Source organism: Amblyomma mixtum, chromosome 6 (genome assembly GCF_055824585.1).
Source record: "Amblyomma mixtum isolate Tamu chromosome 6, ASM5582458v1, whole genome shotgun sequence".
NCBI lineage: Eukaryota > Metazoa > Arthropoda > Arachnida > Ixodida > Ixodidae > Amblyomma > Amblyomma mixtum.
The window spans coordinates 36,167,810-36,311,988 of record NC_143017.1 but is presented as its reverse complement, the minus strand read 5'-3'; positions in this window follow the sequence as shown (position 1 = coordinate 36,311,988).

Here is a 144,179-nt window from a genome sequence, read left to right as displayed (position 1 = left end):
TTGTAGTCATATCAGAGGTAATCATTGTGCTGTATGCTAGCTTCTATGGCTCACTACAGTAAATGAGGTGGAAGTGACATAAAGTAAAGTGCAGCGATAAAAAAATGATGGTCAAGTTGCTTTGTTAAGCCAGATGCAAATTAGGTGCACTAGCAATTCGGTTTTCACTTTGGTTTTGGCTTTAAGATCTTATGTTCAAGGAAGGCAGTTCGCATAGCGGTAATCAGTTTATGTTCATTATTGTCATTCTCTCCTTTACAGTCACAGATTCCTAAGAGTGCTCATACCACTCCTGGCACAGTGGTGCATAGATCAAGAGATTCGCCACTGCCCTTCTATGACAGATGCTAAAAACGCTAGGACTTGGGCTACTTGGGTTGGGTTGTGACCCAGGTTGCTCCTCCCGAACAGTGTCGTGATTAATTGAGCTGTCAGCTGACACCGTGGCCAAGTTGCTGTATATATGTATATATATATATATATATATGCCCACCGGAGGGTAGGCATGTGAGCAGCTGCCACAAAGCCGGCTTCAGGCATAACAACAGGAAACAGACGAATAAAAATACACAACGGCTAAATGTGGGGAATGCCTAGTATAAGTTCTAGCTCACTAATAACGCATGCACGCGTGCTCAGTGCTGCAGTGCCATAAAAAATATAAAACAACCAGCTGCATTTTTCATACACTATGCAGTTACTCCTGCCCGGATAAATGGTGATTAAATATAACTCCTAGATGCTTGAGGAAATCAGAATTTCAGTAACATTACTCTAAATTGTTATGACTATCACCAAAAAGAGATGATTGGAGCATCCCCGCCGTTGCTCAGCTCAGACGCAGCACCCTAAATTCGGATATCGTGTTGTCGGATCTGATTGGTGGAAAGTGACTCCTTTTTCTTCTACTTCCTGATCAATTACCTTTCAGACATAAACTAACTGCACTATGTTTTCCTATTGGTGAATGCCACAAAGTAAAAACAAAGGACCGAAATATCCTGCATGACTTCCTTAGTTTAGGTGACTGTTGACTCCCTTGATATGTAACTCATAAATGAGACCCGCATTTTCCTGTCCTGCTCTGCTCAATAGCTTAAGAAGGGCCACGACTTGGCTGTGATGATCACGTGACGCAACGGAAATGTGGTGAATGTATGAAATGTCAGTGCTCAGTTCTCCATAGACTGATATATTTTGCCGATGCTAGAAGCGTGTCCCACCAGGCATCGGATCCAGGATCACCGCCGCATTGCCGAAGGAGGAAGGAAACGTGGGCCGGAGACGGGGAGTAGGGGAAGTGAAGGAAAAACTGTATTTACATGGTTACATGAATATTTGCATTATTTACAAGAGCGGGACTGAGAATGGCTCTCAGTGGAAGGGGAACGTCTTCGTCAACCGTAGTCGACTGGAGCTAGCAGGCTTCTCTCGGCCACACTCACGGCCGAGTTAAATATCGTCCGGTTTCCCCAGATCCCTGGCTGGGGAAAAATGGTCGACGAGCACTGTCCAATCGGATGGACCGAAGGGGACCTCCTTGTTACCGCCCACGGCTGGGCAGGTGCGAGCTTGTCCACTCTGTCGCAGCTGGGTCGAAGAGAGGGGAAGATTGCTGACTCATCCAGCCCCGCGGGGAAAGGAATCTCCTGAAGTCTTTCAGCAGGGGAATGAACTTGCCTCCCCGCCGATTACCCAGAACGCGAGTCGGGGACACAGAATTCTTCAATTATCCGCCAGCGTGACGGCGCCGCCAGGTCGCCTCCGCATTCACGGTGGTTGCTCGGACAATAGCTCCTGGGCCTCGCCTGCCTTCGTCGCCGCTGCACTCCGTTCAAGGAATTTCGCTGGGGTTTTGGCTGACAATGGCCTTTGACATCCCTGCCACACTAATCCGCTGAGGCTCGGAGGGGCATTCCAAGCTTCTCACTTCCCATGGTCGTCGCGAGGTTGTCGACCTTGGCGATTGTTCACGGTAGCGGCTTGATCGGGCCCACGTGGTCCGAAGTGGACACAGGTGTGACGGGAACACACAAAGAGAACCGTCATTTTTCATTTCTTGACTTGGTCAGTGACCCAATTTTCCTTTGTGAATAAATAACACAAAGGGAGTTAAAGGGGGGGGGGGGGTAGAAACACAACAGCACGTCCGCCGCCCGAAGAGGTCTCGTAGTGGTTGCAGCCAACGCTGCTGCGCGCAGAGACCTGGAGTTGTGTCCGTTCGGCCTTTGGTCACAGCTGGGCCCAAAGGTTCTTCTTGCTTCGTTGACAGCTGTAACGAGCTCAACCAGCAAAGTCCAAAGCCCAACAAGCAGAAAGCGCCAAACCGACTTCAAGAACTGCCAAGCTGTTTCGGTCAACAAAACCTCTTTAGAGAAAATGAGCTGTAGCGTGAAATTTACGTCCTCCTCCGAAAGTTGACATGTTTGACCAAACCAGAATACACAGAGCTTGTTTAGCCAAAAGGGAGGAAAATTTTCTAAAATTTTGGGGGGGTGCCGTAGCACGGTTTATGTCACAGAAAGCCACCGCCCGTGAGAGCACAAAGGGAAGGTGGAGCTGCTGAACACACATACAAAACAGAGAAAAAAAATGATTCCCGCTAAAGCAAAAAACAAAATACAAATTTGCATAGCGGATTAACGTCCGGGGAGTCAGGAAAGGGCATTACACGGGAAAGCCTCGGCTGAGGCCATCAGCGTTGCCATTATCTCTTACGTTTCTGCAACGCATGTGAACAGAGTCCCGCAATGCCAAGCTCCAAAGTTTCGCTCTCATCCTTGTACAGGAGAGATATATGAGCAAAAGACAAAAAACAAGCATTAAACTCAATATGAGATTATGCGTCATATCTGCCCCTTGCGCGGCCGCGGTCCGACAGCTGCTTTAGCAGATGAGACATTGCATAATGCTAGGAATTTCAGCTTGCATTTCTGTACAGGCGAGTTAAATGAACAAAAAGAAACAAGCAATAGACTGAATAGGGTTATTCCTCGAAACCGTCCAGAAACAGCGTTTCGATTAGAGGAATTTACTGGTTCCTATTCTTCAGCCGCCCTCTGCGCGGCCGCGGTCCGATAGCTACTCTAGCAGGTGCAAAATTACACAAGGCTAGGAACTTCCGCTTGGGACCCTGCACTGTTCCTCGTCCAAGTCTCGCGGTTCTGAAGTTTAGCTGACGCTCAGAAAGCAGAATGCGAGAAGGGAACGAACGAGTGCGAATGCCGTGCCAGCGTATCCGTCTCTCTCGGATTGGGTTCGTGCGTGGCGTTCTCTTGGCTTGTGTTCCCACGGGGCGGGTGCGAACTCTTGAGCACCGAGGTGCCAAATTGGGGCGGCTACGCGGTTCGGATTTCAGTCGAGCAGTTAACAAGGGCCGCACTTTCCCCTTCATTAACATTCCCCGTTTGGCCACCTCTATACGCTGCCGCTCTGTGGAAACCCTCGCTGTTGGTTTGCGGGGCGCGTCACTAGCCATCGCGGAACCGTCACAGGTTAAGTCGTCGGCGTTCGCCTCATTTCCAATTTGTGATCCAGCCTGCTCTGGCTCACTACCGTGAGAGTTTATAAGGCTTACAGGGCCACGTTTGCCCTCTTCACCCGCGTGCTCTGCTGGCGCTGCGAATTCTCGAGCCTTCGAACCGGTGAGGACCTGCGCAGCGTTTTCTCCAAGACTAAGGCCCTTTTCTTTGGGCAGCATATCCAAGCGATTTGGGAAAATCGAGGGATGCTGCATAGACAGGTCTTGGGAGACGGCTGCCTCGGTCAGACGCAGCTCGAGCGGGCTCTCGATCGCGACGCGGGCGGTAAGTTGGTCGTTTTGGATACCCTTCCTATCCTTATACTGGCGGTACAGCAGGCCAGAACGGAGCTGGAAAGGTATTTTCTTCCGTGACACACCCATGTCAGTTTGGTGACTCAAGCTTCGTAGAGTTTGGTCTTTCTCTTGCTCAGCGGTGAACGTTTCTCTGTCCACACGAAGGAGTTCGAGAAAGCCATCCGGGTGGGGTAACACAAGATTGGAATTCAATTCCTCACCTAGCCCCAGCTCATCACTTGCGCCTGATTCGGAAGACTCACTATAGCCTGTACTACTGTCGGTACTCTTTACCCCTGTGCCATAAGTGAGTAAGTCCTGGGCTGGCTCGTCATTAGGTAACTCGGAGCCGTCACGGGTAAAGTCGCCGGCGTTCGCCTCATCGACAGTTTCCAATAAAGCCTGCTCTAGCTCATCACCGTGAGAATTTACAGGCTTCGGGCTTACAGGCTGAGGTTTGCCCTGTCCAACCACGTGCTCTGCTGGCGCCGCGACCTCACGAGCCTTCGAAATGGTAAGGACCTGCGCAGCATTGTCTCCAAAACAAAGGCCTTTTTCTTTCGGCAGCACATCCAAGCGATTTGAGCAAATCGAGGGATGCTGCTTAGGCAGGTTTTGGGAGATGGCTGCCTCGGTCAGACGCACCTCGAGCGGGCTCTCAATCGCGACGAGGGCAATGGGCAAAGATACGCAGTTTTCATTGCCGACTTTAATCTCTTTTCGCGCCGAAACCTCCTGATTTAATGTCGAATTCCTCTCGGCGCGCTTCGCCAGTAAAATTTGCAACTCCAAACGCATTAAAGCAAGTTGCTTTTCATCGGCTTCCTTAAGACGAAGACGTTCTTTTTCTATCCTGTCAGCCTCCTCCTTAGCGGCTTCCTTGCGGTAAAGGCGTTCTTTTTCAATCCTGTCAGCCTCCTCCTTAGCGGCTTCCCTGCGGTAAAGGCGTTCTTTTTCAACCCTGACGGCCTTCTCCTTGCGTTCATTTTCAACCCTGTCGGCCTCCTCCTTAGCGTTCCTGATTCCCTCCTGAATGACTTCCCAGGTCTCCCAAATTTTGTCACCCTGCTCCTTAGCACCACATTCCCTAATAGCCTCAATCAGCTGCGGCTTTCTGTGACTTTTCCTGGCCTCAATACCCAGCTTTTCACACAGCAACATCAACTCTGGCTTCTTTAGCTTGCTCAAATCCATGGCAATTCCCGAACGAGGACTTTCAAAAATAAGCTGCTACGTGAAATGCTTAAGCGAGCACGTGCAGAAAAACAATCTACAGGTAGTGATAAATTTCCAGAGTTATCAAGCCTGGCAGATTCTCAAAGAAAGTCAAGCGCTCACCACTGCTGAAGCCAGGACCAAGCGTGGAAGATCCCGCCGCTGCCAACCAGTTGATATATTTGTCGAAGCTAGAAGCGTGTCCCACCAGGCATCGAGTCCAGGAGCACCGCCGCAGTGCCGAAGGAGGAAGGAAACGTGGGCCGGAGACGGAGAGTAGGGGAAGTCAAGGAAAAACTGTATTCACATATTTACATTATTTACATAGAGCGGGACTGAGAATGGCTCTCAGTGGAAGGGCAACGTCTTCGTCAACCGTAGTCGACTGGAGCTAGCAGGCTTCTCTCGGCCACACTCACGGCCGAGTTAAATATCGTCCGGTTTCCCCAGATCCCTGGCTGGGGAAAAATGGTCGACGAGCACTGTCCAATCGGATGGACCGAAGGGGACCTCCTTGTTACCGCCCACGGCTGGGCAGGTGCGAGCTTGTCCACTCTGTCGCAGCTGGGTCGAAGAGAGGGGAAGATTGCTGACTCATCCAGCCCCGCGGGGAAAGGAATCTCCTGAAGTCTTTCAGCAGGGGAATGAACTTGCCTCCCCGCCGATTACCCAGAACGCGAGTCGGGGACACAGAATTCTTCAATTATCCGCCAGCGTGACGGCGCCGCCAGGTCGCCTCCGCATTCACGGTGGTTGCTCGGACAATAGCTCCTGGGCCTCGCCTGCCTTCGTCGCCGCTGCACTCCGTTCAAGGAATTTCGCTGGGGTTTTGGCTGACAATGGCCTTTGACATCCCTGCCACACTAATCCGCTGAGGCTCGGAGGGGCATTCCAAGCTTCTCACTTCCCATGGTCGTCGCGAGGTTGTCGACCTTGGCGATTGTTCACGGTAGCGGCTTGATCGGGCCCACGTGGTCCGAAGTGGACACAGGTGTGACGGGAACACACAAAGAGAACCGTCATTTTTCATTTCTTGACTTGGTCAGTGACCCAATTTTCCTTTGTGAATAAATAACACAAAGGGAGTTAAAGGGGGGGGGGGGGGTAGAAACACAACAAGACTCACAATGTGGAGGCCTCGCCACACTCTGTAAGGGTAGCTGAGCAAGACTAAAATCAAGAAAGCCCCATAATTTGCCCAAACCTTCACATAGCTGAAATTCTCGTGTTCACCTCTCGTGACGTCTTCCATGTACTTTTTATTACGTCGTTCACTTGCTGTCTCAATAACAGTAAAATGTTCGGAAGGTTACAGCTGTTGCTCAGTGGGCACGGCACAACCCTCAACAAGTTCTTTGCCACTTATAGCAAAATCACTCAATCTTGTCGCGCCCCTCCTACTCAAGGATGCTTCACGAAGTGTAATACACGCAAAAGTTAATGCAACGTCCTGGCGCAGGCAGTCAGCTGACCTCGTCTACTCCGTAATTCTTGGCCCCAGTAGCGTCCACCGTCATACATGGGAATTCGCTTTCTAACACGCACCCTGTCTGCTTCTTCCTTCTTATAGCCGGTTGCACACACACACGCAAGTTATCGCTGAAGGTATATCTTAGTGAATGTCTTTGTTTGACATAAGCCATCTTGTTGTATATATTGCTTTTCTTGCTGGGTGCAGAAGGAGACCAGACAGGAAATAGGTACACAAAACTGAGGCTTCCATTTGTGGTGATCACTAGCATACATTATAATTACTCCTGGGTCCTATAAAACGATGTTTTTTACTGACAAACGTCGAGAAACGAGCCTTGCTGTAGTATACCCCACTGAAGCCAACCGATTTTAAACAAAATGAAACAGCAGCCACGAATAAAGGACAAGTGTTTCAAGAAAGAGATATTCCAGTCGTTTTGATAAGAAGCAATTTGACTAATCGTGGAAGAAAGAGAAACATTAATCTAGTGGCAACCGTCTCCACCGCCTTTGCATGTCGCGTTCGGTGCTCTACCGACTGAGCTATACCGCGAGCTATCGACCCTTCGGCTTTCAAATGAGAATTGAGACCGCGTTGTGGACACTACCGGTAAAAAGTTACCCATTGTCATCAAAATCACTTTAGCTAAAATGTAACTTATTTTAGTAGGCAATTACAAAGCCTAAAGCACTGAATTAGATTCTCAATATTTTAGCATTAGGCAAAATATACACGACCTAGAATGAGCCGGTACGGGTTCCTTGATCTGTTTTCTGTTGTAATATCTGTGGTGTCATTCTAATCACCAGATGTTTTACGATGTTCATCGGTATTTTTTCCGTGTTTCCGAAGGAAAACATGCAAAGCGACACTGAAGAAATTTTCGATGTAGGCGCTGGCGGGAAAGACAAGGTTGTAAAGTACAAATACCTTCCGCACTAGCTCATACTTGCACAGAGTGCCACTCTATTGTCTCACGCTCCGAGAGAAAAAAATATCATGCTCACGAAACATGACATTCTTTTGTACCGTCACGAAGAAATGTGAACCGCGGTAAACGGACTAGTAAAAACCAGACCGCTTGTGCTTGCATGTTTGGGAGGTCTCTGCGCGGGCAGTTTTTCCGCAGGCCGCACGTGGTCGCTCTATCAGGAAAAAAATTCCGCGCTTGCACTTACGTTTGCTACGAAGTTTAGGATCTTGAATTTAAGCCTATGGTTAAAAATCCTTCTAGTTATAGAAACTAACTGCCTACCGGTGATAGATAAGTAGAAAAAAAATGGATTAGCGGTAACGTTACCCTTTAGCAAAAGTGACAACCAATGCTGCAGTGGTGGCTAGTTGGTTTTTCTCTTTAAGGTTTTGGAGTGCTGGGAAGAGTTGATACGAGGATTTCGGTTTCATGAATTGCATTTCTGTCATGATCGAATTTTCATTACATTTGTTTATTTCTTCTTTGCTGTGGGCATATATAAGGAGAGCAGCACAACTAATAAGCGCTAACCATCGACTAGGTTTATCGGGGAATGCAACACATGTATGTACAGTAAAAGCAATAATCACAATCAGAAAGTTACCTACAGTTATCATGCTGTCTTTTTTGCTCTGTTAGAAAAATGAACACGTACCAATTGGCAAAAATTTATACTTTGCTCACTGTCTCGTGTTCCTGTTCTTTGTTGTAAGCCCTTGTGTTTAAGTACAGCGCGTCAACACCTTAAAGATAAAAACGTAAAAATTCATTACAAATAACACAGTAAATATAATTTATTACGTGAATAACTTTTAAAACTTTAAGTACAACTTCGATTTAGACACTGCATAATTTTCCCACCGAAAAAGTGCATTAGCTTAACAGCAAAGAAAATGACTCTTTTGAAGTTCAACCGTACTTCAAACTGACACTATGGGAGTGGGTTCTGCCCTTCAGGAAACGTGCGCGTCCCAAAGAGAGCCTCCCACATTCATTCAGAAAAATATATGCGTTATTTCGAGCGCTGCAAAGAATAACTGCGCCCCTTCTCAAAATTAATGGAAGTTTTAAGGAAGGGATGTCCAGGCACGGGACCTTAAATGTTGGGCTCTCATGAAGGAATATGTTAGCAGAACAAACCAAATAGTCTTTAGGGCTTTTAAACCACATCACTTAATAGAAATCAAGAAGTCAAATCACAGCACACAGCGAAAGGAATTGGCTCTTTCTTCAGGTCGCGTTTATTACCCGTTATTTTTATTACCCGCTAGGGGGTGGAGAAAGTACGCCTACTTGCATACGTCTCCATTATGCTAAAGCTCTCTATTATAAATATGATTCGATATTGCCGTAGATAGTTAGAAAGAAGAGGCCTTCTATTTCTCTATCATTTTTATTGCAGCCTGCACACGCAGTGACCACTGGCTATAATCTTATCGGAAACACATCACTCCATTTCATTTTTTTCCTTTTATTTAACTAAATCTGTATCTCATAATGGAAATCATGCAAATTGTAGCAACGGGATATAGCGAGTACTGTTTACCCAGACAGAATGTCTTCTGTACTGAAGAAAAAAACGTATTCATGCGATCGCTTCGAAAATCGCGATGAAAATGTTTGAATTCTTTGTGGCTCTGTGATGTTTAGACAGGGCTTAAATGCGAAAGAAAGGTATAATGAGGTGTTAAAAGCTTTGTTTTCAGATGAAGACTCCGCTAAATGTTTGATTCAAAAGAAGACAGCATTCGTTTGCGAAACGTTTGCCATTTCTTTGAAGAGAAATCGACACGTATTTGGTTATAGAGTGTGTATCAGTACCCGAAAAGAGGACGGGCGGCCTTTTTGTATTTTTTAAGCCCCAACTAAATTTTGCATGGATGCTGGACAAAGTTAAGAACACCACTGATTAGACCATAGTTGTGTATTATTTTTCGGATGAAAAGAAAGGAAGAGAGGAAGTACTACTATGACATGTTTGTTCACAATGAACGAAATTGTAAGCAAACTTGGTAATCTGGTTATCCGGGTTACCCGCGGTAGGGTAAATGAGAGTACCCGCAGTAAAGCACAAATCCACACTAATGTTTCTCGGCAGCTGGACATCCTGAAATTCATCAAGAATAACTCCGTGCGGAAATTTTTTCTAGTCCGCAAAAAAAAAAAGTTCACGAAGGTGAAGGCCACATCTTGCTTTCTTAGAGAAGAAAGGAAGGTGCCCAGTGCAGAAAAAATGAAATGTACAACAGACCAGAAAGTTTACACTACTCTAGCAAATTTGATTTATTCGAAACTGGGACCCTTCCGTTCTCTCTGCAAGCAAGGTTTAATATTACGCTTTAACTCAGATACTTGTCTCGCCAAACAACGAAACAGGCATTACTACAACGAAGCAGTTGTGAGGCACAAGTTCACTTTAAACAAGGTCTGTCGTTCGTTCGTTGACAGTTTGGGTGGCAGTTCGAAAGGGCTTACCACAAAAAACATCACTTTGCTGACCCTTTGCATGTCATCCATGACTGGGTTTATCCTAGCACTGTAGTCGTGCATGACGGGAAAGTATAAAACCATAACAACAGAGGGCGACAGTAGTGTCTCTTAGTCGTTTAGTGTGTGATTATGTTTTGTTTTTATTTTTACTACATCAAGGAACTAATAAAATTAGAATACTGCTCGGAAAAGGAATCAGAGGAAAAACTGCGTTACCAATCGCACTGTATACCATTTTCCACCGAGTATTGACAACGTCGCGTCGAAACATACTCCTGCAGCAGTACTTGAAGGCTGAACGAATTCAATTCGTTGACTTAGAGTGTACAAATGCTCCTACTTTCTTTGACGCTCGCTAATGGCAGTGGCTGGAGAAGCACTACACCTCACGGGTCTTCCCCAGGGCCGCTGTCATTGCTTCCTCACAGAATTAGGGAAGGAGCGGGACAGTAGCCTTAAGATGTGGGGAAAAGTTTTTGCAAGTGGTTCGAAACGGACCCGCCCGCCAACCAGTTTACGTTGGGGATCAAGCCTACTCGGCTGCTGAAAGACACAGCCGAAACAACTACTCTCTCTCTTTTTTGTTCCATCACATACACACTACACGCACGCAAGAGCGCACACGAGGCACTATAGCGAGCACTTAAATTTAAATTTCACGTAATCGTATATAGACGGGATGGGAAGAGAATTTCTCGGGAGAATGAGCCATTCGACTGCTCTCGCACAACTTATGGCTCCCTTAGTCGATCCTTAAACTCATTCTTTTCGCGATGAAACAATGCAACTATTTTTCGGCCCTTACCTGTTGCTGCTTTCAGAGTTTAATTAAACACTTCATTACACTTGATTCAGTAACACAACGCTCCACAATTTAGACACTAAAACACAGCTTCATCCTCTACGGTGCGGGCTCGAAACTCTATTGAACGAGAAAGGGAGACTTTGGAAACAGAGGAAGAGAAAGGCAAGTGGGATTTGCAATAACTACAGTGCACATTTCTAACGGAAAGCACCGTCTCACCTAGCACATCATATACACGGCCGGTCGGTGCTTCTGGTTTCTTTTATTCTGTCTTTATTCATGAGCGTCATGGCTGTCAGGAATGTCTCTGGGCCACCAATTGTTCATCCAGCAATAATTTAAGAGGCAGTGGAGGAGGATGGCAGGAGGGTGGTTAGAAAGAGGATGTTGGCGGTACGGTCGTCGTTGAGTCTCATTGGTTTTATAAGTCGGAAAAACCTAGTACAGGCTCTGCCCGCGTTCGCCGTAGGAGCACCTGGGGAATCGCCGTCGCCTCACCGGCAACGCGCGCTTCAGAATTCCATTAGGTTGTTTCCTAATCACTGTAATCAGTCACGAGAGACATCGGCTGTTTCAGCCGACTCCGATACGCCCTGCCCCTAACCTCTTTACTATGTCTTTACGCATTACGCGGTGGATTGACCTCTTTCATGGTGACTGCCGCACTGGAAGAAAGGGTCGATTCAGTGTCTACGACCATTGCCTGGGGCGCCAACAGGCGCACGGCGCGAGCACATGGTTCATGATGGACCACTATATGTAGACGCAGGGGCGGTTTCTCGCTCGACTACTGTGCAAAAAGCAGAGCCGCAGCGGCGCGCCATGATTACGGCTAAGAAGCGTTTCATCCCACATTAGGCCGGCGTTGATTGTGTCGACCGACGTACCCTCTTCGCGCAGCTGTGAATGAAAGCGCGTGTGGCAAACTCCTGTAGGGACAGCGTTGCTGTAGCGTTGGTTGCCCACGATTGCTGAACGCTATGGCACTGTGCATCGTGTAATCTGTTTGCGTTCATTAAATGAGGTGGAGACCAACTGCTGCTTTATGGCGGCTGTTTATGTTGCCCTTGACGGCTTTCCGACCTATAGTGCAAGATTCTGTCGGTCTCTGAAGAATGGGTCAAACTATGCTTGTCACCATCCTTCCTGACGAAATAACGTCAAGTTATAAAGCGAAAAACAACTGGCTGGAGGGCACGTATTAGCGTCATTCTCGCGCCATCAGTACTCATTTGTACAGGGGCTTCGTAATGTACCTCGAAATTACGCCGGACACTACTGTCATTACCGGTGGTTTACTTTCCAAGCTTTCGACCTTTGACCCGTTGCTAGGCGAATGAAAAGCCTTCCGAACTTCCCGCTCTTTTTCAGAGCATGAAACGAGGGAGTGCTCTCTCCTGCCCTCGCAGACCAGTTCCACTTACATGATATGTCGACTGAAGGCGCATTCCCGAAAACGCCGATCTCCTGGAAAACTAACACGGCGATTATGATACTTTAAAATAAGTTCTTGCAGTGCAATTGTTATGCGTAAAATGCAATAATCATGCCTTTTGATCACTGCATTTCAAGGCGCCCTAATATTTACGTTCTTAACGCTGAATTTGACGTTCGAGTTCTTTTTTTTTCGCTTAAATACGGACGCTGACAGTAACAACAAAAAGCATGGCCGAGTAACTATGAACACTGTCATGTATATCCTTGGATATGCCAATACGGTTTGTGAGAAGGAATAGCAGCGTCTTAGGGTTCGCCTATTGTTGGCGTCACGTACCTAAGCGCCAGTCAGCGCTGTAAAAGAGGTCAGGTGAGGCATAGTAGCAGAATTTTTAATAAGAAGCAATGCTCGAGTCACGTGTTTGATCCCTGGTTAAGTGATCTGTGAGTGGTCGATTAAGGTATTACGCCAGTGTTCTTCGGAGACGCCGCTTTTAAAATTTTCAATACGCACTGACAAGTACTTTGTAGGGTACTCGCACTGTCAGCGCGTCCATTCTAGTCATGCATTTGAAAATGTGCCACGAAGCCGATAACACTTTTCCTGAAGAAAATGTCCTGTTCTGCCTTAGAAATAAGTTTAATAAGTTTCGGAAAACTGAAGCGTAAACTTCAGGAGAGTCTGGGTTGGGGACATCGACTGTAGCAGCACAGAATCGAGCTTGCGTACGGGACATAACGCTGTACCTTATTACAGTCTTCACTATACTTTTCATTCCGTGCGGTTATTATATTCTTCAGTTTCCTGATTACCTCTGGTGTTCGTACGCACCTTTCACTTGTGTTTGGCCGCCACTCTGTGCTAAGACATGAAGCCTGTTATCACAAACAAAGGACATGGATTCTACTGTGTTTTAGAGCCATCATATATAATATGGTATGGCAGGAAAGCATGTGCATAGAGCCGGCGTCCGCAAGCCGTCGCTCTAAATACCGGCCCTAGTTGATTTCTCAAGCTAGCCAGCTGGCTCATAACCGACAATGGCTTCTGTATATGTTTAGTGTTTTGCCTTTCACAACCTCAGTAAATTTCAACCGTTCCGTTTCAAGCGGCCTTCAGCCTTTATGGCTTCATAGTGAGTAACACTGTAAAAAAAATACAACAGGGCTGTCAATATTCTCTTCTGATTGCCGCTAAAAATGCTGTTTGTTATGCCACATAGCGAGAATCCCCTTTGCCGCTGCAGTCGACCAGGTTATACTTGTCCAGCAACGACAAAAATATTTTTTTGGGAGGAAAGAGATCGGTATCAAGGTCTTGTGTGCCTAATATTGCGCGCTAACTTTAACTTTAGGAACCGATACTTATCAATGTGGCTTATTTTCTGTTTTTTTTTTGTCACGCGGACTTTCGAAATATCCCCCATAAAATAAGACATCTAGCTCTTGCCACGCTGACAAACGCGTAACACTGCCTACCCATCCTAACTTGCTTTCTTTTCCAGTGATCCTCTCGAACGCATAGCCCTCTCTTGAGGCTCCTTACAAAGGCGGCCGATGTGCCCTCTAGTCCACTTGGCTTGACAAACTGCCTCTAATCCTAGGGAGTGCAGAGTGCGCTCGTAAACCGGAACTGCGGTGTAGCGGAAGCGAGTTTCAACATCCTTCCGTCAGCCGGTGCGGCGTGTGGTCAGTGTCCTCGCCCGATAAGTTCCAGGAAGTTTTAAGGCCTGCGAGCCCCGACACTTTCAAAGTTCCTCCTCCACACGATAGGCGCCAGGCTTTGTCGCCGCCATGTGGGGCTGATTACCTCATCCGGTCTTCTTTACTGGTACGCTTTATGGGACTGTATTTTTTGGGACGCTCCGTGTTCATCAGGTTTTGGAAAACGAATATCTGTCAAGACCGGTGGTGGCTGAGAGCTCTACTAAACGGCGACTGCAGTCGGAGCTGCAAACACGCCGAAATGGCGCTTACGTCGTTGTAGCTCTATGTATAATTTTTTCAGTAACAGAAGTGAACAAATAATGATGGTTAAATGGCATTCATTTGGTGTGTTAGAAACGGTTTTGTTCGTGGAGTTCAGTTGTGAGGGTAGATCTGGTCTTAGCCCCGCGAACAAGAACACAAGAGCGTTCGCTGTCTGTGCTGCATAAGTAGTGCTTGATTAAGACAATATCTGTATTTTAAATGATAGTAATTTCACATCAATCGTGATTATGAGCTGCACGAACAAATTGTGGACACGAAAATAATTCCTAACGATAGGTAAAAAGACTGCACTTAATGCAATTATTATGTAGGTTGGAAAAATTGTCAGTATGCAGGATCGGTAACATAACTCTTAACTGTCGCAGACCATTGGGCAACTGCTTGCATTTGAATGAACAATCCCCACTTTGATGCAGTGCACGTGTTAGCTAGCTTGCACTGCATTTGGCATTCATCCTTTGCTTTTTTGCAGTTGGCATCGAATAGAACAGCGAACTCAAAGAGGAAAACAACCACATCTGAGCCTGTAAGGCCTGCACCCCTATGGCTTTCTATGGCACTTGCTTGTCTGCTCCGGTTCCTCTCCTCTGAGGCTAGTCCGGAAGTCAAAAATCGAGAAGCTGCGCGTTTGAACGCGCGCATGTTCACGTGTTATGATGCTCTTTGTACATGGATGCATTACGAGTACTGAGGGACACGCTTTGGTGAAAAGGTATATGGATAAAGCGGCATTAGTTTTCTTCGCCTTTTGTCGCTGTCTCAGGTTTTTTCTCCTCATCAAATAGTATTTAATGAAAACCGGATAGGCAGACAACCTTTTCATAATATATAGGGATATACACTTGTCTCTTTCTTTTGCCTTGCTTGGAAGAAAGTTGTGTTTTTTGAGGAAGCTTCCACTTTAGCTTCTGTATTTCGGATAATGCATGTGCCCCTCCAGTTAGCAGACAGTGACTTACTTAGGGCGGGCGTAGAAGTGTGAGGCTTATGCTTATTAGCATCAAAAGTCGCCACATTTACAGACACCAGTGGCTTTTTTGCACAATGTGTGTCACTGTGGCGGTAAGCAGAGAGGTTGATTTTTTTATTCCTGCTCAGTCCAGAAACAAACAAAAACTGTAAACTTGACCCATCGAGTTCATCGACCTGTTCTCATTCCCCACACTATCCCTAAGGCGCTTTACTCGCGAATACGCACCAAGACTAGAGCTCGGGTTTCCGAATGATAAAAGAGTAGAAAACAGCTAATTGGTTCATACTTCTTGGTCGGAACAGCCGAAATAACAAAACGCGGACACAGAAAGGAACGCACAGAACGGTCTCCAGTACGCTATCCTTGAGTCGCTCAAAGACTGTGAGATCCTCTGTTCTGCACAGAACCAAGAAATCATCCACATAACGAAAAATCCGTGTGATGCGATTTTCTTTCACAGATTCCTGTATTCTCTTGTCGCATGAAGCCAGGTACAGGTAACTGAGTAGTGGTGCTATTTAAGAGCCGATGCTGACCCCCCTTTTTTGGACGAACAGGGAATCCTCATGAGCGACGATTCTAGAGCCAAGATAGGCGCGCAGCAGCTCTAGGAACTCTTCCACCGACACTCCGACTTCCATCGACAGAGGATTTAACAGACTTTGAGCGACTCAAGGATAGCGTACTGGAGACCTTTCGCCATACCTGCCCAGAGTTGAAATTCACCTACGAGTTTCCAGCCAAAGATTCGCTGCAATTCCTGGACTTACGCCTTGGATTCCAACCCGGACACCCATGTTGGAGGTACGAGCCTAGGGCGAAGAAACAGTTTCTCCCTTTTTTGACAAGCCATTCAAAGACCGTGAAAAGGGCAATTTCGAGTGCTGCTCTCTTGTCAGCTCTGGAGAAATCGTGTGAGGATCAGATGGAGACAAGTTATCGGCGGCAGATTGATAGGCTAAAAAATGCGAACTACACCGTTTCGATGCTCAGCAGCGTAGCTGAAGGCTTGCTGCGGAAAGTAAAAGGAGTGCAAGGAAGAAAAGGTGGACCTGATGAAGGCAATAAAAGGGAGAAAGTAGCAGTGGTTCCGTACGTAAGCTCATGCATTGACCCACAACCTCATGAAGATTGGCAAGAGGCACGGGGTCCGGGTTGTTTGCTCTGCACCGAACAAGGCTAGTAGCATGTGTGCTCGAGTCAACAGGGAAAAGAAGCAGCAATGCTAGATCGCACACCGAACAAGATTCAGCGAGTGTGTTAAAGGTGCGGTTTATAATACCCCTCTGGCCTGTGGCAAACAATATGTAGGGCAGACGGGAAGGTGCCTCAATGATAGGATAAGAGAACATGCATCATCGCTATCAGGTGCCCCAAGCAGCAATCTAGCCCTGCATTGCAGAGATTGTAAAGGAAACAAAAAGGCAAAAAAGCGCGCAAGTGTGAGCTCAAGTTGCAAGAAGTTCAAGTCATGGAAAGGTATGCAGACCAAGTAACACGTGACATCCTTGAAGCATTGGCGATACGGGAAAGAGGACAGCAGTGCGTTAGTACATCATCAATCTCTCTATCAAGAAAGATTTCCATCTTGAATGAACCCCACGGGAGATAAAAGCAAGATCATTTTGACAAGGAAACAAAAAGCGCGTGTTTTCCAATAAAATTTTAGTTGACAGTCAGCTTCCTCTACGTTCTGTGTGCTCCTTTCTGTCTGCGCGTTTTTTTATTTCGGCTGTTCCCACCAAGAAGGATTTCCGAATGATTTCTCGAATTCGGAAAACTGCCCAGGCCATAGTGCTTGTTACGACTCGAGATCTACCAAGCTATTCGCACCTAATACTTCAGAATTTTGTAGAATCTAATTGTTTAGAATTTCCTTTATCTGCCCTCGAGAATAACAACGTGTCCTGACTCTCCAGATTTTCAATATTTGGGATTTAGTTTGAGTACATCCAGCAGCGTTGAAGCTAACATAAAGATAATAATAGAAGCAGACAACCGGAAAAAACACTAAAAAATCAATGGCATGGTGATTGCAAAACTTAGCATTCGAAAGTTCAATACATGTTATACAAGCCTTAGAAAGGACAAAGCGCAAGAATATGTCCATTAACTAGAAATATTTGATCAGTTGAACTCAGTGGATTGCCCTAGCTGCGACTACATTCGTTAAAACGCTCCATTCAGATAGTGTTTTTGTTCAGAAAATTGCAAAGGGATTGTTTTTCTCTGAAGTGTACGTCTTTTCTTCCGCGCACGAGACTACTTTGAGCGTTTACTTCGAAATGGACGCTGGAACTGATTCCTCATCTACTTCTTTACTCAACTCAGTTTTGCTTCCTGGCGGCAATCGCATGTGTCAGCTATTTGGAGGATAATAACTGTGGTGGTTCAGCGTTACTTGCGTGCTACAGATGTCGGTCGCGTATTGTGAAGTACGAATGCCCGATTCTCGTAACGGCTGACTCAAATTAAAATGTGAAATCCGCGTTCCATGGTCTCAAATCTTTTTTCTTTTTGCCTACTCCAAGGTACTTGCGTTGCTCAAAGTTGGCACCCTGCGGCAGGGGAGATAACAGGAATCCAGAAACAGGATAACAGGAAAATAACAGGAATCCAGAAACGTTAAGAATCCCTCAAGGCTTTAAGTTACCTTTTGTCCTCAAGAATGAAAAAACCCTGAGTGTTCATCTCGCGATATACAGCTTTTCGCAATTTAAAACGTTTCAAGCGGTAGCGATGATTCTCGCCGCGTACTTTTCGTGTGGGGCGTGACACTAGATAGCCCAATATGTTTGAAACTTTTGGATCAAAATGCGGGCTAGCCCTGAAGCTCTTCTTGAAAAAGTAATTACATTATATGGAAGGTACAAACATTCTTGCTTGCTTGCATATGATATCTTCGCTAAAGAACAAATTGGTTATTTTGTTCGGCGCACAGTTTCTACGGTAAGGTTGGTGTCTTTAAAAGTGTTCACTCGTACTGCCACTCAAAGGAATCAGTTATTTAAGACAAGAAATCCTGAGGCAGAAAAAACATCTCTCAGCATAGTGCATTTACAGCTAGGAGAGCTAGGGGGTACTGGTCAAGCTAATTGTGCACAGTTCACTGCTGAAAAGCTACAGACCTTTCGTTCTGCTTATAGCATCTTCGAAGCCTCATTTTGGCTTCATTAGGTCGTTTGGGTCCCATTGCGGCGTTTGGGTCTCATTGCGCCCTAGCTCCGGAAGCTTTCTACGCAGTTCTTCACCCAATTACGCAGGAGAGCTAGTGTTGACAAATACGTGAAACATTCATCCAAGGAGATATTGAGTGTGAGAAGCGAGAGTCATTATTGACTTCTGGCTTTTGATATCCGGATTCTGGAAGGTAAAAATAGAGGCCGGGACCTGTTACCTTCAACTGTCTGCAGCGTTTGCTATCCGTTTTCTCAACGTGATGTTAACGTACAATGGGTACAAGCTTTCCCTTGGCCTGGTGCTCGACTTAATCAGAGTGAAATGCTTGGCAAATGAGTCTTTCACCTCACCTTGAGCAAATGAAAATACCTTGTGCCATGATGCTTTTTCGCGGCAGATGCCCTTGCGCCATAAAAAAAATTACTATCATCATCATCAGTACCATTATGTTAACTCTCATTGCAATCCTCTTTATGCGAGCGGCTCAGCCCCTATTAATTCGCTTTTAGTGGAATATATATTCGCGAGAAGAGAGAAAGGGTGGAGGGGAGCAAATAGCTGTGGTGTTTTTGTTGAAATATGTTGAATGAAGTGGTAGTTAACGTTACACCAATCATCATTATTCTTTCAGCAATTCGCTTCGTTGCCCTTGACAGAAGCTTATCCGTTCTATACAGCTTCCACATTTGTGCCCCATAGGTTAATACCGGTAAGATAGAGCGGTTATATACTTTTCCCATGAGGGATATTGGTAAACTGGCATTCGTGTTCTGAGAGAGCTTCTTCGAGTTATTTCCCTCTCATGATCTGGATTAACAGTTTCTACCTGCCCTAAGTACACGTATTCCCTTACCACTTCCAGCACCTTGCTACCAAGTTAGAACCTCTGTTTTCTTGCGAGACTATTGAATATTAGTTTGGTATTAATGATGCTAATTATAAGACGTGCCCGTTCTGCTTTGCTTGCCTCACTCATTGATCATGTTTTGCATGCTCTGCAGCTCATTTCCTGTGTGACTTAGCCACGCAATGATGACACTAGCGAAGACCAAATCATTTAGGTATTTTCCATTCACTTTTATTTCCAATTGCTCTCAATCCAGGCTTCGGAACACCTCCTGTAAGCAGGCGATCAATAGCATTGGCGACATCGCGTCTCCCTGCCTGACACCCTTCGTTAACAGAATTTTATTGCTGATTTTATGAAGTAATATGGCGCCTGTGCAATCGTTATAGATATCTTCCAGTATATTCAAATAAGACTCTTCAACATCATGATTGCGCAATGCCTGCATAACAGCTGAGGTTTCAACTGAGTCGAATGCTTTCTCATAACCCCTGAACGCTATATATACTGGTTGGTTATACTCTGCGCATCTCTCTATGACCTGATTGATACTGTATATATTGTCTTACTGTATACTGTACATATTGTCTTGTATACTGTATATATTGTCTTACTGTATTACCTTAGCAAATACCTTGTAGGCAGCAGACAGTTAAGAGACCGCAAACGGGAAGAGTCGGTGAGGGAGCAAATGCGGCTTAATGACATACGAATGTAAAAATAAGGGGAAGAAATGGGCCTGGGCAGGGCATGTAATGCGAAGGTAAGATAACCTCTGGTCATTAACGGTATGGGAGTGTATCCTAAGAGAAGGCAAGCCTAGCAGGAGGCGGCAGAAAGTTAGGGGGGCGGATGAGATTAAGAAGTTTGCGGGGATACGGTGGCCGAAACTGGCGAAGGACAGGGTTAATTGGAGAGACATGGGAGAGGCCTTCGCCTTGCAGTGGGCGTAGTCAGGCTGATGATGATGATGATGATACTGGCTGTTGAGAGGAAGGAGAGATTGTCGAAACTAGGAAACTGCAGACAAAAATAACAAAACTGAGAAAAAGGGATTTACATAGCGAGTGCTGTTACCTCATCTTGCCCGGAGCAAAGTAACTGATCCCTTGAAACCGTGGCGGCCGCCTTATCATATTTCATTTTTCTCATCAAGGCCGGCAAGAACTCCTTTTCATTACTATGCCAAGCGCGTTTGCTTTGATCCGGCTGCCCTTGCTCTTTGTGTTCTGGCGGTGCGGGCCGGGCAGCTTAGATTTTACTTTATTTTTAACTGCTCTTTCTACTCTTTTGCTCCCGGTGTCTTCACAGCCTAAGGTTGGCTCCATGTGCTTCAGTGCTTCGGCTTTTGCAGAACTGAAGTCACTCAGTTTTAGAAAATACAGTGCACTTCTTCTATGTTGTCTAAGCTTCGATCTACACGCAGTGAAAAGCCTGTTTACTAAACACGAATTTTCCTTCCAAAAACAAACCTTCATTTGCGCCGTTGAGAACCGGTGCAGAAATTGTAGAGCTTATAATCTCTCCGCTCCATTCACCCCTCTTCCCTAAGCGCTGGTGTCATATGACTGAAAAAATTGCTTTGTATAAAAATTGTAGTCATGCATGCTGATGATTCTATTTCTCGCTAATTGCCATAACATGAGGTCGAAGTGATGAAAGCCAAAAATTATGGTAAACACTCTCTGTCATTTTTTCCTACATCAAATAAATCTTATCTGGAGAAAAAGTACATTGCTCCTCAGCATAAAAAATCTAAAAACAGTACCACTGCCGATTTGCCAAAAACTGTCACTTCGAATTTACTGTTGGCTGTTTTGTGGTCAGAACTATATTTCGCTCACAAATTTCTCAATATATGCCCAGAAATATGTCATTTCTAAAATATGAAAATATTACTGAAATATTTCCAATACGCCCAACACTATTCATTGGCAGCGCGTTTAAGTGCTCATAGAGGGCTCACAACGCGGCCATGATTGACGGAGTGGCATGGCTAAAACAGGGGCTAATTCACAGATTCACAGAAGAATTGATCTTCTCATTCTTTCTGACTCTGATCTGGCCAGCCGTCGTTATATTTCTTTATTCTGAATGGGAACTCAAAAGCAGAAAATTTTGAAAGGCTTTAAGGTAGCATTTTTGCTAGGGAAAATAAGATTAATTTCCAGCTTTTTTTCAAACAGAACTGGTAAGGGGATGAACCTAAGGCAGCACCGTCACCCCTCAAGCACTCTGTTTAATGAAAAGTCTTGAGAACGACGAAGTGCGCACAAAATTGAGCTTCGCCAATATCCATGCTGGCCACCATTTTTTCGAGCCGCTCATGAGGTCCTCTTGCTACAGGCTGTATACTGCCCTGTCTATCTTTTAAAAGCTAGCTACAATAAAGCAAATTTGCTTCAGAAGCTTGTTTGAAGAGTTGTTTTTCTGCGCTGGAATCGCTTTCGTGTCCAAATAGCTAGGGAGCAGCTTCAGGTCTGAAGGAAAGAAATTACTTTAAGGATGAGTGTCAATACTTGGCCGCTTGCAGAAACGGACAGAAAGGCAATGTTCTGCAGAGCCTAACGCGCTGGACGTCGCTATGTAAACGGCTTGTATTGTGAAGCTTGGGCTAAACACCAATCGCAGCTTTTGTACTGAAATCTGAAATGCGAAGCGTACATTTCAAGCGACAAATCGCCCAAAATACCAGCTATAGGATAGGAAATGATATAGGAAGCTAAAGGACAGCAAGCTATAGGGCAGGAAGAGCAGATTGAAATGCTGGCACATTTTCTAATGGTGCCGCTGCAATAAATCCTTTAAAATATGCTGAGAACCTTTGATGATCTTTTCCTGAAGTGTTTAGTTTGGCAATGGTTTTGCAGCTTTTAGGTCTGCTTTTTCTTCTCCTTTGCTTGAGACCTTGTCCTGACTGCGTCCTGTTTAGACGCCGCGTATGTCGCATCTGACGTGCATGTCACGTGGCAGCGATCCTCTGTTTAGTCCCGATCGCAGTAGAGCAATGCTTCCAAACTCTTCATCTTTTAAGCCTTCGATAATGCGTTCCGATTTGCCGCGTCGCTAGCAGATAATACAGCTTCTACCCCCGCTATAAAGTCAGATATGTGGTCGTGTTTTGATGAGTGCGCAGCACGACGATAAGAACATCTGTATATAGAGACTATGCACTGAAACCACAGTGACCGCAAGAATGGAGGGCAAGAAGAATGGCGTTTTGCCTTATCTTCATCTGTTCTGGCCTGCATCGCCCTGATGCGCGCCAAAATAGCGTTCATTAGGTAACGCGAATACCCGCCTTTATGACCTAAGTGCGTTAATGCGGGTCAAAGACACCCAGAGGGAAAGCAGAAGTTCTAATTGCTCCTGCAGTTTCACAAGCATTGTCCCACGATGTCAATAGGAAGTTTACCTTCACGAATCAGTTTGTCTAGCTGGCGCAGTTTGGACCAATTAATCAAGAGTAGGAGGGGTGGCAGGAAGTTGGACAGGCGCATTAGATTAGACACCTGCCGGAGACAGGAGAGAGCGACTTTAATTAATAAAGAAGTCTGACCGGCACATGGTGGCTGCAGCTAGCACAGTACAATAGTAACCGGACTGAAATGCGAAAGATATCAGTCCTGCAGTGCGTGCAGTTGCAGTAATAGTAATGGCTAATTTTTTTTGTGAGCCCGCTTATGTTGGTCAGTGGCTTTGGAGCCTTATTTCGATAAAGAAAAATTACAAAAACTTGCATGAGTCCATGCTCAGGAAGTGGAGGGGGTACAAATTGTTGCGGAACCCGCCCAACAGCGTTACTCATAGCCCAGCGGTAGCTCCGAGATAATAAACTTCACAACTTATAAAATTTACAATTAGTTGGTGTAATTATTAGTTTATGGTTCATGGCAAGCATCGTCCCAAAGTAGTTTGGGCTATGAGGAGGACCATGGCTGAGGCCTCCGGATGATTTCGACCACATGGGGGTCTTTAATGCTCACTGATATCAGATGGCGCATGGGACTCTAGCATTTCGCCTGCATCGAAATGCGGTCTACGCGGCCGGGATAGGACACGCGTCTTTCGGGCCAGAAGACGAGCACCATAACCACTGAGCCAACGGGGATACTCAGTACCGGTTATCATGGAACTAAATAAATCTGAAAGCAACCGGCACGGCTAGCTGAATTGCATTCGATAAATTGTGTTCGTTTTGCCAGAAATGAAAAATTAAAAAATGCATAGCAATATCTTCTTTATGCAATTTTTAGATGAAATTTCATCTTTTGTAATTGCACTGTTCTTCAATTGCTTTCTTGTAACGTGCAAACAACTGTAAAACGCTGGCATAAAATTTGATTTTTTGCTTTGAAGTGCTTGTGGACCGCTAAAGCATTATAGTTTTGGAATAGCCTCGTTTAACTACATTTGCTGTTCATAATTACGGATTCGGTACATTGTGCATACAGGTACTGAGCGCTTTTCCAGGCCACTAAGGCTACCGTTTGGCCTGCTTCTCGCTTTCTGTCGTGAAACGCCCGCAAAAATGAAACTGTGACCAGCGGGTGATGAAGAATTCAGTAGACAAGGGGATGTAAAGAGGTGCTCATTATGGCATACATGAAGGAAGCCAACAGTAACTGTAACCAAGGAGCATACAAGATGTATTTTTTTCAATTTGGAGTTTTAATCAATGGCGCAACAATCAAAGCATGAGAAAAATGAGAATCGGTTTGGGTAATTAGACCAAATGCGGATATGTTCGCTAGAACGACGTCATTTACCGGTTGGACGTACGGCCTAGTAGGCGCGACCAATTTACCACCAAATGCCACCCCAACATTTCTGTTAGGCTACTGTTAAAGCATCATTCCAAACACTTTCTTCTCCTGAACGCTGCTGCTCATTCCGCTCAGCTCGCTGCACTTAGGGTCGGTGCTACCTAATTAGCGAGTGGCAGAAGTTGCTATTGGTGGTACATGGATTTCTTGGGTTGGCTTGGATTCGCGGCATTGCATTCGCGGCAGTCATCCAAACAAGATTTTAATGCTATGGCTCCGGAGACGAGGATTCCCGCATACGACGTGTGTACACCGGAGCCGCTGGCCTCTCTTGCACACAGCAAGGATCCTGGATTTGCCGTGCTAACCACGCTGCCAGCATACTCCACTCCGAGACAGGACAAAAGTAAATAAGGAGTACAGGGGATATGAGACTCGGCTGATGGAGCAAGGGGTCGAGGGCGAGGGAAGGTAGGAGGGTTTCTTTCAACACACTCGCTAGGAAACAAGAGAAAGAGAGGGAGATTGATGGTGTGAGGGTCTGTGAAATTTGGGAATGACTGCAAAATCCAGAAAACAAGATTGGTTTTAGTTTTGTTTTATGGGGTTTAACGTCCCAAAGCGACTCAGGGTATGAGAGTCGCCGTAGTGGAGGGCTCGGGAAATTTCGACTGCCTGGGGATCTTTAACGTGCACTGACATCGCACAATACACGGGTCTCTACAATTTCGCCCCCATCGAAATTCGTCCGCCGCAGCCGGCATCGAACCCATGTCCTTCGGGTCAGCAGCCGAGCACCATAACCACTGAACCACCACGGCGTCCTAACAGCGAACAAGAGGCAAAGAAGGATTAAAAAGAGGAAGGCGGCCATTTTGACGGATTATCATGGTCCGAAGGAACAGCGGGGGCTAACAGAGACGGAAAAAAGAGTTCCCCTTCCGTCACACGATTGCGCCAGGCGGTATGCGACAGTGATGAAGATGTAAGAAGGGAATAGCAGAAATCAGAGGGCTCACAGGCAGCTCGCTTAAGTGAAATTGGGGGAGGGACGGGGGTTCACATCCTTGCTTCTAGTAGTATAGAGGCTGTTACTTCCGTCTGTGCAGCGCGCGACCCAGTTTGGGTTACGCACAAGGAAACAGGCCTAATGCGTAATTGATTTTCTCGTCCACTGGTCGTCGGAGTCATTAGTCTAGCATCCTCGACCTCACTTCGACACAGCCTGCCAACATCCACCTTCCCCCCTCCTCATCGTACACACGCTGACAAACACATATCTTTGGAAGGCGCCTGGTGTGAGCAGTGTGCGAAGCTTTGTTTTTTGAAAAAGCAAGCAGAAGCTGTGCTGCTATCTCTGCTCACTCAGCCTTCGTCACATGCCGATGGCGCTGCGTTCCTTAATGCAGCGTACTGTTTTCCTCGTTCGCCATCCTCCATTCCGATGCGTATTTCCCACTTTTATTTTTCTCCATATAGCAAAAGAAGTTCCCTCTCGTGCTTCCTGCTACCAAAAACTCACTCTGCGTGCGTTCTTTCAACAAAAGCGTCAGCTCCATTTAGAACCGTAGCCCGCACGACTCGTTCTGTTTCGAACTCCGTCATTTCCTGCGCAAGCGCGCCGATGCGCCACCGATTATTGAACGTACTTCGCGGTTAATTGTCTCACAAGTGGATAGAGCCGTGGTAATGACGTACGTGAATTATTTCGCGCCTTTATTATTGAAAGCACCAAGAGTGTGTGCCCCGAGGAGAAAAGTTCTCTGGTTTACTCCACTGTGTAGTGCGCACGCTCGCAGTTCTCTAACGTTTCCCCATCCTCCCTCACCCAGATTCTTGTGTGCTTCCAGAAGACGGAAGCGAAGACTTCAGTTAAAGCTTTGCACTAGTGCCATTAAAACTATGGGCGTGCTGCGCATTTATAACCACGGAAAATATAGGCTGTGTTTCATTGCTTTACTCCTTCATCGATATTGACGCGAAGTCGCAGAACTGTAATAAATGCTCGAGAAAAATCGACAAAAAGGAAAAAGAAAAACGGAAAGAGTAAAATATGAACCCTTCACAACAATCCCCTTCGACAACAGTCTGTGGACTCCAGTACCTTGCCTGAAGGTTTCTTGCCCGAATTTACAAATGGCCAGCAGTGCCAACGCTGCTGGCTGCGCAATCCCTACCACATAGCACCGCTGCAGTGTCTTTACAAGCCTTATCTATTTTAGGCTATATTTGCATCCACAGTTCTGCCCCGAACCCAGTGTAGAAAAACGTTGATTTTGTATATCTATATCAAGTGAAAGGCCCACGAAATGATTTAACAATTGACTTTATATTTGAGCTACTAAATGCAAGCTTTACTTCATGTGCTGCACGTATTACCGTATTACGTAGGCATGTAGAAAAATTTCTCGGAAAACGTTGGAGCACTTGCCATCAAATATGCCTAATTGGCGACCATTACTACAGACATTAGCCTTGCAATAGTCCTTGATATGTCTGACGATGATCATCATGACCTGCCACGTAAAACAACAATGTCCAACCTGTACATCGTGCACGGTGAACTTTACTTGCTCGATGTTTCACGAGCATTTTAATCAGTAGGCTTGTCGTAGTCACGGGATAAACGTACCCATCATTAGCATTATACATTAAAGCACGCATCACCATGCAATTCGAACACGGCGAGTTTAATCTGCCACGATGAAATCAGTCAGAGGGAGTTGAATTACGATCTGTATATGCAAGCGACGAAAGGAACCGTCGATAAACGCTTATTCCTGTTTCGTACCGCTATCAGTACTCTCACCGAGCAGGGCGCTATGGGACCAGAACTTGACGTTGTGGAAGGCATTTTGGTGAACCATGGGCACGTAACGAATGCTTTCTCGCATCCAAGCATCCCTTTCAGAGAATGCTTCTTTAATACCTTTTAAATGCTGGACGGTAGCTTGCGTTTATGTTGTGTGGTCATCTACTTTTAAAACAGGCATCGCTTGCTTCTTCTCTTACCGGTCAGTGAATTGAATAATGTAAGTTATTCTATCTATGCAATTAGTAAATTGTTCTACCACACAAAAGCACCTGCATATAAAATAAAAGGTAAATATTTTCTGTGAAGGTAGCCAGTCGCCGTGGTTCAGTGGCTATTCCCTTCGACGGCTGATTCGTAAGTAGCGCGATCGGACCCGATCACTGAGGCCGCATTTCGATGTAGGCGAAATCTGAAAACGCCTGTGTGCTGTGCCATTGCAGCGCATGTTAAAGGACCCCAGGTGCTCTAAATTATTCCTGTCGTTCCCTCACGGTCTCCCTCAAAGCTCACGGTTCGTTTGGGAATGTTGAAGCACAAAAACTACATACGCCATATTGTATCTGAACGACATAAGAGGGAAAGAAAAGTGGGGCGTTTGATGCGGTAGTGATATCCCCAGCAGGGAAAGGCAGTTCTAGGCAATTGCTTCGTGGTGCACAGCATTTGCGAGATGATAGTAAAATAATTTGCATCAATTGGATTGATAATCTTCTATTTATAAGTTTATCGCGCTATATGGTGGTTAGCAAAACTGCATCTTCTTATGAGAAATGTGAGCTTTGCGGTGTCCTTTTATGTTCCATACGAAACCTAAAATAAGCAGCTTTAATAGTTGCAGAAATTGCTTGATTATAGCAATGAAGACATAATCCTTTATTTTAAAGCACGGAAGCACATGTGGCCAAGTTTTAATTACCGGGATATTAACACATTCACTTTAATATTATTTTCCTTTTTCAGCGCGATAGGAAACCAGGTGCAGAATATAAGCGGAATAAATGTCAAGTAGCCGTCTTTCGGTACTTCCGAAGAAGGATTGCGACAAACTGATGAGTGCAATGCTCGCTTCCTTTCTTGACAGAATGAGAATTTCATGAAAGTGTCATGATAACGCTCAGCCACTCTAGTTCACGGTGAGCAGCACGGATCCGGTAAAAATGACAGGTTTCGCGTCATCAGGGCGACAGTTGTGGTTTTCATCTCCTGCGCGCGACGGCAACAAGCAAGAATGAATACAAAGAAATGCACAGTCGTCTATGCCACTCGGACGACACACCTCAACAAAGGCGCCGGGCTGTTTGCCTTTTCTAGGTGAAGGTCCACATGCAATAACCGCAATAGCCAGTGTAATGGGGGCCAGGATCGACACGGGAGAATAACGAAAGGAGATATGAAAATGAATAAAACATCTCCTCCACAGGGACCGCGAGGTGGCATGGCTGCTTTTCTGGCTGAAGGGCCGGGCATTACATTGTGCTGCTCTCTTCAAAGCGACCTAAAGCAACATCTATGCACTGAGCCAGCAACAGCAGCAGCGGGAAGTGACAGTTATAGCATAGCGTTCTTGGCACCCCGGAAACGGCAGCGCTAGCGTTTTTGATACCCCAAATAGTTGCCAAAAAAGCAATGGGAGACTCCGCTGCTCAGCGACCGCTCTGCAGACCAAAAATGTCTGGTATTGCGAACTCAACGAGTGGCAGTGGCCAGTGGAGCCCTGGACTGAGGGCAACTGACCACTGATTAGAGATGAACGACGGCGGCAGAGAAGACTACTGGGGATAACTACCAAAAAAAGAGCATCTCTGAAGATGCCCCAAAACCGCATAAAAAAGAATTACTAGAGCACAATAAAGTTTTCCTTTCCTCCTTAGGGTACGAGGCGGTGATCTCAGCTGCAGAAAACCGTATTTTCGAAGAGAATTTTGTGCTTATACCAATGCTAAACCACCAGACATTTTTGTACAGGCTGTGACATTTGTGTTTGTAAGCGTAGCAGCTAGAAAGATGGTGAGCATAAGTTGTCGACGAATAATGTAAAAATTGAAGCAACAATATTCCAAACATATTTCATGGCGAGGAGTAGACGTTTATATAAATAAATAAAACGCCCTAGCGTAACTTTCTGGGGGAGGAGGATGTCAGGTGTACAGGTCCTTTTGAGGGTTTATTAAGTTTCAGTAGTGAACGCTGTAAGATATACCCTACAATGAGAATATTAGCAGGCTGTGGTGAAATGCGTAGTACAAACACATTATGTTTTGCGGTTAAAACGATTGAGGGCTTCCATTATTGCGAGGTGTTCGTACAAAAACTTTTCGCAAGCTGCAGTAATATGATGCTGAAATTTTATGTGAGTGTCCAAAAGAACACCTAGCAAAAAAAAAACAAAGTCTCAGAGGGGATGAGAATGGAATTTTAGGGTAATGCTCTAGCTCGATTTGAGGACAGTGAGAAACTTGAAAGCAGGTGTAAGTGATCTCCGTTGCTAGTCACTTGTTGTGGCACTGGTGGTGAAGAGAAATGAGGTCTCTTTGTAAGGTACACGCGTGATTAATAACGTTCTAGTCAGATGGCACAACGGCAGTATGAATTGAGTTTAATATGACACTGTTATTCGTAAAACAGAACGGCGACTCGTTAATATAGGTCAGCAATACCGGGGGCCCAGAATAGAGCATTTTGGCATTCCCTTAATAAGAAGTGCTATATTATATATGTGCTTAAGAATGAAAAACATCTCGTGTCAGTCATGGCGGAAAGTTTTCAGAAGAACCAAGACTGAACCAGCGAGTCCATTAAATGTATTCTTTGAATTTAATTTTTTTCAAAGAAGCATGCTAAAGGATATCATAATCATCATCATCATCAGCCTGACTACGCCCACAGCGGGGCAAAGGCCTCTCCCATGTCTCTCCAATTAACCCTGTCTTTTGCCAGTTGCGGCCACCCTATCCCCGCAAACTTTTTAATCTCATTTTTAATCTTTTAATTTCCGATGGTTTTAGTATCCTTCTTGGTAGCTTTCAATTTTTTGTTCATTTACCGCTTTCTGAGGCGCAGTGGGAACAGCGAGTTTGCGTTCCTGCTTCTCATCCGCATGAGCGCAGCACACTCTACAGCAGCCCTTCAGCGTATCTACATTCGCTTTTGTTTCATTTTTTCTATTTCGAGTAAGGAAGAAAGGATAATAGAACAAATCAGCGTGACGCCTTCATTTTTTCTTCTTTTATTTTTGTTCTTAAGTCTCGCTCAATGGACGCAACGCAATCGAGGGTGTTTCAGCGGGAATAAGACGGCTTTGTATCCCGGCACTCTCAATCTTCTACGGACCACTAACTGTCCACCGAGTAGCGAGAGCAGAGCAGACTCCGGAAGTGGGCTTAGGAGCATCGGCGCTGTGTCTCGGTTGCTTGGAGAAAGAAGGTGCGGAGTTGATTTCATTTCACGACATTCTTGAGTCTTCCCCGGCTACTGAACGGCCAGCGGCAGCACAGCGACAAGGTCTATCGCGCCGAACGCTGTGTGCCCAGTTTCAGGAGGCGGCGATGCGGCCGGTCGCATCGGTCCCGGGTGCCGTGTTGCGTTTTTATCCCTCTATTAATGATGTTACTCGTCTCTGTGACGCCATTCGCTCTTCTTCCTGTCGTTTCTATCTCTCTTCGATGGTCTTCTTCGAGTCAAGTGTCGTCACTTTCTTACTCGATAAAAAAAGCAGAAATACCTCATTGGATTAGCCATCTTACTTTTTCTGAGTTATCCTTTCTGCTTGCCTGCACTCGAGCAAATCGGGGAGCTCTTTTTAGCTCAGCGAACAAAGGGTGCCGGGCTGTAGTGATGATACCATGTCTCTAAATAATCGCTCATGCTGTCCGTGCCTCAGCCCTTTAGCTCATATAGTAATTTATTCTGCTGCAACGGTGACTCGGTGACTTTGGCATTCGGCTGCCGGTCCCAAGGTAGCAAGATAGAATCCCGGCCGTACCAGACGCATTCCGTGTAAGGCCGAATCTAAAAATCCCAAGATGGTTGCCTTCTTCTAACGTGACTGATCAAGCGTTAACTGGATTGAGGTAGCGATGACACGGAGACAAACTGGGGTTAATTTACTATAGTGGATGCACTAACGACTTCGCCACCTAAGCGGTGGTCTAATGGATGGAGCGACTGCTCTGTCATCGGGAGATGCTAGGCTTGTATATCGGACGAGCGATTTCATAAGTGGGCACGACGGTGAAGTGTTGACCCTTACCACACAGCTGTGGGCTTGTGGACGCAGACGCAAGTGGCGGAAAATTAAAGAAAGAGCTAAGAACAGCCGATACTGTAGGCCACCGCAGGGGGAGTGCGGTCCTTGCGGATTATACATCTGCGTTCCTCACCAGAGGGGCTAAGAGGGGCGGGAGGTCTTTGGTGCTGGGTGTTCGTAGGTGAGAGATGAATCTTTATCCTCCAGAGCAGGCACTCTCCGGGCCCTGTAGGTACCTGCAGGGCTGTGGGGACTCCGCCACCAACGGAAGTTTCAGGAAAGGGCGGGCTGTGCGATGTCAGTGAACATGAATGAAACCCTGCTGATCGAAATAAATACCGTGGTCATCACTACCACGTCTCTCTAAGCCCAGACAGACCTTTAATCATACATACCTACCTGCCTATTTATTTACTAGCTCAATATTTCTTGGGCTCTGTGCAGTCTATCTAGCAATAACTTGAAGGATTTGAGATCAGCGATGAACGTAACACTTCACCGTGGTGAACTAACGGTTCGCAGTGGCCCATCCTGACTAATAGTATTTTTTGAGGGTTGTTAAACAGGTTGACTGTAGCCGTCTATAGGCGTCTGATGCGTGTTTTGAAATAAAGGAGGTCGGCAGATAGAAATTTTTTATTTATTATAGTGAAATGTTCACGCGAACGAGAAAAAAATCCAGCGCTAAGAACTTAAAACCAAGCACCACATCATGAAATCTACATAGTTTTTCAAACATTGTTCCTAGTTTCTTGCAAAAACATTTACCATCTTCCGAGAAATGTAAAAAGTGGTTATTCTTTTCACAAAATCTAGGACAATAATGGTTCCTAAAAAAATCATCCATAATTCATTTTTATTAGTTTTGTTCTGAATTGCAAGGAATATGTTTTTGCTAACGCACGCAAAAAATGAAAGCTACAGAGAATGTTTACTACATTCGAATCGGAGCGAAAGCACGGTTTTGTGCCGCGTCGTAGGGAGTGCCGCTGGACAGAGACAAGTGACAAGTGATGCTAGGTGATGTGAAAACTAGATCAACTGCGTGCTGCAAGGCAGCTGCTTGCAAAACCTAAGCTTATCTTGAATAAAAATTTGTTATAAACCAGCGCGGTAGCTCAGTGGTTATGGTGCTGATGGAGTGCTATAGACGCTGGTTGAATCCCGGCCGCGCCGCTCGAATTTTGATGGAAGCAACATTCTGGAGGCCCATGTACTGTGCAATCTCAGTGCATATTTAAGAACCCCAGAGGGTTGATATTATCCTCAGCCCTCCAAAGCAGCGGCTCTCATGGCCTGAGTCGCTTTGGGACGCTGAACAACATAAAAGCAAACGAAACTAATAATTAGTACTCTGCTGTGTGCCTAATTATTGCTTTATATTACAAATATTTTAAGATTTTAGATGCTACTGTTGTTAATAAGGTGTGTTCTAATCACTGCCATTTTTGGCACCACCCTTGTTTACAGGAATGACATAAGAAATTTTCCAGTTTTCCTGTCAAACTCTTGTCGCTAAAGGTTTCTTATAAAACAAATGGAGATAACAAGAAACTGATACCAATAGTTCAGGAGTGCAAACTGCTGGGCTAGTTGGTTCATATTGCAAATAAAGGGAACCAGCGAAAAAAGACGCAACACAAGAACAAAGAAGGCACATACCACAACGCTGGTTGTGGTGTGTGCCTTCTTTGTTCTTGTGTTGCGTCTTTTTTCGCTGGTTCCCTTTATTTGCGATACCAATAGGTTCTGAAAAATAAGTTGAGAAATGCCTTCAGTGTAAATAGCTTCTATCTTCGTCGTTTTCCAACGGTCTCTCAATAATTTATGCACTAATTTGTACTGGTCCGATATTTGGTGGTACAGTGTTTAGTTGCCTTTTGGTAAATGCAGCCTTTGATAGTGTTTATTACGAAATCTTTGTTTACTTTCAGGATCACACAGAACCCGATGATTGTAAACGAATGCATTGATTTCGAACGACTGAGATCCCACCCCTAATATACATCCAAAATAATTTCTGCCAAGGCGCCTTATCGTGCCTTGGTGAATTCTCCACTTGACCAGGATGACCAACCGAACCACTGCCCACTTAAAATCTGCCTCTTTTTCATGAATACCCTCCCTCCACACTCTTTATGCATGAATCGAATATTTTGCAACGCAGCATGTTCCACCATTGTAACGGGCACTGTAGTGACAGGTCAGCACGCAATGCCCGAAGCAGGAAGGCTGAGAGCTTGCTTCTACAATATTCTTCGCCTCTAAAAGCTCTGAAACTTCAGCGGGAAATCAGAAGTGGGCCCTAATTGTTCCTTCCAGACTGTGGGTTTTTTCAGTATGAAAACAATTTATAATAGAAAAGAAAGTTGCGGGCGTTTGTGGGCGAGTATCCGATCCAATGGAACGCCTTCTTAAGCCAGCTCTCCTTCGCAATAGCTTATGCTTAAGCCGGAAGAGGCCTCGCTCCTCCCAAGGCTCCTTTCAAACCGTAGTGGTCAAGACGTACTACACGAGACCCCACATTATAAAAAAAAAATCATTTCTCTGTCTTAAGAACTCCCAAGTTAGCAAAATAAGCAGGTGATGAGGCGATGACTCACCTGCGCAGGTGATGTGTCTGGTGACACTTTCTTTCTATGCTTCTCTCTCTCTTGTTCATTCTCCTTTCATGTTTTCTTTTCGTGTAGATTCATCGTTCTGCAGCGGCTTTTGTATTGCCCTTTGGCTGCCAGTCTTCTCGCAGCAATTTTTTGTGCTCCCGATGGGCCCGACGACGCCCCAAGCCGCCCTCCTCTGTGCACCCTGCTTACTGCTGAGCCCGCGAAGAACTATGATGAGAAACCAGAGTAGCTGCAAGATTATATACTGAAATCACACATCGAGGGCAAAAAGAACAACAGCAGCGTAAAGGAATGCCAGGAAAAGGCAGGATATGAACACACCTATAATAAACACTTTATAACTTACAATTGATTTCCTATTTCTCAAAAAAGGTTGGTATTTCGAATTCATTGTACTCCTTGAGATCACCAACTGTCTCATATTATTTAACTATTTTGTTTGTATTTATTCGTTTCCAAACATTCAATAACCCTAACTTTGACATAATCACGGCTAAATATTTTTATCTCAGCAGTCACATTACATTTCAGGGGCCTCGGCTTGGAAATGTTTGTCAGTCTACAACTGCACTGTGCTGTTTGTCACTGCAGGCGAAACGCGTGTTTTTTTAGCCTTTTCTCTCCTGACTTACGCCAGACTGCGCATCCTATAGATGGCTGCAAACTTTCTATATTGCGCACACAACATTCATTATCTCAACACTACCGAACAGGCTTAGGCTTAGTTATTGAACTAAGCTGCAGCTTCTTATATGATTTTTTGTTTTAAATCACCGTAAAAATTCCGGCCCGCGGCAATTTCTTTGAGGCCTTTCTTGTCGAGGATCAGTATGCAGAATAACATTTTCCAGTTCCAGAGCAGTGCTCGCAAGAAGCATCCAGTGAAAAACAAAGATCTTTCAAAGACATTTCAGCACATCTTAAGCAGCACGTGCTGTTCATCTTCAGGAGAATATATGAACGAACTAGCGCAAATTGTGCGGAAGTACAGTCGCAAATGATAAATCAGGCTTAGACCTTCAGAGCCATGTGAACCGGTAATTTTATGCTCTGGAGATTCTGGCGCCTTTTGGAAAGAAGGCGCCTTTATTCCTCTTACATTTAGCGCACACATAAAACTTCACAGCATTTAAGATTAGGGCTATGCATATTGCATGATTATGGGTATAACATATTTGAAAACACAGCTATGACTCATATAGCGAGGCCAAGTGAAAGAATGATGTTCAGGAAGGAGAATTGTGGGGCATGACCTAACAATGTTCTCCGTTAATTTGGAAGAAAGGATATCGTTAGTTATAAAATAAGATCGAAAAAGAGTGCAGCCAATGTGACGATGTTTTTAGAGAGGAAATGATACTTTCAATACTGTTAATTTAGTCAAAAATGATTCATTTATTTTTCTGCCCTATTTACTTCGCGTTCTGTGAAGTCTACCGACAATAACGTAGATTACTAGAGGGAAAGAAATAACTACAATGTACGACGCTTGTAGAAGGGTTTACTATGAACTATGGCGAGTAATTAGGAATACTCGAATAATCCGTGTTTTCTCTATATAATTAACAAGACTAAAAAGAGGCCTTGCTCAACTGAATGCTTACTTTTGCTGAACTATTTGTACGCATTGTACTCATTCCATTTGTTTCTCATAGCTAAGCCGCTGCATGACACTACTTACCAATTTTCTCATTCGATTATTTTTATTAGTATTTTATTGTTGACAAACATTTATTCCTAAGCTGGAGACATAATTATCGTACACCAGATCCTAGGAAAGGATTATCAAGAATGTGGAAAACGGTTGTCTGCAAACGGGTATTTCGGCGACATCTCAGTTCTAAATATAAATGAAGGCAGACCATAAGTATTGCTTACCTTTTCATTACTTGCTCAACGTTCAATGTGCACGTTAGATTGCAGAGTGGATGGGTACGGTATAACAGCAGAACGACACAGCACATTTTATAAGAAAATGTTGAGGTATTACGGGGTCGCAGCGGAGCACCAGACAGAGAGAGACGACCAGCGTGGCAGGCTTCTAGTTCCGAACTGCGCGTGCCGGGCGTGCGCTCCGAGCACGCGCTGTCGTTCTTTATTTTCTTCTGTCGCGGGAACGCCGATCGCAGCGCCTGAGCTTTATAGCGTCGCCGGGCGCTACAAAAATATCCAACTCAAGGCGATCAAAGAAATTGTATAGCAAGCAATCTTATTGTATAAAATGGCCTAATGAATCAATAATGGACATAAAGTAAAGAGGTTTTTACGTAATCGGGTTGATAACTATGCATTCTTTTAAGCTGATCGGAATCAACAAGGCTTGGTATCTTTGGAGCTTAAACTTGTATTGTTGAGGGGTTGTTTGGGAATATGGTTGCGCAAATGTTACCTCTCGGTTTTCAGGCATGGTGATGTTTTTTGCATGATTACAGCGATCAAAGAAGCATTTTTTCCCATCGAAAGACAAAAGATTATCAAATTCTTGATACATACGCCTAGGAAAGTATTTCCAACTGAAAAATTCAGGGGGCACTTTGACTGTCTAAAGTGCGTAGAGGCGAAAGCGTTTTTCGAACCACTTTCGCTGCTTCTGTGGCACTGGTGGCGTCACATATAATTGAGTACTAATTACTAAGTGATGACAAATCACCACTTAATGGTTAATAAACGATTAATGCCTGAATACTAATTAGCTGCTAATTAATGACACTTAAGCGTCGCCTTTAGGAGTGGAACGCGACAGCGTGTTGTAGCGCTGCCAGGGAGTCCACGGAACGCCACCACCCATTCGGCGCGATGCCTTGCCCTTTGAACGCAACGCTTTTTGAGGAAAGGAAATGGCGCAGTAATTCTCTGTCATCTCGGTGGACACCTGAACCGCACCGTAGAGGAAGGGAGGAAGTGGGAGTGAAAGAAGTCAAAGAGGGCTCGTAATGAAGGAAATGAAAATTGTATTTGGGAAAGGAAATTACGCAGTAACTGTCTCACATATCTCGGTGAACACCCGTCAAAATTCAGGGGGCACTTGTTTTACCTAAAGTGTGGTCACTGATGTGTGGTTAAGATGTTAAGCTTCGCCTCTAAGAGTGCATCTTGCAACGCTGCCAGGGAGTCCATAGAACGCCATTGCCAATTCGGTTCTACGCCTCGCACGTCGGTAAATTGGTTTTTGAGGAAAGGAAGTATATCTGTCTCTGATATCTCGGTGTACACCTAAACGTCTCCGGAAGGGAAGGGAGGAGGATGGGAGGCAGCGAAGAAACCGTATTCACTAGACGTGCCTTTGTTCATTCCAAACCATCGAGCTGGCATGGCGGAGTGGATAGCATGCTCGTCTCGCACGCCGAAGACCGGGGTTCGATTCCCGAGCTCGACCAATTTCCTACTCCGTTTTATTTATTTATATGGCCTGACTAGAACAGTTAATCAGGCTAATTGGGTAATTAAGCAATGAACTAAGCTCACTCCCTCTTACTTGGAGCATCACTATACGATCCCTTCAATTGGTTGCATGGTTACTAGGAGGAGGAGGAGGAGGTAAACTTTATTAAAGAAGAGGTCTTAGGCGCGGATTGGGGTCATGTTCCCCTCCCCGCGGTGGGCTCCTCTTCTAGGCCGGACGCCAGGTGGCCGACCGACGATGTCGTTCGGCGACCTCTTCGGCTCGCTCTGTGGCTCGAAGTTGAACCTCCGGGTCCGAGCTGAGCAGCGCGGCCTCCCACTGAGATTGGGTAGAGAGCTGCAGACTGTGCGATGGCTTGTCTTGAGTACATGAGTATAGGATGTGCGGTGTGTCTGCCTTTTGGTGCCCACAGAGAGAACAGACGGGGCTGTACTGCTCCGGGAACCATATGGAGTACATGTATGGATTAAAGAAAGTGTCTGTTTGGAGCTGCCGCCAACTGACTTGTTGTGTTTTACTGAGGGATGTATGTGGTTCTGGGAAGATCTGTCTTTCTTTCTTGAAGTGGGTAGTAATTTCTTTGTAGGTTGTCATTCGCTCCTTGGTCGACCTGAGCTCGGGGTAGCGCACCTCCCGGTTAACCACGAATCCTCGGGCAAATTGGTGCGCCGCCTCGTTTCCAGGATGGTCCGAATGGGCGGGGACCCAGATCAATGTTATCTGGGTCCCCGCCCATTCGGACCATGGTTACTAGGCAAAGTACAATTGGCCCCGTTTGAAATTCGCGCACTGTGACGTCACGGCCGTTTCGACCAATTGAAAAGCGTGACATTTTCTGTCGACAACTGCTGCTTACAACGATGAGGTATTACAGGCTTCCGCCTTAAAAGTGTGTAGCAGTACAGCCATGGCTCTTTATGTTAACATCAGCCTTCGACAGTCTTCAGTCCTAATCCAAACAATAGGTGACGCTTAGATAACTGGCACTGTATGTTCTTGGCTAACTATAAACCTTCCGTCGCCTGATATTCGTGAAACAAGTACGAAACAAATCACAAGCTAATCAGTCGCAAAAGAATCTAAAAGACCTCTCGACAAAAGGAGTCAACTACATGTCTACCTTCATCATTTTCGAGGGAGGTTGGACATCGGCACACGGCTCGTTCAGCAGTAGATTAAGATCATTATTACAAAAAAAAGCGGTTCCAACGTTGCTGGTCCAGTGTGGGGGCGTCATCGCCACTTTAACAACAGGATGAAGCTACCAGAAAGAAAAAAAAACGGGTAGGGTAAAAGAAACAAAGCAAGCGAGCATCGAGCAAGAAAGGCAACAAATGGGCCGAACACTCTCGATATCCCCAAACCGTACACACTCTCAGACCTAAGCACAGTAGAAGCATGTAGGGCTAGGAAAAGGGCTCTCCGGATAGCTGATTTTGTAGCAGGACGCACGCATGGCTTGACACTGAACGCGGTATTCCGTAGGCAGCGATCCGAAAGGTGAAGCTCTCGCCATGCGTTGTCATAGTGCGAGCACTACAAAATTTTGTAACGAAGACTGCAGCCTGCAAGTACTTGTCCGCGGATAGTCAACAGAACAGGCAACATACCAAGAGCCATGTTACTCTAATGGGGCAGCGAGAAAGAGATTGATACCAGGTTCTTTACAGAGAAAGCTGTTCCCAGAGTGTGGTAACAAAGGGAGCCCGAACGGGGATGAAGGCACGTCCACGGAACACTGACAGGTGTAGCGGGAAACCTAGGAGCCTTCATATGAAGCTGATCCCTCCGACGGTCGCTCCTTTTATCCTGGTGGGTGTGTACATATATAATCTAGGCTACGATTACAGCGTCTTTATTGGCAGTTTCGTTGCGGAAATTTTCGGTTTGGCGTTGTATGAGAACGCATGATGAGGTGGCTTGATTAAGAAAAATAAACGAAGGGCAATAGAGAAAGAGGAAACGTCTTCCGCTTCTGGTTTCTCGGAGGATCCGGTATTGCAATGAGCCATCTTATCTTTTGCCCCTATGAGAATGTCAGGCGTTTGACCGACTCCACCGGTAAGCCTGAACAATACGCCATTTATATTAAAGAGAAGGAATGAAAATGGTCAAAGAAAAAAATAGAAATAAATATCGACTTAAAAGAATGTGGCGAAGACGCTTCGCCTAACTGTGGTTAAATTAAAAGAAAAACAAATGCATTTCCAAGCATTTTCCTTCCTCTCGACGATCGATAACTCTTACTAAAAAATGTAGTATTATTTCTAGACGGAATCTAAAGGCGCAAACGTATTCGTCGCTACTCGATCGAAATTCTGTAACTCGCGCCGCTTCGGCTAATGACAGACGTTCTCTTTAAACGTCGGGAAGCAAAGAACAAACAGAGGTAAAAAATTAAAAAGAAACCACGCCTTTAACGGCGCAGTCCGTATCATCGACAATCGCAACTTCGGCCGGAAACTGGAGAACACAGTAGTGCTTTTGAGCTGTAAAGAGAGAAAGAGACTCGGAACGGGAGCGCTACCACGCAAATTTCGTCCTACAGCCTCTATTCCTCTCTTTCTCCGTTCAGCCTCTGTTTCATTATATTTGCCTCCTTGCGCTCATGAATGTTCTTTCTTCAATGTTTTTATTCTATATATTTAGCTGCAGTCAGGAGCACTGCCGTCTAGCATCCTTTTGCTATGTAGCCAAACAAATCGAGTTCTATACGTTGCACTCACTCGGAGTAATGACACTTCCGAAATGTGAAATGATCCTCTTTCACGAAAAAAGGATCCATGGTCACGGGTGCTTTGAAGACTCGCGTGTCCTTTCTTACATGTTAAAGGGACACAGACAAGCCCCTCACATTTCCAATGGATTCCGTATATTTTACACGCAAACATGGCCTCGAAGCAAAAACACTTCTAGCAGCGCTGTCAGAGTTCAAACAATCCACGCTTGCACGCGAGCGCAGACATGCACCCTGGTGGGTGCATGTCTGTGTCTCAGCCCTGACGTTTTGAGAACGTCGTGGGCCCTCCAAATTGTGACGAAGACGAAGCTGGCAGTAGCGCGGGACGGAGCGCTCGCGCTAGGCCAGCGGCCATTAAAAATCATATCTTTTCCATGGTTCACCACGTCTCACTCTTCGGCTGGCCGCCACGTTACATTTGGTGTGAGGTGCTGGGGTCCCTTCATCGCCATCCTGGTCACGGAGCTTCGGCGTCCTGGGCCTGCCATGGACGTCGGCCGTGAGTACCTGGTCAGCGCCGCACGGCCGTGCCCCAGCCCGCCCGACCTGAACCGACCTCGACGCTCACCCCAGCCCCGTCCCCCGCCCGGACTACACGACACGACGACCCAAGACCCGACGGACCCAAGACCCCAGTGACCCAAGACCCAAACGTGAAGACACCGTCCCCCTGCCTCTGCCGTTCGGTGCGTACAAGGACCTCGGCCGTCAGCTCCTGGCACCCTACTGCCCGGATGCTTCGTGGACCGGGACTCATTCTCTCATCTTTCTCATCGTGGCGGCCAGCACTGCACCATTTTCTACATACTGTTTAACCCCCCACTCAAGACCATCGCCATTTCGCCGTCTGTTCGTCACCGATCGGGACTATCGCTCGGAGGCCCCGGGTAGTGTGACGAAGAAGCTGGCAGTGGCGCGGGACGGAGCGCTCGCGCTAGGCCAGCGGCCATTAAAAATCATCTCTTTTCCATGGTTAACCACGTCTCATTCTTCGGCTGGCCGCCACGTTACAATATGAATTAGCATCATTCTGGGTCTTTCCCTTGGTCTCGTCTTTCAAGCATGAAGTAAACGTCGTATTTGCTTGCGGGACGCGTCGGAGCCAAAGAGCCACTTGCACGTGAGCAGCCTCATGGGCTCCGACAAAATGCTCGCGAAAGACTCTTGTCACATCGCTCCTTAAACGCTATGTACAAAACAAAAAGACACGATGCCGGTAGAAGGAGCTCAGTATTGTTTACCGTTGCGGCCTCAGCGTAGATGGACTTTTATTCCACTGCCGACACCCTTGCGGGAAGCTGTACATAGAGGGCAGTGTATTCGGGGCAGAGGGTTGTTCTTGCCTAAAGTCAGAGTGATTTTCTTCTGTTCACATCATGTTTCTTTTAGAGCGAAAGATTTACTAGCCTAGGGTCACCGATTTCGCTGTGTCTGCGCGAATGACCTAGACGTACCACGTGACTCGCCGCAGCTGCAGCCGCGCGCTCCGCCGCTGCACGCTACCTATCCAGTGTCTCGCTATAGACGAAGAAAGTCAGAAGGAGCCGGCGTCCTCGAGAATGGGTACTCGCAGACGACGGGCAGTCTGATCATTCGGTAGACATTGCCAATTGTGCGAGATTTAACAAATGATAGGGAGCGTAAACCCGCAAAACGGGCAGCCGAAACTGATGAAGAGCGTTTGCTTCGAAAGCAAGGGAAAGACGCATAACAGGCCCCTTGGGATAGCAGACACCTCAGTCGTGCTTTAAGTTACATGGCGGTAGTGACAGATGTGCGCTGGACGCGTTGCCATTGACAATGTTTGGCAGAAACGCAGCACTGAAGCTTTAGGCCTTCGGCGTTCATTGTGTTATTGGGTTGGCGATGACAACGTTCTAGACTCCAATGTTCTTGAGAAAAAGAAGTGTGCATAACTGGCTTCCCCGGTCCCTGGACTCCTCCATAGCGCTTTGAGGTACGCGGCGGTGATGAGAGAGAGAGATGTGCGCTGCATGCGTTAGCGCTGGCAACGTCGTGGCAGACACGCAGCACTGCAGCAGTATGCCGCAGCGCGAATTCGTGCTGGTTATGCAAGCCTGACTATCACTCGCAAAACCTGATTTAGCTGAGCTAAGCAGCAGCCATTTTGTATCTTCAAATACTGTAAAAAGCTAAATACCTTTCTTTTATGAGATTAAGTAATTTGCAGGGGTAGGGTGGCCGCCGCTGGCACTGGATAGGGTTAATAAAGAAATATTGGAGAAGCCTTTGATGGTGGTGAATTTGTGCAGCAGCGTCTTCGGTGCTGCAGAAGCAGGCCTTCGAAATCCTGCCTCCTGCTTTCCCAGGTTTTTGCGTCAAGTTTTCCTGGCATTCTTAAGTTCCTTGCCGCTACCATTGCCGCATTTGCCTTGTAATGCCTAGCAATGTTGAATGCCTAGCAAGTACACGAAATATAGTCAAAGGTAAATTTTTTATATTTCGAATCATTCAGTTATCTTAGCAGGAATTATGCGTCAGTTCGATTACATGTCCGAAGCGAGCACTATGAAACATATGCTTCTGGTGGTGACAGTCCATGTCATTGTAAACTTGTCTTCAGTTTGACACCTCTGAAAGAAAATTTTAGAAGTCTGCATTGTTTGTGTACTTGCTGTTGATCATGCATCACTCTGGTCAAGTTCTGTATCCACAGTTCGATCAAACTTTGTTTAAAATAGTGTTTTTTTTACTTGTTTGGCGTGAAAGAACACTTATGTGCATAGCTGGCTGCCAGTTCCCCCCAGGAGCACAATGTGCTTAAGTGAAGCAAGAAGGCGAACATGCAAACTGGTGGGAATACAGCAATGGCAAAAAAGCGAAAAAACACAAACTGACCGTCTGTGTACCTTATGCAAGATAATTTATTCATCTATTTAAAAAAAATGCTCTACACATACACCAAGGAAAAATCTCGATGCTCTGGTCGCTGGAGTTCCGCTCTCGATTGATTAGATGAGCAGGTCGTTGAACTACTGAACGAGGCTTGTTTTTCTTCGAACTTCAAGTAATCTTGGTGGGTCGTGTCAATGCAACAACCCGGTTTCCCGAAGGGTATCTGGCGTCGATTTCCGATGTCTTTTTTTTTTTCTTTTCTCCTTGGTCCCTGCCGAAACGTGATGATGAATTGCGGGAGCGGCACACGTGCCGAGATAGTTTCGGTTGAAAGGGCTCCTGAACACGACCCCCGCTCGATGGTAACTACGCAAGCATGCTTGGAGCTCCGCCAGAGTGGCCGAAACGACACGCGCAAAAGTAAAAGAAGCGAGGAAAGCAAAACAATAAGGGACGTGGTCCGTCGGGCTGATTAACCCGTTTGTTTCTGCTACTGCGCACGCGCTCGCACCATTACGACCCGTCGGCGCCGCTGTGTCGCTCAGCCTCCTTGCATGCATGCGTTTGTTTTGAGCGCTAACGGGGCGATTTCCTGGTGTTTCGCGGCGTTTACGCTTACGTTCGTCTTTGCCTCCAAGCGGCGTACGGTCTTTGCGCGACGCACTCTGAGCGATAAAAACGCGAGAGGCGGGCGCGATTTAACTTGCACCGTGGTTTAGTTTGGACGAGCCGCTTTAGGAGATTGCTCTGGCGTTGGAGTGCACTACCGGGTCAAAATAAAAATTGTTGTCAGCGGAAAATTCCACACCATTATTACAAGTGTCATATCCAACGCGAAAGACGAAAGTTCCATGCTTATTTTATTTGCTTGTTTCGGTTTAGTTTTTTTTTGTTACTACACATTTATTTCGCCTGTTTTACTCAATCATTTCATATCATATCCTTTCAGGCGTAGCAGGAAAATACAATACGAAGGGTACCCATTGTGACTGTTAAGAAAAGCAGGAAATTTCAGTTAATCTATTCATTAGCACAGGAAATGATTTAAAAATCGCAACTTCGATTTGCACGTTTAAGGGTCAGCGGGACGCTTTCTGTCACCGCGGCCATCAGGACGGCGAATATACACAACCTGACGCACCCTTGTCAAGTGGTGCGAAAAAGAAGGAAAAGTGGATAAAATAAAGCAAGAATGAATGGCGGGTTCGTATTAGTTACGCTCAATGAGGAAGTTGCGCGTTGACCAACGAGCTAAATGCGCCGTATTCGGAATTGTCCTTAGAATCAGGGCTTTAGTTTGCGCGGAACATTTTTGAAGATTCAACGAATGGCAGCCATCACGTGCCGGTTATCGTCGGCACTGTAAATTGAGCCCAAATACGTTCTTAATGCAGCACATGACTTAAAGAAACGTGGAGTTTGAAGCAGACTGCCTGTGTCGAAGGTAATATTCCAGAGAAATTTTCCTTAACGCCGGCACATGAAAATTTACAAACCTAATGCGTCGACATTCATGCGTGAATCTCATTGTCATATTAAGCCCCGCTGCGGTGGATCAGTGGTTACGGCGCTTGGCTGCTGACCCGAAATACCCGGCCGCTGCGGCTGAACTTCGATGAAGGCGAAATTCTAGAGGCCCGTGTGCTGTGCGATGTCAGTGCACGTTAAAGAACCCCAGCAGGTCGAAATTTCCGGAGCCCTTCACTACGAATCCCTATTTGTTCTATTAAGGAACGATGCGCTATTCCTTACATCATTCCAGACGCTGAAATGGCCCTAACGCCGGAGAATTACGATACAAGGTATAAGAAAATGCTGTGTATTCAAATTATTCCTTCGGGAACGTATATACACACATAAGTGTCCTCCATTCATTGATCTTCGGGTAGGCTGCGTTATCTGGGAAAGACCGAACTTCGTACGGTCCAGTAATTGGGTTCCTTCAACAATAAACTGCTTAATCAGCACTCTATTCTACAAAAATTGCATCATGGTTTTCGTAAAGGGTATTGCACACTAACCCAAATAGCAACAATCGTTCACTCGCATGCATTGACCTTAGACAGTAATGACCAAGTCGATCTAATGTTCTTAGATTTTATGAAGGCTTTTTGACAAAGTCCCTCAAGGTAAATTAATTCTATTGGCCTCCCTAAGCTATTAGTTGCATGAATTTCTGACTATTTAAGTAACCGTACCCGGTATGTTTGAATCGATGGAGGGGAATCGGACGCTCCTGCAGTCGCTTTTGGAGCCCTTACAAAAATTGCTTTTGTGATTCTTTAGAAAGTCTTTCAAATTTACTCATTAAAATGTAATGAGTTTCTTTTAGATCTGTATGGAATTTTTGTCCAGAGTTTCAATAACTAATTGGCCACCGCATTGTTTTAGGAACACGGCTAACGTCCTTTAAAAGAAAAACTAATGAGTTGCTTTAGAAACTCCTTGAGGAGTCTCTTTAGAAACCCTTTTGAGCGCACTCATTTCACTGTAATGTGCTGCTTTTGAATCTGTATAGAATTTGGCTACAGTGTTTCAATAACTAATTGGCCACCGCATTGCTATAGAAATGTGGCTAATGTCCTTTAAAAGAAATTCTGTAATGACTTGCTTTAGAAACTCCTTGAGAAATTGTTTAGAAATTCTTTTTGAGTGCACTCATTTCATTGTAATGTGCTGCTTTTGAATTTGTATAGAATTTGGGTACAGTGTTTCAATAACTAATTGGCCACCGCATTGTTATAGGAACACGGCTAACATCCTTTAAAAGAAATACTGTAACAACTTTCTTTTGAAACTAGTTATATGAATTTTACGCAAATCCATTGGAATGCATTTATTTCATTGCAATGTGATGCTTTTGACACTGTATAAGATCTGAGTAATGAGTTCCAATAACTAATTGGCCACCACATTCTTATAAAGCCCAGCATGTACAATGTAACATATATGATGTAACCACTGATTGCTGTAAGCATGCAAGAAATCATACAGAGCAACAGCACACGACATACAATCAACTAACTTTATTTCACTTAGCAACTTTTACAGCAGCTTATGGAATTGACCGTTTGCAGCTCCTGGCGAGCCTTAGTAATTAGCAGCATTTATGATGAAACTGATAGGAGACATGGCACACGAACAGTACGAGCACATTTTATTTTGAGACAATCAAGTAATTTTAGATTCATTTTCTGCACCACATGTGCAACGAAGATCACACCTCAAAGAGAGTATGTTTTCACGAAAAAACAGTGGAGTAGCGACTCAAACAAATACTGCCTAGCCTTCTGCCTTCAACAGCTCCGAGTATATGCCTGCCTTAATTTTATTCACTTATGCCCTACATAAGGTACACAATGCTAGTCGGAGCCACAGCAAAAGGCTAGCTGCATGTTCATTCTGTGAGAATTAAAAGTTAGAAAGCACTGTATACCTTTATGTAGTATTCTGAAATGATATCATTTACAGCTGTCCCAAGGATTGCGTACACAGCAGAGTGAACATGATGAAGGAGTCACAATTGTTTTGAAGAGGACACGTGAGATCTACTTTCCAGAATTAAACTGCCTCTTGTTAAAACAGTACACGCACCTAATTTTGGTGGCATGCTTTCTTCTCCACAGTAATGTGGAAGACACTACTACGCATGGATCACCGGGTGGTATTCAGCTGCAAACTATAAATAATTTATAATTGAATTTTTCTCTCATGCTGTTACGGTTTCAACATCCGAACAACGAATGTAACATTAACGTGCCCTTATAGGTCACATCAAGCATGAAAAAACAGCAAATTGCTGCTTCTTCATTTGTTGTCATTCCGGCTGTTGAGGCTGCTTGGCTTTAGCATTGTAGCAAATTAAAAGGACAAAGCAGTGATTATATCAGTTTCTTCATGTCTCCTAGACCTGTAAGCACACTTTGATGTCACAGTGATCGTTCGGCTGTTGAAACCGAAACAGCATGAGAAAGAAATTGAACTGTAAATTATTTAGCGGGCATACTAGAATACCAAATAATAATCCATGCCTTACGAATCATTACAAAGCAGAAAACATGCACCCAAAAGTTAGGTGTCTGTACTCCTTTGAGCAGGAATAAATTCTTAATTCAAGCAAGACGCAAAGTACAAGAATGACAAAACAAAGTACATTATTCATTTCTACTCTACATGACTAAAAATCGTCCCATGAGGATGCAAATTTCAAGGAGTACTTTATGTCTTATACTGAGCAATAATGAACCAGATAGCCATCCTGCATATTACCGCTTGCTACAAGGACGCGCCTTTGTTGACATTTTAATTCAGACTGGTTTGCACTACTCGCTATTAACCACAAAAAAGCTGTACATCAAATCTCTGACTGTGCCAACAAAAGAACTGGTTTCTTTCATTACATATATGTAACTTGTGTTTTCCTACATTGCTTCACATGTACAAATTGATCCAACCATAGGGAATACAGGGCGGCCAGAATAGGATGCTTGACAGTTGGCTGCTCAATAATCCTTGTTAGGTGACAACATAAGCTGTGAATGTCATCTGTTACAGCCCCCTTTCTTCACTCAACTGCTGCTGTCCACAGGCAACTAATACTATACCTATGCATATGCTTTCCTGAGCTGAGTTTAAGTGTTGCCTGGATTCACAATGGTCAGCTTGCCCAACAATCTAAGAGACCATCATAAGCAGGCTGAAAAATTCACTGCTAAAGAAAGCTATGATATGCTGCAGTAATCAAGTGAACTGAACAAAAAGAAAAATGAGAAGAAAAGCTATATTCGGTTTAGAGGAGAAACAAAACAAATATTTCGAAAACCAATCTATTTCATTCCTTTGTAGTAAATAGTAAGGAGGATAAATGTGCTGGGATATTAACAACCAACTCAAAGCACACATTTAAAATATGCAAATGCTTGATACAAGATCTGACTTCCTAACTATGCTGGTATAGACATATTTAGTTTAGAATTCATATCTTTTAATTGAGTGCATTATTCTGAAAATAAAAATTGGTCACAGAGAGGCACTGTTGGTTCATATCGGCACTTCCATCTATTCTTTGGATGTGATCTTCATTGTGCATATCCCGCAGTAAATAATTCAATTGCATAGATACCAGCATTTCCATTCATAAACTGTGCTGATCACTTGCAGTAAGCCAATGACGTGACATGGCCGGTAGATTATTAGGTGCATCATTCTTGTCTGCGCAGAGACGAGGAGGTGTCAGGTAGGCACCACCCATGCTTGCCAGTCTGAAGTATCCAGATGTCTGCGTATAGGCCAAAGAAAAAAAATCAGTCAGTGAGACCTAGCACACAACTGCTTTCACACTAATGCAAACAAAAGCATCAATCAGATCAGAATCCACAAGCAGTAGTACTCTAGTGATCTAGCTTTGAAGAGTACTAACAGCACAATACAGAAAGTATATGATTTCAAAATAAATGGCATGTACACTTCGAAAAGAACTATAAACACCACCCAGCCGTGACTGATACTGCTGCCAGACTAGAACATTTCATAAGAATGAATAACTATTACATTAGCCTGTAACAGTATTCATCTAATACATATTTATTGCCACTATAATGCACTGACAATCACAATCACTTTTTTTAGAGAACTAATTCACCTGTCTTCTGTGTTTTACAAGTGACTGGTTAATTGCAGTAAGTAAATTAGGTGCAGTGAAAACTGAGAACAGCTGTCACTCAACCTCAGTAGCTCACAGGCAGCACAAAGCATCTACATCTGAGTCTCTGGGAATGGCTACTCAAACACAGTAATTGCACTCACTAAACATCTGACAAGATGGTGATGCCGACGACCCCCTCGTTAAGCAAAGGGATGGATTCTGATCCTGCTGCATTTAGAAAATTTTTCACTTCCCTGCTCCACTAATGCTGGATTGACACTGCTGAAATAGTTGTAGAAAGATATTAAGTGCGTTAACAATGTCACATAACTATTTTAAACTGCTAGCCAGTATAACCCATTGCATCCATATAAATGACTCCATTCAGTTACATAAATTAAAAACTCACGATATCTCTAGCACTCTGGTAGCGAGATCAATAAAGCTATATTCCAGTTGCTGCAGAAAAGCAGTGAGATTACAACCAGGCAAATGAATCAGCACCAATACCACAGACATAACAAAACACAATATAAAATAATAAGCTTTTTACAACATGACACTACAGTGCAAGTGGGAACATCCCGGCCAAATGCAAGTCTCAGTACTTCTGTCTTTGATAAACTCTGGAGAAACCGCATGCGTCACCATAAATTCCTTCGAAATAAAATTATTTCAAAGCATAGTCGAAAACATCATGCGCAGTTTGCGATGGTACAGCCGTAAGTGTGCAATTCATTTTTGCACCAGTACGAAGTATGCTTGAAATGCCAAAAAAAAAACCAAAGCCAGTGCCCACAAACACTCTCTATGAGCGAATAACGCCGGAAAGAGATTACCAAAAGTTATTTTCGCGGCGAAACTCATCGGAAATATTCCTCTTGCATTTGACGTGCGCAACTCTAGTCGGTTGTAGCTACATCGTCATTCCACTTCTAGGCACTGAACGGCCTGAGTACTGTGAGCATTTGTAACGTGAACTCGGCAGACCATGTTTTGTTCAGCTTGGAATTATACCCTGTACACACGCACACATACAAGCACGAAAAAACTAAACGCCGAGAACTACTGCCACTGAGAAGCATACGTCGTTCCAACACAGTGCTTTCCGCTCGTTGGTCCCAATCATCGCAATAATGAGCACAACGATATCATGAGAGTAAAAACATGCAACTGTACTCCATGTCACAACTTCGTCGCTGCGGAGAGGAAGTTATAGGCGCGAAGCGACTGTTTCCGTGGCTGTGTGACAGGTTCGCGGTCACGTGCAAACAGCGCACTTGCGGAAGCCGTTGCATCGAACTCAAACTTCTACTGCACTCCGAAGAAGTTGTCAGACAACACCCAGCAGCATTTACAGCACTTCACGCACCCCAGTACAACATTTTGGCAGATAATTTCAAGAACTGTACTCACATTCGTAAGCAATCACACAAGGTCGTTCGTTCTTCCACGTTGATGCCGGCATTGTCACGGCGTGGTGCAGGGCGCAATACGACGTCCAATATCTTGAGAAGAACTTCAGGTGCTTCAGAAGGTCTTTCGAAGCGCGCAGGTCACGCACCAGTTTTGTAGCACATTCGAAAACCACAGCACGAAAACAGCACACAAGGCGCAACAGCAACAAAAAAAAAACTAAGCCCGAAACGCCACCCGGCCGGCCGGCAACAAAAAGAACATGGCGCCGCTGCTGACGACTTTAGGATTGGACTGGACTGGCTTCGGTGTGACTTTTTTTTATTTTTTGCCGCTGCTCGTGGACGGAGTTTCGGTTTCTGTTTCCTTGGGAGAGCCGGTAACTCTGTGGTGCGAAATTCATTCTGTGTGGCAGAACTCATAATTAGAAGTGCTGGCATTTCTACCAACGTGGTTCTAGACGCATCTCCCTCCTTTGAGAAGGCAACGCCTGGTTCAGCGTCCTTGAGTCGAGGATCGACTATCAGACTGCGCGGTAGGCGTCCGCATGAAGCGCACGCACATCTGCTCGGACTAGAAAAGCCAGCATTGCACCTAACATAGAGTTAATACGCACCTAACGACTAAATACTCAAGGTGGGGCCATGCCAGCATGGTAAAGGAATTTTCGTCACACAGTGAAGTTGAATTGTAGGCCTGATAGTTGGTCTGTTGCAAAATGTGGGAAGCTCTTAAAACAAACAATATTTATTAATTTATGTCTACAGACACTAGCGAAGATAAAAAAAAAGCACGTTAGGAACATAATCTTAATAATGGGCCTGTTTACTGTAGCGGCTGCCCGTCTCAACTACAGGTTTACTCTTTTGCAAAACTCACGAAGTCAGCCTCTCTTTACAGCGGAAGGGGTCTTTACCATTGAGGTCATTTTTTTTTAAGAGGGGGGGGGGGGGCAGAAATCGGGTGCAGCGCTGGAGAAATATATTGTCCGAAAAATGTCGCGCGCCTCTTGTGCACGCTTCTGCCTTGTGTTGTTGCGGCGATAAAGGAATTAGGCGCAACTCTGTCAAGCCGTCAAATGAACCGTCACCACGCTGCAGTCGCGACGGAACGGTGAAACGCAGCTTTGCCAGGCCTCAGTGCTGCAACCAACTCCCGACCCTCGCGAGCCGCAACGCCATGGTAAAAGTGTTTTTGCGATGCTGGAAAGGTGACTTACGAAGTTTTGGAGAGGCTCTGCTAATACTGCACCGAATTACTGTCGCACAGTGCGTCGTGTGCTTGGTCGGCAAACATTGCTCGTGGTAGAGCACGTGCGCAGCGTTTATGCTATAGACAGGACGCTACGGGAAGAAGGCCCATTTTTTCGCCAAAAAAAAGGAAACAACTGGTGCAGACACAAATCAACAAGAACTCGAAAAAAGGCGAATGCAATGACAACGATGTACAAGGCTACTCCTATCCATGCTCATTAGTCAGTAGTGAAAGCTGATCATATTTTGTCTTTCAATGAGGAAAAAAATATTCGTTACAGGTATTTGTACGCTTTGTTGATCCAGTTTCTGGAGATTTCAAGTGATCGTAACGGCGGTGAGGTTGTTTTTTTACTCAAGAAAGCAAACGAATACATTGCCGCTATGTTCTGCCAAATTTTTCTTGAGATCGGTCGTCGATTCAGAGGTGCCTTTCGAAAATTTAATGTTATATGCTTGCGTTGAATTATTTATAGCTTGCTGATGTGCAGTTTGATTTAAAGTTTTACCGCCTTTTAGAGCGAATTGATATAGTGAGAACTGCGAACAATATCTATAAAATTTGGCTTAAGAAGTCTTACGGAGAGAATGCAACAGATTCTGTTTTGACTGTGAAAGGAACGAATTCATTTAGCGAAGGCACGAAACAAGCTCTAAAAAATTTGACTCATTTTGAAGCGATACCGAGCCATTTCTATAGAAGTTATTTTGAGTGCCAACGAAGAGAGTTCATATAGCGAAGGCACAAAAAAAGCTCTGTAAAATTCGACTCATTATAAAGTCTTACGGAGGAAATTCTATTTAATTTGTTTTGACTGCGAAAGGAGCGAGTTCTATAGCGAAGGCACAAAACAAGATCTATAAAATTCGACTCATTATAAAGTCTTACGGAGGAAATTCTATTGAATTTGTTTTGAACGCGAACGGTGCGACTTCATATAGTGAAGGCACGAAAGAAGTTCTATAAAATTTGGCTCATTATGATGTCTTACTGAGGAAATTCTATTGAATTTGTTTTGACTGTGAACGGAGCGAGTTCATATAGCGAAGGCACAAAACACGATCTATAAAATTCGACTCATTATAAAGTCTTACGGAGGAAATTCTATTGAATTTGTTTTGACTGCGAACGGAGCGAGCGAAGGCACGAAAGAAATTCTATAAAATTTTTCTCATTATAAAGTCTTACGGAGGAAATTCTATTGAATTTGTTTTGACTGCGAACGGAGCGAGTTGATATAGTGAAGGCACGAAAGAAATTCTATAAAATTTGACTCATTATGAACTCTTATAGAACCAATTCTAAAGAATCTCTGTTGACTGCGTACAGAGAAAAATTTTATAGTTAGGTCTCGTTAAAGAGTAAATAGACTACTTAATGAGCTGACTCGATAGACAGCGAGTTTCTATAGAGATCCTTTAGAATCACTAGGCTCTCCATACATGTTCAAAAGAAACTCGACATCCATTTTTGTAAGGGTGGCTCAGGAGAGTGTACTCGGACCTGCATTATTTCTGCTGTGTATCAATGACATCGTCGAGGCAACTGCTGCTGACGTAGAGATTCGTTTGTTTGTGGATGACTGCTTGCTGTACTGTGACATTTTTCAATCATCACATTAGCCTTAATATCTAACTAACACCCATGTATGCTTATAGTTATGCGATATGAAACTAAAGAAAGAAAAAACAAACTTTCTTCACCTAAAGCGTAAAAAAAATATTTTTCATCACAGGTATCATCTTTTACAATCAACATTATACAAACTCTCCAGCTTTAAATACCTATGTGTAACATAAACTAAAAATCTATCCTGGAAATCAAACGTGGAAAGTATCTCCTCGTCCGCCTCTCGTAAATTATGTTTTTTTTTAAAGAATAAGCTTTCCTAAGCCCCCCCCCACCCCCCGTCAGATTAAATTAATCGCGTATAACTATGTAATCATGCCTAAGCTCGAATACGCATACATGAAGTGGGATCGTTATAACAAAACCAGTATCAAGAAATTTGAAAGAATCCCAAGCAAAGCATTAAGATTTATTTATCCGAAATTTTCTTAGTTTCATTCTCCGTCTTAGCTAATGAAATCTAGCTGTATCCAACCTCTTGAGGCAAGAAAAAATATTCGGTGATAAATTTTTTCTTTGCTTATAAATAACAAATTGGCTCTTGATCTTGCACCCTACTTATTCTTTTTAGTTGCACGCATCCCACGTCATCATCATCCCAGTTCACTGACCCAGTACTTTGCTTGAACATATAACTTGTTCTCTTTCCCGCGTAACACATTCAGCCGCCGCGGTGGCTCAGTGGATATGGTGCTCGGCTGCTGGCCCGAAAGACGCGCGTTCGAACCCGGCCGCGGCGGCTGAATTTCTTTGGAGGAGAAATTCGAGGCCCGTGTACTGTGCGATGTCAGTACACGTTAAAGAACCCCAGGTGGTCGAAATTTCCAGAGCCCTCCACTACGGCGTCTCTCATAGCCTTAGTCGCTTTGGGACGTTAAACCCCATAAACCAACCAACCGTAACACATTCAATAAAATTCATCGACAGGATCACTGGCAGCACATTGTCATTCTGCATGCTTTTTGGTTCCTCTTTTTACTTGTTGCCCTTACATCTTTAATATCTACATCTGTATTTGTTCTCCTTGGATCTGTAACATGATCTGCAGTGCGAAATAAATAAAAATAAATAACTCAGCCATCTTCCCGTCTCTATTCCATGCCGTATCCTTAAGTGGGATGCCGCAAGCCTGCACACTTTAACCAGAATTCGTATAACCCTCAGCCCAACACGTGAGCAGAGCAATAACCTTCTCCTTCAACTTGTCTTTCGGCGCACGTTACTCTCGGTTCGAAAACCTCGGCAACATGTATATGAGCGAAGGAGTGATCTGTTTTCCGTACAGCTCGTCCCCCCATCAATCCTTTCCTATTCCCTGGAACTTTCTTTTTACACAGCCTAATGCGGTCATTTTTTTGGCGCTTTTACTAGTCCTTTTTACAAGTGCTTTTTACTACTCTATATTTTACGCCTCCCGGCCCCTTCTGTTTTCGCTTGGAGAAAAGGACAGTGCGTCCGTGGTTGTTATAATCCCTGTATTTTTGTAGCTCCGCGCCAATCTGTCTGTCGCTAATTTAGTGTATTCAAAGAAGGAGAAGCAAGGAAGCAAAGGTACACAAATACTTCTGACTGAAGAGTGCCGACAGTTGAGATTAATGTGATAAGAACGGGGGAAGGTGGAATCCTCATCCTTTTCTTCCTCACTGGCGCATAACGAGAAGAGGAGGTGGTGGCGAAGCCTTAAAAAAAACGAAAAGCAGTCCGCGAAAAACTGAAGACATATGGGCGCTTTAGCGTTCGGCTCTCTCACCTGGAAGCTCCACTCTGCAGAATCTGTGGTAGGAAGGGCTTTTACTCAGCTGCATTTCTGATCTTGAAAAAGGCCGGTTTGCAGATATTTCGCGAGGCTTTAACCAGGTATTTATGAGTAATGGTGTAGATAAGAGACCAATTTCATTTTCTGACTGCGTACTGGCTTTCATAACAGAGCTTCGTAATCGCCATGTTGCGGAAGGGCCGCGGCGGGATCGAACACGCTGTAAGAAGCAATGAGCCGAATAAATAGGTTTCTCTGACATTTTTCAGACGTACGCGAGAGAAAAGAACAGACGCTGTTCCCTCAGACTTTTACGGCACACACTGATATGACAGAACCTGTGAAAGTGTGAAGTGCGAAATGATAGACAAAATATCAGAACCAAATAACAAGCGCGTTCTTTGGAGTTGGTGATGCAGTTATTGATTCGAATGATCCTACTCCGAACCGAGCAGCAACATTTGAAATAAGACTTGAAATTGGGTATCTTTAGTAACACACAAAGCCCTGCTATAGAAAGAAGGGTCTGTCTACGCCATGCGTTAGCTACCTCTATTAATGATAATGCGCTCCTGAGGAGTGACATTCATCAGTTGGTTTGGTGACATCATCACCGTCTTGGTTAACATGGCCCCGCTGCCTCTAGCAAATCTTTAACTTAGAACCTGATCTAGACGCCTCACGTGCTTGCGGAATATATATGAAAAATATCGCAGTCGTGTTTCCGGCGAGAGTCGAGGCGTTAAAGGAGTCAACAACAATTTTGTTTGTGAAACCAAAGTTCTTGGCTCCAAATCCGACTGAATCTCACACCTCCTAGAGCAGATGTTATTTTCACGAGTATTCTATTGGCGTAGAGGAATGGATAACCAGACATTAGCGGACAAGGTACGGCAAAAATATCGTTATATGAATGTCGCAATAAAATTTCCTAGATTTTCTGCCGCTCCTAATGTGATATATCACCCGCGACTTAAGTGGAATGTATTGAATTCAAACCCCATTATTCCTGCGATATCAGGAACGCAGCTCTTTTATAGTGAGTGGGAGATCACTCAACCACTTGCTCATGCAGGTTTCAGGGCGGAGATGCTTTCACAATGCGGCATTCCATTCGTGGCCAAACGGTTGCCAGAGCGAAGCAGCGCGGACAACTTTATGCGTAGAGAGCGCCGGGACTTTGTTGCAGATGTTACTGGAAGCTGAGACGGAAGTGAGAAGCACAACTGGCTTCATTGCTTATGGTCGTACAAGTCTTAACGCCTGCCGTCAGTTCACTGGGACACTGCTGCTGCAAGAAGGTTGCAGAAAAGGGAAACGTCAGTTTCTCTCCCTTCAGCTTTAGGCGCCAACAGAATCACAGACGTCCTGCTGGCAGAAGACCAGGACTACAGAAGCGTCTAAAGCGTGGCAAGCAAACTGGCACAGCATCGGGGGACTTTACTACATCAGCGAGTTTAGCGTGTTGGAAACCTGACTTGCAATGCGCGAAGAAAACAAGAAGGACGAAGACGAGAAAAAGACAGAAACGCTTTTTCCGTGTCTTTTCTCGTCTTAGTCCTAGCCATTTAATGCGCGCTTTGTTGTCAAGACGTGATTACCACCCAGCCTAAACCCACACATTGTTTCACCTATCACAAAGTTTACTGAGCGTTTATGGCAAAGTGTTTAAAGTTAGGAAAAATATAGCGCCGAACCATTCTCCCAGCTTTTAATTATTGACCTGGTATGAGTGAGTCAATTAGTTCAACGCGTAGCTTCTGGTTTATGGATGGTATTTTTTCACTTCGTGATTTTCCTTCCAGATGACGCTATAAAATCAGCAACGACGAAAGAAGTAAAAAACAGCATCGAGAAACTTAGCGAAAGCTCACGTGTAGATAACTTAAAAGAGGATCTTCTAAACCTTATGCTCCAAGAACCGAAATTAAACGTAACATCGCAGGTAAAAGCCTAGATTGAGAAGTTTTATACTATTACCCAGGAGCACTCCTTTTAAGGAGTGGGCGGTATACTTTGCGTCAGCGCGTTCTAAACCATAATTTAGTTCTTCGCTGGATCGATTCAACATGAAAGTTTGTGCTTCCATAGGACAGTTTTGACGATGTTTTTGCGCGGGTTTAATACCTTACTGGTGCAAAACGAAGGCTTAAATAAAATTGTATTCATAGCGTAGTGCATTAGTGCTGCGGTAGCAATGTTTAAGCCATGGTTTCATGCTGTATTATAGCGCAGTTAAACCGGGCTGCAGGGAATTTAGTGCTGCGATCCTCAGTGTTAAGAGAAATAGATTTTAGACAATGCAAAAAAATTGGTTTCATGTATTAAGCGTTACGACCCACATGCGATTCAGGCGATTGTGTCTCAAATTGGACTTACTGCGTTTATGGCACTGATTCGAGGCAGAAACGAATGCTAGCTGTTGAGGGAGAAGAGCATCCTCGGGCGAACGCGAACACGCCTCCATTTTGGCCTGCGCTCGTTAAGCGTAACAGATATGTTGGCAGTCGTGAAGCGAACGTAGTCACATTGTTTACTTGATAATGGCGGTGGTGGGGTATGGCCGATTCTTGGCTATTTTGGTTCCCGCCTTTTCGTTTTTTCCTCTAATTTATTTTTTTTTACAATGGCGGTGCGCACCATGATCTATTGTGGTACCCGAACGCTGACGATCGCCTCGAAGGAACCGTGCGTAGCGGTTTCTTTATTTCCACACACCAACACCCCTATGAGGGCATGCGCAAGAACAGTGCAGCCTTATACAAGGCAGGCTGATCCTTGTCGTGGCCAGACGCCAGCAGCAATGTATTCAACTAATATATTGGTTATTTAAAACAGCGCAAAAGACAGGGACATAGATAGAAAAGACACACACAGCGCTGGTGTTAAAGCCTGGTGTTAAAGCCTGGCCCTTATTTATTCATTTATTACACCTCAAAGTCCCTGGCCGAGACATTGCATGAGGGGTGGGCATAATATGACAAAATATGTTCACATTAAAAGGCTTGGATGAGGGGCGTATTTATTCTGGTTCTTACTTATTCATTTATTATACCTCAAAGGTCCGTGACCGAGACATTACATGAGGGGTGGGCATAATATGACAAAATATGTTCACGTTATTAGGCTTGGATGAGGGGCTTATTTATTCTGGTCCGTATTTATTCATTTATTACACCTCAAAGGTCCCTGACCGGGACATTACAAGAGGGGTGGGCATAATATGACAAAATATGTTCACGTTATAAGGCTTGGATGAGGGGCTTTGTTGACAGACTTTGGATCCTGACAGTTCAGTAATGGTGGCAATATGTTCAGGCAGGTGATTGAATTCAGTTGCAGTTAGAAGAGAAATTGAGTACCGATAAAAACTGTGCGTATTGCGGGAATAGCGGTAGGATAATTTGATAATATTGTTATCTTGTGGCAGTGAATGGCCACATCTATGAAAGAGAGAGAGCCGGGCTGTTTTACGACGGGATGCTAGGATGCGGCAGGGGAGAGGGGGTAATCATGCTGTGCTCTTAATACTGTACTACTGCTGTAAGAATAATCACATAGAGTGAATCTAGTGGCGGGGTTCTTTTATTGTTATGCGAATGTAATTTTGAGTTTTTTTTTCTTTTTGGCAAAGCATGTTAACTTGCCCCTCAGAAGATGCATTCGCTTTTGCACTGTATTCCTTCCTCACACTTATTTATGAAATGCATCCACCTTGTGCCGGAATCTTCACCGACTTTCAAGAGGATGCATTCCCGAGTAGAAATGAGAGAGAGAAAGAAATTTTAAATAGAGGAAAAGGAGGAGGGGTCGGCCGATGCTAACACGGCCTGTTCTGCTGCTCCACACTTTCGAAAGGGAAGGAGAGGAGTCCCGAGTAAGATTTATGAGCCACTTGAGGCGTTGTTTTGGTATCTTCGTGTATTCGATAGCAGTGATACTTCCTTTCAGGATCAGGGCTTTTGTTTCCTACGCGCCATGGAAAGGAGTATACGCAGAATAAGTTCGAAGGAGATGAATAGAGAAGCTGGTATTTAAGAACAAACTGTAAATTTTCATATATTAGATAATTTTTTTTAAAAATGCGCTAAATAAAGCTGGGTGTGTTTTAATCTAGCGGACATGTAGCCGATTGTTAGCTAGAGCAGAATGGATCCTAAACCAACGAGAAATCTACTAGGTGTGGCTGAATATCAGGTTGAGATGGGAGGTGGAGATGTGTGCTGGGGGTGGGCGGCTGCGAGTGGCGCTGGAGAGGAATAATTAAAAAACAATTTGGAGAGGCCTTTGTCCTCCTGTTCATGCCACCAAGCTGATGGAAATGATGTTGTTAGGGACGATTACCGCAATGTTTAATTCATGGTTGTCGAATGGAAAGGCCGAAAAACTAGCTGTCGCAAAATTCGACGCACTTCAAGAAATTTAAGGAAGCGTGGTGCGGAAGGAATATCGCCCGTGCACGCCTTGACCGTGCTGAGTGATTACTTCTTCGCTTTATTTGCTTCCTGGCATCGTGGGGTCTCCATGCCTCACCAATGGCGACATGGGCCTCGGCGGGAGGGTGAAAGAGCGTTTTACTGCAGACGCTCTGTGCAAGTGCGCGCCTGCCGTGGCGCGAAGAACGAAGAGAATCGGTGCGCCCCATATATGAAGGGTGATGAACGCTGTCTCTCAGCCCGTGCCGTCGCGTAAGCTTCGGAGAAGCGCGCTCGTATAACTCCCGGGTTCCCACCACCCGCACAACCACGGACCTGCAAGGAAGCGCGTCCCAATCTGCGGAACGGACCCGTCGGGATGCTGCGATCGTCTGACTGTCGCAGTGCACAGTAAACAAATTCTGTTTTTGCTTTATCTCTCTTTCTTGTGTTTCACTGCACTTTGGGTGCAACAGCTCTCTGTAATGCACAATTTATATTGTTACTTTGCATGTGTTGTACTGTTTCGTTGATCACTTTGTATCTCTTCTTCTGAGTGGTACGAAAATCCTATTTATCATCTGTTTGCTGCATAAAGTTTTTGTTTATCAACCTCTGGCCCCCATCCATTCGGTGGCTTGCGACAGACGAAAGCTAGGAAACTAACTACCTCCCCCTTTGCAGCTCAGCACTTAGGAGCTGGTTTCTCGCTGAACTTGCCAGGCTGAGTCGAGGACATTTCCTCTGAGACAGAGACCGCTACCCCCCTCACCGCAAGCTTTAAGAGTGTCTGGAAGCGCAAGCGACAAGTGCGCACAGGAGACACTTGCACCCGGAAGCTCTTGTACCGAGTGCTCGATTGCGCAAACTTTCACAGAGGTCTGCAGAAAATATACATGCGCAGGGCATAAAATCCAGAGAAAACGTCAAATGAGTACTGTTATCTTTAGCCGCTGCTGGCTCCAGGAGTGAGACCGGTGGACCGTTTTAACTAGAGAGGGTATGTGAGCGCGAGAGCAACAAGAGGGCGTTTTAGAGCACCTACTTGCCCCGGGGTTACACCAGTTATGCGCTCGAGTTACAACTAGGGCCATGCCGAACGACGCACGAAAAACTGTGGGGAAGATCATAATCGGCTGCTGCCGCTCGCCGACGTGGCATCGGCGCTTCCAATTTAAAAGGCGGACTTGTCTGCTCGCAAAGTTGTCGAGAAAGGGGAACTGCACGCGCGCTGCCTCTCCTGACTGCGGGGATCGACGCTCGAGAGTGACGCCGTCATTTATGCAGAGAGCGTGAGCGTCCTTTTTTTTTTGTCGTGTACTTCATTTATGCCATTATTGCCCGAGCTCTTGACGCTTCGTCCGAGATAAGCGAAGCAAGAAGGCATAAAGCATAAAGTTCTGGAACCTTGATTGGAATGATTCTTACTACAAATAATAAAGGTGTGTCTGTTTCGTTATTTATTCCTCGCAGTTGACTTCAGTCTGCCTCCAGCTACCTCTGCGTTGGTGGGTTCGTCGACCAACGTGCATCTCTGCATCACGGTATTAGATCTTTCTAAAAGACAGTCATTTGTAACACTGATCGACTGGGTCGCGATCCAGCGGAGTGCTCACTGAAAGCATGCACGTTGCCTCGAATGCATTTAAATTTGTTTTTCGCGTGTATAACTGCATACAGTGGGAATGCTGGGCGCTGTAAAGTCTTTTTCAGTCCATTCTATTTTTGTTAAATTCTGAGCCAATTTTAAGGCACTATATTCCCTGCTTAGAAGCAACCACGTGGAGTTTAGCTTTCTCCATTGCGAAAAATTATGTCGGCATTTTGTTTTCATGCATATTTATCTTTCTCCTGAACAGCTTGGCCTCTCTGCGCGATATAAGGCTTAGTGGTTGGTTTTCTTAGAAAAAATATACTGCAGCAAACTAGTCTTGACGCATCATGTAGCAGCACACATCTAGTTCCCCATCCGTGTTATTGAGCTAAAAATCCTATTTCTGGCAGTCTACGTTGAAATGTGCTATATGAGCATCCGCCATTTTCCTTGCTCTGTGGATATGGTCTGTTAGGGCTTGTTGCCTTCTCGGTTCCAAGCATATTAAAAAGAAATGGTCCTGTTCCTCCCTTTTCTTCATGTATACATTGTCTTCGTGTGTTGTGTCATGACTGCACATGTAACGAAAGCTGCAGTTTCAGCCCATCTCTTTTATTATGTTCCTGCTACAAGCCCTTGTCGATGCCTTAACAAATCAGAAATGTCGTATGTCTTGCTGCAAACAGCTATTGCTGTTCTTATTGCGTGCGGGGTTAAAGTTTTCGTCACTAGCATGTTGGAAGAATTTTGCCGCCATTGCGATTCGCAGATGATTTATTTAGAAAGCCGTAGGGTACAATTGTTATAACCCCTGTTTTCATGCTGTTAACGTTTTACAAGACCACTAGGATCTCATTTAGCAAATAAATTTTTTGAACGGTTGTCTGTTCGCGTCTTTGTCGTGTATGACCACTGGACAAGTTAAAAGCAGGAGGATAAAAATATTTCGTAGAACGTAAAAATTTCTGTTCGAAGAAATGCATAAATTTCATGAAACCAAAATGTCTTGAGAGTAGTGATTCCGATCAACTTCTTTTTTTTTTTTAGAAAGGAGTCTTGGTCTCATTAAAACAAAGCCTTGCATCCTAAACGAGAAAAAAAGTGCTCCCCGCTGACGTGCATTTCTCACTTGTGTGGTGCTCAGCAACTCGTCGTACATATCGTCCTGAATATAACCTCACTCCCGAGATCATCTGCATGCGTCTTTCTTTATAGGTATGCTGCATCTGCAGCAAAATGGCACTACTTTTTTGAGCATGAAATGCGTTTCCATACGTAGGCATAAAATACTGCATCATCCGCACAACCTGCTGCTTCCCGAAATGCATTTCGCCAGTGGTAAGTGCTAAGTGCCCCTTTTACAAACCGGAATCTGCTCCACCAATATAAGGGGGAAGGCGGCTTTCAAGTCGTACTAAAAGGCCGAAATTCGCAGGTTTTCTTTTCAAAGTCATTGTACGCGCTCGTATAGAGCTTTTCTATGTTTCTCCGCAGCTTCATAGCTGAAATGCACCGCGAGGTACTTTAAAAGAATTGTTTCTTGCACCTCTATGGCACTGCATATCGGGGAAATTCTCGAAAAATAATCGTTTCTCTCCTGTTCAGTTTTTGAACTGGGTGCTCACTTTGTTCACCAGATTTTCTTCAGGAATGTTTCGCCAATTTTATGCCAATGGTTTTCTTGCTGTCACAGAACTCCATCCCATGTGATTGCATTCTTGCTACCTCAATTTAAGTAATTACCCAGTTTAAGGTGTAACGTCATGTTTAGATTTTCGACACGTTGATGCCAATTGCTTTGCGAGAAATTAACATAAAAAATTGTGCAGGGTAAAAAATAGAAGAACGTTATCCCGCATAGGATGCACTTAGTAATGGAAATATTGAGTACGTCTTTCGCCAGAGCTAGTGAAGTCTGCAGGAGTTTCACAAAGTGTAGAGCAGGAAAAATTTGTATAAAAAGTTAGGTGTAATGCTCAAAAATTGTCGACTGAAGATTGAAACCATTCCCAATGTACAGAAAACGTTTAGTGGAAATTAATCAAAAATTAAAAACGTTGGTCTTGTAAGCGCCGTCCCCATTTAATTAAGGCTTTCTGAATTATTCATGTTTCTGTACCTCTCAACCCTTGTTAATGTAGGCCCGGATTCACGTTACAATGAAGTCGAACAGTATTGTTAAGAGTACGCAAACACAACTGACATGGTCACCTCAACAGAACAGAAAAGGAGACTTTTCTCTTTTTGTTCTCTTTCTGTTCGGCGCTCGGCTCTGTGCATTCCGGTGGGATCCCAAGGGAACACACACTTCCAGTCCGCTTGCAGCACGTGCTTTCTGGACAGAACAGCTCACCGCTTAATGGGTGAAGACGTGCGCACAACTCTGCGAAGTGGTGGTCGTCTCGCTGTCCGCCCTTATCTGCTCTGCGCACGCAGAACACGAGCTGGAGAGAGCAAGGCAATCGGGCCCACACGCGGTCGTGGGAAGAATAGTTTGAGAGAAACGACACTCAGGCTGATGTCGGACCACACGGGAAGAGAAAGGAGATACCCACTACACCGGTGGACGCCCTGCGAGTGTGCCGCCTGATCTCAAGAGTGGTTTTATTGATTGCCCGCAGAGCTGCACACTGCCTCCCCTTTTTCCTTTCTGCCGTTCCTTCACCACACACTGAATATTCGGGCAGGGCGGAAAAGCGAAACGCTGTGTTATCAGCGTGGTTCTTTACGGACCTCTTTTTAGGCGCACGCTTTTAGAGGTACCGCTGGACTTCTTTCGGGACGCTAGGCGGTGAACTTCTTGCTTGCGTAAGTGACGCGTTACGCTGCTGACCTTCCGTTGTTTGCTTCGTACCTGCAAAGGAGAAAACTTAGGGACGCGGTGAGGGGGGGGGGGTGATATTCTATTTATATTCAACTTTCTGTTATTATTTTCCTCATAGCAACATCGACAAGTCGCGAAACGCACTACGCGATCAGGTGGTGCCCGGTTAGAACGCGATTGATCATTTAGAGTTGATGCGCTGCGCTGGCACAAAAGGCGCTGTGAAGGCGTCAGTTCAGTTAACGTCAGTTATAATGCAAGCACTGACACTCCAAGTCTTCACTCCGGCACCAGTTCTCAGCAACAAGACTATCCCGCAGGTGTTTAATGTTTGCATTGCAGCCTAATAAATCATCTTCTGGCTCTCTGCTGCAATCTTCAAAACAGATGTCTCTAAAAGGCACAGTAATCTGCTCCTCTCTCAATTTCCTCGTAATCCATGGAGCAAGCAGCTTTCTATAGCATACTGTCCGATCTCTAAACTTCTCTAGGTTGGCTTCTGGAATGACTGCAACCAGACGGGTTCCTCCAAACATCATCGTATACAGACAGAGCAGTCAACAGTGCGCTGGCCACTTCTACCAGCTTTCAATGTTGCTCCGCATGCACCTTCTTTGCCTCACGAATGGTTGTGTGTGCAGACAAAATTATAAGCTATCGATACCATTCACGAGCAAGAGGAAAGCTTTGGGAAGCCAGAGCAACAGGAAATACGCCATAAATGTGAACAGGAATTCATGAAAATGCCTCGTAGGTGAGCGCAGAAAAAATCGGTGACTATATATAAGTATATATATATATATATATATATATATATAGAAATGTCGTGCAAAGGGAAAGCGTACATCAAAAAATTACCACAAATTAACGGGAAATAGCATATAGTATAAAAAGGAACTAAACTTATAAAAGAAGCTTCAATATGGATTTCAATGTTTTCCTAATGTTTCCTATATTTCTAGACAAAATAACTTTTCTACTTTTTTTCCAGCGTTCCAATTTTCTAGAAATTTTTCAGCTCTAACCCGCTACGAACAGCAAACATTCATCACATGAGCGGCCGCGCCCGCACGCATTAAACTCAGCGTCAAGCCAAGATCAACGGGGAAGAATGGCTCATCTTCCCTATAACGCCGTATAATCAGCAAACACAGAGTGGGACATCTCTAGCTGCTCCACGATATACTAGGCATGCTGCATTGCATTTGTTTTTCCTCTTCTTTCCGCGACTGTGTGAACAGTCGATGGCAGGTTGCATCCTGGCTTCACACCAGAGGGGCGGATGTGCCTTATGTCTTGCAAGAAAGCCAAGCGACGGAAAAGGAGACGCATTCCGCATGGGTCCTTGCAGCAGCTGTTGTGAGAAGGCTCATGCAGACGAAAGCGCGACACCAATTAGGCCGGCCGCGGATAAGCCATGCGACTTAAGCATACGAAGCATATGAAGGCGTTGGCTAGAGGAAACAGAAGGAAAAGGAGAGGGTCATTTATTCAGTGCTTTCTGCTCCACTAACGCCTCTCTGTAAAAGCAAACAAAGATGTGGCTGCTGAGGGGCGCGCCCTGTCATCTATTGCGGGAGCGTGCCGCCCGAGACCCCCTCTCGCTTTTGTTTTACTTTTTTTTCGCGCTCTTGTCCGCCGAAGCTCTGGGGTTCTGCTATTGCTTGACGGAGAGATTTATAAGGGCGAGAACAAAGCCCCGCTCTAGTGCCTGGTTGGGACGCGCCTACGAATTAATTACACAAAGCGCCCGCCTCTGGAATATTACGCGAGCCTTGAACAGAGAGCAATCGAGCTCGCGCTCAGGCATACGTCTAATCAGGGCGATTTCTTTCGCACTGAGCAGAATTATGTTTTGGTAGCAAGAGGAGGCGATGCATCGGCGTCATCACGTTGCCGATGCTTCTGCTAATGAATTCCCCGTCCGATATTGGTTCCTAAATACCTTCTTCCGCGTTACGGACGAGGCAGTGCTATAGAGTGAAGAGAGGTCCACGCTTGGGCTGATCGATGGCTGGCGCGTGTTGAGCTCTCTTACCGCGTAGACTTAGACGGCAAGCACGAACAGGTGAAGCGCACTTTAAAAGGACAATAACGCCGCAGTTAACTCTAATGAAGGTTGCCTATTGTTAAGGGCTCGATTGATTTAAAAAAAAAGCAGTGGCTTAGCCCAGCTAGGCCAGGGTATACGTACCGAAACCAGTTTCGTATACTGACATTTCAGTATCGAAACGCCGTGGTTGTCGTTCAGCACCTTGGTGGCGCCTCTTCGCTAGACGTTCCTCTCGTTCTTCGGGCGTCTCGGCCGCCCGCTTAGCCTTTCTCGCCTCGTCTTCACGCTACACGTCGGCCGTCCTTGTTCGATGCGACGACTTCTCGATCGGAAGACTCAATTTCACGCAGCCTGTACTGCAGCCGTGACGAGCACGGGAGCTCTCCTTGTTCCATGGTGCTCGTGTGAGGAGCGAGCGCATCGCTTCCAGCTTATATCCCAGTTGCGCGGCACGACTCCGCGCATGCGTAGTGCTGCGAAGCGGCTGCGGAGTCATGGTTGCCATGGTACTGGTTGCCATGGTAACGACACATGCGCAGTAGGGGCCTTCGGCAGGCATCTCGTAATGCGCTTCTGCTAGCCTAGAGTAGCTTTCGCTACATAATTGGACGGGATACTTTAGCTCCACCTTAAAGGCATGACGCGATAGCGTAATCGGTGTATTCTCATATATGCCTATGGTCATTATCTACTCTACATTCATAGTTTCCTGGAAGTCCTCGCGCCTCTCCTGGCGCAGTGGTTCAGCGGTTAAGCGAGGCGCCACTGCTCTGCGATGAGAGATGCTATATGCAGTGTATTTAGGTGGGTCAGGTTGCCCTTCCCGAGCGACCAGTCATTAATTTAACTGTAACCTGCCACGGTGAGAAGTTTGCTGACTATCCGATGCGAAGGTTAGGATGACGGCGCAAGGGCATGTGACCTAGTTGGCCCACTACCTTTTAGGTTCCTCTCTAGACAGTAACTGCCACAGTCATGCTCGTGACTCTTTTCCCACAACGCCGATGTGGGATTTTCTGGTAAACGGGGCCATTGACGCTGCCGCGTTAAAATGTGCTGCTACCACATGATTTGAAGCCCGGATGTTGTACGGCGTCCGTCTTATATTAAAATCAGCGAAGAGCACGCCAATTGGCACGCTGCAATAAATATATTCGTTATAACTGCAAAGACTTGAAGGTTTGAATGAGAACAATGACTGGAAAAATTATTGCGGCTTGAGTCCTGGAGTCTGCACTGAGAGAAAGGCTGCGCAAAAGGATACATAATTGAAGATTTTGGAAAGTGAGTCCACCGATGCTCTGTCGTTATTTTAGTAGGAACGCCGCCGAGATTATCACCGGAGTCAGAATAAGGCATGCTGGGAAGGGCTGACTAGAAAATGACAGGATACAGTGGCTGCTTTTTATAGCTGAACGATCGACGTGTGAAAAAGACGAACCCACTGCGACTGGTGGCAGTTTTGCCAACAGGCTTCCGATAAATGTTCTCCTTACAACCCGCATGAACATTTCTTTCCAGAAGTTTTTTGGCTTATAGTTTATGGGGGCTTAAAGTCCCAAAGCGACTCAGCCTATGAGGGATGCCGTAGTTAGGGACACCTTAACTTTCGACCACCTGGGGTTCTTTAACATGCCCTGACATCGGACTGTACACGCGCCTGTAGAATTTCGCCTTCGTCTAAAATTCGATCACTGCAAACGTGATCGAACCCGCTTCCTTGGGGTTAGATAGTAAAGTGATAGATTCACAGGTACCTTTTTTTTTCCAGAAAAGAAAATGAAATTCTGAAAGTGAAGCCTCGTTACAGCCGATGGAAAATCGAACGCCATTAAGTTTAAGTGCTGGTGATGTCAAGCGTCGCTAAGGCAGAAAAAATTTATAGACCAACTAAATGAGCCATTAAAATCGCCATCCCGACCTTTCTATGCCGCTAGAGCTAAAATGTACCCATGTTTTTTAAAGGTACAATAATAACACTAATGCATACCATGGACACAGCAAGCGTAACGCAGCGACGTGATAAAAACATGATTTGAAAATTTGGGCCTAATCAAATAAAATAAAAAAACACTCATTTCACTGTGTATTGCAATGAAGTGAAAAATGATATAAAATTGAAGCGCAATACCAGACGAGGACGGCGAAAGAGACGAGAGACAAACGAACGCTTTGTAAATTGTAAACTGTTGCGTTTCGCTTAACACCCTGCATATGTCACATTTTCTGAACGTGAACGCATGGCTACTACTCACCAGAAAAATGGCGGGTAAAAGAGCTCAGAAAGTGGGGAGAGAAAGAAGGCTGCGGACGGGCCTGTTTCGCCGCGTTCCGCTCCTTGCTACGGTCTCAGGCACGCACAGAAAACAAGATACAGTTTGCTTATCTTGGCAACCTGACATGGCGTGCGAGAGCTCGCACGCATTTTCAGTTTAACCTCAAAGTTAGCCCTGAAAAGAAATACACATTAGGATAAGCAGAGCAAACGGGGTTCGTGGGTTTGTGGTTTCTCGTACTCTGTACACGCGCAGCTCTTTTGCCCCGACACGCCAGAGTGAGACATGTCGCCGAAGCGTGGACTAAGAGGGAAGCCGGACACAACCTTTGAGAACACTAAGATACGCCCTGTCAGATAAGGACACAATCATTATCCGGAAGATAGATTTTTATCAAACTTTACAAACACCGCGAAATCGCGTTTGCTCTGTTTTTCCCAGTCTTTATTGTTTTTCAAGCGGTGGTGGTGGTGGAAAACATTTATGTACAGGTATAATACAGGAGGTTATGCATGAGCTGACCCAGAGGGCGCCAGCCCTTACAAATACTAGGTGGAGGTCCCTAGTTCGGGACCCCAGTGGCATCGGCCGCCGCCCAGGCTCGCGCGACCAAGGCCCGTTGGGCCTGCAGGTCGGAGCAGCCGAGCAGGGTCGCCTCCCAGTCCTCCCGGGTTGGGTTGGGGTCAGGGGGGATAGCAGGGTTGGAGGGGCAGGCCCACACCATGTGGTAGATGTCCGAAGAGCTCTCCGCAGAGTGCGGACAGCTGCCCGAGAAAGAAGGGTCGAAGTGTTTCAGAGCTGCCGGGCAAAGCAAAGTATTAAGGCGTAGCAGAAGCCGCTCCTCTGCCTTTGGCAGACCTTTACACGGGCGGGATAAAGACGATGGCCAGATTGATAGAGTGAAACGATGTATTTGAAGGTGTAAGCTGGAATAAATTCGAATTCCTGATCGTCAGGGTCGGAGGGGAATGTCCGGTGAGAGAGCGCGCGGGCGGCGGCGTCAGCTGCCTCATTTCTCTCAAGGCCCATGTGAGCGGGAGCCCAAACGATACGCCGGTGCGCGGGGTCACCGGTGTAGACGCTGTTTTGAAGAATGCGGTAGGCTAGATACGGTACCCAGCCCTGCTCGACGTTCCGACATGCCCCTCGCGAGTCGGAAATAATTGTTTTTGAATTGGAATGAGATGCGGCCAACGCACTGGCGACCTCCTCCGCGTGTGTTATGTCACGGGCTCGGAAAGTAAGGCCGTTCACTGTTTTGGATTGGTGGACGACTGCGGCTGTGTACCATCCCCCATAGTGGGGGCCTGAGGCATCCACGTAGAATACGCCGGGTTGCGATCCATAGTGGCGGGCCAGGGCTTCCGCCCGCGCCAGGCGCCGGCCATTATGTTCCTCACGGTTCATGTTCGCGGGAAGAGTGCGCACGTGCAGGGCGCATCTCCACTGGGATGGAATACGTACGCGCTCTTCCATGAGAGTGGTATGTTGGAGTTGGACATGTAGTCGGGCAAGGAGGCGGCGACCCGACGATGTCTTCGAGAGACGTGTGTATTGGTTAGTCAATAAGTGGGCTTCCCGGAGCTCCCGAAATGTGTTCACCATGCCTAGCCCCAGGAGGCGCTTGTTGGAGGTGGTCACAGGGAGGCCGAGAGCCCGCTTAATAATTTTGCGGAGGATGACTTCGAGTGAATCCTCGTCTTGCTTCCGCAGTCAAGCGGCAGCTTTGAGGCCGAATTCGTAAGGCGCATGGTCTGTCACACGCCACGTCACCTTGCCGAGGTAAGAACACTGTGAAGTATTCCCGTGCGCGTGTGAGACCGCAGCCACGAGCGAAGCGCGGCAAAACGGGCCCGTCAGGAGCGCGTGCCCGTCGCCCAGACGCAGTCGCAAGGCAAGTCAGGCTATCGTATTCCGCCGCAAACATACCAAACATGCATTGTCTCGGCTTCAGCGGCCAAGGCTTCGCGGCGTTGGCGCCGGTCCAAGCCACGCTGTCGAGCATTCCTGCTAAGCGTGCTGAGGGTGACCGGTAGAAAAATCAGCACTGTGACTATGATGCCAGTTCGAAATAAAGAGAGCTGCTTTGGAATGCAAAATTTATCGGAAAGGTGTGTCCTAAACGTTTCCCAAACATCTTCATTCTGTAATCACCAATTCCCAGCCATTCATCTGACAGATGTGGTCACATTGCAACAGCTCTCTGAAGAACAAAAAAAAAAACAGAACACCAAGCGAAAGTTTCTTTTCCTGTCTTGAACCATTTAATCTCTCGACAACCAACAAAAGTAGTTTCTATGTCGGGATCATACCGTCCCCAGAAACAAGGAAAACACTTTGATACGTTTGGCTGCTATATAGTGCATCAAAGACCTTATTTAGTGGCACGAACGCATCTCCGGAGCTTTACCTTTTAATGCGATATCGTTAAAGGCCACGTTCGCCAGAAAATCCAGTGTCCGCTTTGTCGGCGTCGGCGGTGGCGCTGTGAGCGAAGAATCTGGAGCATGACTCTGACAGGTGGTGCCCTGAGAGCAACCTAGGAGGCAGGTGGGCCACCTCGAAAACTTCACCTTGGGGCGTAAACCTACCCACTGGATAGTGAGCAGACTGCCCAGCATGGCAGGTGGGAGTTGAATTAGTGATTGATCTCGCGGGAAGAGCAACCCGCACCGCACAAGGCCCACCACTGGGAACAACTGCCACTGCAGGGCAATGGCGCATCGCTTAACCGCTGCACCACTGCGCCAAGATGGGCATGCGGACTCCTAGAGATTCAATGAATGTAAAGTAGAATTAACTAGTGGTTTCTGAGGAATGGCATTAGCGCGGCAGCTGTCTCACTTCTGGCTGAACACCTCACCCGCGCCTTGTTGGAAGGGAGGAGAGTAGGAATGAAAAAAAATGTAGAATGACTTTTTATAATGCAATTAATCCATTATGCTATCGCGTCGACCCCTAAGGCGAAGCTTAACTGTGCGCTTCAATTTTTTTAGAGATAAACCAGGAACATGAATCTAAATAAAGATTTGATCAGTACACTGCGTGCATCCGCTCTATTTCGTGAACCAAGTAGTTGCCATCAGTTCTGCAGCGAACAAATAGGCACCTTCGCGATACAGAACCAAGAGAGCTCGGATTTGCGAAAAAGGAAAAAAGGCGGAAAATTTCTCGTTGCCTACCCGTAAATAAGCCAAAAACTGTTCGAGCGACAAATGAAAATGAAATCTGGGCCGTAGCAAACCAAACTGTCGCCCTCTCGCAGATGAGCGCGACGGAAGGTTATTTGGGGCCTCCCAGCGGTCCGATCAAACTTCACTTCGAAGGAAGCGGACAGATGCTAGTGGGAGAGAGGAAGAGAGGCACCACATAACAGGCCCTGTAACGTCCCCTTCCCGACGGCAGTAAACTGTAGAACTGTTAGGTTCACAAAATGGAAAGGAAGATTGCCGTCATGCAGCCTTAAATCGAACAACAGCAAAGGAAAAAAAAAGTAAACGGGGAAGACAATGCAACGAGCGTAGAACCGAGACTAACGGCGCCCAGCATAGGAGCGAAAAGATTAAGAATATAAATGTGAACTGAAGCGCCATTCCCAAGTCTAATTATTGTAGAAAACCACTGAGCACGCAGACGATTCACAACAGAAAAGTGACAAAAGCTATGCTATCGGGCAACAAAGGGTACTCCTGTTTGCTCGGACGAGAATTACAAAACGTAGGGCAAGAACGGCAAACTTAGGCTGCTTTTCTCCCCGTTCAGTTTCCCTGTCGTATTTATTCGAGGTCAGGCGGCGCACGGCACGCGAGCGTCACACGGGGCCGGTCGATTGAGTCACGGCGAGCCTCGTATTGACCGAATCGGCCACCGCCGCAGCGTGAAGCAAGAGAGGGGAAAGAAAACGCATGTTTGCCTGACAGGGTCCTCAGCAGTGAAGAAAGTTAGGAAGCTGAAAAAACCTCAAGGCTATCTCGGCAATTCAGCGCCAGCGGCAGCGAGGAAATTTCGGCGCACCTTGAATTTGTCCACGTAACAGACGGAAAAAAAAACATGCATCCTTCTGTTCCTCACTTTATGCTCAGTATACGCCTCATACTCTTCGCGTACCTTGTATCCAATTAATGATTTCTTCCTGACATTATGTTCATGACGTATTTCTTTTTTTTTTCTTTTGCATTATCTCACTCCTTATTGTAAGCCTTTTAAATGAACTGATATGCAGAGAAACCTACGCACGCCACCGCGGCAGCGAAAATTACCTGCCTCTGGGATGCGAGGAGCAAATGCGATGCGTGCCAGACGTTGAGGCCGTCAGCGCTCAGTTATTCCGCATGTCAAGCTCCTTGTGTGCGATTTCGTCCTCCGACTTTTCGTCTCACACGCACCAGGCCCTCAGCGGTTGTGGTGCATAGAGGTCAAGATACCGCACCCCTCATTACTCTTAAGATGACCGGATGTCAGCACTTACAAGTCTCTATTAAACAGCGCGAAAAACACTCAGCCGGACACAAGCACAGCAACACGAGCGCTGACTTTGAACTGAAGATTTATTACCAGATATTACATTTGTAGACTTACCCGCAAAACGAAACACATACACAAAACTTCCTGTTTTACATGAATAACAACCAACTCGGTAAGCTTTCTTTTCTTCCAAGTCTGGTTGGTCGTTCTTATGTTCGAGTCCGTGGTATACTTTTCAAGAATGAGTGTGCACTATCCGGCTCGTAAGAAACTGAGGTGCCACTCTTTGTGAAGCAATAGGACGGACCATATTCTCTGGAGGAATCTTAGTAAGAGTGCCCACTGCGCAATGAACAGCGCTTGCCTGCAGCGAAAGCGAGGGACAAGTCGCAGCCGTGTGTCTGGTATCACTTGGTGAAAAAAATAAGTCTTTGGATACATCTGGAGGTGCATTTACACTAAGAGCTCTGTGTCAGCATTGCCGTCATGTTTCGTACATTGCTGGCTTTTCCTGGCAACCTTGCTAGGTGCTCGCTGCATTCCTTCGATAATGATTATGAAGAGCTTTCAAGCTGCTTCCCAAGAACATATTTACCAAATGTTTACTGCTGCATTCGATAGAGTATTGGCAATTTTTGTGAAGTCCACGCCATGCAGCAGCGGCACCGTGAATTACGGCAAGAACGATCGGAGCTCTGAGCCATGTTGCTTGCTTCATTGACTGAGTGATTCATGAGCACATTCCAACGTTGTTGTTACGATTCTTCTGTAAAAAAAAAAATATCACAGGAGCAATGTTACATAGATGTACACAAGCTAATGAGATGAGAGCCGCTAAATGCCAGTGCATCACTTTAATGGCGCCAGCAACAAACAGAGAGCATGCGAACAGGAGATTTCCATGCTGGAGATGAACGTTTGAAGTATCCTGAAAGCACATTGTTGACAGGCGCCTAGTCTGTATTTCTAAAAAAAAATACGAATAGCCTGCACCTGATAGAACTATGCAAATCGCTCAGCACAGATAACTGCTCCCAAAGTCTTCATTGCCGCAATAAACTGTCGATGGAAATGACATCATGAGTCGAGATGGCACTGCTAAATGCTGCCTGCCCGAGTTTGCCGACGGCATATGTTTTGACAGTACGCGGCCATGCGTTCATCCCCTAACCTTCGAATCAGCAGCCAAAAGCACTCAGCTGCAACATAGCTTTTCTCTTGCACGTGTGTGTAAGCTAAAGTACCCACCCCAGAATTTTAAGAAATGCTCGTAAATATTCTTCAAAAAGTGCGCGACTACCGCTTGCTAGTGGGAGTACCCTAACTACTTGCAACTATTCACCAAAAAAACCTTTAGTCCCCCACTCGTAAAGCACATGTAGGACACAAGCGATTCATACGCTTTCACTTCCTCTAGAGTGAAGAAACTCCCAGAAAAGACCCCGCAGTTCACAACGTCTACGTATGAAATCTAAGTGAAGGAGATGAAATCCGACACTTGTGTCCGTTCTCCATCGCAGCGTTTAAAGCGATCAATACCGTCGCACAGTCGTCCTTTTTAATGGTACCTCGTTCGCGCTGATCCTATCTGCCCCAAGTAGAAAGCCTCGTTCAACGCATGCTTGATGTAAAACAGTAGGCATTTCTCTCGAGGTGTGGTTGAAGTCGCTCATGAAACTGAACGAGAGCAAGCGAAGCTAACGCGTGCGAATTCTGCTATTCTGCCACTGAGCATGGTGTCAATGCAGCCAGTGCGAGGACGTGACTTCGCATGCAAGAAATGTATAGTGCTTAAAAGAGCCTTAAGAAAAGACTGTTAGGCGCATTCCGCTTGCGTCACAAATGAATGTTTCACAGTCATCCCGTAAGGTTTCTTAAGGGGACATATATAAATTCGGCCCATATTCGACGGTTAATGCTTGCGACCTCCTTTGACGCAGGTTAATGCATTTTCCTCAAGAGCTGGCTATAAGTTTAGGAGGAAAATGATTAGCTCAAAATCGCTTTCGACCTGCACCGGCTTTTGTACGTTGAAGAGCTGCGAGTAAAATAATTTGAAAGTTTTAAATAGGCTAAAGCCGATTACTGTGCGAAAGCACAGACAGTATTTTATGAGGAAGAGGGCAGTGTGCAATGCATAGCGCGAGAGTGGGTTGCAGTTGAACACGAGCCGTTTTTGGCTGCGGCGATATCGGGCTCGTATTCCCATTAGATCTCGCACCAATCGCGTCTTGCACTCTGATGATCCGGCTCGTAAGGCTTTGCTTTATGAGCGCCGCATGCGAATGCCAAGAGACTACCAGCACTTTTCTTTGGAAGTATCTTGGTGGCTGAAACAGATTTTAATAATATCGGGATCAGAGAAATACTAAGCGTCTCTGTTTCCCGCCTTCTCCCAAGCCTCAAATCCTGAGGGTGTGGCGCGTTTCGTTTCCCTTCTGAAGCCCTTATCAGGGTATGAGAGCTCGACAATAAGTTGCCCTTTACCTTAAGCAGAACTAGAAATTGCCATTGATCAGTTTCCCCTTGCAAAGACACCTGGGTCTGATGGCCTGTTTCGAGCATCTTGTAAGGCGTTTGGGCCTTTGTTGAGTGCATTCTACCGAAGATTTTCACGATTAGCCTTAATATCGAAGCTCTACTACAAACGTTTAAAAAAAGTCGCATTATGCTGATATCAAACAGCACTGATAAAGGAAAATTGCAGTACATAGAGGGTTATAGGCACGTTACGCTAACTAATGTGGCCTATAAGATTTTTTCAAAAGTCCTGGTGAATCGGCTGCAGTTTGCAATGTCGATTGCCATTGGACCTCATCCGACATGTGCTTCGATATATTGTTCCGATAAACTAACCTAAGTATTGTCTGAACAGTTCTACAGTTTTGCGGCACTATCAGGTACAAGTGGCAATGCTTCAAACTGACTTTGCGGAGGACCTTGATCGTTTAGGACACAATTTTCTGTCTCACTTTTAGAGCCTGGTATTGTTGGTTCAGTTGTATACGAAGGAGTTCGTCTGTGCTACAATAATTGCTCTACCCGCTTGTTTGTAAATGGTTGTCTTTGACAAATACCTATGTACATATTTTTGTCTGTCAAACAGGGGTCTCCATAATCGCAACTTCCGTTTGCACTCAACTCAGAGACGCTAAGTTGAGCACTCTACATAGTAGTGCCATTCGAAGTTTCCGTATTCTAGGTAGGGACATCAAAGTATTAGCATATGTAGATGACATGTCCTATCTCTGCGCATACAAGCCTAGCGTGGATGAAGCTGTTGAGGATTTTGCGGGGTCGCAGCGGAGCACCAGACAGAGACGACCAGCGTGGCAGGCTTCTAGCTCCGGACTGCGCGTACCGGGCGTGCGCCACGAGCACGCGCTGTCCGTCTTTATTCTCTTCCTAGCGCGGGAACGCCGATCGCAGCGCCTGCGCTTTATAGCGTCGCCGGGCGCTACAGGGCCCCCCGCCTAGACGGAACGTCGAAATATACGCGCCGACGGGGCAGAGATGGAGTAGCCACGGCAGGCAAGCAGGCAGCTGGAGTAACAGTGTCCCCACGGGGTCGCTACAAGGTCCGGTAAGTTCATGTCGGGGGCCGGGAAGAGCTGTCGGGTGGAGTGCACGGGCTCAGGTGGACGAGCCTGGCTGCTGCGCAACGGGCGAATGAGGCAGAGTGCCGAACTGACAAAGCATATTAGGGCAATGGAGGCCATGGTGGGGCCGTCACCGACTGTAGTGCTGCCCGCTGGCACAAGTGTCATTGGTGCTGGACCGTTGCAGCTGATGTCGGCGGGAAGCTGGCACACAGAGTACGCCGTCACAAGCAAGGGAGCGGTCGAAACGGCTCCGTGGACAGATGTGGTCTTTAGCGTGGTGTCGTGTCGCTGCTGTAGCGCCAGCGTCAAGTCGTCCAAATAGGTGGAAATGGCTGGCTTACATGGCTCAGGTGCCCCTGATGTAGGGCGCGAGCAGTGCGGTCCGGCCACTAGGGTTGGCACAGGTGTGACCGACGAGACAACGGTGACAGCTGTGGTGATGACGGAGGAAGTTGCTGGGTTCAATTCCAGGTGCTGGGGTAAAGCGGGAGTGGCCGTCCGGAGCGACTGGCCAGTGCTGATGCGCGTGTGGGCATGGTCGGGCGTGAGAGCAAGCGCTGACACTGGGTCAGGAACTGTTTCAGGCAAAGTGGGGCTGGAGGCGATCGCCGTGCTTGTTACTGCTGTCATCGGGTTGGCTTTCTCATCCTGCTCCTGATGACGAGTAGTGCTCTGCGGACCTTCTGAGGGGCTGGGAGAGTGACAAGCAGGCTTGGTCGTTGTCGAGGGCTCTTTATCATCAGCGGGCGACGGCTTCAACCTCACAGCAGAGGCCTGCAGAGCTGTAGGCGGTAGTGACGAGGTAGATGGAGATGCCGGAAGCCTCGGCACGGCTGCTGCCGCAGAGTCGTCTTTGGCTGCAGGAGGCTCTGGCGACAACGCCACTGAAGCACAAGGAGGCAGAGCCAGAGACGCGGGTCGGATAGGAGTGGGAGCAGGACGCGAGGCGGAGCTCGTGCGGATCCCACCTGGTGTGGCGTCGAGAGAGATAGCCGGGCTGGAGACGCTGGACGGGAGTGGCGGCGATGCGGCGAGGGGCTGCTGAGGCGGGCCGGGTTCTGATGAAGGCTGCGTGCGCGCGAGCGAGGCCGGTGCAGGGCCAGAGGCTGGCGGCGGCGAAAACGGGTCCGCTGCGTCGTAGAGCGGCGGCGGAACGTAGTAGGCGCCGAAGTACGCAAAGACGGCCGCACGCAGCTCATCGTATGGCCGGCCGCCGAAAGCAGAGTAGGTGAGCCGACGCAGGAGGTCGGCCGGGAGGATGTCACAAAGGACTTCGTGTTTGAACGGCTGGATGGTGATGCCGTTCAGGTACATCGCAGCCTCCAGTTGGGCGAACCACCCGCCGACGCCTGCAGGCCGGAACGCCGGGAGCGGCGGGTCGAAACTTGGGTGCTGCCAGTACGCCATGCTGGAACGCCGCTGCGATAGAAGGCACGGTTCGCCAGGTCACCACTGTTGAGGTATTAGCGGAGCACCACAGAAAGAGACGACCAGCGTGGCAGGCTTCTAGTTCCGGACTGCGCGTACCGGGCGTGCGCCACGAGCACGCGCTGTCCGTCTTTATCCTCTTCCTAGCGCGGGAACGCCGATCGCAGCGCCTGCGCTTTATAGCGTCGCCGGGCGCTACAAAGCTATCGGCTTAAATAAGCAGTTGGCAAAGTATCGGGTGCCCAGATTAACCGATCTAAGAGTAGCGTCCTTTGGTTTGGAGTGTGTGGATCTTCACCAGCTAAATAAGCGAGCGTGCCATGTTCCTGTGTACCGCCCCAGAACCTTGTAATATTACGCGGTACAGACACAAAATGAAAGCTGTTGAAAAGATCGCGTATCGACTGTACAGCCGAGGTGATTACCTTTTCCAGCCTGTCAGCGCGAATGGGCTAGGTTTAGTCTAAGTTCGGCACATTGTTACCCCTTTTATGTGTTTTCGCGACGTTTCCCGCACGGTACCTCTAGCATTTTACACTGAGCAGTTTTCTGATGGTTTGGTTGCGTCGTCTCTTAACATTGATAAATCAAAGAAATTTTGCGTCGATCGCTGGGGTACAAAGCCAAGTTTTCTGGCAGCATCAGGTGGGGCTAGGAAGCTTTATATTACTAGGGGATTTCCTTGCATCGGTATTGCAATAGTGGGCCTCACTGGGATTTCCAGGTTTCTTTAATCCGGCGGCAAACCCAGGCTTTGATGGGTAAGGAGCTGTCTCCATTTCCACGAGCACAAGTTTGCAATATCTTCTTGGTTTTGAAGCTTATCTCTCATGCAAGCGTTGCTTTGTGGAAGGAAAGGTACAGGTGATGCATAAAATTTTTGATACTTTTGTGTAGCGCTCCTGATGGGAACCTACGCATGGAGACAATTTCTTTCTCCCTCTGGAGGCTGGTGGAGCTGATATTCAGCACTTGTGTGTTTATCAGCTTGTTTCAAGGTTTCTTTTTTTTTAAAAGACAGCAAACCATCATTTCCTCCTATAGCTCATTAACTTACGATCAAGTGCTAGCTTGCCTATTCTGTCTGCTCCCACTCCCACTGGTCGTAGGAGGAAGAAGCCTTTGTGGGCTTTCGTTTAAAAAGTCGCCGACACATTCCATTTCCTCACTGTATGGTTTTCCTTACAATTTCGAACCAGTTTATCCAGAAGACAGATGACTAAAATTATAATTGAGACGTTGTTTCCTGTGCCGATATATTGGCAGCCTTACGTCTCGCTTCTAAAAAAACACTGTATTGTAGCAGATGCAATGAATGTGTTTTAGAGACTTTTTTTTTTAAACTTCACAAGTGAACCTTACCTACTAAACGCGGCTTCCTGAAGAAGACTTTCGCGCGTAATTTGTGAACATGTCGCTTGTGTCAGATGCTGGAAACTGCAGATCATTGGTTTGTAGTGAAGCCGTGTTTCTTTGGGATATTCTTCAACAGACTGTAAAAAAGGACATTGTGATTACGCCTTACTCTAAAACATTCTTTGCTTACGATGGAACGTTCTATGGTTCCATTTGATGTTCTAGTGCTCATAGGACAGTTTATCCTGTGGAAGAGGTGCATGACAGATCGCCACGCAGAGCCACCACGTTCATCGAAGTCTCTTTTTCAGAGAGGACTGTGCTATCGTGCGGGTGTTATGTGCTGCGCATGATCAACCTCCTGCTTAGCTTCCTTTTTTTTTATGAATGCATGCGCCTTGCGCAATTTCGATGTGCAGGCAAAGTGAGAGCTGCATGCTGGTGTGATGACGTATGACGGGTTGCATAATGTGATCTGGTTAAGTCGGACTTGAACACTGTCAGGGTAGGTGTACTTCCAAACCAAAAAAGTATAAAGAAATGTGGCGACCCCCTGGTGTTTCCTCGCAAGGGCATGCGAAGCTGATCTGTTCGCGCCGCCTCGGGTTAGGCTTTCATTCAAGGGTATTGCTTTTTGTTGCGGAAGCAACACCAGGCTAAGTGTGAGCGATTTCGCGGAGCCCCGGAGAGCCCCAACTGCGCATGCGCAAGGAGCAAATGACGTCAGAGCAGCGCGCAGCCGCCGCCGACTCCTGCGCTGCGCGGTTGACTCAGAGATACCGCCGCCGCTGCGATTGCCTGAATACTCATAGAGATTACATATGTACCGGGGCTCTTGCACACTGACTTGTGCCTAAGTTGTTTTTGATCATGATAGCGTGCACTATATTGTGAAATTTTATTTTCCTTAAAAGTAAAGCGGAATCATTCAAGAAAGTATACCAGCATTGAACTAGGTCGTGTTTCGGTTGGCCATCCCCAGCACGGAAAGGGAGGAACGAGGTAGCAATAGTTTTAGAGCTGTCACAAGAAAATAAAGACAGTTTGAGCGCGCAGTTCTGCGATCACCCGAGTAGCACCACAAAAGTTTGAAATTACTAGGAACCAGCTCGTGAAGTTGCTGGCTGCTCCAAACTTCAAGTGTTTTAAGCCATTAACAGAATTTTTCTTCCGAAGGCATTCCACAGAGAAGGAGAAGGAAAATTGCTTATTGCAGTGAAGGAGGACGAACAGGCGCTGCTTTATGGTCTAGTCAGGTGGTCAGGAGCCTGTGAATTCTAAAGGCTCCTACCGCTCTCTCGGTGTCCCCGTGCTGGGCGTACGTGTGCGAGCTGAGCTGCGCGGCCTCCCACTACTTGGAATTTCAGAGGTGGAACTCTTCAGTAGAGGATCTTTAGGGCATGCCCAGGGATCATGGGCTCTATCAGGTCTGATGCCGCATTTCTTTCAGAAGAGGAGAGTGGGCAGCCGGGTTGATGGCTGCGTGTAGTGTGGAGGTCGGTAGGGAGTTAGTTTGGAGTTATCTTCGTATGGCTCCTTGAGTTTTGTGTAAGTTTTTACGTCTCGAAAATTACTTGGTGCGTTCTAAGCATAGCGCGGCGTGATTTATTGATAGGTAACCGTGTGGTCACGTACTGACGTCGTCTCCGGACTGGATGGTGGCCAGCGGCGCGATCGGTTAGTTGTCGGGCGATAATATGGCGCCTTCGTTCCCAGGAACACGGAATGTGTTTGCGGGTACCCTGATGAGAGAAGTGGCAGATCGCCGGCTGGAAATCACTCAGGATCTATTTATCTGTGTTGGAGGAGATTCCAAGGCAATGGCAGCCACCTCAGCTTCATCCCACGCTGCAGTACGAATCGTGGCGATGGCTAACCGCGCCCCATAGGAGTCTGTCATAGCATTTGTGAAGACGATTCTATGGAAGCATTGGACTGCGCCGAAAAAACCACGTCCTCTTGCTTACCACAGCGTTTTTGCAGGGATCTTACAGTTCATTTTCTTCTGGCCTTGTGGTGCTCAGGGTGCATCTTACGGCAATAAAGGGAAGCATGAACTGACCACGCGCGGAGTTGGGTTGCCGTCGCTTATTGCACGGAGCTAGGTGGGAGAAAGCAGCGATCACTAGGGTACCGTGATGATAGATTTCTGGAAGAAAATTTTTAACTGAATACCGAAACTCTGCCTTAGAAACGAATGTTCATTTTTCAACGCCGTTGATGTAATTATTCACCAATGATGTAAAAAATATATATTATGACAGCTCGAAATTGAACATAACTCCAACAATTGTTCAAAAAACAATAATTTTTTACATAAGGTTTCTCTTGTGGGCTGTCCTTGTGACCATTGCTGTACACATATACGAAATCTGCATACGAAACTGCATATACGAAAACTCCAGAGTAACAAATGGATGTAAAGCGTTCTATCAGAAACAAGGTTATCCAAGTAGTACCAAGTTGAAGGCATTTTACGACATTTCTTTCTTATTAAAAATTTACTCTTTCTCTTTTCAAATGGAAAAAAAATATTCCTTGGCCTAGGGTAACAGCAGGTGAGACAACACAAACAAAAAAAAATTGATCAGGGAGGCAATGGTTTTAGTATTAGACAGCATAAAGCTGAAAAAGTGATCAAAATGCTAAAGTAATCTAAACCTATCTCTCTGAGCAAAAATAATCATTTCATGTAGCCGGTTTTGTTTTCACTCTTCTTTCCTTAGTTTCAGCTTTTATCTTTACTCTCATCAATTTTCCAATGCAAACAAGAAACTTGTCTTGGTGCCAAACTGGCATACTTAATGTCGGCATGTGCATCAGACGTGTGACGAACGCCACTGTCAACATATTTAAATATTCCGCAAACCTGCGTCCTAATTCGGCACGGGTCATGGCAGACCTTCTTTCTGCCTTAATAGCATATAAGGTTCTGCGGAGACGTCACGTGATCGTGGCATCAGTGGCTGACATTAAGCACAGAACCAAGCAATGACCAAAGAGAAAATTCGCACTCTTGAATCCACCTTGGGCACTGGCCTTCGCAAAGAAAAGCACATAATTCTATAGCTTAGAGTCACACTGTGTATAGCGAAAGTGCGTTGCTCTATGTCCCTCCGGTTACAAATAGTCACTGCAATTTGCTAAAGTGCTAACAAGCTGAGTGAATGAATTAAATAGAAAAGATCAGAAAAATTAAATGAAATTCAACCACTTTTGGTATTGAGTACAGCAGCAACGAAACGTCACTTGCAGCGCTGCTCCGAAGAATTAAAAGGTGAATGACGTTACAGGGTCGAGTGGAGAGAAAATATACCGATGAAGAAAGCAACGTAGCATTTCCTGACGATGCTGCCGGCGGTATTAATGCCGTCTGAAATTCGCCGAGGTGAACATAGAGTCACAGACCTTGCCCATGTACAGCGGCGGGTCGCACCAGCAAACGAACAAGGAGTAAATGAAATTGACTTCAGATCTTCCCGCTATGTTTGGTTCGGGGGAACCGCACAGACGATGCTATGATACCATCTCTCCTCAAGCTCGCATCAACAAATGCCCGTTTATATGTCGCGCTATTCGTTTCATGGTAGCCCCTTGATCCACTCCGACCACCAGTCCCTGCTAGCGTGAGGCTTTGTACCTCGCCGGTACATCTACAAGGTTATTTTTTATTTTGTGTATTTGGCATATCGATGATTCTTGTTACACAGCCATTGACTCTGCTAAAAAGTGGCAGAAAAAAAAACGGAGGACGGAAAGCGTTGGGTTGTTTTATAGAGCACCGCACTACCCAGGGTCCGAGCACCTCCTCATCCCTCTCCTCCATTTCTCCCCACAACACATCCCCCCATTCTCCCCCACCCATTGATGAAGAGAGACGATTACGCGGCGACGAGGCTCTAGGCTCGGCTCCGCGCTTGCATGTCGGGGGAGAGCTAGTTGTCAGCCTAGGATTCATACCGCCAAGCAGACAAAGCTATTCTACATCGCTGAAAGAGCCCCTGTAGTCCTTAGTTCATTCTGCGGGACTTGATGAGGAAAAAAGTTGACCGAGAGATGAAGGTGGCACGCTGCTTAGTAAGAGACGGAAGAGGAAAAGCGTTCATCGGAGTCCACGTCTTGCTTTACAAAAACAAGAAAGAACAAAAACGAGAGAACACATTTAGACACCCCGGCTCTGCACACCAGCCACTGGCAGAGGGGAGGGAGACAGAGGGAGGGAAGGCCTACGTTCTCGGTCTCCTCGCAGACCAAGAGCATCACGAAATAACGAGAAAGTGAAGCTTACGAACGGCACAGTGATGCCTTCTGAAATAAAATTTTCTCTGAGCCGGGTCTTTTTACGACACCTCTTGAGCGCTTCTCTGGAAGCCATGATTTTATATCCATATGGAGATCATTACGTTTCCCTGTATTGTTTTATACAGACCTGCCGACTTCAATTTCTGGTGACCTGGGTTATGTTCCAAGTTATAGCTAGACAACCACGTGAAAGGAAGAGACAGACGACAGGCTTTAAGCAGCCTCGTAAAAAACTGTACTCCATGATGCGTGCCATCACCGAAGACAGAAATAAAATGAAAGTAGAAATCAAAGAGTCAAAACTGAACTGTGATATGTACAGAAAAATAACGGGCAGAGTGAGGTATTTTATGGGGAAGTGGGACGTTTGCGAAGATATTTTAAGAAAAAAGAAAGATAACGTGTCTTGAGCTAAAGAAGTCCTTAACAGAAATAAAAAAGCGCGTCTAAACGACAATCTCACTGTTAAAAAGAGTGAACGCAAAAGGTCTGAGTTATTTTGCCAGAAGTGAGATGGAGCGTATAATTGATTTCGCGTAGGAAATAGGGACGTCTTCTTCATTGAGCTCCGGTAGCTACATGCCGCTTGTGCTTCTTTTTATTTTTTCAGTCACTGGAGAAAAAATAATAGCTACAAAGAGATTAAAACTGCGCCTGCACAAAAAATTTTAAAGAAGCTGTGATATTAAGAAAAAAAATAGTCCGCTGCTTCTTCCGCTCGGGAATGAAAACTGGTGCACGGTGTGGAAGGTGTCCTGATGGAAAACGAGCCACAATCAAAAAGTGAGTCAATGAGCACATCAAGTGAACGCAAATGCGACATTCTATAACGAAATAATGGCGAGGAACTCAGGTGTCTTTCCAGTCACCTTTCTTGGAGGGAAAAAAAGTGCTGAGGTAGTCGGGTTTTAAACAGGCTAAACACGAGGAGAAAAATAAAAAAGCAATAAGAGAAGCTAAAGGGAGATCAGCGAAGGTAGAAAATACTCGGCGAAAGAGGCGGCAAGTATAAATATAAGAGGCGTGGTGGAGCAAAGCGGTGGAGGGGGATCGATGGGAAGATATTCTGACCCGGTGCTGCGGCGGACAACGACGGGTGCTAGTGAGCTACGCCGGGCGTGGCCATCAAGCCACCGGTTATGCGCTTCCAACATAGCGGCGCACAGAGGTGAAGGTCCTCAGCCAGCCGCTTTCTATATGGCGTCGGAGCAGGATGCAGCTCCAGCAAGCCTTCATCCTTCACGTCGTCTCTTCACCAGCGCAGTTCAGGCTGCTTCAGTCACCAAAGTACCCGTCTAAAAACACCACAGCGTTTTTCTCTCAATTCAGCTGCAGTCGACTGCAATAGACAGCGCTTTGTTTTGCCCTGTACTTCAAGCAAAAAAACATGCTGCGCAGCGAGAAAGAAACACTCGAAACTGCTGTAATTTCGCAAAGGAAATATGGAGAATTATTAAAGCGCTATTCACACGGCCGATGTTATCCAAGGAAGGAGTACTGTGCACACGCCACATCTTCTAAAGTGTGCTCTATGACGCAGGTTCCGATGCTGGTATAAGGCTGCAGAAAGCGGGAATATTTACTAAGCAAGAGAGAACCGCCGTCCCCCCCCCCCCCCCCCCCCCCCCCCCCCGCGCGTTTTTTTTTCATGTCTGCTAAGTTTAGAGTGTGCCTGGTTCTACGCGGTGAACGCTGTTATAGCGCAGATGCGTCCCATTTTTCTGGCCGATGGTTCCCATAGTAAGAATAAAGTGCTTTTGCCACAGCGGGACAGAAGTACGGCCAACCAATACGAAACGCTTTGCCGTTGCTGCCATTTCAGTGCTTCACAAGCAACATTGGCAGTAAAATCTTTCTTCTCCTTAGTTAGCGTGTTTACCCTATAAATGTGATAAAACTCTCAAATTATGGCAACATAGGCTCCCGACGTCCCGTGTGAATGCGGTGAAGGTGGAGTAACACCTGCAGGCAGCACCTTGCGCATATCCCACGCCGGCGTACCCCTTGTGAATACTTCTTTAGACTTGATGAGGATAGGATGTTGGCGGGGCATTGGTTCACGGAAATAAAAGCTTGTAAGAATTTTTCCTCAATCTCTCACTTTTATAGACTTGTTCTCTTCACTTGGCGTCGACTGTCGCTGCTCTTTTCGCATTCTCTGATGACGTCATACGTCTGTTCACAAGCGCATACACATGCACTTTTTTTTTTCTGGCAGTGGTAGGAACAAAGCTGCAGGAAATCATTCACTCCACTAAATGTAGCCCCTTCAGTTACTTATTATTATCCAATGGGAGCGAGTTTTTCAAACTGGTGTATATTTGCTAGCAGAATGTCGAGAATGCCAAAACTGTGCCCCCCCCCCCCCCCCCCGATCATTATCCGTGCAAGTTCTGTCGGAACATCAGGTGTTTGATTGCTTATGACATCTGCTTCATAATCTAAGTAACATTTCTTTTCACCGTTTCCTCAGTTCGCAAGCGCCCATTTCAACATATCGGCACATTTTGAAGCCGTTGAGCTCTCGTGCATTCAAAAGAAGACGTCCGCAAACACTAACAATAGTATAACGAAAAAGCTATCTTCTTACCACTGATGGCCTGCTTCCTTAAATGGCAGTGGTGTGCTTCCGTGGAACCCCTGGTAAAAGAGAAATGCACCTGATTTAATATCTGCATTTTTATCAAAGCCTGAATGCACCACGTGTTAAGCAGGTAAAATAACCGCATTCTCTTTTGTGACAATGTTGGAAAAACTCAAGTCTGCAGTTAAGCACATTGTCTCTCAACGGCAAAAAAAGTCACGTCGATACCTTAACGAAAGGGTGAGGTGGAAACTGAATGAAGGCAATCGCCGTCGATAGAACTGCAGCCTTAGAATGAAAAAGGAACTATTTTCACTAAAAATGGAACTTCTCCTCGGAGAAAGCAACAAATGAAAAAATATATCGGCTCTACGGGCGGTTTCCAAAGGCGAGGTGTGAAGACGTTAGTACTTTTTAGGCGACCGCCTTAACCTCGACAGTACTGCAGTTCTTTGCTTTTTGTCGATGGCCGGGCCCTCTTCATCACTGACGTCGAAAGTTTCAATTTAACGGCAAAAAGGAATGTTCTATTTCAAACTCTAATTTTCTTAGACATGGTTAAGAAAATTGCTTCAAAAAATTGTTAACACTGCTAAAGTTGGCCAAACATCCGAATTCTAAGGCGATAGAGTTACGGATGCTTTCAGCAGAGAATCCGGCGTCGTCGGCGCATTGAAAGAATAATCGCCGGAGAAGGAACCTGAATGGGCCACCAAGGTCACATCGTTTTGTAGGGACATTACAACCTGCCGAAAGGATTGTGAGCACACCTTTACGAGCGTTATTTAGGTTAATGATTGGCCCTGAGGGGTTGCTCGGGAAGAGCAACATGGGTCGCACAAGTCCCACCGATGGCAGCACTGCCAGCGCAGGGTAGTGGCGAGTCGTTTGAAGACCACTTCACGCGCAAGAGATGGTATGATGACTCCCATCCAAGCGATATACGAATTAAATTCAAATATGACCAGCTCTGTATATATGGCCATTTATCCATTAACGCTCTCGAGTCATTCCCTTAAGGAGGAGATTGTGCCCCTCCAAACGTTTTACTTAGAACATAACTTATATTCAACGTTACTCAGTCTGACTTCAATGCATTAGAATTGTTCTCACCACAGTGTCGAAACACATTTTGTTAGTCCAAGAAAAAACAGGTAAAAAATGCCCTAAAGAGAAAAGGAGAGGCGCGGTAACACAGAGAACAAAAAACAAAGTAAAGCAGAAAAACGCAGCAATATGTGCTTCTCACATCAGGGATAATCAGGGATTAGGTATACTCCTAAACCGGCAACTGCAATTACAGGTGCTGTGTGGCAATAAGTGGAATAGGTTCAAAGAACATGAAATGACAGCGCAGAATCTGTTACAAAAGGCGTCTATAGCGCTGCCCTCCCACAGCAGACAGAAAAGGTGTGGACTTTACGGGACTCCTACAGTTATCAAAAGACGAGGCCACTTTGCATGGCCTTCTCCGATTGAGCCCGTAGACGGGTACTAGAGCTATTGCAACTCGAAGGAAAATTGAAAAGCAGACATACAAAAGCGGGGAATGAATTGAGAACCATGAGAACAAGATGATGAGGAAGGTAAAGAAAAATGAATAGCGAGAATTAGTGCCCATTTTTTATCATTTGATCTCACACCATGCGTCGAGCAGGAAAAAGGGACTAGTGTGCAGCACTGAACAAAAAAAGTTTACATGCTTGCTGTTTTCTCTGCCGAAGTAGTAAATTCATTGCAGACCTTGGTATAATTAATTAATAATTAAGCATGTGCCTATCGTTTCGTAATTGGCCATATGTGCGTACAACTTCTTGACGAATAACACTTATGTGACCGTTCAGTATTGGCTTTCCCCTCCATGACATGTAGCGATCCGCATAATCGGCGCTAAAAGACCGGTTTTTATCTAATCCAATTGTTTCCTCAAAAACCTTCAAAAAGGACCTTTTCTACGACGCAATCTAGCGATTTGCTAGAGCCAAACTGAAGAGGCGGTATATGAGTCACATTTTCAATATCACTAGCTCGAATGGTCATCTTTCATAGTGCCTGCTTGCCAAGATGGGGAGGGAGGGCAATCGACAATGCTAGGGGCGGATTGAGTCGTCATTTTGAAGGATGATGCATCTTCCTTCCTTTAGAGAACCGGAGTTAAGGGCGAAGCCATAAATATCAATGATATGCTGCGGTCCCTGCGCTATTTCAAATCTAGTTAGCTACCAGTGAGCGCAGCGGGCAACATGACAACACACACTAAAGATAGAAAGCAAAAAGTAAATAAATTCGAGCAAACATAATACTGAACAGGAAGTATTAATGAACAACTGTTTAGATGTCACGATGTCCTAACTCGTTTCTGTGATGCTTTTTGTTCCATTAGAGCAGTCGGCAATGCTCGCACTCTTAGCTCCTGTCCTTTTCAGTAAAATGACGTCCAACATCCTGCATATACACGTTGTGCTCTAGTCCGACATGCACGCAACGCAGCAAGTAGCTGTCTAAAAGGCTATCTTTTTTCTGAGACATTCCCATACCATCTTGCTTCTATGTCAAGCGCAATGCCACGAAAAATTGTAGCATCATCTGAATAAAGTACGCAGAACTCATCTATTGGTCTTTACGTGAAGCAAAAAAATCCCGTGGTGATCAGAAACTCTCGCCTTGGAAATTGTTGCTGATAGCCGCGTATGGCCTCCCTTTCCCAATCTCTCTCTTCCTTTCTTTTCTTGCCACCGACCTAGGAGTCAGCCATCCATCACGGAAGCGCTGAAGTGCCTTGTCCGTGTCGCAGCCACACATTTCACGCCAAGCTTGTGTTGTAAAGCCAGAAGAGAGAAGTTTAAGATAGAAGAGAAAAATCGAGTGATGGGCGAGAATTTATTTAGTTTCATTTCATTTTATTACTTTAAAGGCCCCTTAAACGGGATGTACCATAAAGGGTGGCAAAAATAAAAGTACAAACTCACAATAACAGGAAAGTTTCTACATATCAGTGAAAAGACTTGGGCAAGTGATGATGGCAACGTTGTTTGGAAGGCCGTTCCAGTCTGCGGCTGCACGAGGAAAGAAGGAATTAGAAGAAGTGACGATGCGTGAGCGTAGACGGGCAACTTGCAGGTGATGGCTGGTGGGGTGAGATATGCGATATAGATACAGAACTGTATTTAAACAGTCACTCTGTAACGTAGCTTCTTGCGCGAGTAATGACGGATCTCCATTAAGCGGCTGGATGGCGCATCAGGCGCTCCAAAGTGAAGCCGCTAGAATCAAGCCGTCTTGTCCCAGAAGGCAGTTTTGCAGTGCAAAAAAAGGGGCGTTTGCATGGTTTTTCACTTTGTTTGCGCTTTTCACTTGGAATCCGTCTTCTCCTCGTTGGTGTCTTTTTCCACGTCAGTGGCTACATTTTGCGCCGTAAACTGCATGAGGAGACTAGAAAAGTCGTCGGGCATATAAGTAGGACGACATTAGCAGACGATAGACGGTCACTGCGCAGAGCACGTACGCAGTGCGCACGGAGCCTAGACTGCTCAGCTCTGCGTCATGCGGCTGCCCTAGCGTCGCCAAGGCTATGCTTTATTGATGCGCGTTCGCTCGTTCTTTCCTCCATTTGTATTATCAAGGGGGGATAAATTTAACAAGTGGAAACGTCCTCTAAGCAACTGACTTTGCAGTGAGAAATGTACCGCGTTACGTTTCGATCAAACCGGGTCGGCGCCACGGCTACTACCTGACGGGGTGAAGGTGGCGTTTTGTTTTACACGAGCGCCTCCAAAAGGTAAAGTACTGCGTTCCCAAAGGAGTGTGTAAAGTACGGTTTCAAACTGTACCAAAATAATAGCTATTCCTGAATTGTTTTTTCTTTTCGTAATGCTTGTTACAATTGACTTCTAATAGCCGCCGCGATACTCAGTGGTTATGGTGCTTGGCTGATGATCCGAAATACACGGGGTCCATCATGGCCGCGGCGGTCGCATTTCGATGGTAACGAAATTCTGGAGGGTCATGTCCTGTGGGATGTCATTGCACATTAAACAACCCCAGGTGGTCGACATTACCGGAGCCCTCCACTACGGCATCGCTCGCTTTGGGACGTTAAACACCTTAAATCAATCAACTTCTAGCAGCCCCTTTACGCCTTTCCTCTTTCTCGTCGACGATTGCTGTGGCGCTGTGCATACAGAAAAACACACGCGCTGCAGCCTTCGTCATCCGCTTCCGTCGTTTCTCGCGCGCTTTGAACATTTAGATGTGCTAATGTCTGCCAAAAATTATTTTGCATGCTTCTTCTAGGTGCAGCTGTACAAGTGTGGCTGCACAATAAAGTTAAATTAAAAGGATGTGCTACAGGGAAAATATGTCCGAAAGCAATAAAAATCTATACGCTCACTATCGACGAGGCTAGACGTTGACTGCCTGCAACTAAAAACTGAAACTACAGGTGTATAACGAGTGACCGTTCGTGGGACATGTTTCCGGATTTCCGACACCATTCGCCTTTTCGATGCTCCATGAAAATTCCACTTAAAGATAGATTTCGCTTTATCTTCATCGCACGAGTGCACTGGTAAGACAAGATCTGACAAGAACCAGTATATTACTTATGTACGTGCCCCTCAACTACAGCTGGATGAAGCATGCATACCTGTTTTCCTCCGTTTCTCTGATATTACACTGCTGCTCAATCTTTTCGCTTCCAGCTTTCTTATTCCTTTACTGTAACAGCAGCTGTTACATGAGAATAAAGAAAAAAAAACTGCAAACAACGGGACGAGAAACTCAGTTTTTACCTTGAAATATAAAGCATACACCCGACTTCCGTGGCAAGCAATCTTCCGGTGGAATGAGTAGCTCTTGCCTCGGAAAGCGGGAATGCGGCATCAAGCCACCTAGTAGAGATCAGTGGTAGTAACATGTTGATAATCAGCGAATCGGATACGCGGCAGCCAGGAACACAGTGCGAAGAGTAAGAACTACAAGGATAAGCGAAGATTCTTACGATATGCAGTGTCGTATATTAGACCTCGCTCTTTTTATATTTTTCTTTTAAAACTCAACTCGTGCAGCCTGTCGCGCTAGTCAGCCTGCCACTATGAAAACTATTTCCGGCGAACGTCTGAAGGGCACACTTCACGCCCCGTGATTATTTATTCTTTCCATGCCTCGGTTTTACTTAGTGTAATGTCGTGCGCCATTGCGGGCTTAGCTCCCCAGAAAGAATAAATAACTGAACAGCATTTTCTTAAAATTAAAAGTCTTGTGTTACAGATATGACATGGCAATATAGATATGGTATGGCAATAAGTAGGCCGCACCAAGAATAATGACGATTTTTTTTTAATGCAGGGTGTGTGAATAGTTTTAACATCTCCAATTCGTTTTCACTATGAAGAGATGGGACACATTAGGGTACTGAAGGTGACTCAATCGACGACCAACCATAAAAATATGAAGATCAGAGAAAAAACTTAAGGCTTGATCTCTTGAGCTCGCTGAGATACATGTAAGTGTAAAGGGTTAACAACTCTAGTGTAAGCCCTTCTGGCATTCCCAGAACGTTTCTCACCACATATCTTCATGTCTCGTTCAGAAGTCATACGTCACCCACAATAGTTAGAATGTATAAGCAGGTTTCAAGAAAAGGGGGAAAAGCAGCAGAAAAGAATTATTCATTATACATAAAAACATGCTCCGCCACCCCATATAAGAATCCGAGGATCATTGATATTTTCTGCTGAATCTCATGACCAATATATTTAATGATGTGTGAGGCGTTGTATGTTATCACGTCGTTTGTGTTCTTGAACGTCTAGTACACTATGCGAAAAGTGAATTGTTATCCCCTTCCCTACCACCAAACTACGGCCACCAAACAATGGCCACCAAATTATCACCAAACTACGGCACTATCGGCTATCATTCAGGCCCCTCGCTACTGCTATTTAGCACTAACTACAACAAATGTAAAAAGTTTTACGAAAAAAAAAAACGGACTGTCGGTAACAAGTCCAGTCCAATACTGACGCAGTCAGAATAATTACTCCTCATCAGATAAACAAGACCTGGAAGTGAATTCCAGTTTTTGTCACAAGCAAAGAAATTTTGTGCCCCGCCGATAGCAAGCATTGAACTATCGCACAAGAGCAGTTATACATTTCTCTCAAGGCTCTTTGCTGTGGACCATCATGAAATTACTCTGGAAAACGGAAGACGCTAAAAACAACATGTTTGAACGACATTCACGCGTTCCGTTCTGCCTTCGCCTTCTGCACTGCTCTGTTTCTTGCCTTTATTAATACATATGTTTTTTTAGTGCACTCCGAGTCCCAAGACGTCCTGGTTCATTTTTCTTTTCATTTTCACAGCTAGGCAGGCGAACACAGATGTAAGGAAGGAAAAGTAGATATATAAAAATGTCATCGCTTGTGCATTTATGTTTGCCATTCAACCATTTTTCTTATCGCTGTCAAGCACACCTCCCATTTTGCAGGACAATGCTTCTTAACGTCTGTCGCAACAAAAGAGAAAACTTGTTTTACCCCCGCGAAAAAATAACTTCGCCAAAAGCTATAGGAAAATTAATTTAGCGTCTATTCATCACCGAGGAGTGGCAAGAAAGACAAGGCCAAAAACTGGGCGCTCTTATTATGTAGGCTTTACTATCGCATTGTATTTGCTTCAGGAAGGTGAAAGATTTATCATCCTGCCAATACGTGGCTTTGACTTCCGTCGAAAGCTCTTTTGTCTCAAAGCACTCTTCATGTTGTCTTGGCTCAATAATGTTTCCCAGATTGGAAGCTTCTGAAAGGTTGGCTATTGTGCTGTCTACTGTGTTCTTTAATTTTTTTATGAAATTAAAAAACTGGATGATGCCTCTTTTTTTCTCGGATAAATAACACAGGGCAGACTGTGTCCTCACACTTGGGTAAGCAGCGATATTGTGTTGTTGTAAGCCTCATTATAGGGTGTTTTGTAGAAGGTGCTTGTTATACGAGTGTGTCCTTGGCCTCTTAGCGACCCTATAAAAATAAAAGGGCAGATATTTTCAGAGACCACATTTTCTTGCTCTTCGAAAAGTGCGCATAGCAAAGATGCGGTTCCAACGCACAAATTACAACTGAAGTCAACGCTAGGTTAGTTATTCAAAAATGTAACGCATGACGTCTTGTAAGTCACAGCCACGAAACGGTCTTCGATAGCTTATGAGATCACTGACAATGTTGAGAGCGCTGACGTCGAAGACCGGCAATTTGTTCCGATAAGAGCCTTGTTTTTCTAGTGAACGCTGCTGAATACGCTATCGCTGTACGGCAGCCTAATCCTGTACTACTTGAGCTATATTCGTTCAGAATGTTAATGAGAAGACATAAACAAGGCGATATGTGACTCAGGGAGGACCGTTGCATTGCAGTCGTTTATCTCATAAGTTATAGTTTTGTTCACATGTTCTTGTTCCACGTTCTGCATGCGGACGCATGTTGAAAGTGCACAGCGAGTATTACTTTCTAGTGTAAGCAGCTTGGTCTGCTTAAAGCTCGGCGGCGTATTCCGTTGTGCTGCGTTAGCAGCATAAAATCCCAGATGTTTCGAATGAACTTAAGAAATTGGGGTGGATGCGAATGAAGCCACAATTGATGACGAGGTTCCTCTAATGGAAAAATTTCAGAATAATAAGTGACTGACTAAACCAAATGAGCCGACAATGGAGTTCGAACCATGGCCCTCTTGAGTGCTTGGCGGAGGCAGAACGCTATATGCCGCGAAGAGCTTTTTTTTAAATATGGCATTTACTACACGAGGTTATGTATATAAAGAAAGCGGCTATACAGAGATTATGTACAAAGCACTCAGCTAGTGGCTGCACTGCAGTACGCTGACTGAAGAAAAAACAACTAACAGTGCGGCAACGTTAGCCACCGCATCAACAGCGGAAACCAGTCTGCTAGAAAGTCTCATCATTTATATCCCTGATTGGAGCATCATTCCGCTAAAATTGCTTTTGGATAAAAGAAGTGCTTCAGCGTTGCGGTCCAGCATGCGCGTTTTCCACAGTCCGATAAGGAAAAACATGCCATAGGGCCCGCAATTAGACTGAGTAGTCACGAGGTAAAGTACACTGTAGGAATTTTACTTTTCGTCTTCTGCAGCACATCTCAAAACAAAATTACATCCTTGCATTGAATGAAACAGCGTTCATTGATTTCAGGACCACTGTGCAGACGGCAGTTAAAAAAAGGTACAAAAATGCATTTCCTATAGAACGGCATGTTAACAGGTCGAGCGTCGGTGTGTAATTTATAGAAAAACGTTTTGATGCAAAGAGGAACCGGCTGTTTTCTCACACGTGTTAGCACGTAATGACCCATGACTCCAAAATACACACAGCGATACAACAGTGGCGGAGAGAGCATCGTTATCACATTCGTCTATAGTGAAACAGAATATAAGTGCCGGTAAGAAAATCGTACTAACTTCATACATGATGCCTAGTATGGGGGGGCTGAGTAAAATTTGAAGAAGCCACTAAGTTTGGAAACGCGGTAAGGAAAGTACATTGCAAGAATGCTCTGCTAATCGGATGGGAACAGTCACGAAAAAAAAGAAGCAACGGGCAACTGTCTCACATACAGGTGAACCTAGCCCAATACTTTTGCACAAATAAATCTGAAATGAATATCACGTCGCATTGGCTCGAAATTGAATGCCCAAATAAAAGCCGCAAGTATCCGATGAAAACGATGAATGTTATTCCTAGCGCAATGCAACATCTGGGTACATAATAAATTTCCATGGCCAGAAAATCGTTGAAGGCCTATGCACGAACAGAAATTGAAAGGCAATTGTGGACAAAGCTCTGAGCTTAAAGGTGCAGTCAAGAGGAATCTGAACTCGCCTTTTTTCCGCGGGAATTAAATCTACACATTCCTAGCATTCTTAGAAACTTCGATTGATGGCCCTGTGTGGCCGATTTCCCTAATTATATCGGATTAACGTCCGGCTGCCGCCTTTTTTTTTAATTCTCCACGTATGGTAGGCGGAGTCGACCAACGCGTGGATTGCCTTTCACCCAGTCCCGTGGCGGCTTGCCGCTGGGCCATCGGTGGAGTAATACGTAGTAATACATAGTAGCAAATACTCCGCGCGTATTTTTATTTCTGCGGTCTTATTTTGCGGCTATATTACCAGCGAATGAAACAATTTATTCACAGAAATTTAAAAAACAAAATAAAGCGAAAGCAAAGCCTCTAAGGAGCTGGCTGAAAGGCACTCGACGCGTTGGTCGACTCCGCCCACCGTACGGGGAGAATTCAAAAAATAAAGGCGAGAGCCGGACATTAATCCGATTTAATTAGGGAAATCGGCCAGACAGGGCAATAAGTCGAAGTTTCTAAGAATGCTCGGAACGTGTAGATCGAGTTCCCGCGGCAAAAAGGCGAGTTTAGATTCCTCTTCACTGCACTTAAACGCAACACATAGCTGTTTGGGATGTGTACCCGTGAAATGAGACAGAAAAATAACAGAGAAAAAGGAGGAGAGGAAGCTATTGCATGTACTATACTTAAGGCGAAGCTTAAGCTTACCCCTGTTTTTTTCGTAGACTTTTTCTTTCGTGATATAATCTACTTTGGATACCTGAGATTACAGTTTTTAATGCACAATTCATAGCGATAGCCTATTTCTTCGATATAGTCTCCACCACCGGTGCAGAAGATCCGGTTCAATTTTCTGTAGAAGAAAAAGTAATACTTACGATACCAACTGAGCGCTAGACTGGGGATTAGCCGACGTCTTCGGAGTGTGCATTCCTCAGGTGTTGTTTTGTCTAGGGAAGCAGCCGGAAGTGCAAGAGCTGTCCGATATGTTTGGCTTGCAAGGCAAAACAGACGCGTTCGTTCATCCACAGCCGTATGCAAACACTAGTATTTTGCGGAAGCGCAAGGTGCTCACCCTGACAGGCACTATATCAAGAATTGGCTGATTCATGACTAGTACGCCATTTGACCTTTTACACCCGGATCTAGGGCTCTTGCTTTACTCGCTGATGAGCGCAGAACGTGCTGTTTAAAATAACCCGGCAAAACTTGAAAGGCTCTTAATTTGTGCGTACTCTAGAAAACGAATTTTTGCTTTTCGTTTTGACCACCAACGACGCTACCCTGCAGTGCATCAGCCGAAGAGGCGCATAATCAAAGAAATAATTTTTTGAGTTCTAAGAGCGCTTTTTTCTGCCTAAAAATTTCAGCAGCGTAGTCATTTTTATTAGGCCGATTTCCGCTTCGCAGCTAACCAAGGACTAACAATACGTATATGCTCTAGAGTGAAAACACTGCGGGCAGTGCGACAGAAAACACACAAAATCGAAATATCTCCGGAAGAGCCCGAATTTATGCCACTGCTATCCGAAAGTAAGTGGTCTAGACAGCAAGCGCAGGCATGCCGAGGTGCGACGGAAGAATAAATAAACGAACGCTCCTTTCCCTGCCTGTAATGTGATAAGAGATCCATTTTCTATGAGATGACGCCGCCTGCTAAAAGGGCTGGGAAGTGTGAATGACGGTGGTTCCATTTTTGAGCACTTCAACCCCCCCCCCCGCCCCCCCCCCCCCAAAAAAAAAAAGAAAAAGAGCTGTGAAAATGCTCTACGTCGTTGAGAGCCAAGAGTCAACGGTTTCTCCTGAGCAGCGCGCTGCGGAGATTTCTTCGTGCGCACAAAGACTTGACTTTCGGGAGAAACTTATCTCGACGAAGCAACACCCACGCTGCCACGGAAAAGGGCTTCACTGAAAAAAAACGGGGTATGGGGAGGCTATAAAAGTGGCGAGAGAGCGAAAACAAAATCAACAAAAACCTGCTAAGCAGATTTCACAAAAAAACAGCTCACCTTCGCAAGGAAACCCTTTATCTCAAACGGCAGCGCTCAGTGAAATTGTGTTTTATTTCCAACCCCTTCCTTTCTTTTTTCAGGCATCGCTGTTTCTAGCGCGATCTCTAATACGACGACCACCTTCTCGGAAAAACCGGTACTCATAAACATAGGCCCGTAGAACCACCAAGGAAGAAGGGCGTGAGATCATCGCAGTTCCACAGGATCCTAAAGAAGAAACAGATGGTTTTGTATATGAACGCGTCCGTGCACAGAACGGAAGAAAGCGCGAAGGCGGTAGAAGTAGTGAACGCCAATGGAAAAATAATCATTGGTTTGTCAGTGTGCACAAAGACAACACAGGCAGCGGGAGAGAACACCGTACCTCTTGCCTTGACTGAGGCCAGTCGGAAGGGACTGAGCTACTGGATAGCGACGGATTTTCAGGCTCCGACAAGGCATACAGAGATGGAAGTATTGGCCGCAAAGCCGCGAGGATCCTCTCCGAATAAAAACAGCACAGGCACGGAACTAGCAACAAAAACATTAAACACACCATCATTTGGGTCCCCGACACTGGGGTTGAGGAAAATCACAATGTAGACGCCGTTGTACGAGGATTCACGAACCGGTGGGTGGGTTTGCCGGTCGAACCTTTCAGCACGCCAGAATCTTAAAGGTGCAGTGAAGAGGAATCTCAACTCGTCTTTTTGCCGAGGTAACTCGATCTACACGTTCCGAGCATTCTTAGAAACTTCGACTCATTACCCGGTGTAGCCGATTTCCCTAATTAAATCGCATTAACTTCCGGCTCCCGCCTTTACTTTTGCATTCTCCGCGTACGGTGGACGGAGTCGACCAACGCGTGGAGTGCAGGGGTGTTTACTGGGTGTCTTACAGACAGCACTTCAAGTGGTTGGTTGTAGTGTCGGGTACCGGCGTCATGGGTCTTTTCGATGGTTTTCAATGGCGACGGTTTTTGGACGATCCCAGATCAGGCCGGCGAAGAGCTGCTCCCTTACGCCACGCATCAGGAAGGGGAGCTTCTTTTCTTCATTCATATCAGGGTTGGCGCGCCTGAAAAGGCGTTTCATATCTTCCACATACGCAGCCACGGTATCGTTTGGGTGTTGAACTCATGACTGCAGCAAGACCTCCGCTCTTTCCTTACGTATGACGCTAATGAACGTACCTAGTAGCTGCTTTTTGAAGGCCGCCCAGGTCTTCAGAGAAGATTCGTGGTTTTCAAACCACGTTCTGACCGGGCCGTCCAATGCAAAATAAACGTTTCAAAGCTTAGCGCTGTCGTCTCAGGCGTTCAGCGCTGCCACATGGTCGTACATGTGCAGCCAGTCTTCCACATCTTCGTGTGGCTCTCCACGAAAAGTCGTTGGCTCACGGGGCTGGCGAAGCACGACGGGCGTTGGTTGTGCACCAGGTTCCATCGTGAGGGGCATGGCAGGATAGCAGGACGGGACCTGCACCAGATATCACGTAGTGGTAATTGCAGTGCGGCGAACAGGAAAACAGCGAGAATGGCTTCTAAACGAAATTGTTTATTTGGGCTGACTTACGCCCGCAAAGAACTGAATCACTCGGCGGGGCGTTGCAACAAGCGTGCTCGGCGGTCGTCTAACACAATAGCGGCCGCTCACGGCCATGCTCTTTTTAAAGCTGATAGCGATCTTTCGAGATAAAGCTTGAAAATTCACTAGAACACTCTGGAACAACGTAGAATCTGCTCCGCCTGAATGCGATCGAGATAAATCTAGGCGCGTCTTGCATCAGAAACAAAGCGATAAATGGCGTTGCCGCAGCTTTGAAGAATGAAAAAACAAACACTACAAATATTCGTGGCATTATCATCATAGAAATGGCATGACACAACTCCGAACAATGCACGACCAATCGCTGCTCACATTGTGGTACTAATGTAGTCTGAAAAACTGGCGCTACATTAAGATCGACCAGTGCGGGACATTTATAGCCGAGCGGCAAAGATACGGTTGTCTGAAATACCGGTATTCGGCTTGCTGCGGGCGTCCTACGGCCTCCTGATGACGTCACCTATTTTCTTGCAACCAGTGTGGTTTGCTGCACCATCTGCCAGTGCACAAACCAACATACTAGCGCAGCACTCGCCCACCATCTTTTCTCGTAATGGGAATAGTAATGCTTCGCATTAACAACTTTGATGTCTTCTCCAAAAGCAGAAAGGGGATAAGAAAACTGTAGGCGACACCTAAGCTCTGAATTAATGGTATGACGCGGTATCGTTAGTGGGTTCATTCCTATTTATGCGGAAGTGGTGGTTATCTACTTTACACTCATAATCAGTGGGAGTCTTCATACCCTGCTTGGCGAAGTGCAGCTGCGGATAGGCGATGCACCACTGCCCTGCCAGGACAGGTGCTTCCACCGGTGGGGCTTATGAGACCCAGGTTGTTATTCCCGAGGGACTGCTGGTGAATTACGGATACTGTAACTGCTACCTACCATGGGGGTCAGTTTACACGGAATCTGATGAGCAGGTTGTGGAGCGGCGCAAGATCATGTGACCTAGGTGGCCTACAAGCTGTCGGAACAGGCGGTTGCTCCGGATGCCAGGCTCCAACGCCGACGACGGATTATTTTTTCGACATGGGGTACTAACACTCCTGCTTTAAAAACGGAATCCAATACTCACCAGTTCTTCACGGTGCCATCGTGAAACCCTCAGTAAATGAGCAGCAAGCTCCGCTGCTGCTTAACGCACCCCACTTCCTTTACCAGAAGAAGCAGCGGGGAAGAGAGTACACGGTGGTGCTGGTGAAAAACTTTTTAATACTACAAGAGAGTTCGGGTGTCAGAAGACCCCGCTGCATGGTATCCTTAGTCCGGGACACCGCACGACTAGGCCCCGTCTCGCACCCACTTTAGTATAGCCCTTTGGGACTCCAAGTGGAGCAGTTGAGGAGAGCAGTCTCCCATGCTTCTCAGGTAGTGGTGGGAAAAGGGGAAGGTGAGAACTCTGAGTACATGCCCACACCATGTGAAAAATATCGCAGATCTCTCCACAGTGCGGGCAGCGCCCTTCGATGTTCGCCGCCGTGGTGGCTCAGTGGTTATGGTGCTCGGCACCCGAAAGACGCGGGTTCGATCCCGGCCGCGGCGGCTAGAATTTCTTTGGAGGAGAAATTCTAGAGGCCCGTGTACTGTGCGATGTCAGTGCACGTTAAAGAACCCCAGGCGGTCGAAATTTCTGGAGCCCTCCACTACGGCGTCTCTCATAGCCTTAGTCGCTTTGGGACGTTGCCCCATAAACCAACCAACAAACCTTCAATGTTCGGATCAAAGTGTTTGGCTCTACCCTGCCTCTACCCGGCCCCTGCCAAAGGACCGGGTAGAGGGGGTGGCTGTCGCGGTAATGAATTAAGAGTAGATGAATTAAGTAGAAGCGGTGAGTTGCGTTAGATGAATTAAGTAGAAGTGGTTTATGGGCTTCAGAGCCAGGCGAGCTAGGGTGAGGAGCCCGGTGTGTAAGCGCTCGGTCCGCCGCATCAGCGGCCTCATTGCCTCGTAAGGAATTCCGTACCAACCGTTCATAATTTTTTTATATTAATAACAAAATTTCAAATACAATCCCCTTTACATCAGGTGTCCCGCATGGATCTGTACTCGCGCTTCTCCTATTTCTATTATTCATAAATGACCTAACTCTTCATGTACACCGTCAGATAAGCATTTTCGCTGACGACCGCGTAATGTATTGAGAAATTACTAATATCTGCAATCAGAAAGCTCTACAGCATGATCTCAACCAAGTCCAAGAATGGTGTGATCGTTGGCTGATGATTTTAAACGCCAAAAAAAGTAAAATCGTTTCTTTTACTCGGCAGCGTAACCCCCGTGTTTTTTTCATAACAAATTGATACCTCTTCTATAGAACACGTCCAGTCAGATGTATATCATGGAATCAGCCTCTGCAGTGATCTTTCTTGACGCACACACATAACTAACATCATGCCATCTGCCAACAAGTCGTAAGGTTTATGAAACGTCACCAACATCATGCACCACAAAACATGACATTTATGACATATAAAGCACTTATCAGATACAAACTTGAGTACGCCTGTCCCATTTGGAATGCACCTCACATATACTATCCCATATAACAATGCGATCGCATATAACAAATGCGATCGAATCAATTTAAAGCCATGCAATCCGTTTTGTGCATTATGCATTAAGTTCTCTCAGATCATGAATGACAGTTTACCAATATCTCTCAAAAGAAAAGTATACAACAGCTGTATATTACCGGTACTCACCTATGAGGCAGAAACGTGGAAGATAACAAAGAGGGTTCAGCTTAAGTTAAGGACAACGCAGCGAGCTAGGGAAAGAAAAAAGATGGGTGTAACGTTAAGGGATCGCAAGCGGGTGGAGTGGGTGAGGAAAGAAACGCGGGTTAATGACATCTTAGTCGAAATCACGGTGGTCGAAATCAAGAGGAAGAAGTGCGCTTGGGCAGGGCATGCAATGCGAAGGCAAGATGACCGCTGGTCCTTAAAGATAACGGAGTGGATTCCAAGAGAAGGCAAGCGCAGCAGGGGCGGCACAAAATTAGATGGGTGGATGAGATTAAGAAATTTACGGGAATACTGTGGCCGTAACTGGTGAAAGACCGGGTTAATTGGAGAGACATGGGAGAGGCCTTTGCCCTGTAGTGGGCGTAGTCAGGCTGGCGATGATGATGATGATCCATACTCGTATATCATCAGCGTTTCATCTCTGAAAGAAATTCGCAGCCTTGAAAGCCTCTTACTTCATCGCTGCATTGCCAGCCTTTGTTTGCTGCACAGAATTCTTCAGAGTGCACTCACTCAAGCATCTTACATTGTTCGCACCACATCCGTTCCAGATAACTCGGCCCGTTGCTCGCACAGCAATATTTCCAGCATTTCTGTTTCCACAAGCAATTGTGGACTGGAATGGCCTTCCCCAAGAAAGTCTCCGCCATAACATGTCCTTCTACATATGTTGAAGCGTAGCGTTTTTAACTGGAGGAAGCTCGAGTAAAAAACTGGAGATTCCTCGGTGAAGTAGCGCCAGAGTGAGCACCTTAGCCGGTGCTACGAGTTGCCGGTGGTACGAGAAAACTACGCGCGATCCGGCCTCGACCATAAAGGTATATTCACCGGTTTTTATGTGAAGCCGGTGGGCTGGCCGGCGTTGACTTCGAAGCTAGGACTCTCATGAATAGGAGGGGACAAAAGAGGGAAAGGCGAATCAGTGTGAAGCAGATCGCTACGCCTGCATAGATATATTTACGGATCACGCGGGAAACGCCCACATGTGCCCTTCATAGCCAACAATGTTTTGTTTTAGGACGTAACGTTTCTACTCCTGGTAGAAATTGCAGAGTCGCAGGAAGACCCTGCTTAAAGAACACAGAGAACTACTAAGAACAAAAAAAAACAAACAAAAAAAGTCACTTGAAGATCTTCTGGGGCAAATTAAGCCTAATTCGAGAAGTGGAAAACTGTCTCCACCTTGTTTCGCTCCAACGACGAGAACGCACTGATGTGACGCTACTGGGAAAAAGTGTCGTGGGGCATGTAAAGACACGCTTCTGCTTCCAGCAATTCTCCGTCAGTGCCTTGGCCACTCCCCTGTAGGGGGTATGTGGCATTTTTATTTGAGACCAGTCAAATAACCAAATGCGCACGGCGCGCCGTCGTTTGAAAGCTTAGCCGCAAATCGTGCAGCGCAATTTGAGCGCCGCCACCGCAAGCTCAATGAACGGAAGCGGCGGCTGAGCCGTTCGACTCAATTAACACAGGCCCAATCTGCGATCAAACGCGCCTCGAACCAATGGGCTGCTACGCGCCTGTGCCTTTTCCTCAGCAGATCACCGAGCAACGGGGATTGCGTATATATAGATGGACACCACGAACCGTGTGTTCGCGCCGCTTTCTAATGGGCTGGAGAGTGGGTATCACTAGTGCTGGAAGAACCAACCCTTCCCTCTAATGCAAAGACCTTCCTAATAGCGTTCCATCCATCCCATGACCTGGGTCAGCATGATAAGGACGAGGAAAGGGGTGTCGGTAACAGCCGCTGTCACTCGGGACGCGTTAAGAGTGCGTCTAATGGAATTCCGAAGCGCCCGTTGTCAGCGCAAATGGCGAAGAATTCGGAGGTCCCCTTTCGGCAGGAGACCGCCGCAGCCACATAAATATGGTTTCCCGCAGGTTTTATAGCCTGTGAAACTACGACGACTGTTCTATCGACCCACTTTCTAACCTCTTCATCCGCCTTGAGTTACTACCTGACGAGTCTATTAAAGAAACCAGAGACTGCCCCCCCGAAAATAAGCGTCTATGTTAATGGACGATCTGTCAAAGAGGTACAGACCATGGGAATACTGGGGTTGTATTTACAAACAAATGGAAAGAATACTGACACACTCACTAAGCTAAAACGCACGGTAGAAGCGACGGCGCGATTAATCCGCCGCATAGCTAACCGCAGACAAGGGGTGCGGGAAAGAGATTTATGCCGACTAGTGCAGGCCGTTGCGTTAAGAAGGATACTCTATGCCACCCCTTATCTCAAATTTTCGAAAGCAGAAAAGGACAAATTAGATAGCATGATACGGCAGGCCTATAAGGCTGCGTTAGAACTCCCACTAAATGCCTCAACCGAAAGGCTTATGAGGTTAGGAATACATAACACCTACAATGAACTGAAAGAAGCCCATTTAATGGCTCAAACAGCGAGATTAGCCAGTTCCAGAACTGGCAGGAGTATTCTTATCAGGCTCGGAATTAACTTTCAACCTACGAATAACGATGATAAAGTAGACTTGCCCCGCGACTATAGCACGGCCGTACTAATCAAACCCCTCCCCAAAAACATGCACCCCTTACACCATGAGGGTGGTCACGCCACGACAACGCTCAAAGTGAGAGTGCAGAAAAAATGAAGGGTGAAAAAAAAGTGGAAGCACGGACCCGAAAGACCCCGGCTGAGTTCGCGGATGCGCTTGGCGTTTTTGTCGACGCCAGTACAGGGCGCGTGTCGCTGTGAATTTGCGCTTTAATCACAGCAGATTTTTCGGCAACCATCCCTCTCTTCCTCCTTCACTCAGATGGCTCCATTGTTGACATTTTTCGCTCGCTTGCCTCCAGCGCCAGCACTATAGCTGATGAGAATGGACTCTTGCGCATTTATTTTGTGATATACAGTCAGACGGAATCCGTGGTTTTGAGGCGTACGCACAAAAACTGGAATGACGAGTTCTTATATTCTCCGAAGCTTGGCGGAGCCAGAGCATAAGAAGTACCGTTTTTTCAACACGAAAAAAGACTTAATGCTTAATTGAGCGCAAGCAGTCGAGGGCGGGACACTTAGGATGCTGCATCATTATCGTCAATTATTAAGTTCTAGGGGCCCCCGGCTGTGTACTAGTGAATGCTGAGGTGAACAAACCATAGATACAAATAAACAAAAAACCTTCTCCCCTCCTTGCTGTTTCTCTTTGTCGCAACAAAATTTAAGTAAAAACGTGCTTCAACTAACCTTGTGGCTTTTTTTGTTCGTGTTTCTGTGCGTGGGTGTGGGGAATCCTGGTCAGGGAAGGAGAGAAGTGAGTCAACAGTATAACTGGCTGTGTCTTCAACATCTAAGTAGAGTTGATATCCTATCTGTACTGGTTCACAGCTGTTATTATGTTTTATTTTTTTCATAAAATTCCAAAAGGTGGCCCCGAAATCAGGGTTATTCGCTCTTGAGCGCGTTCCAAAATTCTCAGAGGAGAGAATGAGAGTGGGCTTGCGCAAGATCCAATAGCTACAGGACTTCATGCGCCACTGTCAATGGGCAGCGACGAGTAGCCGAGCGAAATTCGCGCAAACAGAGAGAAGAAATTCAATTGCCACGGCCGCAAAGCAACGCTGCAGCAGAGTGTTTAGAGCGGACATCTTACAACAGGGATGTTATCGATAGGCGAAGCACAATCTGGTAGCAAAAAAATTTACTTCTCTCATTCGTATCCGGAACATCGCTGATATCCAGTTAGCTGCACAATGTCCTTGATATGGTGCAGCTTGACGTACTCAATTGAGGAACTGACTCTAGCCAGACACGGCACCCATATTTTGTTATTCCCGCAGGACCTACGTAAAAACAAAATATACAACACAGGCATACTCCCAGTCACAGATAACTGACGGAAGTTGAGTGGCTATACCTAGTCCAGCAGCAATCGCTTTCAAACACTCAGAAACGTTGTCATCGAATGAATAACATCCCTTCTACATCTGGACTATCTTAGTACCACTTTACAGCATTGGTCTCTAATTTTGACTGAAATAAGCCATTTTAAGATTTTCCTCTCTCAGCGTTTCGGACCTAACAGAGTGTTCTTGCATTTTTTTCTCAAAAATTGATGCTGCTACACTTAGTTACCGCTGATAAGCAAAGTCATTGCAATGAATTATCATTTTTTTGATAGACAGTGCATGGAGAGTCTATAGACTTTATTGTTAAACATTTTAAGGGCTAGCTTGGAGTCTAATGTCTTCCTAATCCAGCATCAACAGGGCATTGGTCATTTGCTTTTCGAGGCGGGTAGCTTCACCACAACAAAATCAAAAAATGCTCTTTTGGTGAAGTTCGCATATGTCAGCTACAAAAGACGTCAGTGAACAATGGCGCCGCCTTTCGTTGAACTTGTGTTGCCAAATGAGCACAGCTGGTCGACAGAAAAATTAGGCGAAGCCACTCACCACCAGTCACTATGTAAATTTTTCAGGAGTTCTTTCCGTAACTTGATGCAACATAGCAAGTTGGACATTTAGTGGCGCAATACGCCCGATAACATAGCTTTCTCATAAGTTTGCTTCTCGCAAAACTGTGGCCTACACATACTTCTTCACTCGGGTTTTTCGCGGACTGGCACTAGGCCCTTGTCGGTCTGTCGACGCGAGTTGCCTCTTTCTGTTTGGCGACGAGGGTGCCCAAGAAGAACAACCTGAGTCTCCCAAACACCCACAAGGGGAAGCATCTGCCATCGTAGGGCAGTGGTGCATTGCCTAACCGCTGCACCAGTGCTCCAGGAGGTGTATTAGGAATCCCAGCGAGCTATGATTGTAAAGTAGAGGATGACCAATTCCGCATTAATGGGCATTAACCCATTAATGATATCACGTCATAACCCAAAAGTGGAGCTTAAGTGTTCTCTCCATGTTTCCAGCGCAAGCAGTAGGCTCCCACTCACAGATTTTAACGTGTACGAAGCCTCTGTGATCTAGAAAACCGAGCCTCGACCTGAAATCGAAGTGAACACTAATGTTCTTGATAACGTAATTCGCATTTGACCTAGCCACGCTAACACATTCACCGATTTTAATCCGGTGATTTTAAAGCCATTCCGCAGGGTTGATAACTAAACTGAACTAGAATTGGTTACTTTTGTGATATATTCCAAGCAGCCATCTGCATGTTCAACTTCGTAATAATTTGCAGAAAATGAAGAAGAAAACACCCTTCATCAAGCAAGTACTGCAGGTGTTTCCACTGTTCTGAAAAATGCACATCTAAGTTGTTTATAAAGGGAAAAGAAATGATGGAAATAAATAAAAATAATACGGGCTTTTTGCGGCGAGAGAAGCTGCATCCTTTCTCACAGAAGCTATAGTACGGATGTCAAAAATATTTCTCGTGCTATATTCAGCCTGTCTTCTGTTATTTTAACCCTATCGAAATACGGCGGAAATTCCGCCTATATGAGCCATTCCCGACACAGTTTCGACACGAGAGTATGCATCTGCAATATATTCCGAGCAGCAGGCTTTCTGTTTGGGTAAACAATGACTGCTTTTCCCGCATAAAGCCCTTCCCGCTTCCAAACCGAGAAGAGAGATTTGGTTCCACAACACAAGGAAGGAACCGGGGTTTTTCCAGCCCAATGCAAATACAGAGAGAGGAACATAAATTAAGCCGTCAATTATTTTGATATGCTCAGGACTCACTGGCTGCTGAGCTTGGGAAATGATGCGGCAGTCGAAGGCTTTGTATTACGTACCGTCTTTGTCAAAAGTAACCAGACTGCATGGTTTGCATCTAGCTCGCACAGTGGAGCCCTCACAGCTTCCCTGAAGCTGAAATGGTCGTTAAAGCGAAGGACTGGGGGTCTTCTTACCTTTAAACACCTTTTGATCTTTAGGAAAGCCACAAGGGCTCCATTTTACAAGCTAGAAGCAAACCATAAAACCTGGTTACTTTTGACAAAGGCGGCATTCCTGAAATACCGAACTAACCTTTAGTTTTCAGGCAACTTATGGCAAACTACGCCCCTAGCCTTCGTCTCAGCTACTCCTTAAGCAAAAAAAATTGAGACGATAAACAGGAATTTCTCAGATATTCAGCAATGATTACCATTGCTGCGTAAGCATTAGGGTTTAGAGGCAGCTGGGCTGCGTCTACTAATGAAACGGCAATCATTTCTTCAGCATGAAATGCTTCCAACTGTATTCTCTTCAAATAAATGTGGACATTGCCCGAACCTAAATCTGTGCATGATCAAGAACCTGACACCGCACATTAGGATGTACTTATACCAAGTGTTGCGGACCTTTCGCCCGAATAGTTTTCAGAAAAAAAAATCTACAGGCCCAAACTGAATTTGAACCGGTTGCTGTGCACACAGATCGGAAAGCTATGTGCCGCGGCAATACAAGGCACCCTTATTCCACCCCGCCGCTTTGTACAAAATTCCCGGCAGAAACCTTCGAATTAAATCGCTCTCTTCTTCTTTTCATGTTACCAGCAATTGTCAATTGCCAACGATTAGCGCAACTTAATTCGTGATATAAATCGTTTATAACCGTCGAATACATTATCAACAGAAATGACAGCCTCACTTTGACTTTCCTTGTTTGCAAGGTGTTGTCTCTTTTCATAGCAGTGCATCCCCTCTTTAACCACATTTGCGTTCTTTGCGGCGTTCATTCACAATAATGTGCCACTAGCTGGCAGGCTGGCACGTGTTTTATTAGATACTGGAATCCATTGTATTTAGTTTATTTTAGGGCGTCGGCGACATAAAATAAGGGCATTTAGCACTGCTACTGTAGGATCCGAGTGTGATGTAGTAAATGGGCCCAGGTCCAACCAGGAGGTAGATTGACAGACACCCACAGGACATGTGTATTGTAAACGAGGACGCATGCAGAAGTGACGTGTAAACGAGTAACAGCGTGTAAACCGAGCGTCCTACATCTCAGTCCAGCGGAAGTAGTGGTAGTGGCTGGTCAGGTAGGTGTCTGACTGAGAAGCTGACCATACGTTGCGCAAAATCAAGCTATGAAAGGTGTTGTAACGGCCGGAAACATGCGCATCAGTCGCAGCGCTTGAAGCCGGTTGAGGTGCCGTGGCACGGGAGAACTCCTCATCAGGTGATAACCAGGAGTGGCAGTGGTATCGGCTCGACTTTTTTCAAACGTGGCATTTTCGCTTTTTTCTTCAACTTTCCCCGTTGTGTAGGCTCTGGAAAAGCAGTGGAGGTAAATCACCTAAAGTCGTTACAGTTGTGGCAACCTTTATTAGATTAGTGGAAGAGCAATGAAGTTCCTCTAAGTAAGTGATGGTATAAAAAGAGCAACGATAGACCCCACGTCTGCAGCTAGGCAGCCTCCAGTAATCTGAGCTACAGGAATAAATGCGCCAAAAAGCTTTTATTTACTTTGCCTTTCCGCTCTCAGGCAGTTTCGTCCTGACCTTGCCGTCGAAAGGGAAATTTCGTTCGGCCTGTTTTTGGAATACGCGGGCTGCACTTCAGATTCCCATTTCCATTATGCGCAGCGCCCTACACAAGTTTGATACTTGTCGGAATGCATGGAATCGCGGACAGCAATATATGTTGTAGTATTGCGCAAAACTGGCCGACATCCGTCTTAAGGGCATCACTGAAATTGGCATTTTCTTCCATTTTCATTCTTTCGCTGTGAGCGATATGTTTTCCCAGCCTCCTGTCCGGTAGTATTCGGCATGTCTACGCTGGGAGGCGCCCTAAGTGATCCATCAAACATCGGGTAGACGCGTCGAGATTCAAGGCGATCGGAGGTATTTCTCGGGCGCGCGTTCTGTCTTGCGTGGCGAGGACTGGTCGTCCAGATGCAACACGAAAGGCTTGGAATTTTCTCGCCATGGTGTGTTTGAGTGGTGTAGGGGACAGAGGTTGTGTGTAGTGTGAACGACTCTATAGCTACTAGTGGAACGTTTTTCAGCTGCCGGAAAAAGGCAGACATTGCCTGACACGTTTTAGCATGCTCTTCCATTTCTGTCGATGGTCTCCTAACGCCGAGGAAAGTGAATTCAAATCCGCGCTGCGGGGTTCGCTGTGGGCAGCGCATTTTGGGTCTGGAAAGTCTTAATAAATTTTAATGGTGAGGAAGCTGCCAAAGAGGCATATTCATTGTAAAGGCGCTTCAAGCGTGTGCGCTGACCTTTTAGCAGAAACGAGCTAAGTAGTGCGTTCTACAGATAGCGGTTTGTGTTAAGCACTACTGGCTTCTTTCTAATAAGCCCTAACAGCGAGCACGCTCAAGCAAGGAATAAAGAGGATGGCGTTCTACTCCAGAGCCGCTAAATGTAGTAAGCATTTCACTTTCAGAGACAACGATCGGCACTGCTCCCACCTTTATTCAAAGTGCTAACACTGCGTGGGCACTTGTTTTCATGCTCTTCTGCTCTGACGTTGATTAGGAGAACAAAGTCCAATTTGTTATCCGGATTCTACAGAATTTCAAATTCGGAAATTTGACCTGCTGTCATGGGCAGCCGAAAAGACGCTATAAGCAATGTTTTCCTCAGATACTCGGTCGTAGTGTTTGAAGCAGCAGCCAGAAATAAGGAAACAGAAATGTATTCTGCTCTTTGAGCATACCGTTTCTGAATCCAAATGATATGCTCAAAGCGAGTAAAATAGCGTCTATTTCTGCAACTAATCCTTTACTACCATTTTCACAAGGGAAACGAGCTTTATTACTGGCCGACTTCTCTTCAGTCGTCTACTTTTATTATTTTAGAGGGCAAATAAAAAAAAACGAAATAGTTGCTATTGCAAACGTTCAGCTGACAAAGCATAGCATGCGAGCACATATTCACTATTCAAGGAATAAAATATATACGCATCACCTTCCTTTCTGTTGCTGAAGTTATTGATTACGTCACAAGGCATGAATTTATAGTGTAAAGACTTCTGAACCTTAAACGAAGTTCTAATGAGTGCTTAAACACTAATCAGGCATTCACTCCGAGGGAGGCATTTAGCCACGCATTATATCATTGATTACTATTTGCAAAGGCTGAGGGCACAATTTGTGCGTTGGACTCTATCTTCAGTGGCCCCCTAAACCGACACATCTTCGACACAGATGGATAGAAGAAAAGGATGCTCAGGAATGTTTGGCCTAAGAAATGTGAGAAGAAGAATGTTGAACATCTCTATTCTCCAAGCCGGGCCAGAATACAATTATGGCTTAAGCTTAAAGGGGAACAGCAATTCAAGAAGCAACTTTAAGCTGCTCGCCGCAGGCGCTGGTAATATAAAATAATTTTAAATTGCATCCTTGTTCACCGCTTGCATTTCGGCATCTTACAACATTGTGCATTGTTCTGAAGCACTTTTACCGGAGTGTGATGTACCTAATCATACCTTACAGCATACGGCATGTCCGACGCCCTGGTCGACACAGAGGCCGGCATTCCCATGCTTCTTCGTCTTCCGTGCCGAGATCTGCCTTCATCAGGCCAAGAGTATCCTGCAGCTTGAACTCAGCAAGTCACATTTCTGTATCCTCGCGACTTTGTACAGCGGCCAGCTGTTGACAATGACAAGACCAAAAAGGCGGACCATGATTGTCTTCTATCACTTCTTGGGTTTCAGGTCGTTTCTGCAGAACGTGAGTAGCTGGTCTACACGATCCACACCACCAATGCTCTTAGAGACTTGCACTAAGCTAGGTCTTGGAAGATGAACAAATACCTTGTTTTCCGGGCGAACCTCTTGGAGAACCGTGCATGATTTATGCTGCGCATCCTCGATCTTACAGTACCCGCCCTAGGGTCGTACCAGTGCCATAAAGCAATGAGCTGTCTCGTTCTTTTAGAAAACCAAACGATCCGCTACTTTGTAACTTCAGCTGTTCTTTAGTTCTTCCGCTTTTTAGTGTTGCAGTGCAGCCGAGTCCAATATGCTTGTTTTCAACAAGTAGTTCAGTTAATTCGAGGCAATTTTCACATAAACATGCTTTCGCGGAACAGCGCTCTATGAGGCGGACCACGATCTTCCAATATTGTGCCGAACATCATTTGGCTCTCTTGCTAGGTTGTCTCCATACAGCTGAAGCTTGTATACGTCGCCAGACCTCCCAACAAGTGCCCAGACATTATAGCTCCATTTCTTCAGCTTCTTCATCATGTAAACTTTCCGGCTGTGTCTACCGTTGAATGGGGCAATCATCTCACCGACAGCTACGAATGGTTACTTCTGTGCTGCAGTGAGAAACTTTTGGTTGAGTCTTGTGAGCACGCTCCGCACTCAAAAAAAGCCGGCGATATCCCTCTTCGCCTTTTTTGCGTGTCATCATCATTGCTGCACGCATGAAAAAGACATTACCGTATTTTCCGGTGTGTAAGACGCGGTTTTTTTTCAAAAATCTTGCTGGTGCGTCCTATACAAGGGTGCGTCTTATATGCGAATTTTCCGCTTTTTTTTTGCGAGTTCAGAAGTTACTCAGGTTCATGTTCAAGCTTTTTTCACTGAAAACATATTACTACAATATCGCGGTTGTAACATGGTTAATACTTCAATACGGAGACCGCCGTGCGCAACCTTTTTAGGTGAATTTTGTCATGAAACGGCGGGGTTAACCACTTCCGGGATCTTAAACACGCGGCCGTTTCGGAGGCCCGAAGCAAAGGTAATGTGAAATGCCAAAAGATGGCGACAGTCGCGCTTCTCGCCATTTTCAAGACAAGCCAAGAGAAGGCGATATTTTTTTTTTAGTCACCCTTTGCAAGTATGAAGTGCGAAGAGAATGCTTCAGACGTGTTGCCTTTTCGATAGCGCATCCGAAGATGAAGACTTTGAAGGTTTTATGTAGAAATAAATTGTTATGGACATAGAGTTCTTTCGCTTTTTTTTCTTTTGTGCTAAAACGCGGCTGGTATGGCGTGAGGGTTGCCTTTTTCGATCACTTAGCGTTGCTTAAGAACTTCTCACACGTACGGTGCATTTTGCGATGGTCTTATAAGCATGTTTAATTAAGCCTCACTAGCCTAACTGGGTAAATTGGGGTGCGTCTTATACACGGGTGCGTCTTATATACAAATTTTTTCAATGACAGCCTGCATATATGGCGGGTGCGTCTTATACAAGGGTGCGTCTTCTACACCGGAAAATACGGTACTTCATCAAAACGGTTCATAATCATCCAGTCAGCAACAAGTGATTGGCGTAGCAGCCGTGACCAGTATATGCACCTGAATGGCAAAGACACAAGAGACATGTACAAAATTATTCCAATAAATTTGCGAACCTCTCCTGCTTTTATCGGTTTCGCCTTTCTCTCGTTTTTCTGTGTCAGGTAACGATCGGATTCAACAGTTAGGTGCTATACCATATCTTGATCCACGAGCTTTGAGAACATGCTTACCGGTGTTCTAGCTTCGTTCGGTGTGACTTTTGGAACTAGCTGTCTCGTTGGGTTACCTTCAGTGACAGTGATGTCATTTTGCATTCAATGTCATGTTCACATTGTTTCTCAATGTTCACGGTTGCTCCACCTCTGACGCCTCACTGTGAGATGAATCTCTTGAAAAATATATCAAAGGTTTGTCTATTGCTCTGCCTTTCTTCATGGCCTTCATCATTAGAGGTTCCCAGCCCTGAACATTCAGCGCCACTGGGTCACTCGAAAACAGTTTTTTGTTGTTGTTCAGTCCATGTCTCAAAGCCAAAAAAATTACGAGTACATTCGGCTCAAAGCAAAAAACCTCTATCTTATAATTATTCATCATATTTATTGAAGCACTGCGCCGGCAAAGAAGGCAAAGAGGTGAATGGCGTGGTAAATAGAGATACGGCGGTAACCTCACAGTCCTTACAGCAAAAAACGTGGACGCACAGGCAATAAGTCCCCGAAGGAAACTTTCGCTGCACGTATTGCTACGAAATTTTAATGTTGTCAATAGCATCGATTGCTCTTAATGAAAGTAGAGAATGAGTTTATGACTGAATTGTAGACAAGGAAAAAAATGTCATTAAAATGCAGGGACGTACTTTGTGCGACGAATACTGGAGGACGCCATTTTTCTCCCCAGCTGCTTTGTCTTGGCAGCACCTGCTGCGATCTAGGGATCCAGGCTTTTTATGAAACATTAATGTGGCGCGAAGTTTTTAGTGTAATCAGGTAGCTAAGTTAGCGTCGTACACAAGATCTAAAACCTCGCACTACTTTTTGTCTGCATATAAGGCCGCTGGGAAAACAATGCGATATTTGTGAACAGTTGATGCGCTGAGGTGCAGTCTGTGTCATTGACACATTCCTGAGGGAGTTGTGTACTCGCATGGTTAATATCGAATCCCGTACAATTAACTAGCAGCGTTCATTTAGCTAAACAAGTAGCAGACTAAAATCGGAAAGGGGATATCGTGATCAGCAGCCACGGGAACATGAGCAGGCTCACAGCGCGGCTGCGCAGGAGGAGCGAAGTGATGATAGAGCCGTGTATTAGACGGTACGAGCAGTGAGACATCGTGTCGTTCTAATGTGTAGCGGCAATCGGCCGACTCACACGCTGTCGGCTACGGGCCACCGACGGAGACGTCCGCCGAGCATTATCATCGGCGTTGTGTGGTAAAGCTAAATACAACGCATAAACCGTGTTGGCATACAAGGTATGCTGAGTGAGGTCAGCCTAAGCCCGCCACTTCGTTTCAGAGCTCGGAGTCGTCCCTCGCTCACTTGTCTTTTTTCTCAGCATATCGCAGTATACCGGTCAAGTCTGCCGTCTTCTCTCGTGCACAGGATGTGCGGCAGTCCGTGTGTCACAATTTTCGGGGTGTTCATGACAGAGATTTGAGCTCTTGACTGGTTAGGACGTCACAGCATACCTCGGAGCCAAAATCGCTGAGTACGAATAATAAATTAAAAGATTATTCACCGCGCATATATGAAACATGGAGAATGCATCACTCATCCTAGGTAGGACAATAACATATGAAGCAACAGTATGGTGTCTCCACCCCTTTAAAGACCATGCAAAGAGGGGGAAGTTTCATTTGTTTTATTTTGAGACGATGTTACGAAGGCAAGCTTTCTTTCGAAACAAAAGCTCTTCGTTCGCCGCATCTCGTGCTTGAAATCAACAGACAGACGCCAAGGGAAGAGGATAAACCAGTCAACAGATGGATAAATTACGAACCTCTAGACTTGGCACAAACTCCATGCAGCTGACGCTCTTATCCACTGGCTAATGATAAACAACGACAGCGTTTTTGGCGTAACGCTTTTTTCGAAGAGCGTTCTTGCATAGAAAGGTTTCACTGAAAGCACACATGCGGACGACTTCAACGACGATCAAGTGGCGTTTGTCTCAATTTCTGCCGTATGGTTTCATCGGATTTTAATCCTAGCTTCCTAATACGGATCAATCAATCGGTTTGGCAGCGGCCGGTTTGTTTCCCAATAAAGCTTAGATTTTCGGTCCCTCGTTTCAAGAGCCTTTCTTGACGTCATAGTATTGTTTCAGAAGTGTTTCTTCTGGTGTCCTTTTAAGTTTTTGAGCATATGTCCACTTTTTTGTAGCCTTTTGTTTGTAATAAAGATATTACATGACTAATGTGTTTCCCCCGGAAAGCAAAAGTTTGTAGAGCGGCCAAATTTCTTCGAGCTAAGAGCAATTCTGGGCTCGGTGGCATGCTGGCAATGAGGCGTTATGAAAAAGCATGGGACAAGAGGAATTGAAGTGAAGAGCTGTAGAATTTTGTTTACTTGCTTTTTTCGCACTGTGTATAATGTTCCTGCCTATCTTATTAGACGGCAAAGAGTAAGCGACAACGCATTTATTCATTGCAAAACACAAGCTGGACCGCTTCAAAAGGCAGCCCTACAAGTGTCTTGCTCTACTTAGAGTAAATGTACTCAGCAGAAATTTTGACGTTCCAGCAAATGCGGAACCTTTATTGAGCAAAACGCTAAGTCTGGACGCGCATCTGAAACTCAAAATACTCCACCCAAGATTTCGTTCTGTAAAAACAAAAATTTCTCCTACGCTTCTGTTTGCAAATCAAAGACGCAGTCTGAAATGGTTCACTTAAAAATAAAAAAAAACAGGAAATAAAAAATAAACCGAAAACTTCACCGGCAAATTATCCGATCATAAACCTCCAACAGAAAACATGGTTTAAAAATATGCAACATGAAGTCATATATGAGGTAAAAACATGAATAAACCTTACAGAAAAAGAAGGAACTTACGGATGATCAGTTTAAAAATATTAAAATAGGGAGTAGCTCTCGAGCCTACCTGCAGGAGCATAATTTATTCTATTCTTTCAGGAGTGAAGACCTGTAGCGATCGACTAACTCGTCATTTGTATATGTCATTTATCTTAGTGTTAACCGAGCAAGTGTTCTGTGCTTGTTAGAAAAAAAAGACTGACTGTTTCTCTTGTTGCTCAAGAACTTACCCAAGCATCATCTACATTTTAGCTTTCAGCAGACACCTCAATGGCGAAACGAGAAAAAAAAATAGAAATGAAATACTTCTACTAACAGGTATCATCCACAGTGTAGAGAGAAAAAAAGGTAAAACAGGTAACAGGTAACAAGAGAAAACAGTGGACACCCAGAGATGGCAAACGTAGCCGGGGGTGGCAGAAAGGTAGGTGGGCGGATGCGATAAAGAAGTTGGCGGGTATACGGAGGCCGCAGCTGGCAAAGGACAGGGTTAATTGGAGAAACATGGGAGAGGGCTTTGCCCTGCGGTGGGCGTAGTCAGGCTCATGATTATGATGATGACACAGAGAATACAGGTTAAGGGAAAAGAGGTTCTCGTTATGGCATACATGCCGAATGCTCTTCAACTGTATGTTCAATAGTTTCGAGCGCCCCGAGTCTGACAGCCCTGATGGCAGAGGTAGCGTAAGAAGGTTCTCGCACAGCTTCCTCACTCACCGTTTAATAACGTTCGTACGCGGCCCTCGCTGTAATACTGGACATGCTGCGTCCGCCGCAATGGAGGAGGGTGGCGCTGGTGAACACTCTCAAGGTTCGCTTACACTACACATAAATACCTAAAGGAGTTTGGATGGCCGTCACCGTAGCTGAGTTGGTAGAGCCCCGGACACTAATTTCGGAGCTCATTGGTTCGGATCGCACCGAGAGCATGTGGTTGTTTCTTTTTCTGCTTTTATTTTATTCCTCTCCCATGGATGAAAAACTGCCAATTAAAAAAATAAAGACATCCCTACGCTCTTTAGTTACGATGGCTGTTGGCTTCCGTCATGTCTGCTACACTTAGCCTAATTAAAGCGTGTGGTTGAACGCAACTGCATTAACTGCATTTTATAGCCGAGTCCCCAATAATGATTCTTCTTATTGTGATGGAAACAGTGCCCTGCCTTTTTTTTTGCGCAGAAGAAATCCTCCTGGTGTTCCACAAAATTCAAGTGCGATTTAAAGAGAAGGGCGGAGGCAAGAGCGTAAAAATCGAAGCCCGAGCGTCCGTCAGAAATTGAAAGCACTACGTGTAGTTCAAGAAGCTTTAGGTGCTTATTGCAGATATGTTAAACGCCAAAAATTTCCTTATTCTCATTGGTGTTAGCATTTCAAGCGCTTTCTATACCATTTGAATGAAACCTTAAAATTGTGACGCGTGGCTCCCCGTTCAGTTCGTTACTAATAAAGAACGCGAACGCAAAAAATAGTAATTGATTTTACGAGCGAAAAAGAAAAACAATTGCACAACGTGCCACGCCCGACCGAGGCTAGTAAGCGCAAGGCGCCTTCCTCAGCCACTAAACGTGAAAAAAGGTGACGCCCACAAAACAGCGTAGAGGAAAATAATCGATTCGTGCAGCCCATTGTTTCAGCTGCTTTCGTGAGCTGCTGATGGCGTCGTTTAGCAGCATGAAGGGGGCCCAGACTTTGTTTCTTCGGAGCTGCTAAGTAACTCCCACATGGCACCCTCACCACTTGAATTCCCCGAGAGGGTTTCTTCGTTGGAGTTTCTCATTGATGTTAACTACGTGCGCACCAAGAACGGGAGTGGAACAGGGGGAATAATCATTTGAAACTTCATCAACCTTTATGAGTTTTGCCTTTGTAGCACCTACTGTCAGCAGACGCCCTCGTATTGGCGACGATCTATCACTAAGCTCGCTAAGAAACAAAACCACCTATGAGCAAAATCGGGGCGCGGCTCTGAACGACGGAGTATTTTATGTGCAACTCCGCTCGAGAATCCGAAAAATACAAGAAAATGACGGTGCCCAAAGAGAGTGGCGCTCAGTGAGTGTCATTTTCCAATTTCTACTCGGAGAGAGCAAAACGTTTCGCGCTTTATTCTTTTAATTATTATTGGCAAGTGCCTTGAGGGAGCTCCCGTAAAGTTAAATGCCTACATACGCTTCTCGCAAATCGGTTGCCTCTTGCAGTAAATAGCAGGAGAAATATCTCTTTCGTTTGGCAAAACTGAAATCAACAGACATTGACGAAAAAATGGACATGATAGTCCTGAAACCCTCCATGAATTCTTTGATAATTTTACTGTATCGAATGCTTCCATTTTAAGAGGCTTCACGCATGAGAATTTTTTTTTCCGTGTCGATGAGCGCGAACGGAACTGGCTGAGAGGGAAGAAGATTGGGGGTAAGAAAGGTTGTGAGTGGTGCTTCTCTAGGGTGGAAGTGAGGGAGGGGAAGATGAGTAAACGGTGCTGGTGGGTTGATGGAAAACCCTCTATATAGGAAAATGTGTCTGGGAGTTGGCTGGTGGGTTGTGCTTTTAGAAAGGCATTTGCCTATGACAGAGTGTTTTCGGATTTGATTTCGCCCTCGCTTTCACGGCGTGAGCCATTATACGCAGCCCATCAAGGGCCTTCACCTGATTGAAGTCCTTAGAATTTGGCAGGTGGCTGGAGGTGCACGCAACGAATCGTGCCCTGAAGGAAGCACCTTCACGAACAGATGGGTGCCTAGAATTTGCTCTCTCTCTCTCGCCGTATCTCTGTCTCTCTCCCTCTCTCATTCAAACGCACACACACGCACACTTCAGCCGATAGTTAGGTCGATAATTTTTTTTGTTCCACTGCTGTCGGCGCCCCTAATGGATCCAGGCCTCGTGGAGTATAAATTTATAGTAGGTGGAGGGTGAGTGGCACTTCTTGAGAACGAAATGGAGGTGGGTACGTGGGTCTCGCTTCAGAAAGGTCGAGGCTTCGCAGGCCCAGGCATGACAAAGACGAAGCCAGAATTTTCACCCTGCGCCACTGGTACTGCGGCCGCAGTGAATGTACACACCACCAGCGGCTACTGCTTCATTGTCGTCTTCCTTTCTTCGCTCTGGTTCATGATGGAACCAAACACGCTCTCCCTGTTTTCTGCTCTAAACGTATTTCTCGACGTCTGCCTCCCATTGCTAGTTACCGGTGTAGCCTACCACCTGCGTTCGCTTCCTGAGCTTATTGCAAGAAACGGAGGCGCTACCGTAAATATATGCATTTCTACAATGGCGACACGTCTAAGATACAAAGAGGAATGGCCGCAGCGCGGGGGTACAGCGAACGAGGAGGTTCCATGTGTCTTCCTTTTTCTGGCAACAAATGCTATGCATAAAGTGCAGACCTTGGAGTTTTACAACATGCGGTCATCTAAATTAAATTCTTTAAAATATGGTGCTTCTTTTAATGAAAATGACAGAAATCTTCGCGTTACCGGCCTTCAGAGCAAGGGCATGTACAGCAGCGACCGCTACAAGCCGTTGGTCATCCGCAAGAATCGCAAGCCGTGATATTTTCGGGGCTCCATTCTTCTGTTTACTATACACAGATAAACCAATCGGTGTAGAATGGCTTCTCCTGTAGTATCCTATTTAATTGAGGTTCGAAATACTATGTTAGATTTAGTGTAGATTTCCTGAGCAAAAAATACAAAGTGCTTGCTGCTGGCAACAGGAGGAGTGTCGTGTAGATTTTCACAACAAAAAATACGCAGCACTTGCGGTTGGCAAAAGCAGCAGGGAAGCAGATTTGATGTAGAAATTTACGGTAAAAAAATACGAATTGCTTACGCTACACAACGGGAGCAGATTATCAAATCGTTTCTCTGGATGGAAATGAAAGTTTTCAGCCGCACCGGCAGGAGTGCTTTTAGGTTGGACAGCATACAGTAATAACAAAGACCCAATCACCGCTACGGATCTCGCCAAGGTTTCGAACGCCGGCATCCATGATAATAATAGACCTTATGCATAATTGCAAACAAACACAAAATGGATCCAAGTGCGAACAGCTCCTCACACGAATACTCAGCTGGCATGGAGATTGCTCAGGGAGCTTCCGAGGAAGCTTATGTCTTCACTGTAGAAAATCAAAACTTCAGTCGCATTGCCAACACCCAACCGGAATCTCCAGTGAAAACAGTGAGGAATGGCGTTTTCACATGCAGTGAAACCGTTCCATACTGGGAAAAACAGGATTCATGCAAGGCAAAAGAATTTGCAGCCAGAGCAGAAGTACACGACCTGAAATTGCAACAAAATACAAGGACAATTAATTAAATCTGCATCGCAGGGAACTAGTTCACGTGCAGAAAAACATTCAAAAGGTGCAATAGTCGCCCCTATTTGGTATTGAACTGTGCAAGGACAACAATGACGGTGTATAGTTTTACGCAGGCCTTCCAAACTGCAATCATTTCTTCTCTCTCCGGAACTTCCTGGATGTTGGTAAAAATGAGGAGAGTACCATTTGCTGCAAAACCAAGAGCTGTGTGCTTAGAAAAACTGAAACTGTTGCAATGCGGTAGAAAATAATTTGGGAAAATCAACTCTTCCTGGTGCTCATGAAACTACCCTTCGGTTTCTGAGGAAGGCCGCTATGTAGGAGTGCGTGCGTTCCCCGACGTTAGGATTCTACATAACGTCCACAATGGCCGAATGGTGAATGTTCTCAAAAGGCTTGGTGAGATACGGCGCCAAGATTGCTCTGGTGCGCTTAGCAATCCTGGGTGTAGTGCCCCTTCCGAGAGCTCTAACATTACGTCTGGGAGGAGAGATGGCGGCAGGACACAATCATAGAGTGCGAGAATAAGTCTTGTTCTTGCATGTGTTCGGGAAGCGGCCGAGGACCACATATTCCACAAGATTAGCAACTCTGCTTTTGACACCACTGATGATCTTGGCACATGGGCTCAAAGCCTCTCCCAGGATGTGGCATTAGCTCCTTCCACAATCTGAGACACCCATGACACCGACCCCACAGACAACCGCCTCCTTCACATGTGAGAGGCTCAAGCCATCCTGCAAACACGATGGCTAGCGAATATAAAGAACACTCAGTCTACGCATCGCAACAGTGGCTAAAGAGATTGACCGTGTGGGCCAGTCGCAGCACCACGAATGAAGCCAGCTATGCGACCGTACGAGCGGCATTCTCGACATAAAAGATACCTGCACATTTCTCCGCTGTTTGCTGGACACGAGTCGTACCAAGAGCATCTGACGGGAGAATGTCAATCGCATCATCCACAAACTCCCCCAACATGATGCGGCCCCTCTCGAAGTACTCAACGAAAAGTACTTTACTTCCACTACTCGCACACCGCTCCCTGACCACCGCGGAAACCCGAGCCAAAAATTGACCGAAGACATCTCGCCATGGGAAATATGGGCAGCCATGCCCAGAACAGCATCTGCACGAGGAGCACATAAAATCACTAACAAAATGTTCCGCAACCCAGATGACTACTGCATACAGGCCATCACGGACCTCTTCAATAAGTCCTAGCAGAATAGAGTTCTGCCAGCGCAATGCAAACATGCCAAAATCACCTTCCTCTCTAAACCAGGGAAACCTTTGAATCTGAAAAATAGCTGACAGAGTTCTATAACTTAAGGAGTAGTTTTGCACTTGATGCTCACGATATCCGTATCAAGCGAGCCTCCAGACAGCCTACCATGCTCCATTCTGCGAGGCAACTCTAGATAACCCCACGGAAGCTGCTAGGCCTACGCAGCTTACGCTGCGCCCGCCGTCCCCCTCTTCTTGGGGGCGTCTGCTGTTGATTGCATCTCCACAGAAACCAAAACTTGCTGCCTCGTTCCGGACACAAGCAAAACAGGTATAAGTTGTGTATTGTGTTGGGTTTAATCGCACGTAGGCAGCTAAGACCATCATGCGCCAAGCACAAGGTGTGGAAAATGTTTTACTTTCTTTTATTTCATTTCATTTATTTTTCCCTTAAAGGCCCAAGGGCATTACATAAGGGGGGTGCAAATTCAAGATTTCTACCAACGAAGACAAGACTACAGAGAAAGAAAAAAATAACAGCAAAAAGAAATAACAATGTACAGCAGGTAAGTGGCGTCAAAAAGGTTGTACAATATGTAAGAAGTAAAAAGAAAAAAATTGAAAACATGAGTAAACAAAGGCTAAGGAAGGAAAAAAATCAAGGACAATTGTCTGTATCAAGCACAACATATAATTGAAAGGATTGCGCTCACGAGAAATGGTCCTTTAGTATTTTACGCAAGGATCTGCGATTAGTGCATGCTACAACAGTGTTTGGCAGGGCATTCCATAATGCTATTGCGTGCGGAAAAAAAGAACTGAATGCTAACGTGCGACAGTTGATGCAAGCGATGCAATGATTATGGTTCAAGCGGCTAGACGTCCTATGGGGGGGGGGGGGGGTTCTAGTTTTGCGTGGCGTGAGCGCGGATGATAATAGAAATGATGCAGAAGACAGAGGCGAGATAGGATGCGGCGTGACATGAGTGATGGAATGGAGACGGACTGTTTCAGTGCTGTGATGCTGCTTTTCCTTGAATAGAAAGATGTTACAAAGCGGATGGCGCGGTTCTGTACGGCTTCGAGGTCGGAGGCGAGATAAGCTTGAGATGGATGCCAAATGGATGACGCATATTCTAACTTTGGGCGAATGAACGTCATGTATGCTAGTTTCTTTATTTCACGAGATTTAATAAAAATGTGGAAAGTGATCAGTGGTGTGAAGGGCCTAAAAAGTTGAGCTACCTAGTAATAACGGAGAAGACGAGATCTGGGAAGGGCTAATGGTAAAAGCTTTAAAAACGTCCGGTAGCCTCAGCGGCCATCCTTGGCTGGCCAAGGATGTCGAGGGTCACAACCAATAAAATAAAAACCTCAGCCTTCTTCACATGAATGAGAAAGTGGCTGAGGTGTATCATGCAATAGAGTGAGCCAGTGGTTCAATAATTATAGTTTTTCCAGTACGCCTGCTTTTTAAAAAGCTAAATATAGAAGAAATGTTAACAAAGGCATTATCATCTAAGAGTAGTGCTGGATGAAAAGGAATGCATTCTCTAAATTTGATTGAAGTACTTTTTTCTTAGTTTTTCAAGTTTAACACAAGAGATTAAAATATGGTTAACCATAAGTTCGTCTCCGCATTCTTCGCAAACAGGTTTGTCTTGGTTTGTAAGCAGGAAGTTGTGTGTAAGGTGCATGTGGCCTATTCAGAGACGGCATAAGACCACTTCTTTAAAACGTTCCTGGTGCACACACGACTTAAATTCACCTAAAACTGATTTTACAAAGTGGAGCTTATTTTTTACTTCACTGTTCCAAGCCGACTGCCAATTTTTCCTTAGTTTCCTTTCTATTGATTTCATGTAGTCACTACAGGGTATATTTACATTTTTAATTTTCTTGTCACGAGCCTTTGCAGCACACAAATCTGCTCTCTCGTTGCCTTTTATTCCAACATGACTAGGGACCCAGCAGAGTTTTATGTATTGTCCTCGAGCTGTGGCTGTTACTATGTTGTGTATGATGTCAGCAAGTATAGGAGTGATAGCGTTTCCAGAGTGGAGAGCTGTAATTACACTTAAGGAGTCTGTATAAATACTACTGTTTGGGAGGTTCTCGTTAACTATTTTTTCTATGGCCATACAGATTGCATAACTCCCTGCAGTGAAGATGGATGTGCACTGTGGAAGTCTCACTGTTTTCTACGAATTCCCTTGTACCACTGCGCTTCCTACGTAAACATCCGTTTTTGATCAATCAGTGTAGAAATCCCTAAAGCTATTCTATTTTTCTTCCGGTGCAAGGAATTCTTGTATTATATGTTGTTGCGGAGTTTGTTTTTTATGGAACTGTGTAAGAGTGAGATTACAGATTGGGGGACAGTTGTAACATGAAGGCAGTGGATTTCGTCTTCATGCAATGGCAGGTTATGTGTCTAGGACGCCGAGGTTTTGGCACATCTCTTCAAAACGCAGGAGGAGTGGCCTTATAGCTAGCGGCTTATTGTTATACAGTATTCTTGATAGGCATTTTGTGACTATGGGGCAGCATAGGTGTTTCGGCAGCGAACGGCTTTTTAAAATGTACGAGCATGTGAGCATGGTTCTTGGGTCTGTAAGTGATTGTTCCTTGGTTTCTGCATAAAGAATGTTTATGGGTGACGTCCTGTATGCACCGGTGGAAAGACGCAAACCTAAGTTCTGTATTGGATCTAGTCGTTTAAGGTATGATGGTCTCGCTGACCCATACACTATACTTCCATAATCAAGGGTACAGCGTACTACAGAGCGGTAGATTTTTAAAAGACATGTCCTGTCGGAACCCCATTGTTTTCGTGACAGTACTTTTATTATATTCAGGGATTGAGAAACTTTCTCTTTGAGGGTGTTAATATGTGGCAGGAATGTGAGTTTTTTGTCAAAAGTTACTCCTAAAAACTTGTGTTAATCTTTCACTGGTAATGTGACCTCATTCAAGAAAAGAGTGGGATCAGTGTGCAGCCCTCTTCTAAGCGAGAAGAGTACAGCTACTGACTTTAGCGGGGAAAACTTGAAACCATATTTATCTGCCCATGTTGCTAGTCTGTTTACTGTCAGCTGTATTTGCCTTTCACACGATGTAACACTAGAGGATGTGCAACAAATCTGGAGATCGTCGACATAGTTTGAATACATGATGGACTTGGGAATTATTTTTACTAGGGAGTTCATTTTTACTATGGAGAGCGTAGTGCTTAATATGCATCCCTGAGGTACGCCATTCTCTTGTGTGAACTTCTTAGAAAGAGTGGCTCCGAGACGTACTTGAAATGAACGGCTGGACAAAAAGTCACTCAAGCATTTCAGCATCCTACCCCGTATGCCGAGGTCTCCAAGGTCCCGCAGAATGCCGAACCTCCATGTGGTGTCATAAGCTTTCTCTAAATAAAAAAAGACCGCAAGGCAGTGTTGTCTGTGTATAAATGCTTCTCGAACTGTGTTCTCAAGGCGAACAAGATGGTATGTTGTAGGGCATGCTTTTTTGAACCCACACTTATGAATGTCAGGATGTTCGCGGGATTCTAATACAAACATTAACCTAATATTCAGAACGCTTTCAAAGGATTTTGTAAGTACGCTTGTCAGGGCTATTGGTCTGTAATTGCCAGGGGATGTAGGAAGCTTTCCGGGCTTCAACAATGGTATCACAATGGCTTTTTTCCAACCCTCTGGTATCTCTCCTGATACCCATATTTTGTTAAAAAATTTCAGAAGTGATACCACAGCAGGTTCAGACAGATGGGCGAGCATTTCGTAATGAATGCCATCTGATCCTGGTGTCGTCTTATTACAGAAAGAAAGTACGCTCTTAATTTCTTGTAGTGTAATTGGGATATTATATGCTTCGTGAGCATTGCCTGTTGTCGGCAGTCTCTGTCTTTCGGCCATGTTTTTATATTTTAGAAATGATTATGTGTATTGAGAGGAGCTCGAAATAGTGGAAAAATGTTCACCTAATATATCTGCTTGTACTTGCATATTTGTCTGCACACGAGGAGCCGTCAGAACAGGAACCGTGAATGGGGAGTAACGACCATCTAGTTCATGTACCTGCTCCCACATTTTTTTTTTATGTGATGTAGCTGTGTATTGATAAAACGAAGCTCTGCCAGGATGCTTTTTCGGCATTTCGACGTACTTTCCGAGCCCTAGCTCTTGCTTTTTTCAAGTTAATAAGGTTCTCGTGCGTAGGGTATCCGCAAAATATACCCCAAGCTTTGTTTTCCAGTATTTTGCTTTTTTGCAATCTTGAGTCCACCACACTCTATGGTTTTGCCGTACTATTTCTGAAGATTGAGGTATAGCTGAGCGTGCGGCAGCGAGAATACAAGTTGAGAGCTTTTCATTTATTTCATTGATATTAAGATTCTCTAAAACAATTTTTTCTAAAGTGGCTTGTGTTCTAAAAAGTTGCCAGTCTGCTAAATCAAGCTTCCAGCGCCGTGGTTTTGTCGGGTTGACTGATGGTGGGGATGACGGGCTGATTTCAACAGGCAGATGATCGCTTCCATAGTGGTTTTCTAAAACATCAAATTTAAAATCGCTGAAAACAGGTGGAGAACTAAAAGACAAATCTAAAAAACTCATTTTTCCTGAGCTAGGACAGCAATAAGTGGACTTACCGGTGTTTAGTAGACAGATATTAGATAGTATAAAATCCTCAGTGACATGACCCCTGCCATCGGTTTTATCACTGCCCCAAAAACAAAAGTGTGCGTTAAAATCTCAGACTACCATGTATGGCTCTGGCAACTGTTTGAAAAGGTTCTCTAATTCATGCTGTGTTACTTCGACGTGCGGTTGAAGATATATGGAACAAAGTGTGATGGTTTTGTGAGCAACCACAGTGGCTGATACGGCTTCGAATTTAGTTTTAAGTTTGAGCTCGCGAGCTGCTACTCCAGGCTGCACAACGATGGCTACGCCTCCCGAGAGTCTGCTCACCCCTTCTCGGTCATGGCGGAAGACACTGTATTTTTTTAGCACCTTTGTGTGCCGAGGACCTAAACTGGTTTCCTGCAGGCATAAAGAAACAGGAGAATTCGTGTTTAAAATGTCTTTGATATCTGTATAGTTATTTACGAGTCCTCGGCAGTTTCAGTGTATTATGAAAGCCATCTTTATGTTGTGTGTGCGTGAAGAAAAACTGAAATTAACTTGGATTTGGCCCCGTGACTCGGGACCTCAAATTTTTTCTATCGATCCAAGGAGCTTCGCCATCCGTCCGACGTGGACGGCACGGGGCTTCCTTGGGTTGTTGTGTCCATCGCCTCCGCAGACGACCGTGCAGGAGGCATGTTGATTTTCAAGTTAGACCTCGACCTGTGGGAAGAGGTCTTGAGGCCCGCCGACCTGGGTGTCTGCTTTGCCTCCTTTGGGGTTTGCAGAGTAGCGCTAGCTACTCCACACGGGGGCTCACTGCGTGTGGCCCCGCACGCAGGCTCACTGCGTGTGGCCTGGACAGGTGCCGAAGCCTGGTGTGGTGTGCCGCGCCCACGCACCACATCGGCGAAGTTTGTTTTTGCACTGAAGGAGAATGAGTTTGTTTGAGCTTATCGCCTTCTTGCTTCCTTGAAAGAAATGTTTTCAGTAGTCTTGAGAGTAATTATTTCTTTTTCTTTTTTCCAAGAAGGACAAGCTCTGGAGTAGGCAGCATATTCTCCTTCACAGTTTGCACACCGCGGTGTAGCAGCACATTCTTCAGATTGGTGTTCCTTTGACTAGCATTTTGCGCGAATTTTGCCGCCGCGACAACTCTGTGAGCCATGGCTGAATATCTGACAATTGAAACATCTTCGCGCGTTGGGTATATATGGTCTTAAATTTATTTTCAGGTAACCAGCTTCAATGCTTTCAGGCAGTGTGCTGGTATTGAAAATGTGGATCAGGTGCTTCGTGTCTATTTCCTTGTTATCCTTCCGGATCTTTATGCGCTGAACATTTTGTGACATCTTGGTCAGTAAGGCCCTCAAGCATTTCTTTCTCAGAGAGGTGGATAAAGTCGATTTCAGATATGACGCCTCGGACAGTGTTTAAAGATCGATGTGAAGTGACAGAGACCGGGATTTCCCCAATGAACGCAAGGTTTGAGAGTTTAGAGTGTTGGACAGTGTCACGTAGTTCGAGCAGTAAGTCACCGCTGGCCCTTTTGGATACCTTGTACCCGAGACCCTAGGTATCTGTAAGGCACTTCGCTACCAGGAACGGGGATATCAGTCTTGCTTGCTTTCCTTCTGCTTCGCTATGGACAACATGAAATTTTGGGAAAGATAGCTTTCTTTTCTGAAAAAAAAAATAACCTGCACCGTTCCGCCCTATTTTGAGAGAACGATGTCGTTTTGAAAAAGGAGGGGCCATAAGAAATTCCAGTTTTTCGGTCATGGTGCCAGCCACCCACCACGGAGCCCAATAAGGGGACGGGACAGGAACTTACAAGCAGGCCTTGCCCACGCCAGCTGTACACCCCAAATATAACCAAATATGACGCCACTCAGGGTATTTAGCCACGCAAGGTTAACCCTAGCCGCCTATGAAAAGTGAAAAAAAAACGAAGAAAAGAGGAGGAGACAGGAGAGTTGTAAGGAAGAGATAGGAAAGTTAAAGATAGAGGCGATGATAGGAAAAGGCGACTGCCGATTTCCCCCACTCGGGTCAGGCCGGAGGTGCCGTCTACAGGAAGCTGGGGCCAAAGTGGTGTGTTGCCTCCGCCGAGGGGCCTTAAAGGTCCAAACGCTCGGCATTGGCTCAACCACCAGGATCCCCTTTTCCCCGGACACGGCTATGCCACGCACGGCTAAGCGCGGGTGCCCGGGTCCGTGGTGACGCATTGCTCACCATCATCCCCCTGCGGGGATGTCCCTGCGGATGTTCGGGAAACCCCGTGGTATCGCTACTCACCAACGTCTGCATGCTGCAGACGCCCCCCTGCGGGGACCAAACAGGTATAAGAAAAACACACTACTCCCATTGGCGCGTTATTATATCCACAGCGGCAATTCGACCACGCTCCGTCTCAGTTGGCGTGCAGCGTTTTTTTCTACTCTGTTTCGAATGCACTATAAAGACACCCTTAGAGACGGTTGACCTACGGTTGCAGATTCTGTGAGCACCCTGCCATTTCGTTGCTGGAGACAGATTCATGATTATGGTGCTATGCGCTCCGTTCTGCAGGAGTTAGCGCCTGGCGATATTTTATTTTAAAGCGGGCGAATACCGATAAACCTCCTATCGCGTGCCATTCGTGTTTAGTGTGTAGGCTACAATCATCACATCAACCTGACTATGCCGAATGCAGGATACAGGCCTCTCCCATGTCTCTCCACTTAGCCCTTTCATTTGTCAGCTGAGGTCATCATATCCCCGACAACCTCCTTAATCTCATCTGCCCACCTAACTTTCTGATGCCCCCTGCTACGCTTGCCTCCTCTTGGAATCCATTCCGTTACCCTTAAGAGCCAGTGCTTACCTCGCCTTCGTATTGCATTCCCTGCCCAAGCCGACTTCTTCCTCTTGATTTCGACTAGGATATCATTAACCCGCGTTTGTTCCTTCACTCACTCTACCCGCTTCAGGTCTCTTAAAGTTACGCCTTTCACTTTTCTTTCCATAGCTCGCTGCGTTGCCCTTCACTGAAGCTGAACCCCTTTCGTTAGCTTCCACGTTTCTGCCCTGTAGGTGAGTACCAGTAAGATATAAGATATTGTGTACTTTTCCCTTGACGGATATTGGCAACCTGCAATAGATGAGATTCTGAGAGAACCTGCATATGAGCTCCACCCTATTCTTTTTCGTTCTACTTATTTCCCTCTCATGACTCGGACCAGCGGCCACTACGTGCCCCAAGTAGACGCATTCCCTTACCGCTTCCTGCACTGTGCTAGCAATTGTGAACTGTTGCTGTTCCTCGACGAGACTGTTAAATATTACTTTGGTTTTCTCCATGTTAATTTTAATCCCTATCGTTCTTCTCTGAGTGCCTAACTTAATGATCATGACTTGCAGCTGATCTTCTGCGTCACTTAGCAAGGCAGTAGCATCAACGAACTGAAAATTACTTAGTTTTCTCCATTAACTCTTATCCCCAAGTGCTCCCAATGCAGGACTCGGAACACCTCTAAAAAGGGGGTGAATAGCATTGACGAGATTGTGTCTCCCTGCCTGACACCTTTCCTTATGGGAATTTTATTGCTAACTTTAGGAACAGCTGTGGTAGCTGTGCAGTCGTTATAGATGCCTTCCAGCATATTCACGTAAGACTCTCAAAACCTGATTTCGCAGTGCGTGGATGACTGCTGAGATTTCGACTGAATCAAATGCTTCTTTCGTAATCAATGACCACTATATATAGGCGGTGGTTATATTCAGCCCATTTTTCTAGCACCTGATCGATAGTGTGAATATCGTCTGTTATCGAGCTGCCTATGCGAAAGCCTCCCTGACTGAAGTCTGAGCTTGTCTTAATCCTATTTGCAATTACCTTAGAGATTACTTTGTAAGCGACAGACAGTAAACTGACCGGTTTGCTTTTTTCCAGATCCTTGACGTCTTCTTTTTTATGAATTAAGATAATGGTGGCATACTTCCAAGCTTCTGGTACGCTCCACATCATAAGGCATTGCGTATAAAGGGAAGCTAGTTTTTCTAGCACAGTCTCCCCTCTGTCCTTCAAGTGATCTGCTGTTACGTGATCCTCATCAGCTGCTTCGGCCTTTTCCACTTCTCCTAAGGCTTTCTTTACTTCCTCTTTCTTTAATGGAGGGATGTCCCATTGGTCTGATCTACTGCCTATCTCATTAACGTTCTGATTACATTGGCTACTGCATAGGTTTGTGGAAACTCTTAAGCGCTTTAACTATCTCGTCCATATTGTAATGACATTCCCCTCTTTGTCTCTTATCGCGCACATCTGGTTTTTACCTATGCCTTGTTCTCTATTCAGTGCTTTTAGGCTACCTTTTCTTCAGAGCATGCTCGGTTTTCTTCACGGTAAACTTCTTTGTGTCTTCTTTAGTCTGTCTCTAAGGTCTCATGAGATAGCTTAGCGGTATCGTGTCGAACCAACCTGCTACCCACTTCTACTCCACACTCCGACATGATAGCTGTGAAATTATCGTTCACTCTTTCAAGATTTGGTCTTCAGCAGTCTAGTTTGTTTGCAGTCTCTGTACTGGCCAAACAAAACCAATAAATGAAATGAAATGAAATGAAGCTGAATATCTGTTCTGATATCCTGAGTGATATCCTAAGGGCCATCTGAGTGATATCCTCAATCCCTCTATTTTCTCTCTTACCACTAACTCGTTAATGGGCTTCCACCTCGCTAATTTTTCCGTTCTCTTCTCCGGTCCAAGCTAATTCGACCCCTTACCATACTGTGGTCGCTATAACGCACCTTTCTGAGGACCTCCACAGCGCGCACGATACCAAGGTGAGCGCATAGTATAAAGCCTATCTCATTTTTAGTCTCACCATTCAGGCTTTTTTTCCACGTCCACTTCGTATTCTTTCGTTTCCGGTAGAAGGTACTCATTATTCGTAAATAATTTCTCTCTGCGAAGTCTACAATAAACTCTCCCCAGTATTATTCTTGGGGCTTTTGCCATAGTCGCCTACCGCCTGGTCTCCGGCCTGCTTCTTGCCTATCTTCGCATTGAAGTCGCCCATTAGTACGGTGGACTGTCAGATTATTTTGTTCATTGCCGAATCCACGTCTACATAGAAGCTTTCAACGATGTGGTCATCATGGTTGGAAGGAGGTTGGATCATGGTTGGATGGTTGGAGGACTGCACCACCTTCAGCTTGTACCTCTCATTGACCCTAATTACGATAGATGGCACACTCATTAATACTACAGCACTCGCCTGTGTTGCCAGCTATACCTTGATTGACGAGGAATCCGATGCCTGGTTTAAGTTTGTCCTCTAATCCACGATCGCACAGTATGCGCCAAGCCTTTACCAATGTATACACCTCATTTATCCTACTAACCTCACTGAGCTTCATGGCATCTCATTACATTCCGGGTAGTTTGTGCAATAGCGGTGCTAAGCTTGCCTCACTGGATAACGTTCTAGGGATAAACGTTGCTAGGTTCAGTTACCAATGGCCGCCTGTCCAGAGCAAGTGGTTGTTATCACACTCTGCTGCGTCGCAGGTCCGACCGCCGCCTGGGTTATTTGCTCCGCAGCCGCTGGCGACGGCGCCAAATAAACGAACACCCTTCCAAATAACCATAGTTCACATCTCATATGCCTACCGTTACACAGCGGCACACATAACCTTGCCACCAGGCCCGCGTAGCATTCTACCACATTTTGTGGGGATGTGGGGCAAAACCCTACAGTCTAGAAACACGTCACGTATTTTTATCCGTGGGAGGCGCTGCTCACCAGCGATAACATAGAGGAGTAACAGGCCCTCATCCAACAGAAAGCGATCGCCGGCCGCGTCTCGAGCGGACGCGCCTCATTTCGGCTCCGACAATTTTCGTCCGGATTACCGAAAAATTCCCTACGACCGCGAAAATTTTGCTTGTGCTCGACGGTTAACATCACCCGGCACCCGAAGACATCGCTCTCGACCGGGTGGGCCAATTTTTGGGCCTTTTAGGCCCGTTTATGTCTTCATCCCGTGGGAGCCCTAGCCAGGCCTAAAGCCAAGCAGCCTGTCTCCAGCGTTCTCCGCGGACGCCATGGCGGCCTCCGCTCGCCGCGGGTACGATCCCGAGACGATGGCATGGACTGAAGTCGTCGCAGAAGCCCCGTCTTCTCCTAAAACCTCCACTCCGACGCAGGAGATCGTGGATGAAGGCCTCTTCTCGTTAGTGGCACTTCGCAAACGCCAGCAGCGCCTGAACACCTCGGCAGTGGACGGACCCTCCGTGAGTGCCCCTGCTTCTGTGCATCAAAATACTTCAAGTTCAAACCATCAGCTCTCGCAAACAGCTGGATCGACGAAATGGCGGCCTACCGCTATGCCTCGACTCCGCAAAGAAGACTTCACGATCGTCATCAAGCCCAGAATGACGGTCTCCCTGAAGACGGTTCTGCAGAACGGTGAGCTTGGTGCTTTGCTCTCCGCCTATGTTAATGCCTCCTCGGTGGACACTCTTAGTATCTGGCCCATCTGGGACCAGAATATCGTTATCGCCACCACTCAAGACGTGAATGCGGCGAACGCGCTCGCTCGTGAATTTACTCTGAAAGCTTCCAAAGGCTCCATCCCGATGGTCGGTCACGCCAAAGTCAACGGTGAAGTCTGCAGGGGGATCATTACCGTCCATGAGCAGGAAACTTCTACCACCCTGAAATCGAAAGTCCAGTGGCGCGGAGGAGAGATAGCCTTCATCCGCAAGCTGGGGAAGTCGACGATTGCCCTGCTCACCTTCGTGGGGCATAAAGTGCCACGTTACGTGCACTATAACAGTGTGGTGACCTTGGTACGCGAATACAAGCGGACTATTCCCGCGTGTTTCCGATGCGGCACCATCGGCCACCGTGTGGACTTATGCCCGGATCCTCAACGCAATCGCTTCGGACACTGCGGCCAAACGGTCGCAGTCCTCGAAGACGGCAACTTGGAGACCCACGAGTGCACCCCTTCCTGCATCGTCTGCGGTGGCGGCCACCTTACGGGCTCGCAAGACTGCAAAGCGAAATTCCGGAGGCTGCAACGACCGGGAAACCCAACCGGTCAACGAAAGCAGCGTCAGTGTGCAGTGCCCCCAGGAGCTGACACCACTCCAAAAGTTCCCCCGCCTGGCAACAAGCTGGTGCAAGGCACATCCGGACCAGCGCCACCGGCGGGCACGTTGCCCGGGCGTGTCTCCAAGTCCGCTCCATCAGCAAGCCAAAAGTCGTCACGTGGTCCAGGCTCACCCATATTCCAGAACGGAGATTTTCCGCCTCTCGAGGGCCGTCCGCTTGGCACACCAAAGAAGACATCACAGCCAAAGGTAGGCAGCCGAGACGGGCCTCCTCCGTCCCCCCGCACTCCCCTAACTTCTTCCCCACCAACCCTTCTTCCTCCTCCCCCCCCCCCTTAACTCTCAGGTTGCGGACCTCCGCCGTGAGCTCGAGACCCTCCGGGCTCAAAATGCTCAACTCCAGGCCAAAATTCACGCGCTAGAAACGGCTCGGTCCTCCCCGCCTATTGCCCAGGTAGCTCCGGAACCGATGCAACATGTGCCGGTGGACCCGACATCATCTAGCTCTGACGCGCGTTTCACCGCCCTCGAAAACGCCCTTGCCGCATTAGCGACTCAGATGTCAAATTTCGGCCAAATTCAAGAAAACCTGTTCAAGTCAGTCACGGCCACGGTTACGGCCACCGTGACGGCCAATATTAAGACGTGGCTGGAGTCAAACCCCAGGCTTCTACGCCGAATGGGGCCCCTCAAAGACGCAAACCGCCCATCAATATTCAACCGCCCCATCGATCTAACCGAACTCAAGGAAGAGCCGGAACCGATCCAGCCGCAGGTGACGGAACCTGTGCCGGCTCTCCAAGGCAGTCTCCCTTCAAATCAACATGGCTGCGTCCCCTCCCAACCAACACCCTAAAGGGCGCCGCCCCCCGCAAAGACAGCAAGTTTTTTCCCTTGTTCAATGGAATTGTCGGGGTTTCAAAAACAGGACCAAACGCGCCCACTTAAGGGCGTACATTGACAACCTTGAACACCCCGCCGCAGTCCTTGCGTTGCAAGAAACCGGAGATGCGGTTAAGCTCACGGGCTATAACGCATTTCAACGAGACCCGTTCACCTGTATCCTAGTCCATAAGGGTTACACAGCGCAGGAGGTTGATCTCGATCTAAATTTGGAATATTCGTACGTGATGGTCTCTGTCCTCCCCCTGCGGCGAACAGATAGCCCCGCACACGTACTTAATATCTACTGCCCCCCGAAACTCAAAAACATCACTTTTTCTAACATCTTTAGCGCAGCGCTAAGGATCGCGGGTCGCGACCCCCTCATGATAGTGGACGATTTTAACGCGCCCTGTCTCATGTGCGGCTATTGCAAGGAAGAGACGCGTGGTCGTAAGTTGGCGGAACTTATATCTACGCTGGGCATCACTCTTCTAACCGACCCGGTCCACCCAACACGTGTAGGGAACTCCGTCACTCGGGACACTTGCCCCGACCTTACCCTCGTGAAACACATCCAACACGCAGAGTGGACAACACCGAGGACACCCTCGGTAGCGACCACTGCATACTGAACACTGTCATTTACACTCGGCCCTTACGTCGCCCCCTTGCGCAAGCCAAACTTCCCGACTGGAACGCTTTCCGCCAGGCCCTCCCAGTAACTTCTCTCATGGAACAGGACTACTCCACTTGGGAACAAGGACTCATGCAAACACTCCGTTCGCACGAAAACCATATCCAGCTTACGGAGCGTGCACCTGACGTGGATAACCACCTGATGCACCTCTGGGAAGCTCGCCGTAGCCTCACTAAGCGATGGCGGCGGCAGAAACACAACCGTAAACTCCGCGCTCGCATCTCTGACCTCACCCAGCAAGCTGCCGAGTATGCTGCCCAGCTCGCAGACACTAACTGGGTAGATCGATGCAACAGCGCAGCAAGACATATGTCCAGGCGCAACACTTGGCGGCTCTTCAGGACTCTCATAGACCCCACACAAACACGCTCGGAAACACAGAAACACATCAATCGCGCGATACACAACTTTCAAGGAAACACGAAGCAGCTAGCGAACACCTTGCGCTCACAATACCTCAATCAGGATCAAGACCCGCGTGGGCAGGATTATTCGTATGCAGGCTGCGATAATCCGGAACTGGATCAACTTTTCCAGCTTCACGACCTTCGCGCGGCTCTTGCCAAAATGCGCAGGGGGACGGCGCCCGGGAGGGATAAGGTCACAGTCAAGTTATTGGCGAACCTTCCTGATCGGGCATACGAAACCCTACTCGAATATATTAACGCCATTTGGACCGGGGACACTTCGTTGCCACCGGAATGGAAGACATCATTGGTAACCTTTATCCCGAAGGCGGGGAAACCGGTAAACACAGACAACCTCTGGCCCATCTCCCTCACTTCATGCGTAGGAAAACTGATGGAAGCGATGGTCCGTGACCGCCTCTCAGAATATCTCGAGAGCAAGAACTCCTTTGCCGACACCATGTTCGGTTTCCGACCCAGTAAGTCCGCACAAGACATCCTTTTACAGCTTCATCACGAGGTTCTCGAACCCATAGAAGACCCACACAACGACAAAATAGTCCTAGCACTCGATCTCAAGGGTGCGTTTGACAATGTTAAACACGGCGTCATACTAAAACACCTTAGCGAGATTAACTGTGGTCCTCGTACATTCAATTACATCAAAGATTTCTTAACAGACCGCTTGGCCTATATACGTATACAAGAGACCGAGTACGGCCCGTTTGAGATGGGAACGCGGGGCACACCACAAGGCGCTGTGTTGTCACCGCTTCTATTTAACATTGCTATGATGTATCTCCCGGCACAGCTGGCGGCTGTCGGCGGTGTTCAGCATGCGCTGTACGCCGATGACATCACCATCTGGGCCACTACGGGAAATATAGGAGAGATGGAGGAATGCCTGCAAGCAGCGGCGAGCATAGTTGACCACTATGCCACGTACTGCGGCCTCCAGTGCTCCCCGTCCAAGTCTGAATTTGTGCATATTCGATCTTCTCCGAAATGCAAAATCTCCGTTCAGCTTTCTCTCGCAAGCGGCCCCATCCGTGAAGCGAAGGAGCTACGAATACTCGGTCTCTTCATTAATCAACATCGTAAGGCAGACACAACTCTTGCCAAACTCCGCAAAGTCGGCGACCAGGTGGGCCGAATGGTTCGCCGCGTTTCCAACAAGCGAGGAGGGTTGCGAAGTAAGGATGCGATGCGGCTCGCGCATGCCTTCGTAACAAGTCGAGTACTGTACTCGACTCCTTACCTCCGCTTACGGAAACATGACGAAGATCACTTGGAGATTGTACTCCGCAAAATATTCAAGAGAGCCCTCGACCTCCCGATATCCACTTCCAACGCGCGACTTCTCGCGTTGGAGGTGGTGAACACCTATCGAGAACTCCGCGATGCGCATCTCGTTAACCAATACACGCGTCTCGCCCAGACCGTGTCCGGTCGCCGCCTCTTGGACCGGTTACATATCAGACATGATCACCATACCATGTAACGGGTTCGAGTGCCAGAACTGTGGAGAAGCGCCCTCTACGTTCGACCCCTTCCGACTAAGATGAACAAGGAGGACCATAATGGCCGGCGCCAGGCGCGGGCGAATGCCCTGCACGGCCACTATGGCTCAAAGAAACACGTCTTCTACGTCGACATTGCAGGCCCCTACCGCTCCATGGGGGAATGGTACACGGCTGCAGTCATACACGAGGGAAAACAGGTGGACGGCCTCTCGTTCAGAGCGCCCAACTCAACGCATGCGGAGGAGGTGGCGATCGCCCTCGCATCCTCCCATCCCGACTCTAAATTCATCCTCACAGACTCTCGCGGAGCCTGTCGTAACTTTGAGTTCGGTTGGATCACTCCACTCGCTCACCAAATTTTACACCGCAGTACTAGCGACGGCGATCCAACTCATCGCTCAATCATATGGGTCCCCGGCCACCAAGGCATGCCAGGTAACGAAGCCGCCCATGAGGCAGCCCGCGCACTCACTCACCGGGCACCAGGCGTCCCTTGGGAGGAGCTTAACCCAGATCACAGCCCTCTCCTTTCTTTTAAAGAAATTACTGAGCACTGTCGTGCCGAACACCGGCGATACCCAGTTCCTATGAAAGGACTGGGTAAAGCTGGCGAACGAATTCTCCTCAGGCTCTTTACAAACACCCTGCTGTGCCCGGCGGTTCTCAAGCACTTTAATCCTTCTTTTGACGGCCGCTGCTCATTCTGTGGGGAGGTGGCCGACACCTTCCACATGGTTTGGGCATGCAGAAAAAATCCTTCTCTCCCCCCATTCACCCCTTCCCCTACTCGAGAGGACTGGGAGGCGGCCCTACTCAGCTGCCAGGAACTATCGGCCCAGCAGGCCCTGGTTCGGCGGACTTGTGTAGCGGTCTCGACCAACGGTATCCCGGAATGAGGGACTCCGACTAGTATTGTAAGGCTGAGACCCACTAGGGGCCTCTCCCCGAGCACCTCTCTGTACATTACTAAATAAATGCTTTTCTCCTCTCCTCATCCAACACGTCCGCAGCGCAGCTCGCAGGGCAGGTGATCGAAATTATTCCGTAGCCCTCCACCCCGGCACCTCGTCTTGTCTCTTTCTGCTTGTACTACCCACATTTCTCTGTTCCGACAGAGGTGTCTGCCGACAATTGTGAGTTGGTGTGCAATTTCCTTCGCTGAAAAGCCACTAATTGCCATTTAATAAAGTTTTCCTCCTGCACATTCTACGTCACCTTTAATTTTCATATATCAGCTCCCAGCGCGGCTGTGTCCGCATGGCGGCGGAATACTGGGCTTTTCCTGCAAATTTTCACTGTAGTGGTGCGGGAGAGGCAAATTTTCTTATTCATTTTTAACGTCTCAGCTACAACTTGTACCAAGCAACCTTCCTTTTTTCAGTGCCGACGTCCTGTCACATCTTTGTTTCGTGCATAGCTTCCTGACCAGCACTGCTCGGTTGTATTATTTCATCTAGGCTTGTGCACTTTCTTTTGGAGTGAGTTTCAATATGCCAGCCACTTTGCCTCGGTGTGTGGTCGCACCTTGGCCGCATGCCCGTGGCTGCAGCTGTGTGCCGGAGCCGTCACAAGAGCCGTTGGCTAGCAACCGCCGCACTTGCGCTTCGCCTCTCCACCACGCCATCTTGTATGACGTCACCTAACCGTTGTGCTCGCAATCGGTAAGATCGTTCGGTGCGCTATCTGGCATAACGTCATCTAGCCGCTCGGCGGGAGAGCGCATATACAGAGGCAGTTGGTTCGTCTTGGGGAGGAGGAGTATTGAGGTTTTGAAAGCCTTTAACCCCTCATACTGTCGTGACCATGGAATGTTAGCAAGCGTGCCCGCGTTTCGGCGTCACTACTTGAAGAAAGTGTGTCGAGGCTGGGAATCGAACCCGGGCCTTTGGCATTTCAAGTGGAGGCGCTACTACTCCATCATGAAGATTCAGGGTTTGAGCATGAATAAAGGCGCATCTAGTGAATGCACGGGTCTCATAAATGAAATAAAGAATATAAAAATACAAAACAGTAAAGTAACAAAAAAATTAGAAAATAAACTGAAATAAAAATTAAACGAAAAATAAAATATGAAAGAAAACAATGCTCAAGGGAACGCTTTCGCCTTGCAGTTCTTTATAGAGCCAAAGTGCCCCCTGAATTTTTTTGTTGTTTCGGCCAGCGTCTTTGCTTCGGCGGACGCTGGTTGTGGCGACGCGCGTCTTTTCTTTCACTATTTCCTGTTATCTTTTCAATCTCCTCTATCTGCACGTGGCAGCGGTGGTGGCTCGGCTCGAGCCAGTCGGGAGGCCCGTGCACTTTCCTTTGCATCCTTGTCTCAGTCGCAACAACACACAACAACGTCTTGTGGTAACTGATGCAGCAGGCGTCATCGCTTCGACGGACGCGGTTATTGCGACGCCTGTCTGTTCTCTCAATCTTTCCTCTCGCATCGTTCAACTCTCCTCTGTCTGCACGTAGCAGTCATTTTTGCTCAGCCCGAGCCAATGGGCAGGCCCGTGCATTTTCTCTCTCATCATTTCTACAATCGCAACAACAACAACGTCAGTACACGAACCGTCGTGGAGGATGATAGGCCGTCTATGGCACTTGCGCGCTGGAATGATAACAAGCGTAGATGGCGTGCCGAGGAGGCAGCGGCTTATCGAACGCCTGGAGAAACGCCGTGAAGGGGATGAAGTAGGAGTTAAATAGGAAAGAAAAAGAGGAGCCGTAATGAATCAACGGAAAATTGCATTTGAGGAAAGGAAATTACGCAGCAACTGTCTCGCACATGTCAGTGAACACCCCTCATCCGTTTTAGAGGAATGGAGGAAGTTGGAGTGAAACAACAAACAGAGAGAGAGGCCGTAATGAGGAAAATGAATTTGAGGAAAGGAAATTACTCAGCAACTGTGAAATCTTCGTCCAGGGACGAAGATGAAGGAACGCCCAGCGAAACGCAGCGGCGAAACAGAGAGAGAGAGAGAAAACTTTATTTACACAGGAATTCGGGGCACGCTCCAGGGTACCCGCACGACCCCACTGCACTCAAGTGTTTATGTTCCGAAGGTCCATAACACTGGTAGCACGGCCGGTGGCGATGGTCTGCACGGCCGGGTCCTATGAGCGCAGCAGGGTCTCCCAGTCCTCCCAGGTCTTGAGGTTCTCTAGTTCCCGCGGGGGAGGGTCCGCCAAGCAGAGGGAAATGATGTGGAGGGAAGAGGCGAAGGGTTCTGGGGATAGAGTGCATGCCGGAGTGGGGAAGGAGGGATGATAATGGGCTAGGTTAAGGGGTGAAGGGAGTGTGTGTGTCTGTAGTCTGCGCCCGAGTGTTGCGTGTTTGTTATCTAGGGAGGGGTGGGGCGGGGGGTAGAGCTGGCGTAAGGCTCTGTGCGCCTGGGTCAGCTCGCTGAATGAGTGCATGCGTTCCTTCGTGAATCCCCGATCAGAGGCCACCTGAGCCCGGTTTAAAGAACCTCGGGCTAAAAGGTTGGCGGCCTCGTTTCAGGGATTCCCGGAGTGCGCGGGCACCCATATCAGCTCCACTTGGCGGGGCGGGGGTGCATCGGGCGAGTCCAGTATGCCAAAAGCAGGGACATGGACTCGGCCTCGAGCAAAATTTAGAACCGCTATTTTAGAATCGCTTAAAATGTACCGGGCTTCCGTGCGGGTGATAGCAAGTGCAATGGCGGCTTCCTCTGCAGCTTCTGGGGAGGTGTCTGGAGGGAGGGGTAGTGTGAGGTGGGCGGAAAAAGAGGAGTCCACCACAACTGCTGTCGCTTCATCACCCGTGCAGGCAGGGTCCACCCATACGGCGTCCGGCTGGGTGGTGGTGGTGGTGAAAACATTTATTACGAATGAGAGGTATGTTTGGATCAGCCCGGAAGGGACCGATCCTTACAAACACTAGGTGGAGGTCCCTTGTATGGGACCCCAGTGGCGGTTGCCGCCGTCCGGGCGCGTCTGACTAAGGCTTGTTGGGCCTGTAAGTCGTGGCAGCCGAGCAGGGTCGCGTCCCAGTCCTCCCGGGTTGGGTTGGGGATGGGGGGAATAGCGGGGTTGGAGGGGCAGGCCCACACCATGTGATAGGTGTCAGAAGACACTGCACTACAGTGGGGGCAGCTGCCGCTAAAGGAGGGGTGAAAATGTTTTAGCGCTGCCGGGCACAGCAATGTATTGGTGAGAAGGCGGAGAAGGAGCCGCTCATCCGCCTTCTTCAGGCCTTTACGTGGGCTAGGGTAAAGGCGATGACAATTTTGATAATATGTTGTAATATCTTTGAATGTATAGACCGGATTAAAATCAGGCTCCTGATCGGACGGGGAGGAGAAAACAGCCCGGTGAGAGAGCGCGCCGGCGGCTGCGTCTGCTGCCTCGTTTCCTGCCAACCCCTGATGAGCAGGGGCCCATATGAGGTAACGGTGTGCGGGGTCCGTATCCCGTATGCAATTTTGGTATATTCGATAGGCTAGGAAGGGAGTGCAGCCTTGTTCGACGTTCCGACAGGCCCCTCGCGAGTCGGTGATTATGTATTTTGAATTGGAATGTGAGGCCGCGAGAGCAATCGCGACCTCTTCTGCTTGTGTTGCACTGCGGGCTCTGAAAGTTAGGCCGTTAACTGTGTTGCTGTTGTGAACTACCGCGGCCGTGTACCATCCCCCGTGGTGAGGGCCGGAGGCGTCCACGTAGTATACACCTGTTTTGTTGCCATGGGCCGTACGCTCGATGGAGTGCCTTCGCACGGGCTCTGCGGCGCTCCTCATGGTGGGACGGGTGCATATTCCTCGGCAGCAGCCTGATGAGGAGCTCTCGGTGAAGGGATCGTGGTATGTCGAGGCGGGTTGGGTCGTTGGCCGGTATTTTGAGTCCGAGGGTGTCCAGGATATACCGACCTGTGGAGGTTTGTGTGAGCCTGATGTATTGGGCATGTCGGTGGGCCTCCACCAGTTCCCCGATCGTATTGTGGAGGCCCAGGCCTAGTAATCTGTCTGTGGGTGTGTTGAGGGGAAGGTGAAGTGCTACCTTGAATGCCTTGCGAATAAAAGCATCCAAAGCGTTTAAGATATGTTTGGATAGTTGTAAGTATGGGGTAGTGTACAGCACACGGCTGAGGACAAAGAGAGAGAGAGAGAAAACTTTTATTTAAAAAGAGGAAGGTTGCTCGAGCAACTTGGGTGGCACCCCTAGTCCAAGGCGCCACTGGTTTTAGCTGACTGACGGACTTGCTGAACCAACCTAAGTTGCTGATCCAGGGTCTCGCTGGTCAGGGCCACCTCCCACTGCTCATATGTCGGGTTGGATACAGTTAAGTGTTTTGGTTTCGTTGTACATTCCCACGATATGTGGTAGAGCGTAGGGCAAGCTCCACACCAAGGGCATGTATTCTGATATTGAGTGGGGCTAATCTTGTGTAGGATGAACAAGTTAGGGAAACTGTTGGTCTGAATTTTCCTCCAGTCTATGGCTGCGGAGGAGTCTAGTTTTATGTGAGGGGGTGGGTATTTTCTGCGCTCGAGCCGATTATGTGCTAATCTGACACCATAGGTGCTAGGCATGGGCGCGGGGTAGGGATGAGGATCCGCCCGGTGGGTTAAATCTCGGGCTAGATCGTTGGCTACCTCATTTCCAGCTAGTCCTTCGTGACCAGGTGTCCATGTTAGTCTGTGTGTTAGGCTGAGATTGCCAAGTAGCTGTGTTGCTCTTGAGGGAAGCCTGCCATTAAGAAAGTCTCGGCAGGCTTGTTGGGAGTCTGTTATAACGTGGGGGGACTCTCCTCTTTGGTATTTATGTTTGATGGCGATAGCTATTGCCAGAGCCTCTGCAGAGGAGGGGTTTTCTGCATATATAGAAGCTTGCAGAGCCGGTTTTAGTTGGTGGTCAATCGCAGCGACTAAGAACTTTCCCGGCGTGGGGTCGGCCCCAATGTCTACGTAAACGGCTTTACGGTCGCTTTCTAGGTGTTTCTGAAGTGCCTTTGCTCGCGCTTGTCGTCTGCCTTGCTGATGAGCATGATGCATGTGACGTGGGATTGGACTAACGGTGATCTTTTCTCGGGTTTGGAGTGGAAGAGAGGTTTTACTCCCTCTTGTCTCCAACCCCGGCCATGTCCCTAATTTAGTCAGGATCGTCCTTCCCGCATTGGTTTTTAGAAGGCGTTCTTTTTGGCTTTCCAAGAGGGCTTCTTGGAGCTCGGTAAAAGTGTTGTGCAGACCAAGCTCTAGGAGTCGTTCTGTAGAAGTGGCTATTGGAAGATTGAGGGCAGTTTTGTAAGCCCCTCTTATGATTGTATCGATAGCTCTGGTTTCCACAGTGCCCAGTTTTTGGTAAGGGAGGCCGTATGTTATCCTGCTCAGAACTAGGGCCTGGACGAGTCTAAGGGTGTCCTCTTCTCTCATACCTTGCGGTGCCAGGTAATGCGGCGGATCATTCTTGAGATTTGATTAACTGTTGTTTTGATGGCTCTGAGGGCTCTGGCTGAGGACAAAGGCATGAATGAGGGGACATAGGTCGCGCTCCTTCATGCCTCTATGACGTCCCGAAAGCCTGCGGATGAGGTGCGATATCGCGCCTACAACCTGCTTGAGTTTCTTGAGGGTGGTGGTGTTTTTGCCATCGTTCTGGATGTGCAGGCCCAATACACGGAGGGTTCCAACCTCAGGTACCGGGTCACCATTCAGTTCAATGGCAATGAGGGAGCGGGGGCAGCGGTGGTTCTTAGGCCGGATGAGGAAGAGTTCGGGCTTCTCTGGGGAGCATGACAGTCCGATGGTCCGTGCGTAATTTTGGGTGAGGGTGGCTGCTTCCTCTAAGGTGCTCTCTATGTCTCCGTCACTGCCGTGAGTGGTCCACAGGGTGATATCGTCGGCATAAAGAGTGTGCTTCAGGTGGGGAATAGTGGCCAATTTTCGGGCGAGGGGGATGAGGGTAATGTTAAAGAGAAAACGGAGAAAGGACGGACCCTTGAGGGGTGCCGATACTCTGAAGAGTGTAGGAGGGGGAAGACAGAGGGCCGAAGTGTATCTCAGCTGTGCGGTCGGTGAGGAATGCTTGAATGTAGGCATACGTGCCCGCACCCACATTCAAGGGGGATAGAGCAGTCATGATCGCCTGATGTTCAATGCGATCAAAAGCTTTGGAGAGATCCAAAGCTAAGACTGCCTTGGTGTGATCCGGAAGAAGCGGGTCGAAAATGTCGTGTGAGAGTTGCAGCATGACGTCCTGTGCGGATAGATGGGGGCGAAATCCTACCATGCTATGCGGGTAAAGATTGTTGTCCGCCATGTGACTCGTGTCTCGCTAACACACATGCTCTAGAAGCTTCCCGAGGCATGAGGTTAGCGAAATCGGGCGAAGGTTTTGAAGTGTAAGTGGTTTGTTGGGTTTAGGCATGAATATTACCTTCGCGTGGCGCCAGGACTGCGGGAGGTTACCCTCCCTCCAGCACTGGTTGAAGTATTTCGTAATGTGGGTGATCGATTGGTCATCCAGATTACGGAGCATGGTGTTTGTGATTTGTTCTGCACCAGGTGCGGAGTTGGCGCGGAGAGTCAGGAGGGCTGCTCTGACTTCCGTCTGCGTGATGTCGGTGCCGAGTGTTGGATTTGCTTGTCATGTGTAGTGCGGTAGACGTATGGGGCCGCCTGGAGATGTGTACATGGTTTGAAGTGTGTCTAGAAGGGTGTCGGGATCGTCATTGTGTTCATGTGTGAGGCGTGTGACGTGGTGCTGTGCTGCTTATTTGGTGCGCGTGGAGTCAATGATGTGTCTGAGGAGTTGCCATGCGCGTTTGCTGGACAGGTTTCCGGCGATGCCGTCACATATCTGTCCCCAGTTGGATCGGCAGAGCTCCTCAGAGTGCTGTTGGATTTGTGTCTGCAGCGCGGCCAGCCGCTTCTTAAGCGTTCTGTTGTGTTTGTTGCCTTTCCAGCGTTCTAGGATGCTGTGATAAGCCTCCCAGAGGTGGGGTAGGCGTGTGTCAAGGGTAGGTGTTTCGGTTGTACTTTTGAATGTCTCGCGTGTTGTGGTGAACGTCATGCTTGAGTGACTGCACCCATTCGTCGATGTCTGCGATGGGAATGTCTGGGAGGGCGGTGCGTGCAGCGCGAAATGCATCCCAGTTAATGAGTTTGTGCATTGTATTTGCGTGACGGGGTGGTTTGTACGGGACAGTGATTTGTATAATGTAATGATCACTGCCCAGTGTATGTTGTGTTCCGCTCCAGGTAACGCCGCGGATACAGCGGCTCAGCGTCAGGTCAGGACTCGTGTCCATGCTGACACTGTTGCCGATCAGCGTAGGCGTCTGAAACGTGTTGTGCACAGTGAGTTGGAGGTTCTGCAAGAGCAGCCAGAGCCTGCGACCTCGATGTGTCGTGGTTGTGTATCCCCAATCAATATGCTGACTGTTGAAGTCCCCACCGAGGAGTAGGGGATGTTTCCCTGCTAGATGGTGTAGCTTTCGCAGAAGTGATTCTAGCGGGGCGATCGGCTGGGACGGGGGGTGGTATATGTTTGCTATAAATATAGAAGGAAGTGAATGTGTGTGATGTATAAGTTCTGTGATCAGGCAGGGCGTCTCAGACGGGATGTGATGAGTTTTGTAGGTGAGGCTGCGGTGGATGAGTGTGGGCGCCCTGGGTGTGTTAGTGGTATCCGAGTGTGTAGATGTGTAGCAGGGGAGGGTTGCCCGGTGTGCAGTCTCCTGTAGAAGTAGTATGTTGGGCGTGGTTGTAATGGTGGGAAGGAGAAGTTGCAGAGGC